Below are 144,179 nucleotides of genomic sequence, written 5' to 3' on the forward strand. Positions count from 1 at the left end.
CATTTTAGTAGGTTGTCCCAACCGTGACACACATCACACTGTTGTCAAAATATTCTCGCATCTTGAAACAATGAAGGCCACCATAGGCCTGATTGTAGAACTTTCTTGGTCATGATTAATGCTGCAAAGTGGCCCCCTGCAATGCCGGTATGGACTTCCTCCAAAATAGATCCTTGTTCTTGTGGTAGAACACATCTGAGCAAGACCTTCGCAATCGTGCGATAATACAGCTTCCCCATGACAATCTCAAAATTCCTTCTTCTAATAGCCATGCGTTTCCTTTGATGACTGGACAAGAATGAAGGCATTTCTCCACTATCAAGAAAATGAAACGTCTCCTCATACCAAGTCCATGGAATGCTGGGGATCATCCTAGGTTGTTGTATAATTATAAGATCATCCGTAATAGCTCTTGTTAAAAAGAGAGATGCATCCAAAAATTCATCAGCCACCCCCATCGGCGGCTCACCAGAATCTAGCATGGAAAGGTAATCAGCCACCCCATGTTGAGCTCCTGGACGATGTATGATCTCAAAATCAAATTCCTGCAACAAGAGCACCCATCTAGCCAATCTTCCTGTCAAATTCTGTTGGCACACCAGATATAGAAGAGCCGAATTATCCACATGAAAGAAAAATCGCTGGCCCAACAGATAATGACGGAACTTTTTCACTAATAAATCATCCCTAAACATTCTCTTTCTATCACTGAATAATTCATTTCTACGGATGATAATCTTCTACTGGTGTAATAGACAGGTCAAAACCACCCTTCAATTTGTTCTTGCATCAGCACACTACCAATGGCCCGGTCAGAAGCATCCACAAATACCTGAAAATTCTGGCCCCAATTCGGAGGGATCATAAACGGAGCTTTGGACATCTGAATTTTTAATCTTTGAAAAGCCAAATCACATTCCTACGTCCATTCAAAAACTTTTACATGCGCTGCCTGATTAATAGGGATTTCCAAATGCGCAACAAATCTCAAATGCCTCCAATGCCAACAAGCTTGGCCCAGAAATACTTGACACTATTTCGAATTCACTGGCGGAGGTGCTTCCATAATTGCAGCTATTTTATCCGAATCCATGGAAATGCCATCCTCAGAGATTATATGACCCAATAACCTCCCACTTCGAACTGCATATGCACATTTTAGAGGATTTAAACTGAATTTCACCTCTCGACATTTCATAAAACATAACCGCAATTGCTTCAAATGCTCTAATTGCGCTCCCAAAACACTGAGATCATCCAAAAAAAAAACTCGCATAAAATCCGTCAAATAGGGACGAAAAATCTGAAACATATCCCTTTGAAAAGTTGAGGGCGCATTCCTTAATCCGAACCACATTACTGTGCATGCAAAAACGCCCCATGCTGTAATAAAAGTTGTTTTAGGCTGATCATGCAACACCATTTGAATTTGGTTACATCCACTGAACCCATCTAGAAAAGTATACATCTTGTGCCCTCCCACATCATCCAAAATAGAATCTAGAAATGGAAGAGGAAAAGGATCCGGAACAGTATCTACATTCAACTTTCGATAATCCACACAGATGCAAATTTGCTTGTTTTTCTTTGGTACCACCGCAATGGGAGAAATCCACTCAGGATTATCAATAAGGGTAATAAAACCCACCTGCAAGAGATGATTAATTTCCACCTTAACTTGCTTTGCTACGTTTGGATTCATCCTGTATGAATGCTGCTTCACTGGCACCACATCTGGTTTCAGATTAATTGTATGCTAATAAAACTTTGGATCCAATTCTTTCATATCCGCATACTCCCATGCAAAAACATCCTTAAATTCTATCAACAAATTAATCAAGTCTCCTCGGAAACTTGCCTCAAGCTGTTTAGTAATATAAATGGGTTGAGACTCCGCTTGCTCCCCTAGAAAGACCTTCTCCAATTCATCTTCTTTGACCCTTGTAACTTTTCCCATCTGTGCTTCAAACGCACGTTCTTGCTTAATAATTTCCTCCAATGATTCGGGACTAGGCAAAACTTTTTGTTGCTCCGCTGTCTCTGGTGAAATTCCTAAAACCCCTAAAGATTTCCCCTCCAAAATCATAGAAATGTCTACGAGATATAAAGAAACTAAATCCAGGTTAGCCTTCAAAATTTTCTCCTCTTCATCCTCTTCTAATCCTTCTACCATATTTATTATCTCTGCTATCATAGGCCATGCTGCCTGAACTGGTTGTCTGCATGTTCCCAATATCACCCGAACTTTATTGCAACCCTTTTTAACTGTAAGCATATTTGCCTCCCAATTAATCTTTACCCTAGCTTGACGTAACCATGGCCTCCCCAAAATAACATGATAATCCTGACTGTGATCCTCAATATTTGAGACTACTAAGGAAACAGCAAAAGACAAACCAACTACATCCAGGACAATGCCTCGGAGTAATCCTACCGGTTGTACTCTTCTCTGATCTGCCATGCAAACTACAAATGGTGCACATTCCCAATCACTAGGTCCAAAAAGCTCACATGCTGCTTGAGTAATAGTATTCACTCCCGCGCATCCATCTAACAGTACTTTGTCGATATATGTACCATGATATCTGATTGAAATCTCTAGGATGCAAGTATCTGTGATCCTATTTGCCGGCAACAGGACTGACTCATCTCCCTCACCCTCTACTACCGCAATGTCAACTCCATCATTTCTTTGGACTTCTAACTTAGCAAGGCATTATGAAAATTCGGAACCAATTTCATTTAATGAACCCAAAGGTACTTGTATTGACGAATCGAGAACCTCTTTCCAAACTAAATCCCAATTATCCACTTCCCTAGTATCAACCTTGTTTTTTACTTTCCCCTCTTGTGTTTCCAGACAAGAGGTCGATGGTCTTGATGATTGCAATGGTGGTACTGATTGTGGCATCCACGTCACAGTATTTTTTTGTACATCTTCTTGAGTTGCCCAATCCAGAAGCTTAACCTCTTTTCCTGAACACGTAATTAGTGAAACCACCAGGTCTGACTCCTCCAACCCTTCAATCTGAACCATAGCCACACTCGGTTGCTTTCCAGTAGCACGATCCTATTTCTTCTGATCATATTTCATAGCCTCTGAACACTCGGACAGCCAGTGCCCGTCTCCCAAACAGAAGGCAAGTCTTGGGTCCATTAGGATCTCGGCCACCCTTTCGCGACCGCGACCCCCTCCTTGACCCCGTCCCCCTGCTTGTCCTTGAAAAGGCGCCTCTGATGTATGAGTGTGATCCATCGCCATCATAGGCTCTTGTCCTTGTCCTGACTGTGGTGGGTGCCATGTAGAAGAATCCCGACTCCTACGATCCCGACCATTGAAATAACATTCCACTGTATTATGAGTGTTGGCTATGCAAATCACACACCATTTCCCTGATTCATTGCACACTCTTGAGCGGCATGTCCTGGATTTTGGCACTGAGTACACCACAGTGAATTCAGACTTTTAACCACTGTAGAAGATTTTGATGATCCGGATGGAACACCTTTCCCTTGACGCTAGGATTTTCTCCAAGGTGCCTCCTCCAATTCTTTCCCCAAATCGCTGTTGCCTGAGTCTGAGGAATTTGAGTCTGTAGTCTCTAACTCCGAACTATCATTGCCACTTCCTTGAGACTTACAATGAGATTTCTTTCGATCTTTTTTCTTTGACTTCTTAGGGGATTCCATATCCTCAAAAGCTTCTCCTGCTACAACAACCCTTGCAATTACATTATCCAAAGGAGTAGTTACCTTATCCACTATTGCCATAGCAGTTCTAAGATCCTTATTAAGTCTGTGTAGAAAATAATCATTCAACACCTCCACTGCTGGCCATTGTGCCTGAGGTACCTACTGCAAAATCATCCGGAATTTTGTAGCATAATCCTCCAATGGCAACAACTTTTGAAGCAGCATCCGAAGCTTTTCCAAATGTTGAGGGACCGTCTTTTCCATTTTGAACCGTTGCAAGTACGCTATGGACCCTTCATCATACGTCTAAAAGTGATCATCAGGGTATTCTGACAACCATTTGGCAGCTTTCCCTGAAAGTGTAGATTCAAACACTGATTGTTGATGACGAGGAATCACCGCTTTAGGAGCATTCAATCCATACACTTTATTAAATTGTCGCTAATGTGCATCAGGGTCTTCCTTTGAAAGACCTCAAAAACGGCTATACTTAAAATGAGGTTTAACCATCGTCCCTTGCCCAACTATACCCCCCTCCTGGAAATAGCTGACAAACACTAGGAGGTGGGGACAATGGCAATGAAACCCCAGGATTTCTTACTGGAGATGGTGGTGGAGCAACATGAGTGGGTGAGGATGAAGGCACGGTAGGAGGACATGACCGACTACATGGAGTACGCCGCGCATGCCAAATACGCCTACCATGCACCAGACTTGGCGATGGAGACACATGTTCCTCAGCCTGCGGTGTAGAAAAAAAGAATTCATCTGAACCACCTCTCCTCCAACGTCTCCCCACAATTGGAACCACAGGGTCAGGAGGACCCTGCGACCTAGTGCGCATGCATGTTCACAGCAGGTTTCCCATCGCACATCATGGTTGCCATATGTAATGTCTATTGCCCATAGAGGAGCAAAAAGCATTACGGGAATGAATACCCTCACACTCCCTTACATTATATGAACATCAAAACACATGAAGGCAGAATAGAAGACAAGTCAGAGAAACAAAACACCGTCTTCTTCATTGATATGCAACCGAACACAGAGTACAAGAGAGAAAATATATTGATGACATGAACTTTAGAGATATCCCCGAAGACTGGTATGCCCCCCCATATACAACCACTGCTCCAGTGCAAATTGGGAACGGTGCAAAACCTCGTCCTGTCCCATGATATCCTATGAAGAGTTGTCCCAAAGCCGCATGACTCCTAATCCGCAATGTCCAGACATCCACAAGACCGAATGTGCGGCTTATGCCGTAACAACGGTCAAGATGGAGTGTTTCACAGAGTCCGTTACAAAGAGGATATTGGTATGGTATTAGATCGGTGCCACGAGGAGAGCAGACATCAAGGTAAGGATTGGGTCTTGTTTCATATTTTCAGAAGCGGGTTTTGGTGTTCTTTTGTTGTGCGGGATGTGCACTATTGGTGCAAGGCATGCCATCAGTGCCAAAAAATGGGTGAAAGAAGATTGGTATCCAAACAGCAAGGGGCTATCATAGCACAGGATGCCTTTGAAAAGTGGGGATGCTATTGGTCCATTGCCCAAGTCAGCCAGCAATAGAAAGTATATTGTGGTAGCATAGACTATCTCACCAAGTAGGTTGAGGCTAAAGTGATAAGGGAGGTAAATGATCATAATGTTACTCAGTTTGTTTTTTATTGCATATGCTGCCATTTTGGGGTGCCCTGGGTGCTCATTGCACCAAAACCTGCAACATCCTCAATAGTGCCTACATCCACAAAATCAGGACGTACATCAATGCCTTGCACAAGATTCCAAATTTCCTTTGATAGAAGAAAACGTTGCATCATGTAAGCCCACATTGGGTAATTTTCCCCGTCTAATTTATCCTCAGTAGCAAACATCTTGAACACATATGTGTTGTTGTCAGCCATGGTGAGTGTGTGCACCTGATGTAAAAATTGCCCAAAAAAAGGAGAAATGAAGCGGGAGTAACACGTGCTATATAGCACAACCAGAAGAAGACTGTAAGGGACCTGTTATGAAAAAAATAACACTCATAAATAATTTTCACAAAAGGTAAAAATTTCATGCACAATATTGCCCTTATAGCGGGAACGGAGGTCGAAATGAGCCCTTTTGTCTAGAACTTTCTTCAAGTCTGTAGCAAGCTCAATGTCAGATTGTAGTTTGTAAGCTAGTCCTTTTGGCTTACCTTTTGTTGGTTCCTTTTTCTTCCCTGTTGTAGATTCCTCCATGGTCACTTTTGGTGAAGGTGCCTCCTGTGTTGGTGATGCTCGCAAAGGTGTTGCATCATTCCTCCCTCCACTTCTTGTAGCTCTTTTTGAAGACCCTTCATCACCATTTTCATGCCTATGCTTTTCTTCTAAAATGGTGTTGTTTGTAGTGTAGGCATGCACGGACATTGAATTCACTAGATCACTCCACCCTGTTTCTAGATGTATGCAATCACCTGCTTCATGTAGAATCTCTTTTGTAAGCTTTTCCTTTTTAGCTAATTCTATGACATTTGGCCAAAGTTGACCATGATGATCACTCACCTCTTTGTCACTAAGATGCTCAATTTTTACTCCATAAGTAGATTCCTCAATTGAAGAGGTGGCATAGTAAGTTTCCATATCTTCAATTAAGGTTTGCATTCCCCCCTTGCCAAAGTTAGTTCTCAAGGGTAGACATGTCTCTCTTAAGTGGATTTATGATCCTTAGAAAAGATAACATCTTTTGTCAAAGCATCACTAAAACTATCACAATCCCTTCTTACATGGTATGTACTATCACACAAAATACATCTATTAACAAACCCTTCTTTGGGTTGTTGTCTTTGCCTAAGAAGTGGCCCTGATGGTTGGCCTTTTTCTTCAAGCTTGCAAGATTTACCTTCAAGTCATGCATTCCCTTCACAAGATCATCTAGCATGGACTCGTCGTAGAAGCTATAAAACTAGGCTTTACCATTTTGTCAGAAGTTGAGATAGAAGTACTTGCAGTGTTTACTACCATCTTGTCCCTTCTTCTTTGTCATTTGGTAACCAGTGAGACAGAACCTTCAACCTGATTCTAGTCATTCTTTAGTCCTTGCTCAGCATCTTTGTCTTCAAGAAGAAGCTCCAAATTTTCTTGAAACTCTTTACTGCAGCTTTTAAGAAAAGATTTGTCTTTTTTGCATCTAGTGTGGCCTTTTCTGTCATGGTCAGTTGTGCATAGAGCCATTCAAATTCCCTGAGTAGCTCTGTTATTGATAGTCCTTGCTTTGGCTTGACTACCCATTCTAAGAATTTCCTTTTGGTCACTCTCTTAAATTCCTCCATGAAATATTCCTTCTTTAAAGCTACTTTGAACTCTTTCCAGTTTCTCACATGCCCATCTTTAATTGCCCTAACATGTTCCCTAATTTTTGGAGCAACAACTAGCTCAAAGATTTGAATCATCTCACCTTCTGACACGCGATGCAGCTCCATCTCCTTCACATACTCGTGAAAGGACTTGGTTACATATATGCCATTGAACTAACCCATTATGTTGACTACCGCTTCTATGACTTTGGTTGCTGAAATATCCCTTCTTTCAATGGCATGTTGTTGTTGCATGAAGATTGCAAATGCTTGAAACATTTGCATTGTTGTTGGGTCAAAATGCATACTATGTTGCTCCACATGATCATCCATGGTTACTCAAAAACTCTTGCCCTCTGGCAAATTTGCATCAAGTTCACCAAAATTATGTCAAGAAGTTTGCAATTTTTGCCAAGAAAGCATTGGGCTTCTTGTTGTGAGAATCTGTGAGCTAACTCCAAAACTATGTGAAGGAGTTATGCCATAAATGCCATGAAGTCTAGAGTCTGGTAGGTAGTGCAATAAAAGAAGCCCCATCCTCTCTCTCTTGCACTCACACACACAAAGAAAGAACACAAAAGATAAAATTGAAACAACACAAATATGAAAACGTCAAGGCTTTGGTCAGATTATATCTTGGGTAGGATGAAAGGGTTAATAGATGAGTTAATGGTATTCAACCTTTGTCAACCAAACAAGCTATGAATTGTTCTTAGAAACTAGTTTAGTGCTTACGGTGATACAAATGTTTTGTCTAGTGATTGGGGTTAATTGTGTGTACAAATCATCTTGGTTCATAGCAAGATAACTACACTTATATCAAAAGAAAATTTATAGTCTAGAAGGGGTAGTATGATGGAATCCGGTGAAAGAAATATTTCATTGAGCCTTTTTAGACCAAAGAGAAACATTATAAGTTGTTGAAAGTGTATTTTATAGCTAATCCATACGCTAATTGTGATAGATTGCACAGAGTGGAAGCAATAGAAGTTCACATCATGTGGATTATTCATCTAGGATAACTTTAGTATGTGCAAAATATAGATATGAGAGAAGTGAAGAAAAGAGAAGTTTCCCTCCCAAGTCCTATTCTTGCCCATAGGCAATAAGGATACTACGGGAAGAGATGTACCTATAGCAAGGAGAACCTAGAGTTTGAAGAGAGAACGAATTGCTAAGAGTGAGAGAGATTGGTGAGAGTGTAAAGGTATGGTTACTCACCTTGTGTATTAGCATTGCTCTCCAAGAAGGGTGATTATAGCTTTGGCGAAGTATTGTAGCTTGAATGCCTTCAGTAATTAGAACACAAGAGAGATGGAGATAGATATAGAGATAGAATAGGTGTATAATTCGAATTGGATAATAGCTAGATTAGGGAATATATTTGAAATAAAGATAGAAGTAAGGGTTGGGCTAGAGATGAAAAGCAAAACGTCAAGAAACCAACAAAATCACAAATAAAAACACACCTTGTTTGATAACTCATCAAGATTTATTTGCCAATTTGATGGAGAGATAAGGAGAGGGAAGACTTTCAACCTTGAATGATGCACCAAATCCAAGTCCTTATTTGTTCAGAAATGATCTTACAAGGATTGTTTATAAGATGCCCTCGTCAAGGGGCAAGTGTAGGCTTAGGCTTATGATTATGGCTAAGTACAATTAGTTATTAATCATCTCACTCCCTCATGAATGGTTTTCAAGGAAGAAGAGGTCCCCTTTTATAGGTGAAGGGAGCCCCCAAGGGTTACACAAGAAAGAGAAGAGCCAGTGTGGACACGAACTGACAAGGTTTGAAATAGGCTATCCCTGCATGATGTGGGCAGATTGGGGTCCACCATTTTGATAATATCTCCTCAACCGTGGCTCAAAATAAAAAAAATAAAAAGAGGGACAAAAAATTCATCTCATAAGCTACAGTCCCCATTTTATATACTTTTTTCAATTTGGATTGGAGCCTTGTGCAATAAAATTATCAAAATAGGGTACATTTTTGGAAGCAAAAGCCTTCTTGTGGTCCCCTTATCCTAGACTTCATTTGATTCCAATGGATGTCTCATGCAATATTGAAGCATGACATTGCTCCTTGACAAAGGTTTGTAAGCATCCTTGCAATAATGCATCAAAATAGATGTACTTTTTAAAATCATGCAAGCTAGTGTTCCACTAAGATTTGGTTCCTTCCTAGTAGCTATTAAAAAGAAATATATAAAAAATACATATTGGAAGTTACCCTAGATATATGATCTATCTAGGGTTTGAGATGATAATGAGATAGTAGAAAGAAAGAACCAATTCTTTTTGCCCCAAGTTAAAGAGGTGGAGCTATTGACACTTTTTCCCATAATACTTTATAACGGTAAAGTAAGAATATGTTACCCTTGAGATAAATATTAGGATGAGATAGAAAGCTTATTATTATTCTTAGATATGCATATGAACATTATGGAAAATATGCTTATGTATCTTAAATTTTGCAAGATAGATCTCGTACCATTTTTTCCCACTATATACATGTCATAGCACGACAACGTGTTCTAAGAAAGAGTCTGCCTTGTTTACTCGCAACCATGAGAAATAGGAGATAAAAGCAAAATATGTTATTGGAGATTAAAAAGATCCAAAAACATATTTCCATGGCTATATCAAAGCTATCTTTTCAGAGACTTGTGCATGAAATTTACGATTGAAACAACCTTGAACTTAAATGGTCTCGTAGTGCAATGTGTTGCCTCCATGAAGTGACAGAGGATTTTTGTCGAGCTATTCAAGACAACTATGTTATGATAGATCATGCCCATACATAAACACTTATGCCATGAGATTTGAACTCCCTTTGGCTCATCAGGTGTAGGTACGATAAAACGTTGGTGCCTATGGGTATATCTGACAAAAAGATGGACAACATTTTGAGAATTCTGCCATTAGGAAAGGTCAAGGTGGCTTATATTTCTTCAGATATCCATTAGTATAGCACCCATCTAAATATAGCATGGGAATTTCAAAGACAAGAAGAACTGCAAGAATTGGACTTTCAAGCAGAGTGGGAAGTGCATAATGTTGAGCTCCATGAGCCACAATTGGCAGTGGTGCAGCACGAAGCTAATGTCGACGCCCTAGAGTGTCTTACGCACATTTTGACGTTGCCATTGTGGTATGGGGATGCATCCTCTATTTTGGTTTTGAACCCCATGATATCGACATTTTGGGGGACCTTAACAGGGAGCTGATGGACTCAATTTTTATTTTTATTTTGTGGTTAGTAACTTTTTTGCCATCTTGTGTTGGTTGCAAGTATACTATGCATTTTTCATGATAAAAAATATCTTTTCTCATAGTTTTTTGGTTTCAAACTTTGCATGGAATGTCCAAGGGGAGGTTGTTGTTCTCAACTCCCAACTTTCTATAGTTCTCTCATCCAAATACATCATTGGTGGAGGTAGTTGATCATTGGTTTTAAACCGTCAACATGGAGACAGCAAAGGTTTTTTTTATAGGTTACAATGAGGAGTAAGACTTGTCATTAAATAACAATCTACCTTCTATGTCTATGTTAGAAACATGCATCTCAATTGGCCTTACTTGTTAAAATAGATCCCACGGGTGTGGGTATGTGGGTGCAATCTCGTAAAACTAGCTTATGCAAAGCATCAAAGAGATTTTTTAAAAAAAATATTAGATCCCACTAGAGCCTAGTTGCTTTGGCTGTGGAGCAAAAGTGTTACGTTGCAAGCTTTGTGCATGGCTTCCATAGGAATGTGCAAATGTCAGTGGAGTCCTTTGTTGACTGTCACAAGCTGTTTGTGAAATTGCTATGACACTTAATGACAATTGTTTAAGGTCTGGTTCAAAAGCTAGTAAGTGCTCTAGAGTTGCAAGGTCCCTAAACAACACGACAGGCATTCATGTGTCTGGAGGGTGTTAGTGAATGCAGAGCTCCTATTGGACTGCATGTATGGGGAGAAGTGTAGAAGTGTAAGCTCTTGCTTTTTGTTCATCACTATCCATGACTTATCAATAACTGCTTTAATAATGTATGGGATTGAATAATTTTGTAGGGTAAACATGATTTTGAATGGGAGAAGATCTGAGTCAACATGATTACAATGAGAGTTAGATTACATAGACACAATAACTCCTGGACATGTAGCATAGTACCTTTCACATGTTTCACTTGAAAACAAATTTTTCAGGTATGTCGAGGTCAATCTCACTAAGAAAATCATGTCGCACTTGTCTTAGGGTGACATTACTTCTAACAACACTAACAGTTGTCACTAAAGCAAAGACAAATTTATACATTTATAATGGTGAGTAGCAAAACATAACTAAATATACTCAATCAAAGCATGGGAAGCCACAATTAGCAAATGTAAATATATGCAAACATGAATAATGGAAAGTAGTACACTTGGAGGTCCGTGATGATCTCCTCAAGAGTTGTGGAAGAAAACATGCAATGTTGGGGCTCAATCTATACATGTTGTGTCAAAGCTAAAGTCCATCTATGCTACAAAATCATAAACAAAACATTACCACCTAGAAAGATGTGTCAACATAGAAATGAGAGTTTTATTACCTAAATACAAATAAAAAGAAATCCTATACTAAGGTCTCCTATCTGGATGCCTAGAGGGAAAAAAACCAATGGAAAAATAGTGTCTCTAGTATATGTGTAGTGTCTAGTGCACCATATTCAATATGCACAAGTCAAGGGTCTGGTACAACTAGGAGGGATAAGAGAGGTCTCTCCAAACAATAAAATATGCACCCTCCTAACTCTCAATCTAAAAGTCATTAGCTGGCTAGCACCTAACTCCATATGGATAGTAGAATCTGTATCACAAATAATGGTTCTAAAGGATGACATCAGTCTACATAAAAAATGCTCAAAAGACAGAATCAAAAAATTAAACCTTACTTTTTGGCTTTACCAAGTTTTATTTTTATTTTTATTTTTTAAATTTTATCAAAAGGTTATCTAAATTTTTTTACTTTTCATAATTTTTTGATTCTTTAATAATTTTTGGGTATTTTTTTGAATTTGTTGTTGATTCTATTTGAGTTTTTTCTTTTTTAAGTTTTTTCTTTTTTGTGAAATTTATTGTTTTCTATATGAGTTTTTCTTTTTTTTTAATTTTTATTGATTTGGCCTTGAACAAGTATATACAAGTCGCAATTCAAAATACATGGCATAAGAGTCAGAGTAAGACATCTAAGCCATTAGATGAGTGAGATATTTGTCCCAAAGCTTCAAGTAATATTCTCTGTGATCTAAGAGTCTTAGCTATTCTAGGTACTCCTCAAGCTGGAAGAGTTGAGCATATTTATGTTGTGTCACTCATGCTGGTATAGGGGATCATAATAGTCAAAGTCTATGTATTTTAAGCCTGATGAAGTGAAGGAGACATTGAGCACGATGAGATATGAGTGGAGAAGCTTCTACGTAAAAAATCCTTCTTGGAAATGTGGAACTATTGTGACATCCTTTGATGTCACATGTGCTACATTTGTTCCTTGAACAACCCATCAACTCCATCTTTCACACAACATGCTTTTGTTTGAAAAAAAATTGTATGCATATAGAGTGTCCCATAATTGACACTTGAATTAGAAACCCTTCCTTTGTTTCTCCCAAGCACTCACCTTGCATGAACAGGTACTTAAAGTCCAATTGCTCAACTCTAATAAGAGCGTATACCAAACACACATTTTGCCCACCGGGTTTTTTCCTTTGGTCGTCATCTAGGTTTTAGACCCTAAGCTAGAAATACTCAACACTATTCTCTTGTATATATTCCTTCTACATCAAGTACTCATAATAAGGAAATTACTACCCATATGAATCGTCAACATATCAATCGTTGAAGAATCAGAGCAACAATTCCAGGTCAAGAATGGCATACAAAAACAACTGACAAGCAATGACAAACTCAACAAGAGAGCTATCAAAAACAATCCTAAGAAGCTCACATAGTGTTTCAAAGTTGGTGAAATATTATAGTGCAGTGGAACGCCAGGGCACGATCCATCATAAATTCAATAACCCCCAAAGAGGCTTAGTTTCCAAAAAGGCGGGCAACACCAATATCCATCTTCACTTCCAAAAGTGGAAAAATAAGAATGCACAACAAAATGCAAAATTGCATCAACCGTAGAAGCACCACTCACGTATCAACCAAAATACATCAGATATATAGGGGGAAGTGTCATCGACTACAAAGAAATTTCAAAGCTAGAGACCATCCTTCAATACAAACCCGACGACAACCCTAATATTCAAATTGCACATAGTCATGCCAAGGGATACCATGAGCTAGGAAGGGGGGAGTGTTTGGCCATTTTAGCATATGGGCATTCACCTAGCCAAAAACCACATTCTTGGTATATTTGTACTCTATTATTTTTCTAAGCTAGTGTAGCTATACTATGAGTAAATCCTAATTCCATATTAGAAAATCTATTCTATGCATTGTAACTCTTTTATGATATTTGAAAATGCCCATGGAATTTGGCCACTGGCCATTTAGAAAGCCTTAGGTATAAAAGATAATAACATTAGTATGAAAAGGAGGCTTATCTTTGGAGAGAAAAAAGCTTTGATGTACATATGTTCAAGTGGCCAAGCAGCTCAAATTTTTAATCTACATTTCTCATGACTGGGACATCCAATTTTAATTCCAAAACTTGCATTGTGTAACATGTTCCTCTTACCATGCTCTTTTGTTCAAGTGCAAGCATTTCAAGTTCTATCGTGGTTTGTGACTATACGTCTGTGCGCCTAATCTTTAGTTTTGAGTGCTTCAATCACTGTTTTTTGACGTTTTGACCATAAGAGAGTGTTGTTAGGTCTTATGGGAAATTGTTTGGACTCTTTTGTTGCAATTTTTAGGACATGGTACGTGATGGATTGCGATTTTGGTACCTTGTTACATTGCAACCAAACTTTGTGGACATGCCTCCTTAGACCTGACAAGTTGAGACCGTTTAGTCATTGAAATGGCGTGATGACCTAGAGTGGTGAGAATTGACATGCATATTTTCCAATCAGGGAGTTGGTGATTTGGTCATTGAGGATTGATACCCTCAGAGAGTCTTTGTACCCCATCCGAGCCACTTCCCTGAGTATTGACATTAGTATGTTATTGCCAGATAGCTATGCTATAGACCTCCGTTCGCGGTGACCCATCCACTAACACTAATCACATTAGATCCATTAACTTGTTTACTCTATAATCAATTCATTGATTAATCTATGTGTGGGAAATTTCATGGTGAAAGTCCATTGAGCAACTACCTTCCATATCCAGGTCAAGGGTTGTAGGTTCTTTGCATCAGAATTAGCTCTTGCATCAAGAAATCCCTTGGTAGTGCTAGATTCCTCAAGAATTCTCTCTATTCCCCAAACAATTACCTCTTCAATTTCACCTTCTATGCATACCTGTTAATTTTTTGGCATACTTTCTCATCAAATTGTTTTCACCTGATTGCACTACTCTCTACATTGTTTATGTGTTTAGAAAGCATTCATCAAGAGCTTTTCAGCAAGCCTTCAAGCTCTACAAACTAATCTTGAGAGACTCCTAATTTCACCCTTTCCCAATTTATATGTGTGTGTGTGTGTGTGTGTGTGTGTGTGTGTGTGTGTGTGTGTGTGTGTGTGTGTGTGTGTGTCACATAGAGTCAAGCATATAAGAAATCTCATGGTCATGGTGGCTAGCTTGCTTGGCTATTTTTGTGTGTGTGTGTGTGTGTGTGTGTGTGTGTGTGTGTGTGTGTGTGTGTGTGTGTGTGTGTGTGTGTGTGTGTGTGTGTGTGTGTGTGTGTGTGTGTGTGTGTGTGTGTGTGTGTGTCACATAGAGTCAAGCATATAAGAAATCTCATGGTCATGGTCATGGTGGCTAGCTTGCTTGGCTATTTTTTAGCATGAGGAGGCAAAGGTCTTTGGCTGGCATCTCTCAAACACTATTTTGAGTATAGAGGATGAGGCTTGGCATATGCTTTGTAGGAGGCAGTGAACTGCAGCCCATCGATAAGGCCGATTGCTTACCTCTTTTGGCTCTACATTGGCATCCATGACCATATGGCTGATGTCTAGTGGTGTTAGTCCAGTGAGCATACGAGAAACCTCTTCCAACAACAGCCCCTACTAAGGGTTGATTCCTATAAATAAAAAATTAGAGAAGGGGTCTAAAAGAAAAAGATCTTTCTCTACTATTTCTTAGAGCATTTTCCCACAATCTCCTACCATCCCTCCTCATTGCAAAGGCTTCAGCCTATTGAAATTTCTCCCACCATCAAACAAAGCTAGCAAGTCTCTTAACTTCAAAAAGGTTTGTTTTTTTTTTCAATTTTTCAACTTCAAGGTAACTCAAAGAGCTTCAAAGATTCAGGAGTCCAAATTTCAAAGGCTCCTTTGAGAACTTCAAACAAGGAATTACACTCTCTCTCTCTCTGTATCTCTCTCCCCCCCCCCCCCCCCCCCCCCCCCCCCCCCCCCCCCCGCATTCTTACTCTTCCTCTAAAATCATTCAACTAAAATCTTTGCACCCAAAGGCACCAAACTCAAAATGCATGTCATATTTCTCATTCATGGGGATGATATCATTATAGTGATTTTGTAAAGAGGTATATAGTGACATTGGCACACCGCCAATTAGTAAGACCCCTCTATTTTGCACTATGGGGGACAAAGGGGTTCAAAATCTCAACAAGGAGGGCTTCCACATGTGGAAGACAAAGCTATGAAGATTCCTCATGAAGAAAGAGCTATGGTCTATTGTCAATCCTAGGAAAATGAATCATCCACTTCTGAAGGCACCCTCACTAGATCTCAACTCAAAAGCATATGAAAAATTAGCATCAAGTAACCAACTAAGAAAAGTGGGTATAGATTCCCATAGCTTTTACTGTAGAGCTAATATGGATGGTATGTACAACCAAACTCCATTGTGCCATGAAATATGAAAGCTCTTCATATAAAGTATTTTAGGGTTCATAATTTACTGGATGTATTTATGAAAGCTTACCGTTCAAGAACTAGAGACATCCCACATGTAAAGAATATGAGTACTTTGAGATGCAAAACAATTATGAGAGGAGGAAAGAAAAATTTGTCACCGGGGACGGATAAGACGTTTGTGAGGAGGGCATATGACTATGTGGCCATTGCCAATAAAAATGGCATGGAGTGGTTCGCTTTCTATATTTATTACAACAAACGGAGCAACCAAGCCAATAAATTCACGATCATCAAAATAATAAAAATTGCAAGGAGCTCTTTTTTTTCAAAAGAACAAGTTCCAAATTTTGATTAATTTTATGCTAGATGAAGAGTTTTTATACAACAAACTTAAGATTTTGATTTTTGTAGAAATACTAATATTGCTAGCATTTTTCAAGGTGAGGAACACCCTAAGGCAATCACTTATCAAAAAGCTTCCTATATCAACTAAAAGGGATTATTAAATTTACCCCTATATACATGTTATATTTACACTATGTGCCCATTGAAAAAAAACCCATCCTTTTTAATGTATACATAAAAGTATATATTTTGGAGTATTAACAATCCTCTCCAATTAACGCACGTGATATGATACACATTTTGAAAAGTGACTACCTCGAGGGAGGCACTTATAAAAGCTACAATCCCTTGTAAGGATAGGACTTTTATAGTGTCTCTTCTTCCTCATGTCTATTGGTATTATCTTTTTAATATGGTGGGATCAGTTAATATAGACATTAAGAGTAAAAATACAACTTGAATAAATGTCCATGAGTGGATGAGTAAAGGTGAACAATGCGAGTTGGAGGAGTTTCTTGCTTGATCTCACATTGGTTACTTTGAGGATGTAATCATCATGTGGAGACCAAAAATGAAATCTAGTAGGACAACAAAAAATAAGCGTCACATAGAGTGCATGGCAAGATGATTTCTAAACAAGTATAGAAATTATACTTATATTATGGTTGTCAACGGTAGTTGGTTCATTAGGTGAAGTTACATGCATATACCTTTAATTTGAGCAAAACCGTTAAGTTCAAGCCCCAATCCATTTTGTCAAACCATTGATATCCGTTTTTTGGCTCTTCGTAATTGCCATAGTGAGCTACCTCACCCTACCAAAATCACATAAACACTGTGGCTATTCTTATCTTTTCATTGTACATAGGCGTGTAAGTTAGGGGACTTTTCCCATATCTTCTTAAAACCCTTAGCTAACTAGTCACTAAGCTAGTTGAGCCAAAAAATCAAATAAAAACAAAAGCCAAAGTATATTATGGCCCATTGGTGTGTAAATATTTCATTATATATAGTGCCTAAAAATAGAAAATTTTCATAATTATTTTGGTATTTATTTAAATATTTCTACCTAGGTGTGCGCTACTTTCCTAAGTATGCTATGTACATTTACTCACCATTATCACAATTTTTCTTACCATTTTGCATACTCTTTATTCCATATAGATATATTTTCATGCAAGGTTCTCTTATTATTTTTGTGAATCCACTCCAAGGAAAAACCTCAAAAATACCTTCCACCATCAGTCATTGCCATCAGTCCAACACTTCTTCAAGCTTCACCATCACAAGGATTTTCTCACTTCATTCAACCATCTTACTTCAACCATACACCTCACTCTACCCATTGTAAATATATCATTAATTTTCTAGTGATTATCAACACTAATCACTAACATACTAACACAAAATAGCCATTGACCTAACCATAAAAGACATCTTACCTCAAGACATTTGCATAGTAACTCTCTCTCTCTCTCTCTCTCTCTCTCTCTCTCTCTCTCTCTCTCTCTCTCTCTCTCTCTCTCTGTGTGTCTCTCTCTCCCCTTCCTTCCTTAAAACTCTACTTTCGCCTTATCTACCATCAATAATCCTCTCCTTTGAGCCCATATCCATGACTCAAGCAGACAAAGAAGGCCCGCAATGTTTTGATATTCAAAAAAAAACATAATCCTCATTTGTTAGCTTGTAAATTAAGATTTTCAATAATCTTAATGAGAGGTCTCCAACTTATAAATAGGTCCCTCTCCTACTTGTAAATAACGTCCAATATCTCACATAGCACTCCAACACTCTATGCGTGAGGAGAGACTTAGGCGCAGCAATCACTTTGTGAGCTTCGGTTTTGGTGTGAGAGAAGCTTTCAAGCTACACATTGCAAGTGAAAGAGTGCGAGTTCAAAATCTCAAAACCACTATAGTATATGTTTCTCCATCACCAATAAATTGAGGTCCGGTGCATCAAAGGCGTGATTCGACGTTCAAATCTTTGTCCTTCCACTTGTGCAATATGGTTTGGTGAATTCAAAGTGACTTGTGTATTTGAGGTTTCTATCATTTGATCTTGTTTGAGAAAGTGTTTTAGTGTGTTTTCATTGGCAATTTTGTATCCATTGTAAGAGGGTATTTTGGTGAGAGGTCTCCCACACCCTAAGACAGTGGGTGTGTGTTGGCAATGTTTAGCATTCACTAAGCATTGAGTTAGTTTTGTACAAGCTCTACGATAGCATCATAACAAGCCATCTCCATTTGCAAGTCATAAACAAGGTATTATGCAAGTTTCATTCCTCTCTCTCTCTTCCCTTTGATCTAGCTCTCTCTACTCCATTTGGTGTGTGTCTTGGTGTGAGATTCCTTGCACTTATTTGTGGTGCATCTTCTTGGTTGTGACAAAATCTCTCTTGCGTCCTAGTTCGCATCCCATAACTAGGTGGTGCCCCTATCTTGTTTAAGTTTTGGTTGTGGGTTTGTTGTTGTGTTGTATTTGTGGCTACCCCAGCCCCAATTGAGCAGCACGAGAGACTTGAGGGATGTTTAGAGGTCACCTCTCTTGTTACCCGCCTTAGACCGCCTCAATTTTGGTGCCCCCACTGAGGAGGGACTTGTGTCTATTGTTGTTAAATATTGCATGAATGTTTAGCTTTTAGCATAATCAAGTAGATTGCATGAATCAGGAGAGTTTGTATTATCCTTTCATTCCCATTGCAAGGCAAACGATACACATCATTGTTAGTACTAAGTTGCAATTTCAACCTGTAATTCGTAGAATCTTAGGTCCCCTTAAGTTGATCAAGATAAATGCTTCAGTAAATCCTTTTATTTTGCCTCTCATTAGGTACGACCTTAGTTTGGACGTCTATATTTTTGTTTTGTTTTAAGCACTAGGTCATGCATAGACCATGGATAATGGCCCAAGAATAGAGGTTTTCCCCTTCCATTTCACTCCACACGTTAGAATAAATGTGTAATTAGTAGAAAGATTTATTTTCAACAATGTATGGTGTTCATGTTTGGTGCCCAAAGAGTAGGAGAAATTCTTGCATCACCAAACGCTGTCATCCTGCCTTTTGTTGACTATCATGGATCATTTGATGTGCATATTTTTATTTTGTTGTAGAATAGATTGCAATTTAGAAAACATTATTTTATAAACCCTTTAAAGAAATAAAAACAAAACGTGTTGTCACTTTGAAATTGATTCAATGGAGGCTCAACGCCAAATGTCAAGATATCCTTTCTTTTTTGGAGAGCCTGGCGAGGATGCCAAGCTATTTCTAGCAAATTTCAAAATGGCTTGCCGCATAAAAAGAGTGATAGGAGATGAGGAACACTTAGAAATGTTTGAGGTAGTTCTGAGGAAGGATGCTAGCACTTGGTTTGACTCTCTATCCTCAGAAGGTTAAGGGAAAATATAACAAAGTCGTTGATCATTTCAAGAGATATTTCTTTGACCCCCAAAACACTCAAAAGCTATGGCAAGACATCATTTCTTGCAAACAAAAAGGCTTAGATGACTACTACATGTATAAACAAGAGTTTTTACGTCTTTGGACTGTATAGGTGAGAAATGTTGCTAGCCCTGGTGATGGTGTAGAGTTCCTAAAGAAGGAGAGGTTCATAGCCTATCTCTTTCCCGCACTCACGATAAAAGTTGAGGCGGGTGCACCTGCTACCTTTGATGCAGTTAAACTAGGGCTGTTGAGAAGTATAGAAAACTCAAGTGTCTAAGAGGAGAAGTTCTAATAGAGGGTCCTAGACCAAAGGGGAAATTGCAAGCATCAACATCGAGAGAGATTCATGAGGTAACAGTTGAGGTATTGAAAAGTTAAATGAATCCTTAAGCAACTTGTCAATCCACCTTGCACAAGCTATAGGTCCCAAGGGACAAACAAAAAAAGCAAAGGAGCGAGAGACACAACCTAGACGACTTTTTCAATGTTGGAATTGTGGAGAGTTTGGACATGGTATGTATAATTGTCCTTGGCCCCATGGGGAGCCAGGGAGACCTAACTTGAATTACCAAGTGATGAATGCAGGTGAAGGAACTAGTCAACAACCACGGCTTCTGCAAAGACCAAATGGGGCAAGACCACCTCCACAAGGAGTGGAAGGAGTTGAGACCCCTACTGAGACACCCAGGTTCACGCGTTACAGGCGAGAGGGCTTGTTGTGCTAGGTCAACATCAGCGGCAGCATCATCTTGAATAACGACGGCAAGAAGGTGATCTCGCGCATGCGCGCTGCTTTTTCTCTCAAGTGTTTTGACACTACATACTAAACACCTGGAGTGAAGTGCCAAATGAATTAAAAGACAGAGTCATCAGCATATTGCATGACAAGTTTTTGTGTCAAGTCAGGATGAACGCTTCAATGAAGTCCTGATGAAGGTGCGGATGCACGAATACTACAAGCACAAGCATTCTGAAGTGTAAAAAGCAATAAAGCATGGGTGAAACAGGCCAAATTGGCTGGCTAAAGAAGATTGGAAGAATTCAAAGTGAGCAACGCGCGAGAATCTTGACAAGTAGAAGCAAGAAAAGGAGGCAGCCAAAGCGCGACTAGAGGCAAGGAGCTTGCACCACTTGGGGAGCAACGGGTGGGCATCATTTGAGGCAGATTTTGTAAGTGTTTTTTGCATTTTCCTTAGGTTTGGTAGTTATGAAAATTATACTTTTAAATTCTAACATAACGTATTCTTTGTTTGTTTTGAACAGTGGTCAATGATGACAGGACGTGACCCCACACCGCACGAGTGCGAGTAGGCGGGCAGAAAGGGCTTAAACACCCTTATGTACATTCTCAGTTCTCACTCCGACATGGTTAGTATTTCACTTTACTCTCTTACATTTGTTGTATTTTAATGATAAGCTAAAAAATAGATAGTTTGTAATTATATGTTTATACTTACAGAAAGTCTTATTGTTTTTTTCTACAGAATTCGATAGATATGCCGCTTGGACGCAATGAGATGTCTGATTAGACGACATCAATTTAGTCGTAGTCAGATAGCACTATTTTTTTTGTCATAGCATGTGTAATGAGATGACATGTGTACGTCATCTTTTGTAACTATTGGTCAATGATGTATTTTCTCAATAATGACAATTGTGTTGTAACTATTACATTTTGGTCAAATCTTAACAATCAAGTGATTTTGCCTATGATGTATATAGTTTTGTCATTGTATTACTTTCGTCAATTCACTTTTGTCAAAATGCTTTTGTCAGTTTTGCATCTTTATTCTGGAAACAATGTTCAATATGGTTGATGGGTGGCAAGGCATTCATTGTCCTGCCACCCAAAAAATTTACTCTTGGACGTCGCTATAGGCATCTTTATAAAAGGTTGTGCAGTATCGCTATATGTGTCGTTACATTAGAAATTGTATGCGTGGCTATATGCATCGCTATTTAGAGATGCATATAGCAATGCTAATAGCGATGTTTTCGTTGCGACGCTTTTAGCGACACCGGGGGGATTTAAAAACCCATTGTATTTTCATTGGTACAACAGTCACAAGTGCACATAACCACTTGTAGTGTTAGACCTTAGGCAAGCTAGGGTTGTCTTGAGGTTCTTAGTGACTAAGGTGCTTAAAGTGCTTATTCACTGAGATGCTTGAGTCAAGATGTCAAGCCAAGCCCTACAAAAGAGGGGACAAGCCCATAAGGTAGGGGATGAGAGAGAGAACACACACACACACACACACACACACACACACACACACTCTCTCTCTCAAGGCCTTAAGGATATATGTCAAGCACCTAGCTGAGTTACCCTCATTCAAGCCAAATTTCTATGGGGAGTCTGATGAGAATTGAGTAAGCCATATGCAAGCTTAATTTCTATTGTCCACTTGACCTAGAGAGCCAATAAGAATTTAGCTTTTATTAATTAATCAATCAAGCTCTCTCTCAAAGGGGGGAAATAACACTTGTCATAATGCTACACCCCTTGCTTGAATTGATCTAGGCCTCTCATTGTCTAATCTATGCTATGCTTCTCCATTACTATGCTATGCAATGCTTTAAGAGTAATGATATGTGAGGAGAATACTTCTTTCTCGTATGCTACATCTTCTTCCTCTTCACTTCCCTCACTCCCTGCCATCTCTCTCCACCTTTGAAAGTGTTTGATTTCTTGGGATTGAGGCTGGGGACAAGCTTATGCTTTTGCAAGTAAGTTTAATTGTTGTTTTAGGCATAATATTGGTGCATGAAGGTTTCCATATTCATGGCATCAACAAGGTCTCAAGGAACACAAAGAATGTATTGTACCAAGGCTCTCCTTATGAAACAACATAATACAAAGCCTTTTGGAGGGGGATCGGCTCCAAGTAAATCCGGTCCTCAACTGTTGTCAATTTCTTTAATTCTCTCTCTTCTACAATTATTGTTCATGCCAAGCTAACTAGGTATAATGTTTATGATGCTAACTTCAATCAAGTACTCGCCCTATGTTTCCTATGAATTCTCTTAAGGAAATGTTCATTATTGTCACTTTAATTCCGCTACAATCAATGCTATTAGCCTAATTCCATTACAAGTTTAGCCATTTCACTAGTGCATGCTCAATCTCGATCATCGAATCTATATATCAAATAGACATAGACTTCTTTTCTCACAGTTTGGCAATTCAACTTATGTGTTGCAATACTCAATGCACTCTGTAATGTTTTTTTCTTACTAATACATGCTCAATCTCGATTATATCAAATCTATATATCAAATAGACACACACTTCTTTTCTCACAATTCGGCAATCCAACTTACGTACTGCAATACTCAATGCACTTTCTATTGTTTGCTTTATTCCTTGGTGGTTGATGTGAATCTATGTATGTCCTTGTTCGTATCTCCTTGTTGGGCAATGCATCTTATATATTGCAGTCCAATGTTCTTGTCTGCATAACTGTTCTATACCATGAGGACAACCCTTTCTCCTAGAATTTTCCTCCTCAAATATGTTTTGCACCAGGTTCTATGATCGACAACCAGGACTCCTTCCTCCCTACGACTATGACAATAGGTCTCTCTCTCTCTCTCTCTCTCTCTCTCTCTCTCTCTCTCTCTCTCTCTCTCTCTCTCTCTCTCTCTCTCTCTCTCTCTCTCTCTCTCTCTCTCTCTCTCTCTCAGGTACTATGAACAATAAGAGAAAATTGACTACGCTTGATTTGAAGTAATAAGTACGCATCCATTACTTTTTAAAAAGTTCGCCAATGCCGTGAAATTGGACCATTTTACATACAGCTATAGAGGTAATCAATCATCATAAATGCAATTCTTTTTTTTGAATTCGCCAAATGCACTTGGTACTTGTTTGCTTTATTTATGGATGCTTGATGTTAACCTACGTATGTCCAATTATCCACTTCTATAGAACTTGTATAGCAACGCCCACCAAGCAAGACTAGTTTAAGGGGACCTAAATCCTACAGCTCTTTCCCTATTCAATAATCTCGGCTTTGCATCAACACCTTTTTTTGCTACAACAGAAAGCATCTTGGAGCGCATCGGTCACTTACTAACCTATGTCCCTATTGAGCAACCCATGTGACCCAGTCCCTATTACACACTCTCTTTGTCCACCCTACTTGAAATTGAAAGGCCGAGTTCAACGCTTGTGCTATAGCCTGCGCTATCTTTTTGGGAAACCACCATCTACTCACGCAACCTACTGGAATCTGGATGTCGCTCATAGCACCCCCTTCTTGTGTTTCCCCATAGTCACTCTGCAAGTAGTGTGTTTCTTTCTCTGAAGAAAATCAAACCCGCAAAAATATCGACCAAAAGTTGTCATGAGTAACTCATACCACCACTTAAGAATATCACTTCAAAACAACCGAACTAAGAGAGAGAGAGAGAGAATCCATGTGAACTGGTCCCAAACTCTAGCGCCCCTTTCGATATTTCTTTATATTGTTCCAACAAGGTACAAGCTCTTGGAATCGTATCTGCTTCCGCGAACGGTGGAATGCCAGGATGAGAACTGTGCAAATATATTCATAGGCCCTTGGCCTCTCCCGAGACCAGCTACATGAAAAATGTATATTCTAAAAGCATATGGAGAAAAGCTTGCACCGCTGCCATGTCACCAGCATCAGATTTTGCAAATTGCGGGCTAGGCCGTACAGTGCTTCCATGTCATCATGCTTTACGCAATTTGGCTTTTGACTTGGTCTTTGAATGTTTTATGTCCCTCTGCCACTGATCTGCAAGTTGCTAGGCTTAGAATTTGAATCCTAACCCCCAGTGTCTTCAATAAAGAGTTTTAGGTCCCTCAAGTGGCTCCTATAAGTTGATTAGGTCTTCTTTTGTTGCTAGGTTGATCTTCAATTAGGGAAGTGTCACCAAATTGTGACATGAGTCACTACTACAAGGGCATAAAGAAACCTTGGAAACATCAAAAGCCATCATCTTCATCAAACTCACACTCTCAACCAAGCTTGACAAGCATCAACTCATTTGACAAGAAGACACTCCACAATCGCCACCACTCGGAGATAAGGAAGCCGTCTTGTGCACATATTGCAAAAGACATAAGCATCATTTCCAAGAATGTCACCCACAACCACCTACCAACAAAGGCAGAAACAATATATTAGGTATGACCGTATCAACTTGCTCTTCATGTCCACCAATTGAAGAAGCAAACAATGTGACTAATTCTTTATTCATCCATTTTTCTAAGTATGATCCCTCCCATCTAAGTGCTAATGTATCATCACCCCTTATATGGTATTTAATAGTGGTGTTTCTAAGCACATTGCCTTTGTGAAGAAGGGTGATTCTACAAAGAAAGACACTCTCATGACTAGTCAAGGAATAGCCATGAGGCAACAACTTCAAAAAACAAGGTCAACCTTTCTTTCTACATAAATAAGGGTGATTCTGCGAAGAAGAAGAATGCTCCCATTACTAGTCAAGGAATAACCATGGAGCAAGACCTTTAAGAAACATGGAACCAAGTGATGATATGCCCAAAAGTTCAAGCACAAAAGCAAGAAGCTCAAGCTCCCAATGCGAAGGAAAAGGTGCACAAACACAAGGAGCACCAAGAGAGTGAGATGCTCTAGGAAACCAAAGAAGAATTTCGCCCATTTACTCTAACCCATCTTTTTGTCAAAGCATAGAGCAATGGAGAGAATACGAGAGAGAGAGAGAGAGAGAGAGAGAGAGAGAGAGAGAGAGATTGTGGCAAATGAATTGATGATTTACAATGGGGGCAAGGTGGTGCTTATATCTCACTTTAGCAAATTGACCTATCCAGAATTTGACAAATAAGTAAAATAAATACCTAAAGCCAAAACAAATATTGGGATCACATTTGTCTATTCAATTGACATTATATAACCTTAACACCCTCTCTACAACTCATAGTGGACATATATAGGAAGCCGAGTTGAGAAAAAAGCTACCATGCACACCCCGATAGTGATGTCTACTACAAGATACACCTCGATTGTGCGACCTTTAACTATTTACCAGAGAAGAATGTCAACTTGAGCATCGTTTGCCTCTTAGAAAATTGAATTGTAGACCATACTATGTCTATCTACTATTGGATACACCTCGCTTATGCATCCTCCGACTTTTTTACCTTAGAAGAATGCCATCTTGAGCATCGTTTCTCTTAGAAAATTAAATTGTTGACCACACTACATCCAAGAATCCCTATTTGTAAACTACCAACAGATCACATCCAAACTTTCCTAGACAATGAACTTTAAAACACAAGTTGTCCATAGTCCGGCCAAAACAATGAATTGGTGCACACATCCATAGTTTTTAGATACGTCTAATAGGTTACTTGGCAAATGTATGTGCCTTGAACTTTGAGACCCACGGGTTCAAACACCAATAACTTGAACACATGGGTCCAAATCATTTGTAGGGGGCATCTTTTGCCCTCTGCTGCTCAGCTAGTTGCGGCAATCAAGTCTTTATCATTGTTATCTATGTCCAACTCGCCTTTGCCTTTGTCCTTTTGTGAGTTCCTAATTTTGCCTTTGCCTTCGCATTCTCGTGCAGCCACACAAAGCGTCTTGTCGCATTTATAAAAACTGCTCTCATACCTCATGGGTACCGAGGCAACTAATTGAGTACTAGTACAATTCTCTTTCCATAGTTAATGGTTAATAATGGTTCAAACTAGTTGGTGGACGCCGCACATTGGCATAGCTTCTTAAAATGTCTCTAGAATAGACACCTCCAACCTTTCAAAAGTTCTCGTTTTCCTTTTTCTTGCTCAATGTTCCCTTATACAAGATGGAATTGGAAGTCGGAGGACCTTGATCTTTCTTACAAAGGGGGCAATTGGATGAATTTGTTAGTGGGACCGGGATCATATTGGAAGAGTCTATATTGGTTGTTGAGGCCTCTCCAACCTTACAAAAGTTCTCGTTTTTTTACTTGCTCAATGATTCATGGAATTGTAAGTCGGAGGCACTTGATCTTCCTTACAAAGGGGGAAATTGGATTTCTTGTGGCCTTTGTCTCTATAGAGGAAACATCTCTCCTCATTCAAAAACAAACTCTGTGTTAATTCTTCTTAGCTTGTAATTTCAGGTTAGGCATGCACTTCTGGGAGATGGTTGTGGAATTTTGCTTTCTAGGACTTTCCGTATTACTATTGGTCGAAGACATGTATAGATTGGAGAAAATATGGGAGATGGAATTGATACCACGAGAAAGTAGCATCTCAAGTGAATGGTCCAATTTGATCCCAATATTTACGTTGGCTTTAGGTATTTATATTACTTATTTGTCACAATATGGGCTTTGCAATTTGCTAAGGTGAGTATATAAGCACCACCTTGCCCCCATATTGCTAAGATTGGTTGGTTCAACTCTCTCTCTCTCTCTCTCTCTCTCTCTCTCACACACACACACACACACACACATGTATTCTCCCCATTGCTTTATGCTTCCGCATCGTCAACTTTGGCATGGTATCAAAACCCTTGGCTCAATAAACTCAAGCAAGGAAGGGAGGGGGGGGGGGGGGGGTCTCGCCATAGTGGAGAATACAAGCCCAAGAAGAGACATTGTTGCGTTTCATTGCCATCAACTTTTTTTTTGGGGAGGAGCTCAACCGTTGATATTTCAAAATGCTGCTTGGTAGTGGCTCTCTCACGACAGCTCTGAACATTGTATTGTTTACATCGGGACATATCTCCAGCTTTGCAACATATGTACCAAGAATGTTTTGATAGGCAACAGATTTGTAGACAATGTTTTGCTATGCAACAAACTTCGGTCAACTATGCAAGTGCATTTTGAGATGTTGGGAGAGTAGTCTAATGGCCAATGAAAGAAGCATTTTGAAATGCTCCTAGATGAAGAGGCCTCAGCAACCAGGAAATTCTCATCCAACATCCCAGTTCTGCTGACAAATTCATCTTTCTTGACAGATTAAATGTGCCCAAACCTGGTTAAGTAAGCATTCCATTAAATCTAACTCATACCTACAGAGGATTAGCCATGAACTCAACTCCAATCCAAAGTTTCAACAATAACGATTATAAGGATAAGGCATCTATTTTGATGGCATCAAAAGAAAATTGCGATGTCATCCTAGGCATGCCTTAGCATTTTTAGATTCATCCAACCCAAGCTTTACTGGAAATGACCTTTCCAAGTTAAGAACAAGTTTTCCACCTACGCAACAACTCGTCTCAATTAGAAAGAAACAGAAGAGTGTTCAATATACTTCACTTTTACAAAAGTATGCTTTCATGGATGGATGAAAGTAAGAATGAGTTTCATGACCAGTGTAAAGATTGCTTTGCAGACTCCACCAGATATGTGGCAAGCCGTCTGCCAGAATCTAAGCACCAAATTCAGTTCTCTACAGTTAGTCAGCAAACTGCTGGGCCAAATGAAAATGTTACTCCCATAGTCATAGACTTGTGACGTCACATGTTCCATATTAACAATCTAACTGGGAACGTTAGCTACATTTGGTAAGAGTGCCTTTGGTTGAGTTCTTTACTAACAAGAGTACACTACTAGCAATGAGGATTCTTTGAGATCACACTTATAAAGCCCATTCTGCCTCCAATTCTTTTTACAAACCTTTGCAGCACTCAAGTTTGTGAGATTTAGACACCACCTATAGGCAAGGAGAGCTTTTCTTAGCTTCAAAGGAAATCAGGCGCACAGAAGAATCCTAGACTTATTAGGCCAATTGATTTGAGAAGGCAAGTTTACAGAAACAAGCTGGCCCCAAATGCAAATATCGAGTCTGATCGTAAGGTAGCCAGATTAAGACTGTAAGGCAACCGATTCAACATGATGGTGAGAAAGCCCAAAATCAACATATTCAAAAAAAAAAAAAGGCAGTGCTATCCTGCACAAATCAAGAAATCCACTCTTCACAAAACGCCTATTCATTGGACCAAGTGTTAGAGAGGACGAGAATTTTTTAACTTCCTTACCGGGGGGGGGGGGGGGGGGGGGGGGGGGGAGAGAGAGAGAGAGAGAGAGAGAGAGAGAGAGAGAGAGAGAGAGAGAGACCTGATACAACAGAAGATGCTTGCTTCCTGAGAGTTGCAACAAGAATGTGCAACAGCTGTGTGGCTACCTGTATCAGCAGTTTTAGGCAAAATGAAAGAGGTTGAAGGTGCTGCTGTCTTAAGACTCCACGCAGGGTTTATAAATGTTACCACAAGTCGTCTTGGAATCTACTGGCAGCAGATCTTGCCAAAGCTATGATATATTAAAAAGCAAAATCTAATCATCTTCTCATAACACGTTTCCCAAAGCAATGAAAAATGCACAGCATACACTCAACAAAATCTTGATTTCCGAACGATACTTTGAAAATTACATCCGCTCTGTTACAAGATAAACTGCATCCACTCGGCAGACCATGGATCATTCACTGCGGTTCAACTCGTGTTTAAACCTGTGATCTCACATCTGAAGTAGTATTGCCATAAGCTTCACCCTGGCCATTTACCTCTCTTTCCATAGGGATCCTCCCTCTCATTTATACACTTTTGGACACCTCGTATGGAGGTTGCAGAACAAGGGTAACACAAAACTACAAGAAGTCCTCACAAAATAGAGGAAGCTTCTTGCTGTGCATTTCAATGGGCCAAATGAGAAATAAAAGGTTGTTTGGAGCCACACTGACTTGGGGCATCATTGAGAAGCCATATGCTGAAAGCATCTCGACGCCTGAAGAAAATTATGATACAGTTCGTCCGTAACAAACAGAAGCGATGTAAAGATTTCTCGACCACTTCTCCTATAACAGGCAAAAGAGCTGGCATCAAATAATTATGTGTGTAACAAATTGAGAGGAAGATTAGCCTAGCCTTAAGGCACAACTAACCTTTACATGTGTACTAGGAAATGCGGACGTCCTCAAAGTCTCCTGAGTTTCATCGGTCACTTTCTTTTTTGGTACACTGAGCACAAAAGCAGCTTGATCTGCTGTGGCAGCAGTCGCTGTAATTCGATAGCCAGAATCCCAGCGCCGATGGATTCCTTCACTTGGATACAAGAAATCCAGCTCCACAACCTTGTAGGAGGAATTTCAAATAATAAACAAGACATGAAATTCAAAAATTTGAAATAAATGAAATGATAAAAGAGACTAGAAGCTACTCGTTATTTAACATATGGAATACCTGCTCTGTGAAGCCGGCATTCCGGGACATCACAACCCCCCACCTGTTTCCAGCAGTTGCCATGGATGTGACATGAAAACCTTCACGCCACTTTTTACTTATCCATTTAAATGGAAAAGAGTCACTCACTTTGTATGATTGCTGAGTGAATGGTGTCCCTAGCAGAGTCAACATTAAGAGAAGTTTTACCTAAATGTAAAATCACATACGATAGATTTGCTTTCCAATTGTGGAAACAACTATGCTATGATTGCAGCCCTTGTATAGAGCCCAGGTCATTGAAACGCACATTGGAGCACCTGTCTACTAGATATCTCACAAAACTTCGCACCAAATAATGAAGCACTTTGAGATTGATACAGAAAACAGGATGCGAACCTTTGGACATGACCACCAGAGCACTCCCGTTGTCACAACCAGCAATTGCACTGATGTAGTATTTCAGCTCCCATTGCTCCATAATCCACTCCTGAATGATTGAAAATGATCAACACGTTCAAATCAATAAGCCAAATAAACTGAAAATGAAACCAACTATAGAACGGTAGAGAGCACCAACCTTGTGAAGAAACAAGTGAGACATCTCAAACACTTGCCCTGTGAACCCTGTGCCAGCATCCATGATGAGAGCCCAGAGATTTGCACATGAGGAAACACTGCTAATAAAAAGACCATCTTCGTAGCCCTTGTGTACATATTGATACATACGAGCATCTGCTACATTGAAATGGTACCTGCTTGACGGCATCACAGCATAAGAGTAAGCCCTCTGTGTATGAACAGAGCTCTGTGTTGGTTTCTTGGTTCTATATCATACAAAATAAGCGAAATGAAACCTTGTGTTGTTCCTTCTAGTTCCACATATACCCATACATCAGTGCCCATGCACAAGATACAAATGTCATGTGAAAATCGCCCCCTGAGCTTGATTTGAGGAAAATTTGCGAAAGGCTACTTACTGCATAAGGCAAAAACTAGGGGATTCCGGTGGGTAAATTCGAGAAAAAGAGAGCAGGTCATTAATTTGAGAATGTTATGCACACTCTCTCTCTCTCTCTCTCTCTCTCTCTCTCTCTCTCTCTCTCTCTCTCTCTCTCTCTCTCTCTCTGCCCCTCCCGCTCGCCTCCCCCCCTGCTGCCCCTCTGCCGCGTCCTGCCGTCTGCACGCTGCCGCACCCACGTTGCACCCCCATCCCCGCCCTGCACCCCCGCCCTGCACCCCCGTCCCTGCTGCCCCTCGCGCCCACGCTGCCCTGCCCTGCTCGTGCGCTGCACCACCGTGGCGCCCTGCTGAGCACACCCCCCCCCCCCCCCCCCCCCCCCGCGCCCGCTGCACATTGCCCTAGCCCCTATTCTCTACGCATAGCATGTGCCATCACTCTCTACGCGTAGTATGTCTCTCCCCCCTCTCCTACGAGTAGATTGTCCCTGCCCTCCCCTTTTTTTCTTTCACGCGTAGGATGTCTATCCTCTACGCGTAGGGATTTTTTTTATTTTTTATTTTTTTCCCCGCCCGCCCCCCTTCCCCCCACTCGATCTACCATACTCCCCCCCCTCTCTCTCTCTCTCTCTCTCTCTCCAATCTGTAACTACCGCTATCTCCCCCGGGCCGTACCGCCTCGCGCTCCACCACTCGCCGAGACCGCCACTAGGGTGGGTGCACACGTGCATCTAGCGACTCCCTTGTGGCCGACTCCTCCATGCACGCCCAACGGCCGCGCTCGCTGCTAGGGTGGGTGCACACGTACATCTAACCCCCTTGCGGACGGCGATCAAGCATGAGGAAGACGAACGATAAAGCCGACCCCCTAGAGAATGCCATTCAAAAATGTAAAGAGGAAATGATGGAGACCATTACCAAAATGAACCGCAGTCTCTGGGGCACAATAAACGTACTCCAAGGATGTGTGTTGATCCGAGAGAGCAAAATAAGCACGCTGGAAGACCGAGTGACGACCCAAGGAAGAGATCGCGTCACTCAAGAAAGAACTCGCCGAAGCCTGATCAAGAAACACACTGGAAGAGGGCAAACTGCAACCCTCAGTAATCGAAGAAATCAACACGATCAAGGAACAAGTATGGGCCATCAAAGAGGGAGAAGAACAGCACAAAGAAATGGAGACTTCTTGGGTGGATGTTCTTACCAAAACCCAACAGAAGGCGGACAAAGCCGAGAAATGGATCAAGGTGGCCAAGAAAGGAAAAGACAAGGAGATAACGCCCACGTCCACACCCAACAACATCATTAACCAGACACTAGAGGAGGAGCAGAGGTGAAGGGTGCGCGCTTTACATGTGAGAATTTGTGGTCTTAAAGACAAAGGCAATGTGGACGAAGAAGTAAAAGAACTCACAGCCTTGATGGGGATTCATGAGCCGACACACACAAGGGCATGGAGAGTGGGCAACATAAAGAAAAATGGAGGCAGTGGAGAAACCTCAAAAGAAAGAGCACTCATCCTCCGTTTTCCCTCCATGGAGGCAAAGAAGTCATTCTTGAAGAAAAGACCAACTCTTAAAGAGACTGGCATCTTTCTCGGGGATTATCTCACCCTCTCGCAGATCGCTCATATGCAGGAAGTAATGTCGGAGATTAGAGCAGCAAGGGGAAAAGGCAAGATCGCTTTTTACCGAGACGGAAAAGTGGTAATACTTGAGCGATGCTCCACATAACGGTGCGAGTCTTATGGGACCACACTCAAAGTAGCTGCCTAGAACTGCAATGGATCTATGCGTCTTGATGTGGGTGCTTTTGAGGACAGCTTTATTGGAAGAGACATCATCTTCTACTCTGAGACACACCAAGCCCCTGGGCAATCCATGCCTCACATCAGTGGATACAGGTGGGAGACAGCCTACAAACAGGAGACACGCTCAGAGCACAAAGGGCGAGGCTCGGGAGGAGTGACAGTGTTATTTAGAGAGGATCTACAACCACTGATACATATAGCCCGTAGGGACGAGCAGGCTAGGTACATGTGGGTGAGACTGAAAGCAGAGACGGGCAGATACCTCTATCTAGCTATTTGTTACTTCCCCCCGAGTACATCATTTTATGCACCACCCAGAGGACAGTCCCCTTTCTCTATTTTGGATGATGACATATGGGAGTTCTCTAGGGACGGTGACATTATCATCCTCGGGGACTTCAATGCTAGGACTTCCCATCACCAGGCAGTGTTTTATGATACTTCAAAGGAGATGCTAAGAGAGATAGATGTGGCAGAAACGGGCCTTTCCAGACTATCACTGAAACCGGCCTGTTCAATCCAAAAAGGGCGGTAGACTTTACTTCAAACCTTGATTTAGCTTTCACCCATTATTAGTCGTCTATTTTACCTGTACTTTCAAGACACAACAAAGGGGAGAGGGATACAAGCTGCTAGATTGCACCTGTATGAGTAGACGGACACCAGATTGGCCCCTAACTTAGGCGCCCCTTTCGGTATTTCTTTATTGTTCAAAAGAGGGAAATAAACGTTGTGGTTCCCTACAAGCTGCCCCGCACAAACTCGGCTGAATTTCCACTGTTCCAGCCCGATTTCGGCAGGATAACTGTACTAGAACCCTTCACAGTCAGTATTCCCACACATTGACTGACCTTCCCGACGCATACGGGCACTTTGCAAAACCTGGCGAGAATCTGCAGCACGCTGAATTCTCTGTTTTCAGCCCTGAAAATGCGCCAGATCACCTGTACAGCGGTCCCCTTGCGTCCCCGAACCTCCTGGGGGTATTAGGGTCCGTTTAGGGCCAAAACCCTAAACCTGCAAAAATACACAGCAGGCTGTAATTTGCTGTTTCGGGCTCCGTTTCGCGTGCCGGTCACATCCTTAGCAAGTCCTCGAGCTCCCGCACTTGTAGGGCTACTTGCCCTTTGAATCGGACGAGATTTCTAGTGTGAAACCGCTCCGAATTCACCTGTACCGGCGGGGGGGATTAGCCGCTAGCTAATCCAGTACCTGTGCAAGAGTCTCTTGCCTCGGCAATCGCGCATGAACCCACACAACTCTACATTGGTCAAATGAAGAGCCCACTAGTGGGGCATAACATACTGCCAAAGGGGAGAGAGAGGGCAGTGCGTAGCGTGCAGGGCATCACTCCTGGCACCGCACTGTGCATAAGAGGGAAAGCAAGCACTCCATAGCTCTTAACTTGTGACCAAAAACTGCAAATGAGCCTCTCCCAGCTTAAAATTCAGCGCCACTTCTTGTTGCATGAGGCAAGTGCACCAGAAGGTGCCACTTGGCACATTTATAAGCATTTTCCCGTCTCGGGGTTGCCGTCTAAAAATATCCCAACCGGTTGCCCAGTTGACTTCACGGCAGAGTAAGAAAATGTTCCCCTTGTCATTCCGGAGGTAATGACGTCAACACATTTTCAAGTCCAAAAAAAGCAGTTCCCTAAATTTTAGGAGATGCTGCCATTGTATCTTTCTAGGTCATCCGACCCTCTTTGTACACTGCGGCCACATCCAGAACTGAAATGTAGCCTCTGTAGCAAAGGATTCCACTTTGGCTAGTCAATGACCCCACTTTGGCTAACCATAGTCTTTGTCCAACCTTAGTGCTCTCTTGCCCTCAGGCCTGGACTCCCTCTGGACAGTTCCACACTAGCTATGCAATGCAGGGCAGTTAGATTTCCCGAGGGGTGTTTCCAAAAAGTGAAAGTAAATAGATAATAAGAAAGAAATAAACAAAAAGGATAGATAGTAGTCACACGTTGGTGACATACCCCCCTGTTGAAATCTCAAACGTTCTCGTTTGCATCTATGTCGTACATGCTTACTATCAACACTGATGTATTCAACACCTGTCGACACATATACGACACATACATGCTCATTGTCAACCCTGGTGTATTCAACACCTTGTTGACTCATGTATTGCCTGCGTCTGAACCCTGTCCCAATGACATAGTGGTAGCTGCACACTCTGCCATTGCTTTGAGTCACTAACTTTCCAATGACAAAATGGTAGCTGCACATTTTGCCACTGTCTTATAGTACACGTTGGATCTCGTAACACTTTCGAGCATACCCAAACCGACAGTTTAAGAATGCAGTTACACATGTACTCTTCAATAGAAGCAATCACTGTATCCTTGACAAACTGACAAGAAATACTCACTTCTATAGCACTAACCAAACTTTTGGACATTCCATAAGAGCAATTGCCAAACTGACAATTTGTACAGCTCTAACATTCATGTAACAGGTATTTCATTTGAGCTCACTTTAAATACCATGTACATCATTTGTTTCAGAAGCCATTGTCACACTGACAATCCATTTAGCTTTGAAACTCAAGGGGTCAAGGTAGGTTGCAAATCGAAGGCTTCCAAGTAAAGTGATAACACAGTTGGTGACTTTGCAAGTTCACCTTGTTCCATCCACTTAGCATCCATTGGTGGATAGTTTCTGAACTTTACCAAGTAACGCCTAGCAACCTTGCCTTTCACTTTCCTTTCTTTGTGTGCCAAAATCTGTTCCGGGACCAAGATCTCGTCAAGTTCCTCGACTTCCGACTGATCTTCAGCTGGCATATCTTCTTGCACATCACCCACATAGGGTCTGAGAAGACTCACATGAAACGCATTGTGAATCTTCCAACTGTCAGGCAATTTCAGCCTATATGCAACATCACTGATTATGTCACATACTTGAAAAGGCCCATAGTAACGCATGCTGAGCTTTGGAAACAGTCTTTCCTTGCCCTTCATCTTCTTTAACCTTGCCTTTTCAAAGCGTAAAAGCACCCAATCACCAAGTGAATATACCACTTCACGACGGTGACGATTACCTCCTTTCTTTTGCTTTGCCTTAGTCCTTTCTAAGGCCACTTTGACCTTCTTATACATTTCATCCATGTCCTGAACATACTTATCTGCTTCCAATATCTTGTCCTTTGTATGCAGTATGGGAGGAACTTTCTTGCCACCTTCAACTATCTCAAAAGGTGCCTTGCCAGTTGATGAATGCACTGTATTATTGTATGCATACTATCCCAATGGCAAATACTGCTCCCACTTTCCTTTATGCTCTGACACATAGCACTTCTACAGATCTAGGACAGTAGAATTTGCCTCTTCTGACTGCCCATCTGTTTGAGGATGAAATGACGAAGAGAATTTGAACGTTGTGCCCATATTCTCAAACAAACCTCTCCAGAACAAACTTGTCATGCGTGGATCACGGTCGCTAACAATCGACTGTCGCATGCCATGATACTTGAAAATATTGCTCATAAACAAGCGTGCCATCTGATCTGGTTTTATCTTCTTCCTGACAGGAATAAAATGAGTCTGTTTGCTGAATCTGCAAATAATGGTCCAAATACCATCGTTTCCTGTCTGCGTTCTCGGAAGATCAAACATAAAATCCATAGCAATACTTTCCCATGGTTTATCTGGAATAGGTAGTGGTTGCAATAACCCTGGTGCCTTTTGCCTGTCAAACTTGACCTTTTGGAATTCTGGCACAAAGGCATCCACATCCCTTCTCAATGTAGGCCAATAGAAGAATGTCTCAACCGTTTTAATTGTAGCATCGATACCACGATGCCCTGCATACGGTGGGACATGACTCTCTTCCATAACTTTGCGTCGCAATGGCTTTGTGACACACAATCTGCCATGCATCATCATGAACCCGTCTTTAAGAAGATAGTGTTCATTACGTTGTCCTTGCATTAGCTGCTCAAAGACCCTTGCAAAATCTTCTTCATGATGATAAGGAATCGACACAACTGAAATTTGTGGCTTCCTTGACAAGGCATCAGCCACAACGTTCTTCTTGCCTTCCACATGCACAATCTGAAAATGGAACATGGACAAGATATTTGCCCATCGCATATGCTTCTCAGATAACTTTGTCTGTGTCAAGAAGTACCGCAAGGTCTGATGATCCGTTTGGACAACGAAATCTGCACCTAGCAGGTAGTGTTTCCAACTTAAGAGAGCATGAATCACAGCCAGTAACTCTTTCTCATAGACCTGCATGGTCATCTCTGGCCCTTGCAAAATTCTGCTCTCATAGGCTACTACCCTACCATCTTGGATTAGCACTGCACCAATGCTACTACCACAGGCATCACACTGGACCACAAATGACTTCCTAAGATCTGCCAACACAATGACTGGATCTAAAGTCATCTTTTCCTTTAAGAGATTAAAAGCTGAAATCTCTTTTTGAGTCCATCTAAAGGTGACTGCCCCTTTTATAACAACTCTTGTACCTGGCCCATTATCTCTTTCTGTTGAGCCGCACTAACCCTGTACGGAGGCTTATTTGGTGGGCTACTGCCTGGCACCAAATCTATCGCATGGTCCTCGGGTCTCTCTGGCGGTAATTGAGACGGTAATGAATTGGAAAAGCTGTCACTATACTGTTGTAAAAACATTGACCTTTCTTTATCTAGCACAGATAAATTTGATTCATCCCACTCTGACACTTCACGTGCAAAAACCAAGTACGCAGAAAGATGCTTTTTCATTACAGAAGTAATAGCAGAAGCTGATACAGTAGGAATAGACTCCCCTTTAAGCTTTACATACAAAATGTGAGTCTTTCCCCTCCTCTGTACAGTGATCTTTTTGTTATAGGCATCCATGATGCCCTGTACACGAAACAACCAAGGAATACCTAACAAACACATCACATCCGTCCAGTGGCATGATATAAAATTCTTCAACATCTACATAGGACTGGATATGTAGACGCAACTTTCCAATGATGGATGTCACAGCCTCTCTATGGCCAGAACATGCCAAACCTGCCTCTGCTGTATACCCCATCTCTTCAGGTCTGATTCCCAACTTTGAAGCCAATTCTGGGGAAATGAAGTTGGCTTTGGCACCTGGATCAAAGAAGATAAGCACTGTTTGATCCCTGACCTTTCCCCATGCTCTACAAAGCTCACTTGCATCTGAATTTGGCTTGTCGCCCACCATATCTGGCACTAGACCAGCCATGGGCTTCTTTCCTTTCTTGTCTTCCTTGTCATCAGAATCAGCTGGCCTTTTCTTTGTAGGACAATTGTAAGCAATGTGGCTAGGCTGCTCACATATAAAGCATTTGTTCTCTGTCCTCAGGACCTTCTTTTGCTCTTCTGACTTGCGAGGAAAACGTCTTTTCCATTTCTTTGCTGGTCCTTTTTCTGATTCAGCCGTAGCTTTGTCTTTCCCTGCGTTGGCTGACTCCTGAGTCCCTTTAGGAGCCTCATTGGGAACGTGCTTCTTGGCTGAATTTTTCTTGCCTGATCCTGCCTTGACGCCAGTGTTAAATTCACAATCTTCTCCCTTGAGCAAACCATTCCCAGTGTTTGCTACCTCGATGAGCTGCGTCAAAGTAGTGACTTTTGTCTTCGTGCAGTATTTTCTCAATCCTTTGGGTAGGCCACAACAGTATTTTTCAATATGTTCTGTCAATGGCACAAACCTATAGGAAGTTACTGGAAGTAGAGCTTTCCAAAACTTCCGATTGTAATCATCCAGATTTCTGCAAGTGGCAGCATTTAGCTGGTGCCATTCTGTCATGACATCTGCTTCGAAATCATCAGATAACCATGTTGCTGCAAAAATCTGCTTGAAGTAAATCCATGTGGACGGAGCTTGCCCTTGAAGCAATAAAGTTGTCCACCATTGTCCCGCATTCCCTATCAAGAAAGTGGCTGCCTTGCGGACCTTTGAAGCCTCTGTAAAGTTTCCCCCTGCATAGGCCTTGTCAAATTGCTGGAGGAATGAGAGACCCTTCTTCCTGTCATCAAGTCCTGTAAAGGTCATGAATGACACACCTTTGCCACCTTCTTTGTACGGAGTTGGCCTCTCCAGCGGCGTTAAATTGTCATATGGAAGTGACTGAAACATGGGAACACTATTAGGGTTCATCTGTGTTCCTTGGCCGCTATTAAGTTGACCTGGAAATGCCATATTTGGCTGCTGATTTGTAATTCCAGCCATACCAAAATTTGCTTGTGGCATTCCAAATTGGCCCTGAGTGCTCTGAAACCCTGGTTGCATACCCATGACACTGTACATGGGGTTAGGCATCATCGTTTGAGCACGCCCAAACACAGTTCCTGGCGTGTAAAACTGATTTCCAGGTGCATGACCAGCCATGCTCTGGAATACGGATCCACCTCCAAATTAGCCAGGGTGTACTGAAGGTGGTGGGAAGACCTGTTGCATAGCCTGTAGGTTGCTTCCCTGCCCATTAGAACCAGCTATAGACTGTTGAAAGGTGGCGGGCTGAACTGGTACAGCTTGAAAGACTGGCATCTCAGCCATCTGTTCTTGCACCTTAGGCATAGGTTGTGGAGACAGCATGTTCTCCGTCAAGTGTACAGGTGTTTCCATTGACTGTGCAGTATGAATCACCTGTGCTCGAGCCTTAACAGGCTTTTGAATATGATCCAGTGACCCAACTTGCTGAGACGGAACAGGAGGTTGCAGAAAGGCTAAAAACCTTGGGTTTTGCATTACTTGTGTGAACATAGCCACAGCAGTAGCCAACTGGGTCCTGAATATATCATCATCTGTCTGTGGTGGTCTTGAGGACTCACCCACTTCATGTGTCTGTTGACCCTGTGAAGAGGAAACCTCTTCAGTCACATCATCTGGTCTGTCAACCATAATTGCAATTCCCTGTGTCTGGTCTATGATTCCCTGTGTCTTCAAGCCCAAAACTGACCAAGGCTCACTTCTATGGGAAAAAGTTCAATCCAAAAACGGCGGTAGACTTTACTTCAAACCTTGATTTAGCTTTCACCCATTAGTAGCCGTCTATTTTTTCTGTACTTTCAAGACACAACAAAGGGGAGAGGGATACAGGCTGCTACATTGCACCTGTATGAGTAGACGGACACCAGATTGGCCCCTAACTTAGGCGCCCCTTTCGGTATTTCTTTATTGTTCAAAAGAGGGAAATAAACGTTGTGGTTCCCTACAAGCTGCCCCGCACAAACTCGGCTGAATTTCCACTGTTCCAGCCTGATTTCGGCAGCATAACTGTACTTGAGCCCTTCACAATCAATATTCCCACGCATTGACTGACCTTCCCGACGTATACGGGCACTTTGCAAAACCTGGCGAGAATCTGCAGCACGCTGAATTCTCTGTTTTCAGCCCTGAAAATGCGCCAGATCACCTGTACAGCGGTCCCCTTGCGTCCCCGAACCTCCTGGGGGTATTAGGGTCCGTTTAGGGCCAAAACCCTAAACCTGCAAAAATACACAGCAGGCTGTAATTTACTGTTTCGGGCTCCGTTTCGCGTGCATGTCGCATCCGTAGCAAGTCCTCGAGCTCCCACACCTGTAGGGCTACTTGCCCTTTGAATCGGATGAGATTTCTGGCGTGAAACCTCTCCGAATTCACCTGTACCTGCGGGGGGGATTAGCTGCTAGCTAATCCAGTACCTGTGCAAGAGGCTCTTGCCTCGGCAATCGCGCATGAACCCACACGACTGTACATTAGTCAAATGAAGAGCCCACTAGAGGGGCATAACATACTGCCAAAGGGGAGAGAGAGGGCAGTGCGTAGGGTGCAGGGCATCACTCCTGGTACCGCACTGTGCATAAGAGGGAAAGCAAGCACTCCATAGCTCTTAACCTGTGACCAAAAACTGCAAATGAGCCTCTCCGAGCTTAAAATTCAGCGCCACTTCTTGTTCCATGAGGCAAGTGCACCAGAAGGTGCCACTTGGCACATTTATAAGCATTTTCCCGTCTCGGGGTTGCCGTCTAAAAATATCCCAACCGGTTGCCCAGTTGACTTCACAGCAGAGTAAGAAAATGTTCCCCTTGTCATTCCGGAGGTAATGACGTCAACACATTTTCGAGTCCCAAAATAGCGGTTCCCTAAATTTTAGGAGATGCTGCCATTGTATCTTTCTAGGTCATCCGACCCTCTTTGTACACTGCGGCCACATCCAGAACTGAAATGTAGCCTCTGTAGCAAAGGAGTCCACTTTGGCTAGTCAATGACCCCACTTTGGCTAACCATAGTCTTTGTCCAACCTTAGTGCTCTCTTGCCCTCAGGCCTGGACTCCCTCTGGACAATTCCACACTAGCTATGCAATGCAGGGCAGTTAGATTTCCCGAGGGGTGTTTCCAAAAAGTGAAAGTAAATAGATAATAAGAAAGAAATCAACAAAAAGGATAGATAGTAGTCACACGCTGGTGACAATCACACGATATGGAATATACTGAGTATGGGCGACACCTGATAGACATGGGCACTGCACATGGATTGGCCATCTTGAACGGCCTACAGAGATTTCCTACTGCGGGAGGTTTTACATGCTTCCCACACAGACATGGAGCCAGCACGGTGGACTATGTCATGGCACAACCGAACCTCATCTATAGTATCCAGGATCTCACAGTTGGGCCCAGACCAGTCGGGGTGGCAGTGGATCATGCTCTGGTGTCAATGACCATCTCCTTCCAGTTCAATGTAGCACACAAGCCACGATAGCAGCCCCTACTCGCTACACATTCACAAGGGAGACGGACTCTGTATACATGGACGGAATCTACAGATGCCCATGCACTGAGGACTCGGGGCGACCTTCTGAGGAGCTAACTACTATACTGACACAGACATTACATGAGGCTGCAGCAGAAGCATACCCACACACCTAGCCTGAGCAGAGCCGCCGATCTGGGAGCATGCCTCAGAACAGCTGGTACGATGAGGAGTGCCGCCAGACTAGAGCCACACTTCAAGGGAGGTGTTGTTGGGAGACGTCACTCACAAACAGTCACAGATGAACTTCCGACGCCTGGTGCGACGGAAGAAGAGGGCTTTTTTTGCTAGACTCGAGCAGGATCTATATCAGCTATTCTTGAGTTAAGACTCGCGTGAGGCGTGGCGGCTCTTTCATGAGCAGTCTCCCCCCCCCCCCCTGCTATTTCCTCAACAGAGACCTGGGGTCAGTACGCATCATCTTTGTACACAGTACCTAGACAGCCGCCCCTCCCCAACCCGCCTGACCCATGCCCACACACGTGTCTTTTTCACTGCTGAGATGGTGAAAAAAGCTATTGACAAGATGAAGACTGGGAGAGCATATGATCATGAGGGCCTAGTCACTGAGCATTTCATGCATGCCAAAGACTTACTAGCAGACTTCTAGCAGTTATGTTTAACCGTGCCATGTGTGAGGGCCTACCGGACACTTGGAGCCTATCTACAATCGTACCTATCTTCAAATCAGGAGACCCCATGGAGCCTGGGAACTATCGCACTATTATGATTGGGCACACACTGGCAAGATTGTATGCATCCATTCTTGAGCAACAGCTGAGTAGATGGGCAGAGAGGGAAGGACTGCGCGCAACTGGGCAAGTAGGGTTTAGGAGAGGCTTCTCTACTCTTGACCATATCTTGACACTCAGGGCCATCATCGAGGAAGGCAGATCTCATGGGAGACGGATCTACTCTAGCTTTGTGGACTTCCGCAAAGCTTTTGACACAGTACCCAGAGCTAGATTGATGCGCAGATTACAGGAAATGAGAGTACCCACAGAGCTCATTTGGGGGATAATGGCATTATACAGATCAGTAGTAGGGCATGTACGCACCCCGGAGGGACTCTCAATACCGGTTCACTCCACTATTGGGGTGAAGCAGGGTTGCACGCTCTCTCCTACTCTTTTCGGTATGTATGTGGATGAGGTTTCTGACTACATTGACAGGGACGGGGATAAAGGTGCACAGTTGGAAGGGACATGGATTCCACTTTTGTTATATGCGGACGATATTGTGTTGATCTCCGAATCCCCAGGGGGAATGCAACGCCAATTGGATGCTTTGCATATGTTTGCCCACGAAAGTGGTTTGTTTGTCAACCTTGGTAAAACCAAGGTTATGGTGTTGAATACCACCTGACAGTGGATCAGGAGATCAACACCTACATTCATATACAGCCAGGAGACTCTGGAGTACACAAACGCTTACACTTACCTTGGAGTGGTTTTTACTGGACCCACATTCTCACTCAGAAGAGCAGCAGAGACCAGACTGACTAGAGCCCACGCAGCATTGGGTAGATTGGAGAGGATGTGTTCGCAGGTTCACTTTCAGGAACCCCGGACGAAGCTCTGGCTCTTTGACACCTTGGTGGCCTCAACATTGCTCTATGGGGCTGAGATATGGGGACCTTCATTGGATCACCACGGGAGGCCAAGTCGCACAGACGGATGGGGAAACATGGAGAAACCTCTCGTCTCTATGATCTCGCAGCTCATTAGAGCCAAGGCATCAGTACCACAGGCCACTATCCGAGCAGAGCTCGCGGCCCCCCCACTAGTGGTAGAGGCGCTCACCAGATCAATCTCCTTCATAAACCGCACATGGGAACTTCCCAGAGACAGATATGCTCGCATAGCACTTGAGTCCTCTCCACAGTTAGCCTTACAAGGAGATACAACATGCTGGTATGGGGAGATGACATCATGGTTTCAGGCGCATGGGCATAGACAGGCTGCCACCATTCCAGTACTGATTGGATGCACCATCTCTCATTCTTACACAGTCGGAGACCACCAGGCTCACCCGCCAAGACCTGACCCAGCTAGACACCAGGAGGACACGGATACAACCAGCACAAGAACTGGACACGAAGATGGCTTTCTACAGAGACCACCTTCTCCAGCTTACGGAAGATGGTTTTGTGATGAGACCTTGATACATGGATACCCACCTGTCTCATGGGATACGGTGTGCTATTGGCCAGTTACGCACATCGTCTCACCAGCTGCGGATTGAAACCGGGAGATACAGCGGAGTACCAGCAGAGGCCAGGACATGCCCCTTGTCTGACATGGAACCTGAGACAGAGCTGCATTATACATGCCGCTGCCCCGTCCACTACGAGATACGAGGCCGCTTCCATTGCTTGTTCAGAGACGGTTTTGGACCTCTCTCAAGAGTAATGGGATACGAAGATCAAAGATGCCTGGGTTTGTTCTTGCTCGAGCTGCACAGACACAGAGACAACCTGATGAATGGCGAGGCTAACCAGTCTCAAAGACGGATTACAGACTTCTTCAGAGCAGACACGGGACAGCCGCAAGAGCCACTCCCACAACAGAGCTTGTCACCAACGTGTGATTACTATCTATCCTTTTTGTTGATTTCTTTCTTATTATCTATTTACTTTCACTTTTTGGAAACACCCCTCGGGAAATCTAACTGCCCTGCATTGCATAGCTAGTGTGGAACTGTCCAGAGTGAGTCCAGGCCTGAGGGCAAGAGAGCACTAAGGTTGGACAAGGACCATGGTTAGCCAAGTGGGGTCATTGACTAGCCAAAGTGGAATCCTTTGCTACAGAGGCTACATTTCAGTTTTGGGTGTGGCTGCAGTGTACAAAGGGGGTCGGATGACCTAGAAAGATACAATGGCAACATATCCTAAAATTTAGGGAACTGCTATTTTGGGACCTAAAAATTGGTTTGCGTCATTAGCTCCGGAATGACAAGAGGAACATTTTATTACTCTGCTGTCAAGTCAACTGACGCACCAGTTGAGATATTTTTAGCCCAGTTGGCCAAAATCAGAAACAGGGCGAGGTGTCACTCTGTGAGCCTTCTGCCACTTCTGGCCAGAGGAGGGGGCGCCTAAAATGAGAGAGGAGGCTGATTTTCAGAATTTGTCACAGGTTTAGAGCTATGGAGTGCTTGCTTTCCCTCTTATGCACAGTGCGGTGCCAGGAGTGATGCCCTTCTTATGCACAGTGCGGTGCCAGGAGTGATGCCCTGCACGCTACGCACTGCCCTCTCTCTCCCCTTTGGCAGTATGTTATGCCCCACTAGTGGGCTCTTCATTTGACCAATGTAGAGTTGTGTGGGTTCATGCGCGATTGCCGAGGCAAGAGACTCTTGCACAGGTACTGGATTAGCTAGCGGCTAATCCCCCCCGCCGGTACAGGTGAATTCGGAGCGGTTTCACACTAGAAATCTCGTCCGATTCAAAGGGCAAGTAGCCCTACAAGTGCGGGAGCTCGAGGACTTGCTAAGGATGTGACCGGCACGCGAAACGGAGCCCGAAACAGCAAATTACAGCCTGCTGTGTATTTTTGCAGGTTTAGGGTTTTGGCCCTAAACGGACCCTAATACCCCCAGGAGGTTCGGGGACGCAAGGGGACCGCTGTACAGGCGATCTGGCGCATTTTCAGGCCTGAAAACAGAGAATTCAGCGTGCTGCAGATTCTCGCCAGGTTTTGCAAAGTGCCCATATGCGTCGGGAAAGTCATTTAATGCGTGGGAATACTAACCGTGAAGGGTTCTAGTACAGTTATGTTGCCGAAATCAGGCCAGAACAGTCAAAATTCAGCCAAGGTTGTGTGGGGCAGCTTCGAAAGAACCACAACGTTTTTTTTCCCTCCTTTAAACAATAAAGAAATACCGAAAGGGGCGCCTAAGTTAGGGGCCAATCTGGTGTCGGTCTTCTCATACAAGTGCATTCTAGCATCTGTATCCCATTCCCCTCTCTTGTGTCACTATAGCGCAGGTATAATAGACGACTAATAATGGGTGAAAGCTAAATCAATGTTTGAAGTAAAGTCTACCGCCCTTTTTGGATTGAACAGGCCGGTTTCATGGTTCCATCGACAGGACTAAATCACTTTTTCCCATAGAAGTGAGCCTTGGTCAGTTTTAGGCTTGAAGACACAGGGAATGATAGACCAGACACAGGGAATTGCAATTATGGCTAACAGACCAGATGATGTGACTGAAGAGGTTTCCTCTTCACAGGGTCAACAGACACATGAAGTGGGTGAGTCCTCAAGACCACCACAGACAGATGACGATATATTAGGGACCCAGTTGGCTACTGCTGTGGCTATGTTCACACAAGTAATGCAGAATCCGAGGTTTTTAGCCTTTCTGCAACCTCCTGTTCCGTCTCAGCAAGTTGGGTCACTGGATCATATTCAAAAGCCTGTTAAGGCTCGAGCACAGGTGATTCATACTGCACAGTCAATGGAAACACCTGTACACTTGACGGAGAACATGCAATCTCCACAACCTGTGCCTAAGGTGCAAGAACAGGTGGCTGAGATGCCAGTCTTTCAAGCTGTACCAGTTCAGCCCGCCACCTTTCAACAGCCTATAGCTGGTTCTAATGGGCAGGGAAGCAACCTACAAGCTATGCAACAGGTCTTCCCACCACCTTCAGTACACCCTGGCTATTTTGGAGGTGGATCCGTATTCCAGAGCATGGTTGGTCATGCACCTGGAAATCAGTTTTACACGCCAGGAACTGTGTTTGGGCGTGGTCAAACGATGATGCCTAACCTCATGTACAGTGTCATGGGTATGCAACCAGGGTTTCAGAGCACTCAGGGCCAATTTGGAATGCCACAAGCAAATTTTGGTATGGCTGGAATTACAAATCAGCAGCCAAATATGGCATTTCCAGGTAAACTTAATAGCGGCCAAGGAACACAGATGAACCCTAATAGTGTTCCCATGTTTCAGTCACTTCCATATGACAATTTAACGCCGCTGGAGAGGCCAACTCCGTACAAAGAAGGTGGCAAAGGTGTGTCATTCATGACCTTTACAGGACTTGATGACAGGAAGAAGGGTCTCTCATTCCTCCAGCAATTTGACAAGGCCTATGCAGGGGGAAACTTTACAGAGGCTTCAAAGGTCCGCAAGGCAGCCACTTTCTTGACAGGGAATGCGGGACAATGGTGGACAACTTTATTGCTTCAAGGGCAAGCTCCGTCCACATGGATTTACTTCAAGCAGATTTTTGCAGCAACATGGTTATCTGATGATTTCGAAGCAGATGTCATGACAGAATGGCACCAGCTAAATGCTGCCACTTGCAGAAATCTGGATGATTACAATCGGAAGTTTTGGAAAGCTCTACTTCCAGTAACTTCCTATAGGTTTGTGCCATTGACAGAACAGATTGAAAAATACTGTTGTGGCCTACCCAAAGGATTGAAAAAATACTGCACGAAGACAAAAGTCACTACTTTGACGCAGCTCATCAAGGTAGCAAACACTGGGAATGGTTTGCTCAAGGGAGAAGATTGTGAATTTAACACTGGCGTCAAGGCAGGATCAGGCAAGAAAAATTCAGCCAAGAAGCACGTTCCCAATGAGGCTCCTGAAGGGACTCAGGAGTCAGCCAACGCAGGGAAAGACAAAGCTACGGCTGAATCAGAAAAAGGACCAGCAAAGAAATGGAAAAGACGTTTTCCTCGCAAGTCAGAAGAGCAAAAGAAGGTCCTGAGGACAGAGAACAAATGCTTTATATGTGAGCAACCTAGCCACATTGCTTACAATTGTCCTACAAAGAAAAGGCCAGCTGATTCTGATGACAAGGAAGACAAGAAAGGAATGAAGCCCATGGCTGGTCTAGTGCCAGATATGGTGGGCGACAAGCCAAATTCAGATGCAAGTGAGCTTTGCAGAGCATGGGGAAAGGTCAGGGATCAAACAGTGCTTATCTTCTTTGATCCAGGTGCCAAAGCCAACTTCATTTCCCCAGAATTGGCTTCAAAGTTGGGAATCAGACCTGAAGAGATGGGGTATACAGCAAAGGCAGGTTTGGCATGTCCTGGCCATACAGAGGCTGTGACACCCATCATTGGAAAGTTGCGTCTACATATCCAGTCCTATGTAGATGCTGAAGAATTTTACATCATGCCACTGGACGGTTGTGATGTGTTGTTAGGTATTCCTTGGTTGTTTCGTGTACAGGGAATCATGGATGCCTACAACAAAAAGATCACTGTACAGAGCAGGGGAAAGACTCATATTCTGGATGTAAAGCTTAAAGGGGAGTCTATTCCTACTGTATCAGCTTCTGCTATTACTTCTGTAATGAAAAAGCATCTTTCTACGTACTTAGTTTTTGCACGTGAAGTGTCAGATTGTGATGAATCAAATTTATTTGTGCTAGATAAAGAAAGGTCAATGTTTTTACAACAGTATAGTGACTGTTTTTCCGATTCATTACCGTCTCAATTACCGCCAGAGAGACCCGAGGACCATGCGATAGATTTGGTGCCAGGCAGTAGCCCACCAAATAAGCCTCCGTACAGGGTTAGTGCGGCTCAGCAGAAAGAGATAATGGGCCAAGTACAGGAGCTGTTAGGAAAGGGGCTGATTCAGCCCAGTTCATCTCCATTCTGTTCTCCAGTGTTGTTCGTGCAGAAAAAGGTTGGCTCATGGAGTATGTGCATCGACTACCGTGCACTGAACAAGAATACCATCAAGAATAGGTTCCCTATACCTAGAATTGATGATATTATGGACAAATTAGGAGCAGCAGCTATGTTTAGCAGGATAGATCTAAAGAGTGGGTACCATCAGATCCGCATTAGATCAGAGGATGTGCACAAGACTGCTTTTAGAACGACGTTTGGCCTTTACGAATTTTTAGTGATGCCCTTTGGTCTCACAAATGCTCCTGCTACGTTCAATAGGATGATGGACATAATTTTCCGTCCACACCAGCAGTTTGTTGGTACATTCTTTGTTGACATGATAGTCTACTGAAGAACGGAGCCAACCTGCAGACCCCGGCCGAGGGGCCTAAACCCTATGTGAAGAATCAAAAGCAACAAAGAAGTTTTACCAACTTGCAAAGTCTTGCCGAGAGGCCTATTTTTAAAGAGGAGTTCCCGCTAACTTATGGGACCCGGCCTGATGGGGCCTAGAGGACATAAAGGAATTAAAACTAAAGCAAGACCAACACACGCACACGCACACACACATGCTAACTTGCGGAAAAGATGATGACGTGGCAATTATACGGACGCCCATGATTTGCGTTGGCAGTGCCACATGGCAAGCTGTACGGATTTCCACATTTCATGCTTGTTGCTAACGTGGTAGATCGTACGGATTTCACACTAGCTGCTGACGTGGCAGAGCAGTACGGATATCTTGCTTTTGCGCTGGTAGCTTTTGGAGAAGATGCTTTTGGACCAGTTGCTTTTGAGTTTGAAAGATTTTCATTGTCACAAGACGGGCACCACGTGCCAATAGAAAAGAAGACTAAATAGACTTTTAGCACTTCAATAACAACTGAACTCAAAGAGAGAGATGACACACGACACGGAGTGGCGGAATTGCACCCCAGAGAGAATTGGTCCCAAACCTTGGCGCCCCTTTCGGTATTTCTTTATATTGCATCAACACAGTACAAGCCAGTACTCCAAAATCTGCACCTTCTCTAGGAAGCATGCCAAAGAATGAGCCCTAACCTCATATTTAAAGGCCCTTGGCCTGAAAAGCAATTATAGAGCCTTCAAAACTTAAAAGCTTCTGGTCCAAAAACAATGCCAAAAAGGTGCCAACGTCATTTACGAAAATCCATACAGCTGCCACGTAAACAGTGAGCGCAAAACGCGAAAATCCGTACAACTTGCCATGTCATCAACAAAAGTAATTTTCAAAAATCTGCCTCGTCATCAACAGTTACGCAATTTCTTGTTTGTGTGTGAATCCTGCTTTATTTCCTTTATGTCACTTGGGGCCCCATCGGACGGGGTCCTCGTAAGTTGGTAGGACTACTTCTTCTGTTACTTGTTCTTCTTAGGGTTTAGGCCCCTTGACCGACCTCTGCAAGTTGGCTCCATTATTTAGGGCTTTGACACGTAAGCAGTTTGTGACATCTCCCCTTCTTGAAGGAGAGTAATTATCCGCGACTACAGCATATCTGCAAAACAACTCAAGTTAGCTCAAAAATTTTCGAGGGACAATCAGTTTGCTCTTTTTGTTAAGGAGTTAGCTTCTCCTTTCGGCTATTTTGATCAAAGAGTTAGCTTCTTCTTTCAACTCTTTTGATCAAGGAGTTAGCTTCTCCTTTCGTCCAGATCAATACTCTTGATATTCCGGCATAGTAAAATTAGCCATCACACCTAGACCGTACTGATCTTCCACTGGTGTCTTGATGCACTAAAATTACATACCCAGGCAATTTCATCCAATTAGCAATATTCAATAGTTGACACATCACAATGCAACACAAATGCTTACATATGCATGTTACAAGACACAACAAATAGCACCGCTGAGCACTCCCTCGAGACAAACGGTCTGCAGTATGAAGCTACTCAACGACTACCTCGTCAAACTCCCCCCCGCAAATAACCTAAAAAGGTCCGGGCCATGAGCGCAGAGGAATGTACAACCAAACACTCCCCAGACCGCAGTCTGTGTCGCTTGGAGGTTCAAGCATACAACCAAACGCTCCCCAGGCATCGGCTTGCGTCGTTCGGAGGTTTTCTGGCATACAACGGAACACTCCCCAGGCATCAGCCTGCATCGTTCTGAGGTTCAAACAATACCAAAACAGTATTTCTCACTTCTCCACCCAGGAGTAAAATCACCCATCATTGAAACCAGTATTAAAACAAGAGTCAAACAATTCAAATCGGCACCAAGATAGGTTTAAAACAAATAACATCCATTTCAAACAAATTCTAAACAAGATTACCAAACAAGTTCTCAAACAGATTCTCAGACAAATTCAAACTTATAAAGCAATCTAGACATTAGCCGAGCTCGAAAAGTCGACTGACTTTCCATCCTCAAACCTGGACCAAAAATTAGGGTTAGGTTCCTTCCATGAGGTCGTAGCCGAGCACAGCATGGTCCATCAGCTCTTGGACAGACAGTGTTTCTTTGGCCCCAAGAGATAGCAATCACACCGAACTTCCAAGGTCATCTGCTCGTGAAGAGAGACATCTACTGAGAGATGTCGAGAAATTTCAAGTTATAACCTGCTAGGGTTTCCATGGCAAGCATTTCAGGATACCCCACTTTGCCAGAAGTTGCACTCCGAAGGAAGATGTTTGAAACCATTTAACTTCGGGCAAAAAAAATTTATTGAAAGCTTGCCAAGTACTTGGACTATGCTGCTTGGTAACTATCAACATCTACATGGTACTGTCTCTGAGAAAAACAAAAGCTCGAAACAAATCTTGGATCCTTCTCTTGCAAGTGATCTTAATGGCTTTTGCCTTGTAAGACATGAGCGGTGAAGACGGGAGCGTGTCCGATGCGCGACGAAGTAAGGGTGGGAGTGACTAATAAGTCCGGGGTCGGAGCACGAAATTCCAAAAGTCTCTGGTTTGCTCTGTCTCCTCTTTTGTGGGACCCGGTAGGACTTCTTCTTCTGTTACTTATTCTTCTTAGGGTTTAGGCCCCTCGGTCGACACCTGCAAGTTGGCTCCATTCTTTAGGGCTTTGACACGTCAGCAATTTGTGACATTCATGTGATTGCTTTTTATGACCAAGGGCCTTTAAATATATGTTCTTTGGCACACTTCAGTGAGAAGGTGCTGAGGGTGGAGTATCGGCATTGTACTGAGTTCAAGTAATATAAAGAAATACCGAAAGGGGCACCAAGGTTTGGGGCCAATACTCTCTTGGGTAGAATTTTGCCACTCCATGCCGTGTGTGCTCTCTCTTTCAGTTCAGTTGTTATTGAAGTCCTAAAAGTTTGTTCAGTCTGTCCTTTTCCATTGGCACGTGGTGCTCGTCTCGTGACAGAAGCCCAGACCGCCGAAGACGACCAAGCCAAATGATAGCTTCATCACAGGCACCCTCAACCTCTTCACCAACCGGCTATACAAGCTTGAGAAAGAGGTTGAAGGATTAACCAAAGAGAAGGAAGCATGGAAGACGAAGAAGGAGAAGTGGGAGGAGAAGAGAGAAGGAGAAACAAGAATGGAAGAAAGAAACGGAAGAGCTTTCGGAGCAAATCGACCTCCTCCGCGCCTCTATCGCATCCCTCACCCCCCAAAGAAGGAGAGATCAAAGCAGAAGCCAAGGAAGCCCTCAAGGGGGAGATCACCAAAGCCCTCAGGGCAAGCATCGACGACAAATTCGGGGCCACCAAGGAAAGATGGGTTGAAGTAGTCAAGAAGAATATCAAAAAGGAGGCGAGAGTGGAAGCCCAAATAGATGAGGCGCTCACACAACCATTGAGGAAGAGAAGATGCAACAAGCCTGCCGCCTCAATGTACGAGTGACTGGCATCAAAGCAGAGGAGGGGTCCACACCCGAGAGCGATGGGAAAGCCCAATGAGTGAAGTTGGCGTACAAAGAAAACGTATAACAAGCTTTGACACTCTAAGCGAGAAATCAATAGCAACACATGAATAGAAACTTCAAAATCACTGAACTTTAATAGAATGAGAGAGAGAGAGAGAGAGAGAGAGTCGACACGGCCTAGCATAGTTTCGTGCTCAGAGATATTGGCCCCAAAGTCAAGTTGTCGTAAATTGCTGATGTGTCAAGCCACTGAAGACCTGAGTCAACTTATAGAAGCAAGTCGAGGGGCCTAAACCCTAAGAATAAGCCGACGAAGAAGGAGAAGTTCCCACCAACTTATGGGACCCCGTCCGATGGGCCCAAGTGACACAAGAGAATACATACACACACACACACACAAACACTTGCGCAAAAAAGTTGTATGGACAATGCTTATTTAGCGCCGACTACTGACGTGACAGCCTGTACAGATTTCCACGTTTCACGCTGACAACCTGTACGGATTTCCGTGATTTGCGCTGGTTGATTTTCAGCGCAAGCTTTTGGGCTAGTTGCTTTTGAGTTTGAAGCTTTTCACTGTAACTGCTTTTGGGTCTAGGGCTTTAAATATGAGGCTAGGGCTCATTCTCTAGAACGCTTCAATAAGAAGGTGCAGAGTGCGAGTACAGACATTGTACCGAGTTCAAGTAAAATAAAAAAAACCGAAAGGGGCGCCAAGGTTTGGGGCCAATACTCTTTGGGAGGAATTCCACCACTCCTTGTCGCGTGTCGTCTCTCTTTAAGTTCAGTAGTTATTGAAGTGCTAAAAGTCTGTTCAGCCTGTTAATTCTATTGGCACGTGGTGCCCGTCTTGTGACACAAGCACCCCTTTCGGTATTTCTTTATCATTGATCATTTTAAAGTACAACTCTCGAGGGACCTCTGCTCTCAGAATCTGCATCCAGATGCTCTGCAGAGTGAGGCCCCAAGGGCTCTTATAAATAGTACGTGGGATGCCCAAAAGCAGAGCCCCCAAAGCAATCAATTCAAAGCACTTTCACCCAAAAGCTCTTGTCACAAACTGCTGACATGTCAAAGCCCTGAAGAAGGGAGCCAACTTGCATATGTGGACCGAGGGGCCTAAACCTAAGAAGAACAAGTAACAGAAGAAGAAGTACTACCAACTTATGGGGACCCCGTCCGATGGGGCCCCAAGTGACATAGAAGAATTAAATAAAGCAAGACCCACACACACACTGAAAGTTTTGCGTGGCAGCTGATGACGTGGTACCTGTACGAAAATTCCAAAAATTGCACTAACATGATGACGTGGTAGATTGTACGGATTTCCGCATTTTGCGCTGATTGCTGTTCGAAATTCCGTGATTTACGCTGGCAACTTTTTGGCATTGCTTTTGGACCAGAAGCTTTTGAGTTTGAAGTCTTTTTATGTAAACTGCTTTTCATAGGCCAAGGGCCTTTAAATATGTGCTAAGGGCTCATTCTCTGGCATGCTTCTTGGAGAAAGTGCAGAGTTTGGAGTACCGGCTTGTAATGTGTTGATGCAATATAAAGAAATACCGAAAGGGGCGCCAAGGTTTGAGACCAATACTCTCTAGGGTGGAATTCCACCACTCCGTGTTGCTTGTCGTCTCTCTCTCTCTCTCTCTCTCTCTCTCTCTCTCTCTCTCTCTCTCTCTCTCTCTCTCTCTCTCTCTCTCTCTCTCTCTCTCTCTCTCTCTCTCTCTCTCTTTGTGAAAAATCAGGGCTGTATATTACTGAGTACAAAATAATCCCCAGTGGATGCCAAAATAGCCTATCACGAGGGGTGTACAAGCTGAATGTAAGGTTGAGAGCCACTATAGTGACAACTCGACTAGAACAATGTCACGGTGGTCTGTATGATGAGTGGAGGAGAAACCACTGAGGAGGTACATAATGCCATGTAATCTGTCCACCTGTAAGCGTGAAGAATAGTGAAGATCGGGCCCAACGCCGAAGAAAGGCAAATCGACGAGCCTCGGCTGCTCTAGATGTACTTGAGGAAGAATCCCACTGCCAAATGATGGTGTGAATAATGTCCAGCCAAATGGCAGTGAGGGTATCCGGTAGGAGCTGTGGAGCCGCACTGAGAATGTGAAGACAACGAGCTCTCCAAACATTCCATAGTGCAATGCTAGTGATGACTGAGAAGATTTCATCACGTGTCTGAAGATCCCCCTGCCAAGCAATCTGTGGTAACATAGCCAAAGTCCCTCGCCGATAACCAGTCGGGGTAAGCATAAGAGCTGGATCTGTGGCTGAGCCCTCGTAGAAAAGATGCGCTCCGGGCATCGGCATCAACCAGGAGACAGATCCCCAAGTGAGAAATCCATGCTGAACACCAGCTCTGCTAAGTAAAAAGCAAACTGCGAGCCACACTACATGAGAAGACGAGCATGACCAAAGACAGTGTGTAGGTGACTCAGGTAGGCACAAAGAACAGCGAGTACATAACGGATCATGACCCATAGAAGCTAACCAAGTCCCAACTGGAAGTCCTGCATGTGCAATCATCCATAGGAAAAAGGAAATACGACGAGCCACATGTAAATCCCAGATAGCTGACCAAAACTGCTGTAGATAGGCATGGGAGAGACCTGAATGTAACCAGAAACGCATACGAGTGGGCTGCTCTGGGTGCTGTCTCATCAATGCGAATCGTCCAATTCTGACTGTGTACTCAAAGAATGATACATGTACACCGGTGGGGTTAGAGTTAGGCCAATGCCACTCTCCTGGGTCCCAATAAAGCTGAGATAGGGCACGACCCTCCCACACCCAAAGCCTCCAAAGTGCAACATCAGCAGAAGCGAAACGAGGGTCAACACAACGACGCTTCCCGCGAGAGCCAACTACTCGTATGGCCTCCCATCGAGCGCCAGGGTAGACAAGGGGCGGAGAGGTGGTAGCATATGTCAATCTAGCATGCATCCCCGGAGAGCAGTCAGGATCAACTGTGAACACCATGGTGTCCAAACGAACTAATAAGAGTGTCCTCTGCGCAAAGAGTCCTTCCCAGCCACAATGTGGAGGCATCTGAACCGTGCCTCGCATGACTGCGTCCCAGTGTGAAAGAATGGCAGAGTCAATCTCAAGCAGTCTGTCTGGTACCCCGCGACCAATGTCATAATGTTTTGCCACAAAATCTGCATCCAACATACGTGTCTCATGAAACAACCGCATAGAGGCAGCAGGGCCAGTGTCCCAAGCAGCCCAATCAATGTGAGTCCTCTCTCCAAGCTGACGGGGTGGATTGACCGAAGAATCAAGAACTGCATCATTCCAAATGAGAGGCTTGCCCTCAATCTCCTCACGGCAAGAGGGAGGTGAGCGTATAATAGCTCGTCGCATGGATACCCAAATCTGAAGGAGCGATCGGATGAAGGGTGAGAGAGTGCTGGTGCTCAAGGGGACATCCGTAAAGAGAAAACGATACCCTGTTTGCCAAGTATGACTATCTCTAGTGCCGAGGCGTGGAGTCGCTGTGGAAAGAGCGGCCTGAAGAAGCATTTTCCAAGGTTCTTGGCCGGGAAAAAGACCCCGAACAATAAGCTTGGTAAGAAGGGCGCGGCTCTGTAATTCTGGATCAATAATGCCAAGTCCACCCTCTGACCTAGGACGAATAACTGTGGACCAGCGAACTCGAGCACGAGTATCAGTAGTCCCATCTGTGCCACTCCATAAAAAGTTCCGCACGAGTCTGCGGAGCTGAGCTATCACACCAGCATGTAGCATCCAACAAGAGGCCGTATACCATAATGTAGCCAGAATGACCTGGTTGGCGACCAATGCACGGCCAGCCAACGACAGATGACGAGAAGACCAATGACATAGCTTCCTGTGAATAGAATGTAGTACGGGTGCAAACTGCTGCTGTGAGGAAACGTCAAATCCAACCTGAAAGCCCAGATATCTGCATGTCTGTCCTGGTTGCAGCCATGTGAAACCATCAGTTACCCCCCAAGTAGGTATGTCATCACTGCCAACCAATAACCCATAGGATTTATGCCAGTTAATGCGTGCACCACTGGCAATGCAAAAAACCTCAAGGGCCTCCCGCATGGCATCAAGAGCTGCGAGCAAATAGCGCAACATCAGCATAGTGTCATCAGCAAACTCCTGATCGATAAGGTCCCGGAGCTGAAGGTACTGGCATGGTCAAGCCACAAAATGCATAACTCTGAGCACGAAGAAAGTCGAACATAGTCTCTCCTACAAACAGATACAGATATGCTGCTAAAGGACATCCCTGACGGACAGATCGAGAGAGCTCAAAACTTCGACTGACATGACCACCAATAGTAATAGCAATGCTGGCAGTCCTAAAGAGAGCGGAAAAGCCTGAGATCCATCTCGAAGGGAAACCCATCCTGGCTAATGATCCTTCGAGAATCTCCCAGTCAACACGGTCATATGCTTTCTCGAAGTCAAGGATGAAAAACGCGAGAGGTTCAGAAGATGATCTGGCCCACTCTACTGCCTCATAAAAAGTGAAGATATTATCCAATATGCATCGATCCATGACAAAGCCTGTCTGAGAAGTATGAATAATATCTGGTAAGAACGGCCGCAAGCGATGGCTGATCAGTAACGCTAATATCTTATAGACCGAAGGTAGTAGGGTAATAGGTCAGTATGAATAATATCCGGTAAGAACGGCCGCAAGCGATGGCTGATCAATAACGCTAATATCTTATAGACCGAAGGTAGTAGGGTAATAGGTCTCCACTGGCGGAGCTAAGTGGTGTCACCCCCTTTCGGAATAAGAGATATGGGACCTGAACAAAGATCCGGATGCATATATCCTGAGGCAAAGATATCCTGACAACCACGAAGCAGTGGTATATGGAATACATCCCAATAGGTCAAAAAGAAAGCTCTAGTGAGGCAATCCTCGCCTAGACAGGAAGATGGATCTAGACTCTCGATAGCAGCATAAAGCTCGTCAAGTGTGAATGGAGCCAACAAGATCTTTGCCATAGTGTCTGTACAACGGCGTCGGGTGTGATGCCAGATCTGCTCACGGGCAAGTAAAACCTCAGTAGTGCATACATCAGTAGTGAACAATGCCTCAAAATAATCTGCAGACATATCAAGGATAACATATCAAGGATAAGATCAAGATGCATATGAAGTGTTCCCTGAGCATCGCACAAAGTCCGGAGGGTGGTGCCAGGAGGGCGCTCTTTATGCGCAGCGAAGAAGTGAAGCTGGAGCTCTTTCTCTCTCTCGCTCTTTCTCTCTTTCTTTTCTTCCCTTGCAGGAAATAGGAATATGCTCACAGAGAAGGTTTGCAGGCTATTAGGGTTTCGGGGAGTTGGGGAATTAGGGTTTCACGTGATTAGGGTTTCACTAAATTAGGGTTTGCAGGCGGGGACTATTAGGGTTAGGGTTTCGCAGAAGTAGGATTGAAGATGTTGTGACGCGCACGTACTTGCAGGCTGTGGCGCGCAGGGTCGGCAGGCTGCAGGCAGTAGATCGCGTCGCGCCAGGCAGGCTGCAGACAAAAACGCCGCGGCAGACTGCAGGCCAGGCAGGAGGAAACGCGTGCAGGCAGTAGATCGCGTCGCGCCAGGCAGGCTGCAGGCAAAAACGCCGCGGCAGATTGCAGGCCAGGCAGGAGAGAACGCGTGTGGCAGGCAGCAGCTAGGGTCGCGCTGGATGCAGCTAGGGTTCTCTCTCTCTCTCTCTCTCTCTCTCTCTCTCTCTCTCTCTCTCTCTCTCTCTCTCTCTCTTCGGTTGTTATTGAAGTGCTAAAAGTCTGTTCAATCTGTTCTGTTCTATTGGCACGTGGTGCCCGTCTTGTGACAGTGGTATCAGAGCATCAAGCGTGTGCTTTTCTAGAAGCATACCGGTCCTTCCAAAGAGGAGACAGAGCAAACCAAAAACGCTAGGGCTGAAAACTGACCTTGCGGGGAAATCTGCTAACGCTAGGAAATCTGTTGTGCTGCTGTGGGAATCTGCTAACGCTAGGGCTGATCTGCTGTCTATTGTCGTCGGAAATCTGCAAGTGCAAAAATGCTGGCTGATCTGGTGCAAAAACGCTAGGCCTTCTGTTGAGAGAAAACGCCAGAGTTGTCGCGGGGTTTGGTCTTGCTGAAAAGTTGCCTGTTGAGCAAGGTGCTCCTGCTGCCTCTTCTGCGAGAAAGTGCTAGCGCTAGGTTTCTATATATACAAACTTAGCAAAACTGCCCTACCTAGTTCCGAACAAAAGTCACTTAATAAATAAGTGAAATATGTCAAAAATAGGGAAAATAGGTTTAATGCACTGGAAAATTCCCCTGATGGATTCTGATGGATTCTGATGGGAATGCTGATGATCATGCTGTGTGCAACCGGAGGATATGCATCTAATTTAAGTGTCTAGTCATGCACGGTCTGCAAATAGGCTCACGAAAGTGCTAGATCACTTCCTATTCTAGACTGACTTGACTGAACTGAACCCTAGTCATGCTGTACTTTGTCCACGGACACATAGGGTTGGATGTGTCACGTCTCTCTCTCTCTCTCTCTCTCTCTCTCTCTCTCTCTCTCTCTCTCTCTCTCTCTCTCTCTCCAATTGTTATTGAAGTGCTAAAAGTCTATTCAATCTGTTATGTTCTATTGGCACATGGTGCCCGTCTTGTGACAACGGTATCAGAGCATCAGGCGTGTGCTTTTCATGTGAACTGCTTTTCATAAGCCAACGGCTTTTAAATATGTTCTAAGGACTCATTCTCTGGCATGCTTCCTGGAGAAGGTGCAGAGTCAAGAGTACCGGCTTGTACTGTGTTGATGCAATATAAAGAAATAACGAAAGGGCGGCAAGGTTTGGGGCCAATACTCTCTGGGGGGGAGTTCTGCCACTCTCTCTCTCTCTCTCTCTCTCTCTCTCTCTCTCTCTCTCTCTCTCTCTCTCTCTCTCTCTCTCTCTCTCTCTCTCTCTCTCTCTCTCTCTCTCTCTCTCTCTCTCTCTCTCTCTCTCAGTTCAGTTGTTATTGAAGTGCTAAAAGTTTGTTCAGTCTGTTCTGTTCTATTGGCACGTGGTGCTCGTCTTGTGACAGTGGTACCAGAGCATCAGGCGTGTGCTTTTCTAAAAGCATACCAATCCTTCCGAAGAGGAGACAGAGCAAGATCGCACTTCCATAGCCTATTGGAAATTTGAGCTTCGTGCATTGTATTTGGACCAGAAGCTTTTGAGTTCGAAGGCTTTTCATGTAAACTGCTTTTCATAGGCCAAGGGCCTTAAAATATGTGCTAAGGGCTCATTCTTTGGCATGCTTCCTAGAGAAGGTGCAGAGCCTAGAGTACCAGCTTGTACTGTGTTGATGCAATATAAAGAAATACCAAAAGGGACGTCAAGGTTGTAACCAATACTCTCTCTCTCTCTCTCTCTCTCTCTCTCAATTCAGTTGTCATTAAAGTGCCAAAAGTATGTTTAATCTGTTATGTTCTATTGGCACGGGTGCCCGTCTTGTGACAGCTCTGGTCCCCAAAAGCTAGAGCTATGGATTTTCAAAAGCAACCAACGTAATTTGCAAAAATCCGTACAACTTGTTGCTTGGCATCTGCAACACAAATTGCAGAAATTCCGTACGGCCCTGCCACGTCAGCATCCGTACGATCTACCACGTCATCATGTCAACACAGTTATACATACCTAGATTAACCAAGGATAAGCCTAGATTCACCCTTAAAGGAAAGTGCAAGGTATAGACCCATGGTAGTCAACCACAAGACAATATAACCATCAGCTTTATCATGCATAGTATTGACTAAATACCACGACATCCCCACTAATGTCGTCAATGCCCAATAGTGGATGTAGAACTACGTACTAACATATGCTCCCAAACACCACACACACACATGAGCATGCCTCAACACAATGTCCAACGTACTGAGTTTCTGTCATGACTCCGGATATCAAGGGCAGACTTAGCCATAATGAAGCCTAGCACTAAAAGAAGTATTAAATAGGAAAAATTAGCACAAAAATGAGGTAGTTCATAGGACATACGCACCACAAAAGTTAGAAAGAATTAGCACAAAATCACCTAGTCATAACTCGGACGAAAACTTCACAATGTGAAATCTCCATGTCCGCTATACGACTAAAAAATATACCTAGATGAATCGAGGATAAGCCTAGATTCAACCTTAAAGGAAAGTGCAAGGTATAGACCCATGGTAGTCAACCACAAGACAATATAACTATCGGCTCCATCATGCATAGTATTGACTAAATACCACGACATCCCCACTAACGTCGTCAGTGCCCAATAGTGGGTGTAGATCTACGTACTAACATATGCTCCCAAACACAACACACACCACACGCGCACACACATGAGCATACATCAGCACAAAGTCCAGCGTACTGAGTTTTTGTCACGACTCCGGACTCCGGAGATCAAGGGCAGACTCAGCCATAATGAAGCCTAGCACTAAAAGAAGTATTAAATAGGAAAAATTAGCACAAAAATGAGGTAGTTGATAGGGCATACGCACCACAAAAGCTAGAACGAATTAGCACAAAATCAATTGGTCGTAACTCGGACAAAAACTTCACAATGTGAAATCTACATGTCCGCTATACAACTAAAAAATATACCTAGATGAATCCAGGACAAGCGTAGATTCACCCTTAAAGGAAAGTGCAAGGTATAGACCCATGGTAGTCAACCACAAGACAATATAACCATCAGCTCCATCATGCATAGTATTGACTAAATACCACGACATCTCCACTAACATCGTCAATGCCCAATAGTGGCTGTAGAACTACGTACTAACATATGCTCCCAAACACAACCACACCACACGCGCACACACATGAGCATACATCAACACAAAGTCCAACGTACTGAGTTTCTGTGATGACTCCGGAGATCAAGGGCAAACTCTGCCATAATGAAGCCTAGCACTAAAAGAAGCATTAAATACGAAAAATTAGCACAAAATTGAGGTAGTTGATAGGACATAAGCACTACAAAAGCTAGAAAGAATTAGCACAAAATCAACTGGTTGTAACTCGGACAAAAACTTTGCATGTCTGCTATACCACTAAAAAATATACCTGGATGAATCCAAGATTAGTGCGTTCAATTTCTCTCGTCCACTCGGCCATTTCTCTACCAGATGGTCATGTCACGTCATCACTTTGTGACATACCCCCCTCTTGAAAGAATTGTACATAAATCCAGCACTTGCACAAAGACGACAGTCACTGAACATCAAATCACATTCACATCAAATCACATAGAATCCATCGAGATCTAGGACTATGATTCCTGGTAACGTGTTTAGCAATCGCATCTAGATCCACATCGGACCTCACTGATGTTAGATCAACTAATTCTTACTGCGATCGTGTCCATAGAATCTGAAGACCGAAATATTGTAGTTATTTCGTCTTTCAAACCTGCACTCAAGACATTCACATGAGTGAGCGCACATAAATCAGATTCATTTTCGCGAATTCCCATGTCAAATTACTTCTTTCATAAAATCATCCAGCAAAATATGTCAACTCATCAGTATCCCTGAAATCCAAAGGAAAATTGGTGACTTTATTCCATCTGGGTAACCTGTGACAAAGGAGCCGACTGACTCCCCTCGTGCAGTCCCGTCTGCACCAGATTCAACCTACTGATCTCCGAGAACTCTCGGAATAGTCAAAGATAGACCGAGAGCCTTAAGGTAAAGTTCCAATATCTAAGGAGTATTTGCTAGGTCCTCCTTCTCCATCCGCTTCGCATTCAATGTCGGGTAGTTCTTGACTAAGAACCTGCCGTTCACTTTACCTTTCTCTTTCCTTTCCTTGTGAGCCATTATCTGTTCCGGAACAAGAATCTCCTTGCTCTCTTCTACTTCAGGTTGGCTCCTCATACTCCCTGTCGATTGGCACCTCACCCTTGAAAGGTTTCAAGAGACTCGCATGAAAAGCATTGTGAATCTGGCAACTTCACTCTAAAGGAAAGGGCCATAGTACCGCATTCTTAGCTTTTTAAAAAGCCGCTCCTTTCCCTTTCATTTCCTTAGGCGTGCCTTCTCAAGCCGTAAGAGCACCCAATCATCTTCCTTCAGCTACAAGTCGCGTCGTTGTCTATCAACTGCCTTCTTATGTCATGCTTGAGATTTCTCAAGAGCCTCACGAACCTTGGCAAAAACACTGTTCAAATCTCTCGTATACTGATCCGCTTCAAAAATCTTATCCTGGATCTGGGAAATTCTCTGATCTACCAACCAATTCCCTTTTCCTTTCTTTCCTTGTGCCGTGGGACTTGTGGTTAGCTTTGCTAGTTTCCCCTATCCATTGGCACGTCAGTTTCAATCATCAGAACCCTGAGACGCACTAGCATCTGATCTCCTTTCTCGAGAATCCTCTGATGAATTTCCATCAAGTTCCCTTAGTTCGTCGGAACCTTCAAATGTGCTACCAACTGATTTTTTCAAGAATCTCATGATGAGCTGTCAACCGGTTCCCCTCATTCATTCTTTTGCTGGCAGACTCTTGCCCTCTTGAGGTGGATACTATGATGTCCATAGGATAAGTCAATGAGCCGGCATGCGTTCCAACTCGTTGCTTATCATGTCCCATGAGTCTCTGAATAGAGTCAAACTTTTGGTTCAAAGAATAGTCTCGAATCTCTTTTGGCAAACCAAGGCAAAACTGCTCAATCTGGTCTCTCTAGAAAATAAGTATCCCAAAACTTCGTGCAATAGTCATCAATGTATCTTTCTTAGTCATTCTCAAGTGATACCAAGCCAAGATGACATCTCTTTCATATTCATCTGATATCCAAGTTGACGTAAATTTTCTTGGATTTTAACCACCTCACAGGTGCTCTGTGCGTAACAAAGTAGACCCCATGTCTATGCAGTTCCCTTCAAGTAAGATGTCACCCTTCGCACCTTGGAGCGTTTTTTGAACCGACCTCTAGAGAAGGGGACGTTAAATTGTTGTACAAACTCCACAAAGGGCAAATAATTTTCCCATTGAGTCTTTTGATCCGAAGAATAAGACTTCAACAAATCCAAAACCACTGAAATGGCTATCTCAAATTGCTCATCAATCTGTGGGTGCAACCAAGCCAATGTTCTCCCAGATTGCCCTCTAAAACAAACTAGTAAACTGGGGATCTCTGTTCAAAGCAATGGACTCAAACATGCCATGTAATCGGAAAATTTGTGAGAAAAATAACTTCACCAAGTGATCGGGCTTAATTGTCTTCTTAACCGAAATAGAGTGGGCCTACTTGCTAAATCTGTCAATGACTGTCCAAATCCCATCATGCCCACATTGGGTCTTGGAAAGATAATATAATGAAATCCATAGCAATGCTTTCCTAGGGGCAGGAGGATATAGGTAAAGGTTGAGGAAGTCCTAGTGCCTAATGCATGTTAAACTTGACCTTTTGGCATACTTAGCAATTGCGAACAGACTTGTCCACATTCTTTTTGAGCCTCGGCCAGTAAAAGTAACACTCGACACCCTTCAAGGTGGTATCTATGCCGCAGTGGCTCGAAAAAGATGGACAATGGCACTCTATCAAAACCTTTTCCCTCGAAGGTTGTGTGACACACACCATCGTTTTCCACATCAAATAGCCGTCCCGTATGGAATAGCCTGCAACTAGCTCCCCATGCTAGGTCCAATGAAAGATATCTGCAAAGACAAGATCGATGGCGTACTGATCATTATATCTTCGAAGCTTCGATGATGTATCGCGGAAGTAGTCAGAACCAAGGGCTTTCTAGACACGCATTTGCCACTAAATTCTTCTGTCCCTGAACATGGACTATTTGGAAATGAAACTGTGACAAGATGTTAGCCCACCGCATCTACTTTTTTGAAAACTGCTTCTGCAACAAGAAGTGTTGTAAACTCTGATGATCTGTGAAGACAGTAAAGGCGTGTCCCATCGAATGTTGAATGGACTCTGACTTCTTCTCAAGACAGTAGTCTCGAATTTCTTTGGAAAGTCCACAACAAAACCTCTCAATCTGCTCCTTAAAACTGATCTTCTTGAAAGAAGAGGTTTAGCAAGAAAACATCCCAAAATCTTTCATAGTAAGCATGCAAAGTGTCACCCCTAGTCATCCGAAGGTCGTTCCAATCGGTTCTTACATCTCATTCGTACTCCTCAATAAACCTAGAAGAAATAGAGTTTCTTGAATTTCAACCACTTTGTCGGTGCTTATTTCCTTAACAAAAGAGTGGACCACCAAGTCCATGCATTGCCTTTCAAAAAGGATATTGCCCGTCTAATCTGTATAGCGACCTCCAGAAAATGCTATATCAAACTGTTGAATAAAGGCTAAAGCCTTTAGAGCATCTCTAAACCCTGAAAAGTACTCAAACTTTATTGCTTGTCCTCCCTCTTTGAATTCTTTGGTCTTTTTGTCCTTGTCGTCGAGGAAATCACACTGACTAGCTCTATAAAAGTGCTTCCTTTTCGAATAAAATATATGATATTTTATTTGTTTCTTGCTCTTTCTGTCCTCATCACTCGAATCAAAGGAGATGAGGTGTCCGACTGTCAGAAGAAGATGAGGACGAGCTGGGCAATCCTTCGAAGCATACACTCTTCTTCTATTTTCTGGCATTTTCAAAAGAGGATTTTTGGCCCAAGGAACCGGGGAAATAATTTCCGAAGTTACGTTTCTTCAGTTGCTTTTTCTTTGACCCTAATAGTTGACTGACTCGTTTTTCACAAACCTCATCGAGTTCATCTTTAGTAAACATCTGTGCAACAAGAGGTTGCTTGAGGGCCGACTTAATTGGGGTATGAATGGCTTTTTGCAAATGGGTGTGTGCCGACTCAAAAAATTTACATATTGTGAATCCTTAGCAAACTTGAGCATCTGCTTTGCCCACTCGTCAACCTATTGTTGTCGTTGCATCTCCATTAGCTGATTCATGATCTACTAATCCATTCGAATTTTCCATACCCCCTCCCATTTCAAAAGTATCAGGAGGGTTCGTCCGATTTTTGCAGGATTCATCGTTTAAACCCATGTGTATCGCGGTAAGAGGATCGGATTTCCCGGTAGAAGAGAAATTGGCCATGCTCTGATACCATTGTAACAATCTTGGTCACCTCCAAGACGGGAATCTGATATGACACACGAGAGAATCACTTAAAATACTTCACAACTTTAAAATCACAATTCAATTTGGTCGACACGGCCCAGCGTAGTTCCATGCCCAGAGAGATTGGCCCCAAAGATTGATGCCCCTTTCGGTATTTCTTTTAAATTAATGGCTGATCAAAATACAACTCTTGCGGGTCCTTGGCTCTCAGTCTCTGCGTCAGATGCTCTGAAGAGTGAGGCCCTTACGCCCTTTTTATTATTACAAGGGATTCCAAAAGCACAGCCCCAAAAGCAATTAAACTCAAAAGTAAACTACCTCAAAAGCAATCGGTCCTCAAAAATTGTCAAAAAAGCACCAATGCAAATTGCGGAAATTTGTACAGACTGCCACGTCATCAGCCAGTTTGAAACGTGCAAATCCGTACAAGCTGTCATGTTAGCCAAGCAGCACGTTTTGCAAGATTCCGTGTTGTTGCCACGTGGCACTTCTGCCACAGGGTCAATATGTGTGTGTGCGTGTGTGTGTGTGTGTCTCCAGGCAATGTTGCCCCGTCTTCGTTTTGTGACAACCGAATCCTAACTCAAAAATAGCTGGTATAACTCCTGCTCAAGGCTAGCCAAAAAGGCCCTGTTCTTTCGATGTAGTAAACGTCAGAAGGCAATATGCGACTATCTATGAGTGATGACTCCCAAAGAAACCTCTCCGTGTAGTCGGGCTCTGAAATCTTTGCACTTTCATCATACCAATTGTTCTCGGGCATAGTCCCAGAACCGCATCTCTGCTTGGACTGTGTATGTGGATAAACCTCCCTAGCTGCACCCCGTAGAGTCTCTGTCAGAATATGGGTGAGCTCCTCCACAGGTCGCCCTAGATCCTCTGTGCATAGGCGTCTATAAATCTCATCCATGTAAACAGAGTTTGTCTCCGTAAGTGAAAGTATATCTTGTAGGACCTCCTCCTCGTGTCCTTTGAGCTGTGGTGAACTGGAAGGAGATGTCTAGTGTCAAAAGGGTATGGTCTACTGCTACCCAAATGGACCGGGGTCCAACTGTGAAGTCCTCAATATGGGGAAAAAAGCTCGGTATGGCCATAATATAATCCACTGTGCTAGCCCCGTGACGATGTGGAAAGCAAGTAAACCCGACAGCTGCTAGGAATCTTTGCTAGGAGTCTAGTGTCAAAAGGGTATGGTCTACTGCTTAACCCATGTACAGTGCCCATATCTAGAAAGTATCTTCCATACCCTAGACAATCTGTATCCTGTGAGCATATGTCCAACCCCATGTCTATGGTGTCCAACTCTCTCAACATTTCTTCCAGGGAATCATAGAAGAATGTCTGATGGTTGCGCGTTCGGGTGTTGAAGTTCCCTTGGAGAATGATGTCCCCATCCCTAGAGAACTACTCCCATATGTCATCATCAAGCACAGAGAAAGGTGACACATAGGTTGATGTACTTGGAGCAAAGTAGCATATCGAAATATAGAGAAATCTGCTTGTGTCAGCCTTCAATCTCACCCACATGTACCTGGCATGATCGTCTCCAATCGCCATGTGGAGCGTCGCTCCATAATGACCACCTTTCCTTCTCTTTAGAAGGCTATCTTTTCTTTTTCCCTTGCCGCCCTATTCTTTGGCATAACTTCCAACATGTGGGCAAGTTGTGATAGAGTGAGATCATCGCCAAGGAATATGCCGGTCATCTTTAATGTGGGCCTTTTCTTCAAAAACTCTTTCTTCGCCTCAATAGTGAGAAATCGCAAAATGAGAACACTTTCCTTCGATATCTCTCCAACACCACCAACTCTCCATGCCTTTGTGTGCGTTGGTTTATCTGTTCCCATCAACTCCATGAGCTCCTTTACTTCTTCCTCGACTTTATCTTGATCGTTTAGAAGGGTAACTCTCGTATGTACATCACGCGAGCGTCTCTATTATTCCTCCTCTAGTGTCATGTTGATGATGGTTGGTGTGGGGGTTGATGCCTCCTTCCGTTTTCCTTTTTTAGGAACCTCTATCCACTCCTCCGCTTCATCTGCCACAAACCATTGACTTGACAGTCAACAGTACACACCTTGGCAGACCCGTAGAAATGCAACAGCAAGTGACGTGGCACTGTCGTACGGACCCAACAAATTACGACGCAAAATCTGACGTAAAACACGGACTACTTACGTGGCAAAAGCGTACGGACGGGCAGCTTTTTGGCTACGCAAGCTCTACGCAAAGCATGAGAGAGAGAGAGAGAGAGAGAGAGAGAGAGAGAGAGAGAGAGAGAGAGAGCTTTTGGAGTTGCTTTATTTTGATGCTTTTAAAAGTGACAGCTTTTGGGGCTCTGCTTTTGGGCATCCCTTGTAATCTTTAAATTGGTGGGCAGGGCCTCACAACTCAGAGCATCTAGATGCAGAGTCTGACAGTGAGAACTCTCCCACTCCCTTGTACTTTGAGCACAGATTTTATACAAAAAGAAATACCGAAAGGGTTGTCAATCTTTGGGGCCAATATCTCTAGGCACGGAACTCCGTCGGGCCGTGTCGAATCAATTGTGAATTGTGAATTGTTTTGAAGTGAATCTCTGTTGTGTCACGGTAGATTCTTGACTTGGAGTGGCCAAGTTTGTTACAGTGGAATCACAGGGGGGCCGATTTCTCTTCTACAGGGAAATCCGATCCTTTTCTCACGACACTTATGGATTCAAACAGAGATCAATCGACTTCATCTGCATTTGGGGATGCGGGAAGAGATCAAGAAGAAGATTCTCAAGAGGAGTATGGCCCGCCTCGGCCTACTCAGGCAGAGATTGAAGAGACGAAGCGTCGACAATTGGTTGACGATGCGACAAAGATGATGATCAACATTGCAAAGGATCCCAAATTTGCAAAATTTTTGACGCAAACATCCTTCGATGAAGTGCACTCTCAGTGGCAAAAGGCCACAAAACCACCCCTCAAACCGGCACTCGGAGAAGCCTCCTACTCCGAGGATGTTTACAGAGCAAGAATTAGAAGAGGTGGTTGATACACGGATTACCCAGCCTTTTGACGCAACCAACAAAGCCAAAAAGCACGACAAAAAGCAGAAGAAAGAAACTGACTTCTCGAGTTATTTGGGTTGTCAATATGCTTTTGCCTACGCAAGAAAGAAAAAGAAGCATGTCAGATTTGAAGGAGTATCACGTTCTTCTTTTTCTTCTTCTTCTGACAGTTCTTCTAGCACTTCTGACTCGATCGAAGAAGGCAAGAAAGGGAAAAAGCGAAGCAAAAAGCAAAGCTTCAAAAGGGAAAGAAAAAGGCGAAGACGCCTAAGTTTCGCCCAATTTCTGACAGCTCTACAGAGGACTCATCTTCAAATAGTTCAGACTTTGATGATCACAGATTTTATGCAAAAAAGAAGAATTTTTATAAAGCCAACCAGTACGACTTTCTGGAGAATAAAAGCAAGAAAGTTCGAGAATTTAAAGAAGTTGCACAATCAATTAAATTTGACACTTTTTCAGGATTCCAAGATGCTTCAAGGGCTTTGGCCTTCATACAACAATTTGATATAGCTTTCTCTAGAAGACATTACTCAGAGCACTCCAAGATTCGGAGGGCTACCTCTTACTTCAAGGGAAATGCTCGAACATGGTGGTCCACTCTTCTATTGAAGAAGAAAGCGCCAGTTAAAATGGCTGAAATTTAAAAAAACTTTTGATTTCTTCTTGATTGACTCCGGAGTACAAACGCGACATACGAATTGCTTGGAACCATCTTCGAATGACCAAGAAAGATACCTTGGACACATATTGCAAGAGATTTTGGAGCTCTTTTCTACCCGCTTCTTCATTTAAGAAGATCTCGTTTAAAGAACAGATTGAGCGGCTTACCTTGGGACTTACTAGGGAGCTTACTAGGGAGATCCGAGATCACTGCTTAGAGAAAAAGTCAGATTCTATTCAAGAACTCATGAGTCATGCAAAATGGGGCTTTGCCATACACTCAAGCAATTTGACTTACCCCACAGATGAGATCATGACACAGAAAACAGAACAGACTTCTAAAAATGAAAGTAGAAAGAGGAAGAGCCCCCAAGATCAGAAAGATAAGGATGCACGACCCCGACTCACTCCTCAAGAAAGAGCCAACTACATCAAAGAGGGGAAGTGTTTTGGATGCAGGGAACAAGGACACATCTCCGCGAAGTGCCTTAAAAAGGCACAGAAAGAACAAGATGAAGAAAGGCCAGAGAGTTCAAAAGCAGCTGAGGAACGTGGACGGAAAGGCAAGATGAAAGCAAGACTGGTTCCAGATTGCATGGGTACTGACCCAAGCACGATTGATGAGAGTACAGAACTTTGTCGAGCTTGGGGCAAAGTGAAAGATCAAGAAGCCCTAATTTTCTTTGATGGAGGAGCCAAGGCCAACTTCATTTCACCTGAATTGGCGGCGCGGCTCGAGATTACACCCAGTCGGATGGGACCACTAGCAAAGGCAGTAATAACGGCACCCGACACGGACGTAGCCATTACACCTGTCATTGGCAAACTTCGGTTGCATTGTCAAGGATATTTGGGGCACAAGGACTTCTACATAATGTCCTTGGAAGGTTGTGATGTCCTCTTGGGAATTCCCTGGTACCATAAGAACAACGCCCTGGTCGACTATTGGGCGAGAAAAGCGACTTTGACTACAGAAAAGGGCCGAACCATTGTACTTGATGTGAATTAAGGGCGAGTCTGTCACCATTATATCGACTTCGGTCGTTTCAAAATTAATGAAATCCAGTCTGTCTGTTTACTCGATCTTTTTGAAAGAGTTGAATGATAATCATAGGAAAAATATGTCTGATCTAGAAAAAGAACGCCAAGATTTTCTCCACATTGATGTCAATTGCTTTTCTGAGGGCCTGCCAAGCAAGTCGCCACCAGCTCGTCCTAAGGATCATACCATTGATTTGATACTTGGAAGCACACCACCAAACCAGCTACCTTACCGTGTGAGCCGAGCTCAGAATAAAGAAATTATGAACCAAGTGAAAGACCTCTTGGAAAGGGTCTTATCCAACCGAGTACTTCACCTTACTGCTCTCCGGTCTTGGTTTTGAAGAAAGACAAATCTTGGAGATTGTGTATCGACTATAGAGTTCTCAACAAAATCACCATCAAGAACAGATTTTTCGATTCCCAGGAGCATATATGAATCAAAGACTATCATTTTTGTGCTTCTCTTTGTCCTTTTTCTAGAGCCAGTTGTCTTTTGAACTAATATGTTCTATTGTGTATAAGTATTAGTTTAAAACAGCCACACACACATGCACATAAACCTAATCAAGATAATGAAATATTGTAACAGAGAAAGATGCAGACAAGATTACTGCACACAACATAGCATAAAGAAGGAGAGAGAGAAACTTGCAAATCAATGGCTTAAAGTGATAGCCATCAAGCTCCACGGAACCTCTTTTGCAGTTGGTATTTAGTTTCTTTATTGAAATTAAGCTGGTACAAAAAATTAAAGGCCCCTTTTTACACTTTAGTTCATGGGTGGTTCTTATCACCTATTGCATGATTATTCATAGGATTCTAGACCGACTACAAGGATCCTCTTGTTTCAGCAAGATCGATTTAAAGAGCGGATATCATCAGATTCGAATTGCGCTAGGAGATGTCTGCAAGATAGCTTTTCGGATGACCTTCAGTTTATTCGAGTTTTTGGTGATGCCTTTTGGGCTTACCAATGCTCCGGCGACCTTTAACCGAATGATGGACAAGATTTTCATAGAGTACATATCTTTTTGGGGACACTTTCTTTGATGACATTATTGTCTTATCCAAGGATGAGGCAGAACATAGAGAACATCTGCTACAAGTCTTTAGAAATTACGAGATCACAAGTTGGTGATTAATGCGAAGAAGAGTGAATTTTTGCTACCAAAGATACACTTTTTGGGACACTGTCTCAGCAACAGGAGTACACATGGACCCAGCCAAGATAGAGACTATCCGTGATTGGCCCGATTTGAAGAATGCCCATGAAGTGAGAAGCTTCTTGGGCTTATGTTCTTACTATCGGCGGTTCATCAGAAAGTTTACAGAGGTTGCTTCCCCTTTGCATATCTTGACACAGAAAGGAGTCCCTTTCTCGTGGGACCCACAGAGGTGACTGCCTTTCAATCATTGAAAGAGAAATTGACTACAGGACCAGCTTTGACTTTGTCGGATTTGCAGAAGTCATTTGAAGTTTATTATGATGCTTGTGGTCGTAGTCTAGGTGCGGTCTTAATGCAAGAAGGCCATGTCATTGCCTACGAGAGTCGATTGTTCTCAAGGCCGGAATTGAGAGCACAAATATATGAGAAAGAGCTTTTGGCGGTTATCCATACTCTTACTCAGTGGCGACATTACCTACTCGGAGCCGATTTTACGATCTTCACAGATCACTAGAGTTTACGCTACTTCTTGTCACAAAAGCAGCTATCGGAAAAGCAGATGCGGTGGGCGAACATCTTGTCATAGTTTCACTTCAAGATTGTCCATGTGCAGGGACAGCAAAACTTGTGGCAGATGCTTTGTCTCGGAAGCCGTTGGTTCTGGCTATTTCCGCGATACACCATAGTAGGAGCTTTGAGGATATGGTCGAACAGTATGCCACAGATACAGATTTTGCAGATATTTTCACTCGGATATGGAATGGGGAGGTTGTAGCGGGATATTCCATTCGGGATGGCTACTTGATGAAGAAAACCATGTTGTGCGTTACACAGACGTTAAGGTAAAAGGTACTAACCGAATGCCACTGTCCACCTTTTATGGGTCACCGCGGCATTGCTACCACCTTGAAAGGTGTGGAGAGATACTTCTTTTGGCCGAGACTCGAGAAGGACGTGGACGATTTTGTACGCAGTTGCTTGGTATGCCAAAAGGTCAAGTTTGACAGACATAAAACGCAGGAATTGTTCGCCGATGCCTTTTTGGCAGTATTTGAGAACCAATTGCTTTTGGGGCAGTTTGCTTTAGAGTTTAATTGTTTTTGGGGCTCTGCTTTTGGCATCCCTTGTAAGAATAAAAGGGCCCAAGGGCCTCATTCTTCAGAGCATCTGGACGCAAAGTCTGAGAGCCGAGGACCCACGGGAGTTGTATTTTGATCACGCATTAATATAAAAGAAATACCGAAAAGGGCGCCAATCTTTGGGGCCAATCTCTCTTGGCACAGAACTATGTCAGGCCGTGTCACCCAGATTGAACTGTGATTTTAAAGTTGTGAAGTATTTTAACTAAATTCTCTCGTATTCGTGTCAGATTTCCGTCTTAGAGGTGACCAAGATTGTCACACATTAGCATGGTTATACGCATCCCTTCTCAAGCAGCAACAGAGCAGATGGGCAGAAAGACGAGGTATACGAGCAACACGACAGGCAGGTTTCAAGAGGGGTTTCTCTAATCTTGATCACATCTTGACTCTACGATCCATTACTGAGGAAAGCAGGTCACATGGAAAATGGATCTATTGTAGCTTTGTAGACTTCCGCAAAGCTTTTGATATAATACCCAGAGCTAGACTAACGCTATGACCGCACGTCATGGGAGTATCCTGTCACACGACAGACACCTCGTGCCAATAGGAAAGAACAGACTGAACAGACTTTTAGCACTTCAATAACAACTGAACTGAAAGAGAGAGACGACACAAGACACGGAGTGGGGGAATCCTACCCCAAAGAGTATTGGCCCTAAACCTTGGCGCCCCTTTCGGTATTTCATTATATTTCATCAAGACAGTACAAGCCGGCACTCCAGACTCTGCACCTTCTCCAGGAAGCATGCCAGAGAATGAGCCCTTAGCTCATATTTAAAGGCCCTTGGCCTAAAAAGCAATTTACAATAAAAAGCCTTTTAACTTAAACGCATATGGTCCAAAAGCAAAGCCAAAAAGCTGCCAACGTAAATCACGAAAATCCATACAGCCTGCCACGTCATCAACCAACACAAAACGCGGAAATCCGTACAACCTGCCACATCATCATGTCAGTGCAATTTTTGAAAATCTGCCACGTCATTAATTTTTGCGTGTGTGTGCAGGTCCTACTTTATTTTAATCCTTTGTCACTTGGGGCCCCATCGTATGGGGTCCCCATAAGTCGATAGGACTTTTTCTTCTGTTACTTGTTCTTCTTAGGGTTTAGGCCCCTCGGCCGATAGCTCCGTTCTTCAGTAGGTCGACACGTCAACAGTTTGTTACATCTCCCCTTCTTGAAAGAGAGTAATCGTCCTCGATTACAGCATATCTGCAAAACAACTCAAGTTAGCTCAAAAATTTCCGAGGGACAATCAGTTTGCTCTTTTTATTAAGGAGTTAGCTTCTCCTTTCGGTTGTTTTGATCGAGGCTATTTTGATCAAGGAGTTAGCTTCTCCTTTCGGTTGTTTTGATCAAGGAGTTACCTTCTCCTTTCTGCTCTTTTGATCGAGTTGGCTTCTCCTTTCGTCCAGATCGGAACTCTTGATATTCCGACGTAGTAAAACTAGCCATCACACCCAGACCGTACTGATCTTCCACGAGTGTCTTGATGCACTAAAATTACATACCCAAGCAATCTCATCCAATCAAGAATATCAGTAGTTGGCACATCACAATGCAACACAAATGCTCACATATGCATGTTACAAGACATAGAAACATAAAGTTGCCGATAAACACTCCTCCCACATAACCTAATAAGATCCGGGCCGAGAGATATTCAACGACTCCCTCATCACTCCTCTTGCATAACCTAAAAAGGTCCGGGCCGGGAGATACAGAGGCCTTTTACAACCAAACACCCCCTAGACCGCAACCTGCGTCGTTTGGAGGTGCTGAGAGTAACCACTGCTCAGACTTCTTAATACTCCTCCCGCATAACCATCCAGATCCGGGCCGAGAGTCACAACAACAATACTCTCCTCGTAAATAACCACAAGGGTCCGGGCCATTTGTAAAAACAACACTTTTCAATCATTCGATTCTCACTACTCCACTCGGGAGTAAAATCACCAATCATTGAAACCGGTATTAAAACCAGAGTCAAACATTTCAAATCGATACCAAGACAAGTTCAAAACAAATACAATCCATTTCAAACAAATTTCAAACAGGGTCACCAAACGAGTTCTCAAACAGATTTCAAACTTAAAAAGCAATCTCAACATCAATCGAGCTCGAAAAGTCGACCAACTTTCCATCCTAGAACCTGCACCAAAAATTACGGTTAGGTTCATTCCGTAAGGTCGTAGCCGAGCACAACATGGTCCATCAGCTCTTGGACAAACATTGTTTCTTTAGCGGCGATGGTAGTCCCAAGATAGCGATCGCACTGGACCTCCAAGGTCATCTGATCGTGAAAAGACATCTTCTGAGAGATGTAGAGAAATTTCAAGTTATAATCAGCTAGGGTTTCCATGGCAAGCATTTCAAGATACCCCACTCTACCAGAAGTTGCACTCTGAAGGAAGATATTAGAAACCATATAACTTCGGGCAAAATTTTCTTGAAAGCTTGCCAAGTCCTTGGAGTGTGTTGCTTGGTAGCCATAGACATCAACATCTGCATGGCACTGCCTCTGAGAAAAACAGCAGCTTGAAACAAATCTTGGAACCTTCTCTTGCAAGTGATCTTAATGGCTTATGCCCTGTAAGACATGAGCGGTGAAGACGGGAGCGCGCTCGATGCACGATGAAGTAAGGGTGGGAGTGGCTAATAGGTTCGGGTTGGAGGGCTCAAATAGAAATTCCAATAGCTCTGTCTGCTCTTTTGTAGAAACGGTATGCTTTCAAAAAAGCACACGACTGATGCTCCGATACCACTGTCACACGACGGACACCACGTGCCAATAGAAAAGAACAGACTGAACAGACTTTTAGCACTTCAATAACAAGTGAACTGAAAGAGAGAGATGACACGCGACACGGAGTGGGGGAATTCCACCCTAGAGAATATTGGCCCCAAACCTTGGCGCCCTTTCGTTATTTCATTATATTTCATCAAGACAGTACAAGCCAGTACTCCAAACTCTGCACCTTCTCCAGGAAGCATGCCAGAGAATGAGCCCTAACCTCATTTTTAAAGGCCCTTGGCCTAAAAAGCAATTTACAGTAAAAAGCCTTCAAACTTAAAAACATCTGGTCCAAAAGCAAAGCCAAAAAGCTGCCAACGTAAATCACGAAAATCCATACAACCTGCCACGTCATCAACCAACGCAAAACGCGGAAATCCGTACAGCCCACCACGTCATCATGTCAACGCAATTTTTGGAAATCTGCCACTTCATCAATTTTTACGTGTGTGTGTGCAGGGCCTGCTTTATTTTAATCCTTTGTCACTTGGGGGCCCATCGTACGGGGTCCCCATAAGTCGGTAGGAGTCAGGACTTCTTCTTCTGTTACTTGTTCTTCTTAGGGTTTAGGCCCCTGGACCGGTAGCTCCGTTCTTCAGTAGATCGACACGTCAGCAGTTTGTTACAATCCATAGAGCTCATTTGGGGGATTATGGCTTTATACAGATCAGTTGCAAGAAAGGTACGCACTCTCGAGTTCCGTACAACTGCCACGTCATCAGCTTCTACACAAAAGATTGTGTGTGCATGTGATCCTGCTTTATTTTAATGCCTTTAGGTCACTTGGGCTCCATCGGACGAGGTCCGATAAGTTAGCAAGAACTCCTCTTTAAAAATAGGGCCACTTGGCAAGACTTTGCAAGTTGGTAAAACTTCTTCTGCTTCGTATTCTTAGGGTTTGGACTCCTCGGTTGAGATCTGCAAGTTGGCTCCGTTCTTCAGTGGATTGACACATCAGCAAAAGGGACCATCGGCTGAGGCAGTTCTAGCACCACAAGGACGGGATATCGCCATTACACCGATCATAGGCAAACTTCGGTTGAACAGTAAAGAGGTATTTACGACAAGAGGACTTTTACATCATGCCTTTGGAGGGGTGACGTCCTTTTGGAAATCCCTTGGTTCCACAAAAACAGTGTAGTGGTTGACTACAGGGCGAGGAAAGCGACTTTGAAGAATGAGGAGGATAGAGATATACTACTTGATATAAAATTAAAGGGCAAACCCGTCCCACTTGTATCAGCTTCGGCCATTTCCAAATTAACGAAATCCAGTCTGTTTGTTTACTCGGTCTATTTACATAAGTTAGATGAAAATAAAACGTCAAATTTGTCCGACCTTAAGAAGGAACTACAAGACTTTCTGCAAGCTCAAGCTGATTGTTTTTCTGAAGGCTTACCAGGAGAGCTACCTCCCAAACATCCTCTTGGAGGTCATATCATTGATTTGATTCTCGACAATACGCCACCAAAGCGGCCACCTTACCGAGTTAGTAGACACCAAAACAAGGAAATTACGAACCAAGTGAAACAGCTTCTAGAGAAGGGTCTCAGCCCAATAAATCACCTTACTGTTTGCTAGGGTTGTTAGTCTTGAAGATAGATTTTGGAGAATGTGCATTGACTACAAAGCTCTCATCAAAATCACCATCAAGAACAAGTTTCCAATACCCAGGATCGATGATATACTAGAAAGACTACCGAGTTTGTCACAAACTGATGACGTGTCGAAGCCCTGAAGAATGGAGCCAACTTACAGATGCCGCCCGAGGGACCTAAACCCTAAGAAGAACAAGTAACAGAATAAGAAGTCCTACCAACTTATGGCGACCACGTCCGATGCGGCCCCAAGCGACAAAGGATTAAAATAAAGCAAGACACACACACACAAATCTGGAAATTGCATTGACATGATGACGTGGCAAAACTGTATGGATTTCCGCGTTTCACGTTGACAGTGCTGACGTGACAGATTTCCGCAAAACGCGCTGACAGTGCTGACGTGGCAATTGTATGGAATTCCGTGATTTACGCTGGCAGCTTTTTGGTATTACTTTTGGATCAGAAGCTTTTGAGTTTGAAGGCTTTTCATTTAAACTGCTTTTCATAGGCCAAGGGCCTTTAAATATGTGCTAAGGGCTCATTCTCTGGCATGCTTCCTGGAGAAGGTGCAGAGTCTCGAGTACCAGCTTATACGGTGTTGATGCAATATAAAGAAATATCGAAAGGGGCGCCAAGGTTTGGGGCCAATACTCTCTAGGGTAGAATTCCGCCACTTGGCACTCCGTGTCGTGTGTCGTGTGTCGTCTCTCTTTGAGTTCAGTTGTTATTGAAGTGCTAAAAGTATGTTCAGTCTGTTCTTTTCTATTGGCACGTGGTGCCCGTCTTGTGACAAAGTTCAACAGAATCGACCTGGAAAGTGGCTATCATCAGATCAAGAACGCTCCTGGAGATGTATACAAGGCTGTGTTCAGGACGTCTTTTGGATTGAAGGAGTATTTGGTGAAGCCTTTCATCTCACAAATGCTCTTGCAATGTTCAATAGGATCATAAACAAGATTTGAAGAATATACACGAAGTTAGAAGCTTTGAGACCATCTGCAATTGCAGCCTTCAAGACTCTCAAAGAAAAGTTAACAGCTAGTCCCGCATTGGTATTACCAAACTTGCAAAAACCGTTTGAAGTTTACCGTGATGCCTGTGGTCACACTCTTGGGACAGTCTTAATGCAGGAGAGCCACGTTATAGCTTATAAGAGGAGAATGTTTTTGCGCCCATAGCAGGTTGCAAAGATTTATGAGAAAGAGCTTTTGGCAGTTATCCATGCTCTTACTCAGTGGCGCCATTTTCTACTTAAAGCTGACTTTACAATGTTCACCAACCACCAGAGTTTGCGATACTTCTTGTCTCAGAAATAACTTTTGGACAAACAGATGTAGTGGGCAAACATTTTGTCACAATTTCACTTTCAAACCGTCCATGTTCAGGGACAAAAAAACTTGTTGACAGATGCATTGTCTCGCAAGCCACTAATTTCAGTTATTTTAGCAATTCACTATCAAAGCTTTGAGGATATGGTAGATCAGTACACCACAAATCCAAATTCTATAGACATCTTTAATCGGTTATAGATCGGGGAGGTAGTTGCAGGCTTTTCCCTAAAGAATGGCTACTTGATGCGGAAAACTATGTTGAGTGTTACGCAACCATTGCCGAATAAGGTTTTGACAAAGTGCCACTGTCCACCTTTTTCGGGCCATGACACCATCATGAAAGGTATGGAGCGGTACTTCTACTGGCGGAGGCTCATAAAGGATGTGAACGAGTTTGTTCCCAATTTAATGCCAAAAGGTCAAGTTTGACGAGCATAAGGCACCAAGCCTTCAACAACCTTTACCTATACCTAGCCGACTATGGGGAAGTATAGCAATAAACTTCATTTTTTATCTCCCAAAGACTCAAGTCTTCCCTGTAACAAAACCGACCACTGTAACGGAAATGGGCATCACGTGCCAACAAAAAAGAACAAACGGAACAACTTTAAGCACTTCAAATAACAGCTGAACAGAAAGAGATGCACGACACACAAGACAGGGTGTAGCGAAGTTCCACCCCAAGAGAGCACTCACCCAAACCTTAACGCCCCTTTTGGTATTTCTTTCTATTGCTTGACCTCGGTACAACGTCGATACTCCATCGCACCTCTACCCGAAGAGCGTGCCAGAGAGCCCTTGGCTCATACTCTAAGGCCATTGACCCTTCAAAAGCAGTTTACATGAAAAGCATAAAGTCTAAAAGCATTTGGCCCAAAAGCTGGCGCTGAAATTAGCCAGAGCAAATTACGGAAATCCATACAGGTGCCGCGTCAATAACCAGCAAGAATTGCCTCAATCCGTACAACATGTCAACGCAAATTGTCGGGCGTCCGTAGAGGTGCCACATCATCGTGTCTTACGCAAGAGAGTTGGACAGTGTATGTGTCCTGCTTTATTTTACTGTCTTTAGGTCCCTGGCCCCATCAGACGCGGTCCCATAAGTTGGTGGGAACTTTTTAAAAATTGCCCCACTCGGTGAGATTCTGTCAGTTGGTAAAACTTCTTCTGTTGTTGTTGCTGCTGCTTCTTCTTAGGTGCTGATTCGCAAAGTACAACAGCCAGGGAGCACCTCCTCTGCAATCTGAGCGGTAAAGAGCGCCAAAGAGGGCCCCCAAGGCTCATATTTAAAGGCCCAAAGCCTAAAAGCATCAAATATGAAAGTTGACCCTAAAAAAACACTTTCCTAAAATTTCGGGATTTTCCTAAAAATCAGCCATGAATTGCAGAACGTCCATACAGTTGTGCCACATCATCATATTTTGATGTGCAAAGTCTTCTAAGTGTGTTCTGCTTTATTTTTAATGCCTTTCTATCACTTGGGCCCCATCGGACGGGGTCCCGTAAGTTGGTGAGGACTCTTCTTTAAAGATAGGCCACTCGTCAAGACTTTGTAAGTGTCTTCTTCTTCTTCTTAGGGTTTTGGCCCCTTGGCCAGGATCTAAAGGTTGGGCTTCATTCTTCAGTGGCTTGACACGTAAGCAGTTTGTGACAAGAACTCCGAGCCTCGAGCAGAGGGTAGACAGTAGAAGCGAAGCCGTGAAGCGCCGAAGGTAGACTATAGAGAGGAGAGGCTTGAGCCTTGAGCAATGAGACTTGAGAGCTTGAGCCTTGAGAGACTCTAAAGGGTGGCTTATATAGCCTCCTCCAAAAAAGAGCTGTTGGGCTGCCAGCAGACCATTTGAATGATGCATTGCATCGATGTAGCCATCAGTACATCCACCAAAAAACATCTCCAAGACATCTCTAGTTGCCAAAATTTTCAAAGAATCAACGACAGTCAAAAGAGCATACAAACCATCAGAAAATCAGGGATAAACCTGTGAAACAGCTGTAGCGGCGCAAGATCCCACCATTATCCACACCCAAACTCTGCCTAAGGGGGCAGAAAACACTGCCATACAGCAACAAACAGCACGCTCCCACGTCCAGGATTGTCCAAAAACAAGTTGCGCAGCCTTAGCAAGGAATTGAAACGAAAAGTACCCAGCAAAAAACAGCAACCCACGCACGCAGAGCCGCTTAGAGCACAGAATAGAAGTGTCCTCAAGGGAAAGAGTGATGATGAAAAAGAGTAGATCTCAGCCTGCCAGCAAAGACCCGCTAGAAGGAGACTCCTCTAATCAGTAAAACCTTGTGGGAAAAGAGTAGACGAGAGGATGTCTCTAAAAAGTGGTTAACGACGCAACAGATGGCACATTTGGTGTTCTCAACACTCTCACAGCAAGAGATCTTCAAGGTCTCATCACAACTCTCTTTTGTCTTGAGGGTGACACGGCTCTCACAATATAAATGCCTAATAAAAGGTACTTTTCTTGATTGTGCATGAGCCTTGAGTTGATGCACAAATCATGCGCCACGACATAACTACGAAAGAGCCCCAGCGCCAATTTGTTCTAGGATTTTATGCAAAGAACCAAACTCCCACCAAAGAATTCTAAAGAAGTTGCTCAAGCACAATCTGCCCGAAGGCAAGTATAGTCAAAGCACAATAGCAGAACTTAAGCTTTTTGCACTTACCTTGAAAACATTGTATGCAAACACATATACACAGACGAATCCAGGATAAGCCCAGATTCACCTTTAAAGGACAGTGAACATGGTAGTCATCCACAAGACAATATAACCATCAGCTCCATCATGCATAGTGTTGAATAACTACAACTACATCCCCACTAATGTCATACAAATGTAAAGTCTGCATGTCCGCTATACGATTAAAAAGTATACCCAGATGAATCCAGGATAAGCCCAGATTCACCTTGAAAGTAAAGTGCAATGTATAGACTCATGGTAGTTGTCCATAAGACAATATAACCATCAGCTCCATCATGTATAGTATTGGCTAGCCGCTACTTACTATGACATCCCCACTAACGTCGTCAATGCCTGATAGTGGGTGTAGAACTAGGTACTAATATATGCTCCCATACCCCCACACCACACACACACACGAGCATACATGGATACAAAGATACAACCCAAACCTTCTAAGTTCTTGACGCCATCCATCTATTGAAGAATCAGACGGTACAAGGAGCAGATGCAACAACAAAGGCAGCTAAAATTATATATCCCATCTATGATTTACGAACAGAAGTAAAGAAAGGCATATCCAAAGTCATCAAAGCACACTAATAACCCACCAATATTTCATCCTCAATACTTTGCAACCTACATCAATACCATAAAAAATGAGCGCCCATACATGAAGAGGGCGAAAAAGATACAACAGGTAACTTCAGATAGAATGCCAAGAACACATGCGGATTACACCAAGAGAATCAATACTATCATCTAATAGTCATAAAAACGAGAAATTCAGCACCGTCAACAATTCCAAGTACACAATATTGCATCTTCATTAATAAACGAAGGGCCAAATTTGGAAAAGAAGATGATACTCTTTGAACCCCCTTGGACGTATTGCAATGAGAGTCGAACATTTAATTAAAGAAGCAAATCATATAATACTCCTATTTATGGCCTCAAACTATTCCAGAATCTTTGATAAGTGTTCATAAAGCCGTCTAGGCTTTAACGTTTGTGACATCCAAAGCTTGATGTCTCTTAAACTTGCAGAAAGTAGTGTGATGATAGATTAATAACAATCAGTAAACTTTGGCCTTGTTTCATCTCACGATGCAAATGTGAGTAGTGCTTGGGGACAGGGGACACATAGATGGAAAATAAACTCCTATTAGACGAGACAATATACTAGGCCTTGAAACAAGACGTGACAAGATGAGTGCTTGACAAGTAACTGGACACAAGCAATGCCCTTGCAATCAAGACCCATGTGGAGGCTAAAAATAGAAGCGTAGATCGCACACATCATAACATCCAGGTTATTTACAAATACTCGCATAAAAGCTAAAAAAACAAAAACTTCTGTGTGTGCTCTGCATAAATGTGCCCGCATGCATACATGTATACACGTGTAAATATTATAAAAGGGCAGGGTAAGTACTTCCATAATTTCCTTCTTTTACTAAGACACTTCATTTTTCTTTTAAAGCAAGTTACCTTTGCTTCATTGTTTTCCGAAAGTTATATACAGTTATCCATTGAGTTGCTGGCATGCCAAGACGAATCTTCTTTCTAGGTTGATCGTCTTCAGCTGCCTCCAGTGGCAATCTGCTACGCTTTTGACCGGCCTGTAATACAGATAATGTCTTGATTGCGTAGTGGAGAAATAAACAAGACCACTATTACACTAAGTAGAGGACCCTACGCACCTTCTGGGCACCATCTGTTAATATTGGTCTGATAGCCGGGTTTGGACTAATGACAGCATCAAAGATGCTGATTAATCGAGCATAATCAGGTTCTTCGTCAAACTTCATATTTACTACGGTGTCTAGGAACAACTTGAAAGGAGCAGGGCAAAGACAGCAAAGAGCCTCTGAAGATGTTGCCATTTTCTTCTTGCAAACCTGGAACCCCTTGTTCTCTCCCTGTCAGAGGAATAAAATTTGCCATGACACTTTTTCTTGGTTAACTTTTACAGTCAAGGCCAAACAGTGACAAAAATAGAACCTGAAATCCTTGCCAAGGAAGCCGTCCGCGCAGCAAAAATACTAATGTATATGCCAAAGACTCAAGGTCATCTCTTCGGCTGCCAGTGCGACCAAGATGAGCATGGACACTTGCATATCTCACGGTTCCCCTGCACCAATGCACAAACTACATAAGACTTTCATTCCTCTAAGCACCACACATGACTGCAAAGTCCTCTAAGAATAAAGCGAAGCCAACCTAAAAACGTCTGGCCTTTGGTCATAATCGATGTGTCTTCCAGTTGAAGTATCCCTCCATTTGGACGCTGAAATAACGATCAAAGTTGAGCTTCCAAGGAACATGACCAAACAGTTCATGCAAATTGGGCATCATTTACCAAGTCCGAGGTCTACAAGGAACAGCTTCTTTTCGTCTGGTGAACCAGGATGCCCAAGCAGAAAGTTTTCGGGCTTTACGTCTCCATGAACATAACTGCAAGGTCATGAAACTGAGTTCCAAACCCCCTTGTAGCATATCAGATAAATAAAGCAAGAGGTAAATATACCCCTTTGCATGCATTTTTTCCAAAATTGAGAGAGATTCAACAGCAATGCAGGCTACCATCTCTGTTGACATTCTGCACATAGCAAATAACATATGCCATAATAAAATGTACATTGTAAAACCATTAATGCAAAGAGAGTTTGACACATGCGATTGATTCAACGAGATCGATAATAAAATGTACATTGTAAAACAGTTAATGCAAAGAGAGTTTGACACATACGACTGATTCGACGAGTTCCATACATCCCACAAACTTGGTCCCAGCATGTCCATAACCTGCAGACAATGACATGTTGACCACACTATAGGGACAACCAAACCCATAGTCCTTTGGGAACTTAAACAATAAAACTTACCATTATGTAGAATTCACCTTGACGGCCCTTATAATGCACGTGAGGAACACCATAGCAGCCATTTAGAGCACTATCAAACATCATGGTAAATGACATTTATAAGAAGAATCATCGTCAAACCAGAGGCTATGAACCTTACAGACTAAAAAGCCGTACTTGTAGACTTGCCACTCATAGGGTGGACCACTATTGCAGCCTTTGCTGTTGCGATGCTCAAACTTGAGAGCAACCTGCCCCAGGTAAATTTTCGCGATGTTTGTGAATACTTGCATACTTATAATTGTTTAATGCAAAATTGGACGAACCAAACAATGCATGTGACACAAAATTGAGCAGTTTAAAACACATGCATCGTGAGCATGTCATAGTTCACACAAAATGCAGGCATATCAAAACTATGTATGTGAATGGCCAGGTGTCTACAACTTTTGCTCAGTGGCAGATTATATAAGTAAATGATCACAGGGGTTATGGTAAGAGATAATTTCCCCACCATTACAACCACGTGCAATAAGATGGAGCATTGAATGTTAGTGAGACGCTGACATGGTGGTAGTAGCACTGAGAACAAAATGGAAAAGGATGTTCGGGAAGGGAATAGCCAAAAGCTAGTCACATCATACTATGAACAAGCAACATAGCAGCACCCTAACCAGAAAATATGTATACAATATGCAAGTCTCAATACATGTCAGAAAGCATAAAATATGTCAATTAGGAAAAACAACCCTACCTCGGCTGCATGAGGACCAGACCGCTCTGACACACTTCGTATTCGGCGGCCTACATAGACTTGTCCAAAACCACCTTTTCCAAGCTTTCGATCAAGTCTATACACGGGAGAGTTGCCTACTTGCACCTGCAAATACAGCCTCGAGAGAAGAGGCATCAGAGAGGCAAATGCTACATGATATGCACAGTGTTCCACAAATAAAACTGTAAAAACACCCAGAATGCATGCTAAAATGAATGAAAGATCTGCCTACACATTTGTGCCTGCTCATTGAGTTCAAGTTGATGTTAGATGGAAGGAAAAAAATACCCTTTCTGGTATAGGAGTGGAACTGCCTTCGTCCTCTGCTACAGGTCGTCTGTCAGCATTATTGTTTCCAGCACTCTCTTCTTCCATGTTATGTGATGACCGAGAATGTGCACTTTGGTCTGCAAATGGAACTGAATCTTGGAAGGAACGCAGCCCCTGTTTGAGTCCCAGGAGACCCCAACAGGGCTCAGGAAGCAAGCAGGACGTAAATCCTTGCAGAGCAACGCGAGAAGGCGATCCTCTCAATCATGGATGATTTTAAAACGCGATGAAGGTCACAAAGATTGATCCAGGACGTAATGCGATGGTGAAAGAGGCGAGTATGCCAAGAAGGCAGGGGCAGCTATGTCGCACTCACCTACTTCGATGATGAACAGGGATGGTAGTTTGATGAAGAGGAGGTTGATCTTGCAAAGAAGCACGGACGGGCGATCTATGAGAAGAAAGGGGAAGGATCGCAGCAAAGCAAAGATGGCGATGAGGGGACAGTACCTGACAATGGAGTAACAGGCGATGGAGACGATGAGGAAGACGAGGAAGACGGTGTATATGAGGGTGGTGGCTCTTTTGGTGGTGGTGATGGTGACCGTGATGATGGTTCTTATCCTTGACGAGCCTGTTGGATACCATAGCCAAGGCCAACTCCAAAGCTCAGCAGAGGGTCGGCGATGGCGGAGAATCGTAGAAGGGTTACTGCATTTTACCACCAACACCCAAAGCAGATTGAAGAGGTGAAGGTGTAGGAGCAGTATATAGGCATTTGTGAGCAAAGCACCCATACACGCACATTTTCTTTTCTTTATTTATTTGATGCAACAATTAATCTACATGTCTCGAATCCCATACATACAATTTCCTCTACTTAGGGCTACACATGTTGCTTTACAACGGTGCCCGAAATTGAGATATTGAATGCTCTCGTGGCTCTGCCCCTCCATGTTGTTGAGTGGAATGCTCCATACTTGGTAAGAGGAAGTAGCAAAGCACCCAGCATTCCCTAGCTAATACATGTTTATATGCAATGTACACTCGTGCATGTGCTCTCTTAACAACACTAGGAGCAACTCATTGTCGACCATTCACAATTTTTGAAAGTAGCAAAACTCGTCAACAATCTTTGAAATAAAAACCATTATGCCTTCAAATATTAGTTTGAGAAATCAGAAGGTGATTAGTTATTACTTGTTGTTTGTACAAAGTACGGAGATAGAAAGCCAATTGTTTGTGTATATCAAATGATCCTACATATAGGGGAATAGCCTCTCTCTCTCTCTCTCTCTCTCTCTCTCTCTCTCTCTCTCTCTCTCAATGTGTGTGTGTGTGTGTGGGTGGGTGTGAAGCCAAATAGCTTAAATCTTAATGACTTGTTTAAACAAAATATGCAAATTATCTCATTCCAACACACAAGAAATAATCAAAATGGCAAGTGGCACAACGTAGGGGATCGGAGTTTTTGAGGCCGGTTGGCCCCTCAAAAGCAATTCCTCATTAAGATGCAAGGTATGATTACAAACATGCCAAAAATATTTTTTGTACAGCTCTTGGTTAATCCCTTATAAATAGTGAAGGCTAAATAAACTCACAATTTCACTTGGTTCAAAGCTTTAATTTGCCTCCAAAATATGATAGTCCTAGCCTCACTCTCAAAGGCATGTGATTATGCAATGTGTGTGTGTGTGTGTGTGTGTGAGAGAGAGAGAGAGAGAGAGAGAGAGAGAGATGTCAGAAACTTAAGATAAGCAAATAACCATGATTATTTAGGAGGACATCATCTTCAACATAGAGGAAACCAACATGGCATCCATGGTTGAGACATCAGATGAAGCTAGGCAACTTATAGTCCCACACCGATCCTTTTGGGAGCATGCTTACGTTATTGATTAAAATACCAAGCCGATAAAGATGGGAGAAGGAGGCCATGGTTTCCTCGGCCTTTGGTGGTGGTAGAAGACAAAGGGGATCACTTGGTTGAGTACGAGAACGGCCTTGTTTTTCTCAAGACTCGCTTTTACACCCTACTCAAAGCGACCCTACACTTTCCATCAAGCATCCTATTGTGTCTCCTGAGAAGATCAACAAGCATGATCCATACCATTGGCTCCTACATGGATGCTCGATTTATTTTAAACTCTTACAGGAAAAGATCCCCCCTCCCCCTTAATGGAGAGCCTAATCATAAAACCATAATGATCAATTGTGCACGTGATTCATCCATTAAACCATGCATTAACTTAGTGGTGGAGATTACGTTCGAGTTAAAGTGGTTAGATACCATAATGTTTTATAAATTGAAAATCTATCTTTGTTTTCTTAACTTGTGTGGAAGAGCTTCTCTTGCTCTACACTTATCTTCTCCGTCTCCCTCGGCCTTGGCTCTTGGGGCTATGCAAGCCAAGATGGTATGAGAGCTCTCCAAGCCCTCTTGGCAACCTCGACGAGGACAACTCACGATAAAAACCTCTTGAAAAGTGGAGAAGAAGAAGTTCCACCAGTCCCAAAGTAGCTCACAACGATGATGTTATTGCAATCCTCCTCCTCGAGTGTACAAAATTTGTTAGAAAACAATAATCCTGCCACTACCTTGAGGACAATGATCTCTATCCAAGTGTGGTTGCTTCCTTATAGGAATAAAAACGAGTGAACTCCAACAATCACAACTCTATAAAAGAAGTGTATAAGAGCCCTATGCTTGCAGTTCAACATTGAGACAACCAATTGTTGCTATCAATACATTTAAACTTAATCGTGTTCAACGTAAAAATCAAATGTAAGTGTTCAATCTATTGCATTTTTAACCATGTTAAAAAATATTGTTTTTGCAAGAATGAATAGAACCTGACCCAAGCTATGGCATTTTTAACCATGTTAAAAAAGATTGTTTTTGCAAGAACAAATAGAAAGTGAATTGGGTCAAAGATCAAGAGGATGATGAACCAAATGCTCAACCGCATTATTGTTGTGAATCTTGCTTATCCTACTAAATAATGACCAAGTTGTAAAGCCACTTGCATTATGAATCCACTACCAATAAAGGCTTGTAATATGGCATTCCCTTCGTTATAGTGTACCTACAAAGCACCATACCATGAAAGTTTAGACTCCTTTCTAATCCCCTTGCATCAAAAAAGACATGAGAAATTTGAATTTGTCATGTCATAAAATTTTAATCATCTTGTGAGACTTGTTGATATTACCTCGCCATGATCAGCTGTCCTCTCACCATCTCCAATGTTTTTCCTCATGTTGGTCAAAGAAAACATGGCTCTCAAACATGTGAGTAGCTTGTTGGGTGGCCACCTTTTGGAACACAACCATTTCTAGTTTTTGCACATCGTAGACGCTCGTTATACTATATTTTTTACGTTGAGGATGTCAAGAATATGAAGATAACATGATAAGGTCTACACTTAGTAGGCGTCATCTTGTGCTACCGCATGGCATAGAGCACATCACAACCATTGAATGGTCCTAATAGAATCCCTAGCCATGTGAGAGAGAATTTGTAATGCATGGTCTTTGCGTGTTAGTATTACCAGAGTGCTATTCCAGTCAAGGTACTTCCTGTCAAAACAAAAATGTCTATAAAATGCTTCACATCTAAATGGTCCCATGCTGAAATTTCATCTCCAACAATCCCAGTGACACTTGTATTTTTGGATAGATAACAAAAAATCACATCACAACCAACCATTGTCTTCTATTTGTCTATTCAAAAGCTTCATTTTGCCTTCAATGCAACCCTTGAAAGTAGCATGCCAATTTTGCTCTTGCTTCTAATATCTGATGCTTTGAACAGTCCTATTGCTAATATAAGTGCTTCTTCGATTGCAAAAACACGCTACTTGGTTTATTGGCTAGCAAGATTTATCTGTAGTTCAAGTTGGACATACCAAAATAACGCTCTATTGGCAAAATGTACTCCTCTTCGTAAGGGGGAGTTTTGCATTGCACAAAGAATCTACCAAGGAAAACTCTTATGAGTACCTCCACTGATGCATAACTTTATAACTCTTTACATGCATAGGAGTGAGCTCACCTCCAACAACAAGTGTGGGCTCTCTACCTTGACCTCCAACCTCTATCACCATTGGCATATCAATGGTCATTTTCTCTTCTAAAAGCCCTATGGCCAAAAAAAGGAGAAATGAGGTGCACTCTCATCATTAATGGTCACTTGCGTTACTGTATGCTAATCAAATCCCACTTTCAACATAACCATTGCAGATCGAGGGTCTAGAATTTCATGGGGTGTTGAGCTTGAAGATGCCAATGGGCCGTGATGAGCTTCACCCTTGGAGCACTTGTTTGTCCTTGCTGAGCTTAACTCTGCATTACGGAGAGGTTTGAATCCAGATTCTATCTCTATTGCTCAATCTAAAGTTTGACCCAAAATTACTCTCACTTGGCAATACACCAGACTCTTGTGGTGACATGCATCTTCCAAGTTCTGCTTGTAGAAGCCTCACAGGCAGTTGTGGAGTGTTGCTGAGTTGGGAACTAGAACCTTCATCGGAACCTAGAGGCGGTTTCCACTTTCGCAATGGCTTCTACAACAACGACAACAAGTTCTCTCCAACTAATGTGCATTTGGTTCTCTAATCACCAAAGGGCCCTTAAGATGCAAAGGCAATGGAGTCGTCGTGTTTCTCTGTTTGTCACTGCTCCTACATCAACCACAATAAATTTATATATAGTGGTTCAATAGTAAACTTAACCTATTGAAGAAGGCTTAGGCTAATCTGTGTTACCTATGGAGCCTTTGTTACAGAGCGTGCAGGTGAGAATGTGGATTAACACTAAGTTCGATGTAATCTACCTCATCATCAATAGCCTTGAACTCTATAGGGGTCTCTCCGTCACTACCTCTTGGTCTTCGATCCTCCTCGTCCAAAAAAAGTTCTTCCACTACTTTCTCCTTCCCTTTGAGGGATGATAGATTTTTACCATGTAGTTGAGCGTTATTTTGAGGAAGGCTTCACTTGATAACAGTAAATCAACAACATATCAAGAATCGCATGCATTGACGTTACCTTTGTATGTTGTCTTGTGATTTGTCGTGCCTTGGCATCTCAAAAAACCTTTCACTTATTGGGCAAAAGAGTATCTTTGGGGAAATCAAGGAACAATGGGTAGGCTTCGTATATGTAATGCAACTTGTTGCTTCTCGATATAAATGTAGGCCCTTACGCTTCAAATTTAACCAATCTTTTACAGCTACTATTTTCCCAATCCATTGCAAGCTGTTTCCCCACCTACAGTAATGCAACATCAATTTTGATTAATTCACCTCTTTGTCAAGAATTACTTAGTTTAATGTATGTAAACTGTTAGCAGCAAGCTAACCCATGTAATATTTTTCGGGAGCTTTATTGTAAAAATACTTATTCTTTTGATAAATCGGGAATATTGTAACTCTTATTGACGAGTGAATATTGTAATCTATGAGCCAGAGCTGTAAGCTTCCAGATTGTATCAGTTAATCATTGGTTAGAGCTCCCAAATGATTAAGAAACCTTGGCTAAGGTATAAAAATCAATTTTGTAAAATTATTGAGTTTTTGGATAAGAAATACACTTCTCACTTCTCTCCTTCTCATGTGCTTCTATCTCCCTGTTAGTTATCACATTGCAATGCCGTATGTTGCATTGCAACCACAGGTAAGAGCTCTACGCATTGACGTAAACATATCATGATAAATCATAGATTTTGACGTCACCGACCCGCGTTCTCATTTCATCATAAGTACGAATTTAAGCTAAGGAATCACAAAGTAAGTATAGGTGGGGTATTGGGCATCATTGCTAAGTATATAGATGCATTCTGGGTCAGAAACGACTAGGTCAAAATCTCACTATTGTTAACAATTGCATTTTTTGCAACTCGTAGAATGTGAGATTTGAGTCCATAAGCATGTGCGCTTAGGAATTATATACTTTTCCTAGAAGTTTCAAAGCATTTGGATGTCGTTTGATGTAATAATCATGGTTTGCTTGCCAATTAGCGGCTAACTTTTGATAACTAAGGTCATTTGAGTGTAGCTTGTGTTAGATGCGAGTTGTCTGTTGTTTTAAAGAGATCGATACCCTCTTGTAGCCTCGACGCACTAGTCGAGTTAGCTTCATCCCATGGATTGACAATTATGTTCGTGGTTCTCTCTATGTCTACAATAAGATGAGAGTAAGGTTAGGAAACCTATCCACATTTGGCGCCGCTACCAGGGACGAGTAGACCTAAACTAGAGAAAACAAGAGCGTTTAGTGTAGTTATCCTTTAACTTCCTCTAGGATCACATAGAGTTAAACTTTTTCTTTAAAACCGCATAGCTTAAGAGTGTCATCTTTTCCTGTGTAGAGGTAGCTTGGGAGTAAATTGCACTTGCTAAGTACCTTGTAGGATTGTAAGGTTAGGTTTGGATTTTGAGAATGATTGATGGACAAGATAAGTCTTAAGATCAATGCTCAGGAAACCATAAAAAACAAGAAAACAAGTGTTTGTGGACAACTTCCACAATGCAATTGTAGCAGAACCTGGGAGTAGAGTAAGTAGAATCCGAGGTTGGATCTCAAATCATTGCTCACTCCAAAAGAATCATTTGTGAGTTGTTTATGTGAAGTTACAGAATTTCGGGTCTACGGTTTGAAACGACATAAAAAAACCACTGAAACCGGCTGGAGATTATACTCATAAAAGTTGTATGAATCGGTGAGTAAGCATAAGGATGCATTTGAGGTAAATTTTCAAGAGTTTCCAAAAATTCAGATTATTTACATTGTTTTGAGAATTAAGGCAAAATTAAGTTTTGACTTGACTCGGAGGCTTAAAACATGTCAAAAAAAGAATGAGTATTGAAAAATTTGCAAAAGTTGTCCATTTTAGGCCAAAAGTAAATAATCGCGATCATTTACAGTTGGCTCAAAATTGATCAAGGTTGATACCAGAGACTCTATGTATGATTACAAACATCTTTTGTGAAAGCTCATAGAGTTTGGATCACAAGACATACAAAAAACTTGATAAAAACTCGAATCTGTACTGATTGTCAACAAATTGAGTTTATAAATCTTGTTGACTCAGAGGCTTAGTTTAAAGTGTTTAACATGTGTGTATACTCAGATGATAAAAAATATGCTAAAATTTGGTGGAAATAAATAATCTGGATTATTAACTTTTGTCCAATTTTCAAACATTTCTGGCCAACCAAGCATACCGCAAGTTCCATCATGTTGCATTGAACATTCATATCAAATTTGGTAAGATTTGGATCTTTAAAGTGAAAATTGTGGCCAATTTTGTAAAGACAGTTTGCAGACACAAAACTGTTGACAAATTGAGCAGGGTTTATCCAAACTTGGTGAAACTTTGCTAAGGAGCTTTAGTTGAGTTGCTTTACATGTTTGTATCATCATCTTAGCAAAAAAATGCTAAAAAATCCCATAAGTAAATAATCGTGATTATTTACATCTACCTCAGATTTGAGATTTTTTACACAATTGAGTATCTTACAAGGTCAAGCATATCAAGTAGACTACTCATATCAAATTTGGTGAAATTTGGATCACAAAAGTGAGACTTATGCCAGATTCTTGAAAATTGGGTATGCGGACACTAAGAATTGTTTTGATAACTTAGATAAATCTTGTTCAAAGGCAGTGAAACTTGTCCATAGACTACAACAAGGTGTCTATATGGCAAAACAAGTGTAAAAAGTATAAAAACTTAAAAAAGCAAATAATACGATTATTTACTTCTGAGCCCCAGAGACAAGATTTTGGACTTTTGAGCTTGTACAATGTTAAAGCAACATAATACAAGGTCACTGGTCAAGTTTGGGTTCCATCGGATCCAAGTTAGTTCGGTTTCCAGGTTGCAGATTAGTCCTTTAGCTCTTTGTAAGGGTAGAATCTGGAAGTCTCGTTTACTGACTCACTTAGCTTAGATTGAAGAGATATACACATACCAATCACAATAGTTAGCAAAAATTGTACAGTCTTTGAGAGAAAACAACTAACTTGGTTGAAACTGACACAGGAACCAGTTGTAGGCAAAGAATTGAGATCTTGACAGGAGTTGAAGTCAAGTCAAGTGGAAAAAACGGATAACAATCCAATCCGCCAGTAAGTACTCTATCTAGGGCTTAACAAGTCTATATGAACCTTATATCTGGTCGTACACTAGCAAATCAAGGCATACTTGGAGAGACCGCTAGTAGGGTATCCACCGAAGAGAGTGTAAATCAAGGTGATCAATTGGGCACTATCTTTAAAGAAGTCCCAGACACTTATTCCAACTCAACATATGAAATGTCTTCCTATTTGACTCAGTCAGGAACCAGAACAACAATGCGATATAAGCACGTACTCGCCTTTTATAAGACCAATGTCCATGGAGCTCATGTTTACCTGGATCCTATTGAAGAGTATGCCATTCGCATTGATGACCATGACATAGAGTTTGAAGAGGAAATAAGAGCAAACAAACAAGGAAAAATGTATATGGACTCAGTATGTAAAAGTTGAAAATCTTGATGTGATAGACAAATGGAGGTTAGAAGTGAATACAATAATTCTAAATATGGCAGCAAACGAGGTCCACCAACTTTAGAATTCGAGGGATACAATCAAGTTGATATGAAACCTATGAAACGGCTTAGTGCTGATAATCTTAGGAGTGGAGTCTATTGTTGGGAGGATAGGAACGTCAAGGATCTTTCATGGACCTCTCATGCGAAACTAGGGTAATTAGCACCCATGAAGATCATTTATATCTTCAAAATCAAGGACAAGGGTTCAACAAATCTACCATCTTACCTATTTAAGGATTGTTATAACAATAACTTTGTTATGATGAGTCCTGAGGAGGTAGAACATACCAAATACCAAGGGTACTCTATAAGAGATTGGATATTGGGGCAATGACCTGATCCTATTCCAAGAGATCAACTCCACGAGAAATCTTTTGGAAGCAATGTTAAAAAACCCGAACCTACCTCATCACGGAGAAAACCGAGTGACAACATATTGGTTTGAAGGACTCGAGACAAGATCAATTGCTAGAAGAGTTAGAGCTGAGCCAAATAGACGTGTCAGACTAGCGATTTTTAAAAATGGGTCAAAATTACAGTGGATCTACGGATCCACATGACCACCTAGCTAGCTTCAAGCAAGTGCTAAGAGCAGAATGCATATTCGATTTCCACACTCAATTTGAGGGATTTGGAATGACTTTAGAAGGAAAAGGTTTGACATGGTTCCAAAACATTCCACCAAGGGCAATCATGGATTTAAATACGTTAGCTGAAGGATTCGTAGCTACATGTTCCAAAATTGGGATTAAACATAATACGGTAGCTCAAATCTATAGCTTCAAATAGAAACAAGGTGATTTTATTAGGGATTGTGCAAGAAGTATGACGCAATACATTGCAAGATGCCTTGAATTAGAAATATCAGCAGAAGAAAGGCAAGTGTCATTGTTTCTAGAAGGACTGCTCAACAAAGAACTTCATGCTATACTATATAGGAAGAAGCATACGACCCTAGAAGAGTGTGTATCAGATGTTATTGACTTAGGAGACAATTGTGATATTTTCAATGAAGGAGATGTCCCTAAGGATACTCAGAGTGAGAAAACACCATCCACAAAACCAACACAAATGGGAATATTTGTTGAAGCACCATTTACAGCCATAAAAGACATGCTCAAAAGGATAAACAAAATGATGAATAATATGCAGAAAGCTCCTATGAGAGGACCTGGGCAAGGGATACCTCAACAGGGACAACCAATTAGGCCACAAAAACGGTGTACTATTGAGGGTAAATGGACAAACCATGAGACCAATGAGTGCTATTACCGACCAAAGTACGATGGAAATGTTGAATAGGTGCATGAGACCACAAAGACAACCCATGTACAGATAGAAGCCTAATATGGCCACAGCACAAAGACCACCGATGGGTATGGAAAGACCACAACCAGTGTTGGGTCCACAACCTCCATTCCCTAGACATAATGTAGTGCTTGTAAAGTACATGCATTCAGAAGGAGTCATAGATGAACAAGCACTAGTGCATGTTACACCTTATGTTGAGCCTAGTCCATCTACGATAATGGGAGAAGGAGAGTGGTATAATTCACATCCACCATCGATGGAAGTGTATGTGACTTATGCTGCACCACAGCTTACACCGATGTACTTTTGTAGCTGATCAAGGTGTTAGACCTCTAATGGTAAGACCCATGATTAAGCCAAAGACTGAAAACTGCCATAAAATGAATGCCCACAACCTGACAAGAACATTAAGCCAGTTGAAGCTTTTTTTACACAATGTTACAAAAAAGACTTCCCTGAAGACTGTCCAAATAATCCATTAAACAATGGAAAAGCAGTGGTGAATGTAGTCCAAGTGATACCTAGTAGCTCTTCGAAAAGTGAACCTATTGTTCCAATCAAAGTAATCACTAGTGCCCAACCTAGAAAAAGAAACATAACTCCTATGATGAATCAGAGAATACTAAAAATTTATCGCAAAAGACCAAGAAAAGAAGACGTCAAAGATATGAGATGAGAGAACAGAAACAAAAGGAGGAAATTGATGAAAAAGCCAAAAACTATTCTAAGAAAAAGTGAAAGAAACTGGGAGTGAAATGAAGGAAACCACAATAAAATCTGGAGGTAGAGAACATCCATTCAATCATGTACTCTTACCTTGGGATAACTATTAAAAATCAGACCATATTTATAGAATGATTTACAGAAAGCTCTAAGAAGGTGTGGATAACAAGGTTTATCGCAAAAAAATTGTGTAAATTGAAACATGAATTGGAGAACAAGGAGATGAGATACGTCCCTATGAACAAAGTCGGAGAATACTACGAGGGGGAAAAAGGAAACACAACCCTTCTTGTGAGATATAATGATGTAGAAACCATGGCAATACTGGACAGTGGGACTAGCATAGGCATAGCCGCAAAAGCAGTATGGGAATCATGGGGAAAACCAACCATTAGACAAATTCGAATGAAGTTACAATTGGCGGATGGACACATAGAAAAACCCCTAAGACTGCTTGAAAAAGTGATAGTTAGTTTCTGTGGAGTTGATTATCAACATAATTTTGAGATAGTGGACTATACCCACTCTAGAACAACCATATGCTAGGTTAGCTGGAGGTCACTTTTCTAGTGAAACCACCGCTAGAGAAATTTTAATGGCAGGCATATGGTGGCCAACACTTTTTGCATATGCCAAAGAATATGTTTGAAGATGTGATGCATGCCACAACAAGCAAAAATGCCAACAAGGGTAGATAGCATGCCTTTAAGACCAATGATGGGGGCTGGAGCTTTTTCAAAATGGGGCATAAATTTTGTCGGACCAATACAAGCACCTGCTTATAGAACTCGAGCTCAATATATCATTGTAGCTACGGACTATTGTATCGTCTTCGGCCGTTTCAAAATTAATGAATCCAATCTATTTGTTTACTTGATCTTTTTGAAAGAGTTGAATGATGATCATAGGACAAATATATCTTATCTAGAAAAAGAACGCCAAGATATTTTCCACAATCATGCCAATTGCTTTTTTGAGGGCCTGCCAAGCGAGTTGCCAACTGCTCGTCCTGAGGATCATACCATTGATCTCATACGAGGAAGCACACCACCGAACCTTCCACCTTTTGTGTGAGCCGAAGCCTAGAATAAAGAGATTATGAACCAAGTAAAAGACCTCTTGGAAAAGGGTCTTATCCAGCCGAGTACTTCACCTTACTACTCTCCGGTGTTGTTGGTTTTGAAAAAAGATGGATCTTGGAGAATGCGCATTGACTATAGAGCTCTCAACAAAATCACCATCAAGAACAGATTTTTGATTCCTAGGATCGATGATATTCTAGAACGACTACAGGGATCCTCTTGTTTCAGCAAGATTGATTTGAAGAGCGGATATCATTAGATCCGAATCGCACCGGGAGATGTCTACAAGACAACTTTTTGGACGACCTTCGGTTTATTCGGGTTTTTGGTAATGCCTTTTGGGATTACCAATGCTCTTGCGACCTTTAACCAAATGATGGACATGCTTTTTGAAGAGTATAGATCTTTTGTGGGCACTTTCTTTTATGACATTAATGTCTTCTCCAAGGATGAGGAAGAACATAGAGAACATCTCCTATAGGTATTTCACGCATTGCGGGATCACAAGTCAGTGATCAATGCAAAGAAGAGTGAATTTTTCCTACCAGAGATACACTTTTTGGGACACATTGTCTCAGCAGCAAAAGTGCAGATGGACTCGGCCAAGATAGAGACTATCCGTGATTGGCCCGATTTGAAGAATTTCCATGAAGTTAGAAGCTTCTTGGGCTTATGTTCTTACTATCGGCGGTTCATTAGAAAGTTTATGGAGGTTGCTTCCCCTTGCTTATCTTGACACAAAAAGGAGTCCCTTTCTCGTGGGGACCCACAGAGTGACAGCCTTTCAGACATCAAAAGAGAAATTGACTACATGACTAGTTTTGACTTTGTCGGATTTGCAGAAGTCATTTGAAGTATATTGTGATGCTTGTGGTCGTAGTCTAGGTGCGGTCTTAATGCAAGAAGGCCATGTCATTGCCTACAAGAGCCAATTGTTCTCAAGGCCGGAATTGACATCACAGATATATGGGAAAGAGCTTTTGGCGGTTATACATGCCCTTACTCAGTCGCGACATTTCCTACTCGGAGCCGATTTTAGGGTCTTCACAAATCACCAGACTTTACGGTACTTCTTGTCACAGAAGCAGCTATCGGAAAAGCAAATGTGGTGGGCAAACATCTTGTCAGATAAGTCCATGTGCAAGGACAAAAGAATTTGGTGGCAGATGCTTTGTCTCGAAAGCCGTTGGTTATAGCTATTTCCGCTATACACCATAGTAGGAGCTTCAAGGATATGGTCGAACAGTATGCCACAGATACAAATTTTGCAGATATTTTCACTTGGATACGGAATGGGGGGGTTGTAGTGGGATATTCCATTCGGGATGGCTACTTGATGAAGAAAACCGTGCGTTACACAGACGTTAAGGGAGAAGGTTCTAACCGAATGCCACTGTCCACCTTTTACGGGTCACCGCGGCATTGTTACCACCTTGAAAGGTGTGGAGAGATACTTCTTTTGGCCGAGACTCAAGAAGGACGTGGACGATTTTGTACGTAGTTGCTTGGTATGTCAGAGCAAGTCAAGTTTGACAGGCATAAAGCACAGGGATTGTTACAACCTTTACTGATACCCACCCGCCCCTAGGAAAGTATTGCAATGGATTTCATTTTTAATCTCCCAAGAACACAAAGTGGTCACGATGGTATCTGGACTGTTATTGCAAGTAAGCTCATTTCATTCCAATGAAGAAAACGGTCGAGCCGGATCACTTAGCGAGATTGTTTGCCCTAGATCTTCAGATTACATGGCAGGCCTGAGACAATTGTCTTCGACAGAGACCCGAGATTCACAAGTTTGTTTTCGAAGTCTATTTGGGAGAACATTACCACATGGTTGCAGTTCTTGTCATCTTTCCACCCGCAGGCAGATGGGCAATCGAGAATTGAAAATTCAGTCGTACTGGATTTATTAAATTCTTGCATCTCGGATTGTAAGTCGCAACGAGAAAAGTATTTGCCTTTGGTAGAATTTGCCTACCATAAAATGATTCATTGCTCGACGGGGAAGGTGCCATTTGAGATTATTGAAGGTGCTATGAAGGTTCCACCCTTCCTAAGCACGAAAGATTAGATTTTTGAACTCGACGAGTACACACGGGACTTGGACGCGGCTTTTGGCAAGTTCCGGGAGGTTGATTGGGTGCTCTTATGTTTTGAGAAGGCACACCTGAGAAAGAAAAAGGGAAAGGAGCGGCTTTTTCTAAAGCTTAGCATGAGATACTATGGAACTTTCCAGATTTCAGAAAAGATAAATGATGTCTCCCTTAGACTGAAGCTTCTTGATACTTGGAGGATTCACAATGCTTTTCCTGTGAGTCTCATGAAGCTTTTTAAAGGTGATGTGCTCGAGGATGGGGAGCCTGAAGTGAAGGAAAACAAGGAGATACTCGTTCTAGAACAGATTTTGGCCCATAAAGAAAGAAAGGTAAAAGGTAAAATGATAAGGTGGTTCTTGGTTAAATTCAAGAACTATCCCGCATTGGATGCGAAGTGGATGGAGCAGGAGGACCTGGCAGATACCCCTTAGTTTGTGAACCTTTACCTTGAAGCGTTTGGTTTAGCATAGTCTATTCTAAATAGAACCCCAAACTCAGCTTGGGCAGAATTTTGTGCAGTGGGTATGCACAAGAGGGGAGTCGCTCCATTCCTTTGTCAACAGATTGCCCCAATTTTTGATACTAAAGTCACTAATGTCTTTTTTGAGTTTCAGGGATACTGTGAGCTGAAAATATTTTGTTGTATGATTTTATGAAATTGAATTCCCGATAATATGATATTGATTTGTTCTTGACTTGTCTAAGTGCAGGTTGTCGATAGACGAAATGACTCCAGCATTTCAGTCTGAAAGATCTCGATAGACGTGATTGCAATAAGGATTAGTTAATCGGGCATCTATGAGGTCCCGAGTGGATCTAGATGCAATTGCTAAATACGTTGCCGATTAGTGATGGTCTGAGATGCGAATGAATTTTTGAATGTCATTTGTCATGTGATGTCTTGTGATGTGATTGTCAATTGGTACATGTGCTAGATGTGTATTCCTAGTGCATCGATACTAACAATCAGTGTCTGCTAAGACATTTTCTGGCTTCTGATTGTTTTGCAGACGTAACAGAGGGCGATTGCAATGCTTTCAAGAGGGGGGTATGTCACAAATTGGTGACGTGGCTGCCCCACTGTACACACACACACCCCTCCCGATTGGTAGCAAGCTTGGCCGCAATGCCACGTGGCAATTATACGGGATCTCCACGCTTTGTGGTGGGAGAATGAAAAAGCAAGCTAACGGCATAGCTTACGGAATTTCGTGATTTGTGGGCCTACTTTTGTGCAAGGAATTCTACGCAAGGCATATTTTGGGAAGCTTTTGGGCTTTGCTTTATTTAAGCCTTTGTTTTAAAAGATGGTAGCTTTTTGGGGCTCTACTTTTGGCATCCCTTGTAATCAGTAAATAGATGGGCAGGGCTCCCACTCTACAGAGCATCTGGACGCAGAGTCTGAGAGTGAGACCCCTCCCACTCCCTTGTACTTTGAGCACAGATTAATAGAAAAAGAAATATTGAAAGGGGTGCCAGTCTTTGGGGCCAATATCTCTAGGCACATAACTCCACTGGGCCATGTCGAATCCATTATGAACTGTGAACTGTTTTGAAGTGAATCTCTCCTGTGTCGTGGTAGAATCTTGACTTGGAGTGCCCAAGTTTGTTACACTGATGGAATATTTTTTCCCGAGTTATTGTAAAATCTCTCCCTATACGAGGTTGAGATAATAATTTGTGCATTTTATTTACTATGAATAATGCGCTTGTCAAAGCTAGTGTTTTGCTAAATGATTTTATGCATTTGACTCAAATTTTTACATATGACATTTTCTCACATAGAGACATGTGTCGATGGGGCCACCAAGATTAGTTGTGTAAATGCATTAAACCAGCATAAATTCCTTGTTATAGGTGATCGTTGTGATGCTTGTTGTTTTCTTGAGCAAAGCGAAGGTTGAGCAGATCCCACCAAAGGAAATTATGAAAATTGAATAGACAACATGAAATGTTTCATAAGAATAGCTCTCAAAACCCACTTTCCTCAATAGAATGGCATTAATACAATTGCAAACTTAGTCACCACAATTTAGCTCAAACATAAATTGCCTCTAAAATTGACAATTTAAAGGTATTTATTAGCTTTGTGTATGCTCATGTGACAATACGTATTGATAGTATACGTATTACATTAAACTTTCTCTTTAAAACCGCATTGTTTAAGAGTGTTGTCTTTTCCTGTGTAGAGGTAGCTTGAGAGTAAATTGTACTTGCTAAGTACCTTGTAGGATTGTAAGGTTAGGTTTGAATTTTGAGAATGATTGATGGACAAGACAAGTCTTAAGATCAATGCTCAAGAAACCATAAAAAACAAGAAAACAAGTGTTTGTGGACAACTTCCACAACGCAATTGCAGCAGAACCTAGGAGTAGGGTAAGTAGAATCCGAGGTGGGATGTCAAATCATTTCTCACTCCAAATGAATCATTTGTGAGTTGATTATGTGAACTTACAGAATTTCGGGTCTACGGCTTGAAACATCATCAAACAACCACTGAAACCAGTTGGAGATTATGCTCATAAAAGTTGTACAAACCAGTGGGTAAGCATAAGGATGCATTTGAGATAAATTTACAAGAGTTGGCAAAAATTCAGATTATTTATATTTTCTTGAGAATTAAGGCTAAATTAAGTTTTGACTTGACTCAGAGGCTTAAAACATGTCAAAAAAGATTAAGTAAAATTTGCAAAAATCGTTTATTTTAGGCCAAAAGTAAATAATCGTGATTATTTACATTTGGCTCAAAATTAAACAAGATTGACACCAAAGACTCTATGCATGATTACAAACATCTTTTGTGAAGGCTCATAGAGTTTGGATCACAAAACAGACAAAAAACTTGATAAAAACTGAAATATAGACTGATTGTCAAGAAATTGAGTTTGACTTTATAAACCTTGTTCAAATTTTGTGAAACTTGACTCAGAGGCTTAGTTTAAAGTGTTTAACGTGTGTGTATACTCATATGATAAAAAATATGCTAAAATTTGGTAGAAGTAGATAATCACGATTATTTACTTTTGTCCAATTTTTAAACATTTTTGGCCAACCAAGCATACCGTAGGTTCCATCATGTTGCATTGAACATTCATATCCAATTTGGTAAGATTTGCATCTTTAAAGTGAAAATTGTGGCCAGTTTTGTAAAGAAAGTTTGCAGACACAAAACTGTTGACAAATTGAGCAGTGTTTATCCAAACTTGGTGAAACTTTGCTAGGGAGCTTAAGTTGAGTTGCTTTACCTGTTTGTATCATTGTCTTAGCAAAAAAATGCTAAAAAATCCCATAAGTAAATAATCACGATTATTTATATCTGCCTCAAATTTGAGATTTTTTGCACAATTGAGTATACCACAAGGTCAAGCATATCAAGTAGACTACTCATATCAAATTGGTGAAATTTGGATCACAAAAGTGAGACTTAAGCCAGATTCTTGAAAATTGGGTTTGCGGACACTAACAATTGTTTTGATAACTTAGACAAATCTTGTTCAAACGTAGTGAAACTTGTCCAGAGACTACAACAATGTGCCTATATGGCAAAACAAGTATAAAAAGTATAAAAACTTAGAAAAGTAAATAATCGCGATTATTTACTTCTGAGCCCCTGAGACAAGATTTTGGACTTTTGAGCTTCAACAATGTTAGAGCAACATAATACAAAGTCACTGATCAAGTTTGGGTTCCATCGGATCTAAGTTAGTACATGTTAACTCAGTTTCCAGGTTGCAGATTAGTCCTTTAGCTCTTTAAAAGGGTAGAATCTGGTAGTCTCATTTGTTGACTTACTTAGCTCAGATTGAAGAGATACACACATACCAATCACAATAGTTAGCAAAAATTATACAGTCTTTGAGAGAAAATAGCTACCTTGGTTTAAACTGACACAGGAACCAGTTGCAGGCAAAGAATTTAGAGCTTGACATGAGCTGAAGTCAAGTCAAGTGGAAAAAACAGATAACAATCCAATCCGCCAATAGGTACTCTATCTAGGGCTTAACAAGTCTATATGAACCTTAGATCTGGTCGTACACTATCAAATCAAGTCATACTTGGAGAGACCGTTAGTAGGGTATCCACCAAAGAGAGTGCAAATCAAGGTGATCAATTGGGCACTATCATTGAAGAAGTCCCAGACACTTATTCCAACTCAACATATGAAATGTTTTCCTATTCGACTATGTCAGGAACCGGAACAACAATACGATATAAGCACATACTCGCCTTTTATAAGACTAATGTCCATGGAGCTCAGGTTTACCTGGATCCTAATGAAGAGTATGTCATTCGCATTGATGACCATGACATAGATTTTGAAGAGGAAATGAGAGCAAACAAACAAGGAAAAATGTATATGGACTTAGTATGTAAAAGTTGAAAATCTTGATGTGATAGACAAATGGAGGTTAGAAGTGAATACAATAATTCTGAATATGGCAGCAAAAAAAGGTCCACCAACTTTAGAATTCGAGGGATACAATCAAGTTGATATGAAACCTATGAAACGGCTTAGTACTGATAATCGTAGGAGTGGAGTGTATTGTTGGGAGGATAGGAACGTCAAGGATCTTTCATGGACCTCTCATGCGAAACCAGGGCAATTAACACCCATGAAGATCATTTATATCTTCAAGATCAAGGACAAGGGTTCAACAAATCTACCATCTTACCTATTTAAGAAATTGTTATAATAATAACTTTGTTATGATGAGTCCTGAGGAGGTAGAACAGACCAGATACCAAGGGTACTCTATAAGAGATTGGATATTGGGGCAAGGACCTGATCCTATTCCAAGAGAAAAACTCCTCGAGAAATCTTTTGGAAGCAATGTTAAAAAACCCGAACCTACCTCATCATTGAGAAAATCGAGTGACATTAGAGCGAGTGCAGGGCTACATGAGTTATTATTTCCAACATATTGGTTTGAAGGACTCGAGACAAGACTAACTGCAAGAAAGAGTTGGAGCTGAGCCAAATAGACGTGTCAGACTAGCTGATTTTTAAAAATGGGTCAAAATTACAGTGGACCTGGGGATCCACATGACCACCTAGCTAGCTTCAAGCAAGTGCTAAGAGCAGAACGTATATTAGATTTCCACACTCAATTTGAGGGATTTGGAATGACTCTAGAAGGAAAAGGTTTGACATGGTTCCAAAACATTCCACCAAGGGCAATCATGGATTTCAATACGTTAGCTCAAGATTGGTAGCTACATGTTCCAAAATTGGGATCAAACATAATACGGTAGCTCAAATCTATAGCTTCAAACAGAAACAAGGTGATTCTATTAGGGATTGTGCAACAAGTATGAAGCAATACATTGCAAGATGCCTAGGATTAGAAATATCAGCGGAAGAAAGGCCAGTGTCATTGTTTTTAGAAGGACCGCTCAACAAAGAACTTCATGCTATAATGTATAGCAAGAAGCATACGACCCTAGAAGAGTGTGTATCAAGTGTTATTGACTTAGGAGATAATTGTGATATTTTCAATGAAGGAGATGTCCCTAAGGATACTCAGAGTGAGAAAACAACATCCACAAAACCAACACAAATGGAAATATTTGCTGAAGCACCACTTACAACCATAAAAGACATGCTCAAAAGGACGAACAAAATGATGAATAATATATAGAAATCTTCTATGAGAGGACCTGGGCAAGGGATACCTCAACATGGACAACCAATTAGGCCGCAAAAATGGTGTGCTATTGAGGGTAAATGGACAAACCATGAGACCAATGAGTGCTATTACCGACCAAAGTACGATGGAAATGTTCAATAGGTGCCTATGAGATCACAAGGACAACCCATGTACAGATAGAAGCCTAATATGGCCACACCACAAAGACCACCGATGGGAATGGGAAGACCACAACCAGTGTTGGGTTCACAACCTCCATTTCGTAGATAGAATGTATTGCCTGTAAAGTACATACATTTAGAAGGACTCATAGATGAACAAGCAACAGTGTTGTTACACATTGTGTTGAGCCTAGTCCATCTACAATATTGGGAGAAGGAGAGTGGTATTATTCACATCCACCATCAATGGAAGAGTGTGTGACTTATGCTACACCAGAGCTTACACCGATGTACTTGGCTGATCAAGGTGTTAGACCTCCAATGGTAAGACCCATGATTAAGCCAAAGACTGAAAACTGCCATAAAATGAATGCCCACAACCTGACAAGAACATCAAGCTAGTTGAAGCTTTTTGTACATAATGTTGCAAAAAAGGAGGACACTTCCCTGAAGACTGTCCAAATAATCCGTTAAACAAGGGAAAAGGTGTGTCGAATGTAGTGCAAGTGATACCTAGTAGCTCTTCAAAAAGTGAATCTATTGTTCCAATCAAAGCGATTACTAGAGCCCAAGCTAGAAAAAGAAACGTAACTCCTTTGATGAATTAGAGAATAATAAAAATTTATCGCAAAAGACCAAGAAAAGAAGACATCAAAGATATGAGATGAGAAAACAGAAACAAAAGGAGGAAATTAAGAAAACAACGAAAAAACTCTTCTAGGAAAAAGTGAGAGAAACTCAAAGTGAAATCAAGGAAACCACAATAAAATCTGAAGGATCAATTTTGGTAGACAAAATTTTTGAGCCAATCAATGCAGCCTTAGAAGCTTTCCAAGCAGGACTTAAAGCATCCCAAAATATGGAAAACAAATGGAAAAACCATCCTTCTCCAGATATGGAAGCAGCTAAGCTTGAAGCTTATCAAAATTTGGTGAGAATTACTCAAGAAATGTTATTAAAAAAAACCCAAGCTTGAGAGTATAGCAAAACCTGAGAAGCTTGTGGTAGAAACCCCACCTTGAAACTAAAGAGCCAAAACTCATAGAGCCTGATAGTAAAGATGCTTTAGATGGAATTTCATTTGTGGAGGAAGATTGGAGAACAAGGAGATTAGATCCGTCCCTATGAACAAAGTCAGAGAATACTACGAGGGGGAAGAAGGAGACACAACCCTTCTTGTGAGATATAATGATGTAGAAACCATGGCAATACTGGACAGTGGGATTGGCATAAGCATAGCCGCAAAAGCAGTATGGGAATCATGGGGAAAACCAGCCATTAGACAAATTCGAATGAAGTTACAATTGGCGGATGGACACATAGAAAACCCCTAAGACTGCTTGAAAAAGTGATAGTTAGTTCCTGCGGAATTGATTATCAACATACTTTTGTGATAGTGGACTTTGGAACAAAACATAATTATGAAATCATCCTCGGAAGGCCATTCATGCGGCAAGTACAGGTCATTCAAGATTGAGGAAACAATTACCTGTACTTAAAGCAAGTGGGATCAATCACAAGGGTTAATTTGAAAGATCATACTTATAGAAATGTAATGAAAACACCCATTCAAGAATTTGACTTAGTCTCTTCAACTGAATCAAAGCTTTCATCTTGGTTAAACAAAGACACACCTCTTTGGATATGTGGAGCCTCAGAAAACAGGAGTTTAAAACGAGAAGAATGTATCTTAGAAGGGGACTGCACAGATGAAGCATATATACCTGAACCCTTTGTAGAATATTTGTTTGAGCCATTTGAATGGACTCAAATTTTGGCAACAAAGGATGTGTGTGAATACGTGTATGCCTACTCAATTTTGCAGTGAGGATGGTTATGACATAATTCCCATACAAATGATTTCAACCATTCAATTGAAGATGAAGTTCAAGAACCCAAGGACTTACTGAAAGCTCAATGAGTCTTTTCAGACCTCCATTATGATGCTATTGATGAGTTTGAAGAACATTCAACTACATTCGATGATTTTGAATAAGAAAAAGAACATGTAAGGGCCCAACTACTCCTAAAAGGAGGAGAGGAAAAGTTTTTTGACTTTCCAAACCAATAGCCAAGGAGACAGAAGTGGTATAGAGGAAAAAGAGAAACAAAAAACTTGAAATCTAGACCTAAGCGATCAATTTCTAGGAAAACACAGTTTCTGATGCATAGATAGATGCACATGACTGTGTCAAAGACAGAATCATGGGTAGATATCCTTCAGACAACAAGCAAGGAACATGAAGGAAAATGAGAAAGGAAACTCGATCAAAACCTAAGCGCCAGGATAATGAATCATCCATGACACGGGTTGAACGAAAGAAAAAATATCAAGAGTTAAAGAAAACTCTAAAGGAGGTGTATACCACTGAAATGGAAACAACCGAGGAAGAGAATAAAGATATGATGAGTGTTTCATCCCATTATAGGAAATACTCTCCAAGATCAAAAGATCATAGTGGAACAACCTGTAAGGGCACTAAGAAAGCAGGGTGTGTCATATGAAGGACCTGAAAATGCAAAGAAAATAGATTTAGCTAAACCAGGAGATCCAAGAAGGGCACACCATAGGCTATGAAAGTCGAAGGCTGGACCCTGTTGAGCAAGCTCTAGGCATATATGAAAAGGAACTCCTCGCAGTTCTACATGCCTTAGACTCATGGAAGCACTATTTATTGGGGACTCCTTTCATTCTGCGAACGGATCACCAAAGTCTTAAGTACTTCATGACACAAACCAAGATCTTCGACAAACAAATGAGGTGGGCAAATTTCCTTTCACAATTTCATTTTCATATTGTTCACGTTGCTAGCAAGAATAATCAAGTAGCCGGTGCACTTTCAAGACGGTCGAGAGTGAATGCGGTTTCCATAGCAACTCACAATGATCAATGAGTACAAAATGACTAAGTGCTAAAACTGAAAAGTAGCACATATGTACATGCGGTCACTAAGTGTGAACTCGCTAGAAGCGTGCTAGGCTGGCACTATAAGTGTAGTCCAACTATAGAATCACTGGCAGAGATCCCCCGTGTTGGTCACCTAATGTGCCAGTGAGTAAATGTCGTAAGCGGCCAAGACCCGTAGTGGATGCCAGCTCAAGATGTAGAGCTCGACATCTCAACACTCCCCTTCGAGCTCTGCATGTCGCAGAGTCCAAGCATAGTTCGGAAACGTCGAAGCTTCTCAGCTCCGAGGGCCTTGGTAAAGATATCCGCTATCTGCTCCTCTGTGCTGACGTAGACCAAGTCGATGTCGCCCGCCAACACTTTCTCTCGAACGTAGTGGTAATGGACCTCTATGTGCTTGGTCCTGGCATGGAACACTGGGTTCCTAGCCAACTGCATGCTGCTGAGGTTGTCACAATGGATGACAATCTGCTGGTCCACCTGCACTCCCAAGTCCTCAAGTAATGTGTGTAGCCAAGCTACCTCGCACGCCGCAACTGTTGCACCTCTGTACTCGGCCTCTGTGCTCGATAAAGCAACCGTAGGCGGCTTTTTGCTGCTCCAAGTAACAGCAGCACTCCCAAAAGAGAACATGAAGCCACTCGTAGATCTCCTATCAACAATGCTACCTGCCCAGTCTACATCTGTATACCCATACAATGCTAATGTCACATCGGCTGCATAGAACAATGCGTAGTCAAGAGTCCCTTGCACATACCGAAGTGTGCGTCGTACTCCATCCAAATGTGGCTTCCTCGGAAGCTGCATGAACTGACTCTCCAAGCTTACTGTGTAGCTCAAGTCTGGCCTCGTGATAGTCAAGTAGATTAGACTACCCACAATCTTCCTATACATCTTGACATCCTCAACAACATCACCCTTCTCTGCACTCAGCTTTGCATTCACATCCAAGGGAATAGAAATTGGCTTACAATCAGCCATACCATACTTTGACAGCATGTCCAAAGCATAATGTCTCTGTGACAGCCATACACCCTCTGGAGTCCTGATCACCTCAATGCCAAGAAAGTAGCGCAACTCGCCCAAATCTTTCATTTCAAACTCCTGTTTGAGAAGACCCTTCACATGGTCAATCTCCATAGCATTGTCACCCACAATAATAAGGTCATCTACATATATGGTAATGACCACAATCCCCACATCACTCTCACGTACATAGAGTGAATGATCAGCATGAGCTCTCCTAAAACCAATACTGACAAGATATTTGGCAATCCTGTCATACCATGCTCTAGAGCCCTGCTTCAAACCATACAAAGCTTTGAGAAGCCTGCATACATAATCTGGGTAACCTGGATCGACATAACCAGGTGGCTGATCCATATACACTTCCTCTTGCAACTCACCATTCAAGAAGGCATTCTTTACATCCATTTGATGCATAATCCATCCTCTAGATGCAGCCACTGCTATGACAGCTCTCACAGTCATCATCTTTGCCACTGGAGCAAAGGTATCCTCATAGTCTATGCCATACGTCTGTGCATAACCCTTTGCGACCAGCCTTGCCTTGTGACGCTCAATGTTACCATCAGCCTTATGATTGGTTTTATACACCCATTTACAGCCAATAGCTTTCTTGCCGCTTGGCAATGGCACCAACTCCCATGTGTCATTTGCTTCCAATGCAGCCATCTCTTCATTCATTGCATCATCCCAATGCACATTTCCAACTGCATCCTCAGAACATGTGGGCTCCACATCCTGTATCACCTTAGCCATGTAGGCTTGGTGATGCGCTAGATACCCATCATAAGTCAATTTCTGAACTGGATTTCTGACTCTGTTAGATCTGCGTGGTTCTGGGTCACTCCTTTGCCCTCTAGCATCTTCTTGTACTTTCCTTACACCAGGTGTCCTAACAGCCGGAATTCCAAATTCCTCATCAAGACTTTGTTCAGAACCATCTGAATCCATGTCTACATGTGAAAACCTTGATGATGCATCAGCCATAAAGGGAGGTTCATCAACCTTTTCCTTTCCTTTTCGTGATACATTGCCTGTACCTGCTGGTGGAGTAACCTGCGTACGTAGTCTACCATTCCATGGCTTCTCAACAGAGGCACGAGAAGACGACTCTTGTGGTCCACTCAAAACCTGTGACTGTGGCCTCACATTTTGTACAACCACATCATCTTTTACATCAGCCCCAATAGTGCCATGTGCATTACTGTACCAGCTGCTCATCTCATCAAAGACTACATCTCTGCTCACTCGTAATTCTCGTGTAGTAGGATTGTAGCACGTGTACCCCTTTTGTTCAAGGGAATATCCCACAAGAATACATTTCTCTGCTTTAGGATCCAATTTCCTACGCAACTCATCTGGTACATGCACGTAAGATATGCAACCAAACACTTTCAAGTGTGCCAAATCAGGCTTTGTACCTGTAAACTTTTCCTCAGGCGTTACATCATGCACCGCAGCTGTAGGTGTCCTGTTCATAATGTACACAGCTGTATTTACAGCTTCAGCCTAGAAATGATGAGGCATGTTCTTCTCATTCATCAATGCACGTGCAACCTCTGCAATGTGTCTGTTTTTCCTTTCTGCGACCCCATTCTGCTGTGGAGTATATCTACATGTAAACTGCCTGCATATACCATGCATTCGGAGAAAATCTGAAAAATCGTTGGAGAAGTACTCTCCCCCTCCATCTGACCTCAATGTCTTGATTTGCATACCTGTCTCCTTCTCAATCATGACTTTGAAGTCTTGAAAGTGACCAAACACTTCACTTTTGTTACGCATGAAGTAGACCCATACTTTCCTTGTATGGTCATCAATGAAAGAGACATAATACCTGCAACCATGTATACTTGTAGTATCGGTTGGACCCCAAACATCTGTGTGCACCACCTCAAGTGACTTTTTACATACACTGCGCTCATGTGGAAATGAGCCCTTTGACTGTTTTCCAAACTGGCATGCTGCACACACTTTATGCATACCATCCACCTTGAATTTGGGCAAACCTTTTACAATCTGTTTTGATTGCATGCTGCGCAATCTCTGCTCATTGACATGGCCAATGCGTTTGTGCCAAATGTCAACATCAGCCACAACACCTGTGCCATGTGCAAATAATGCAGCTTTTACCTCAGGCATGTCTACATTTAGCGTAAACATTCTGCCTACACATTTGCCCTCTTTGATCAGCTTACAGCCATTCTGGAAATCTTCTATATAACAGCCATTTGGATTGAAGCGAACCTGCAAACCCTGCTCAACCATTTGTCCAACAGAAACAAGATTCTTTGTAATGTTTGGGACATGAAGTACATTTGCTAAGTACTTTGATTTCCCATTCTTCGTATTTAGAGGTATGTCCCCTACATGAGCAATGGGGTGAGCTGTGTCATCTCCTGTCTGCACATAGCCTGACACATCTGGTTTGCGCATATCTCTAAACCACTCTCCACGAGACGTCATGTGATTAGAGGCACCTGAATCCACATACCAAACATCATCTTGGGTGGAATTCTCTGCAGTCATTGTATTCATTACATGCTGCATAACAAACATGCGCTCGTTTTTGTTGTCATCTGCATCTCTGCTAGTAGATGCATAGTTGCCCTGTTCTCTCTTTCCACTTGCTTTTCCCTTTGGACAGTCACGTGACATGTGACCTCTTTCACCACAAGTCCAACATTCTCTGCTATCTGCAGTATGTTGCTGCCTGCTTGATGCTGCACCACGACCTCTTTGACTCTCCCTGCCTTGAGACTGGTTTCCCCTGCCACCTGTATTGTTTTGATTTGATTGACCTTCTTGAAATTGGCCCCTGCAACCCCTTGGGCCTCGACCACGACCTCTACCTCTACCTCTGTTGGAGTTAGAATAGAAGTCCAGTTCAGAATTATTTCTGCCATGAGAAGAAGATGTGTCAAGGTTCTTCTCCTCAAGAATAAGCATAGAAATCAAATCTTGGAACACGGGGATGTCGTCTCTTGTATTCATGGAAGACCTGAAATGTACATACTCATCTCCTAGACCATCCAAGCATGCACGGACACTGTCATCGTCTTCCACTGAGACTTTAATAGATCCAAGAGCCTCGATGATACTCTTGATCTTCAAAGCATAATCATTGATGGAGAGGTTGTTCCTCTTAACCTGATTTAGCTCCGACTTTAGTTGAAGCTTCCTGGCTTTGGTGTTCAGCTCGAACACTCTACCTAAGTTTTTCCATGCAATGGCGGGGGTTTCAGCATCCTGTAGATAGCCCATCATGCTATCTGTGATGCTCATAGAAAGCCAATACATCACTTTGCTCTGGCCTTGTTGCCAGTCCCTCAAAGCTTTCCTTTGTTCTGCTGTAGCATTTGCCTCGGGAATCTCTGGTTCCTTTTCATTGTCTCCTTCTACATAGTCCCAATAACCTTTTCCTTTTAGGAAATTTGTTATTCTGAACTTCCATGCAGGGTAGTTATTTTTCTCAAGATTCTCAGCAACAATCTGACTGAAACCGTTAGACATCTTGAAGCAATAAGACAAAATAGCTACAATCTGCAAAAACCTGCAAATCTGCTGAACCTGCTATCGTGGTACCTGTAACGCTTTCTACACTCAACGAGTGTCCACAATCAAGCGTACATACAACCACTGTACTTGTACAGTAAATCTCTGTGTACTGCACTTTTGGAGACCTGTTCAGATTGCACTTTTGGTCATGGATTGAGAACGAAGGGATTGTGATGCTTTTGCTCTCTTAGCCTCTCTTGCCTGCACCAGGCTCTGATACCATGTAAAGAAAGAGGATGCAAGAGAGCTACACAAGATAAGCACAAAGCACACAGAGATGGAAAGCTTCTTCTTCTTCTCACAGAAAAGAGCGTACAAAATGACTAAGTGCTAAAACTGAAAAGTAGCACATATGTACATGCGGTCACTAAGTGTGAACTCGTTAGAAGCGTACTAGGCTGGCACTATAAGTGTAATCCGACTGTAGAATCACTGGCAGAGATCCTCTGTGTCGGTCACCTAACGCGCCAGTGAGTAAATGTCGTAAGCGGCCAAGACCCGTAGTGGATGCCAGCTCAAGATGTAGAGCTCGACATCTCAACATTCGGCCTATCACCCACAACGGATGGCCAATGTGAAATAGCTAACCTTACGATTCTTGATCTACTAAAAGCGCATGTAACAGAAGTAGATCAAAGATCCCAATGGGAGAAGTACTTACCCTTAGTGGAGTATGCCTACAATAACATTGTACATACTTTCATGGGAAAAGCACACTTTGAGGCAATTGAGGGAAGATAAAAAAAGTCCCCTGCTACTTAAGGTACACAGGAAGATCTTTGCTGCAGACGCGTATAGCCGAGACCTACAAGAATCTTTCCAAAAGATTAAGGATGCTATCTCTATCTGACAGCAAATGCAACTGTTGATAAGCATAGAAGAGCCCAAGCCTTTTAAAAAAATGATTGGGTCTTACTCAAATTTCCCAAGGCTCGATTAAGGCACACGACGGGCAAGAATCCTACGGGACTCCAAAAGTACTATGCTAAGTTAGCAAAAAGGTACTATGGTCCCTTCTAGATTCTTAGGCCAATCAATGACATGGCCTATCAACTCAAGTTTCCCAGCCATTGGCTCATACACAATGCTTTCCATGTGAGTCTTCTAAAGCCTAACAAAGGAGAGCAACCACAAGAACCAACTATTGAAGACTCACCGGAGATCGAGGACCAAGAAGAGGTGCTGCAGTCTGAGTCCATTCTCCGACATGAAGACAAGGTACTAAGAGGCGGTAAGACTATTCGATGATATCCTATTAAGTTTAAGAATTATCCTTTTGAAGATGCTAGATGGAAGCAAGGGAGACAACTAAAGGATAACCTAAACCTTGTCAATGCTTCCCTAGAGTAAGCAAATGTACAAATGTTAAAAATGAAAGTTTTTGTCTTATAAGACTCTCTTTTTCTTTATTGTGCACAAATGTGAAGTAGTATGCATGCTTAGATCAAGTTTGCGGAGGCGACGTCTCCCAAACACCAAGTAGAGCTTGTCCTCTACTATGGAAGATTGATAGGAATAATGCAGACATGCTTGCGGTAGCTTAGGCTCTCAAGCACCAAATGGACTAGTCATCCATTCTGGAACGATGTCGTAGGGTAACATAGGCATCCTCTACCCGCTAGAAAAAGGACTAATGAATGTGCTTTATCTTCTCTACCCCATAGTCGAGGACAACTATGGTTTCAAGAGAGAGGTAATGTCATAATAACTAATATCTAATTCTCCTAAATGATTTTCTCATATTAAACTGATCATTTGATATGGGAAAGTGCTAGGGGAGAAAAAGCTAGAATATTGGTTAAGCTGGCAGACCGGCCATAGTAGGGATCCAAAGGAGGGAAAACAGGGATCCAAAGGGGGGGCCATCTGCAAAAGAGGTATGTGCAACAATGGGCTCCAAAGACCTTAGGGTTGAGCCCATTAAGACTTCCAAAATGCTAAGGTTCCAAAATTCAAAGGTTGTGTCCAATGGTCAAAGGCTTAGGAAATTGGATGCTTTGTGTGTGTCCCAAAAAGTCTTCCCAAGTCCTACAAAGGAGGGAGCGAGCCCAAGAAGTAGGGGATGAGAGAGAAACTCACACACACACACACACACAAGCTCCCTTTACACAAAGGGAATGAGAGACACATGTCAGCTCCCTAGGCCAGATGCCCACAAGGTGTACTCAAATCCTATTGGATGGCCATGGAGGTGGACCAATGAGAATTAGGCTAGATTAAATCTGGTTTAATTAATTTAAAAACACTTAATAAAAGAATCAATAGGAATTAAGCTCTCTAGAAGACTATTGGACAGTCTCCCAAGGGGTCCAATGAGCATTCAACAGCCCAATGGCTTGCCTTATTCCTATTGGCCAGGAGGCAAAGGGGTCCAATGAGAGTTTAGTTGAATTAATTAATTACCTAAAGCTCTCACAAAAGGAGAAAGGGGGACACTTGTCAAAAGACTATCACTTATGCTACTTAACTTTCATTGGCTAAGCTCGGAGAGGTCCAATGAGGTTCTAGCAAGGGCAAATAGCAAGAGGGGTCGACCAAGAGAGAGAGAGAGGGCTGATTTTTCAAAGGCAATTATCCACACACACTCACACAAGCTCATGTGTAGAGTAAGAAGACTCTCTCTCTCTCTTCTCAAGCTTTAATGAAAAGCTTATCACCTACTCAAAATTGTGAGGAGGGAGGCCTACACCCACAACTCTTGGCTTTGTGATGCAAATCCAACCAAGAGCCAAGCTTCAATGCATGCTCATCTCCTCTACCATGCTAATTACAAAGCTTCAATGCATGCTCATCTCCTCTACCATGATAATTACAAAGCTTCAATGCATGCTCATCTCCTCTACCATGCTAATATGAGTAATTATGTGAGGAGATGTACATCTTTCTCGTAAGACTACTCCTTTTTCCTCTGAATCTACTCTCATACCCCGGTAGCTCTCACCATCTTCGAAGGTGTGTGAGGTCTTGGGTCTGAGATCGTGAGGGAATTGATGTTGTGTTTGATAAGTGTTTTTCTTAGTGCTTGAAGTTTCCATCTTCATTACACTAGCTAGTATTGGAGGAACACAAAGAATTGTATTGTAAAATGTCTCTCTTGATGGGAGAAATCATAATACAAAGCCTTTTGGAGGAGGGACTGGCTCCATGCAAATCCGGTCCTCAACTGTTGTCAATTGCTTAATTTCTCTCTCTTTTGAAGTATCGTTTATGCTATCTAACTAGGTGTTATGCTTTTTGTTGCTCTCTCCACCCAAGCACTCTTGTTATTCTCATTAGGAATCTATTCAATGAAATGCTCACTATCTTCATGCTATTTTCCGCTACACACAAGTTACTAGGCCATTAAATGTTACAAATGGAGTCTATGATGGTCCAACAATAGTTAAGAAAATAGAATTAATAGACCCATGTGATGAGTCCAAACCTATTTTCATTGACCAAGACCTTGTGAAGACCGAGGAAGCTATACTTAAAGAGCTCCTCAAGGAATTCAAGGACATATTTGATTGAATATATCATGATATGAAGGGAGTTCCACCTTTTGTAGTGCAACATACAATTCCAATGATTAGGACCGCTAAACAAGTCTAACAATGACCCTACCCAATGAATCCTAAGTATGCAAAGATTGTTTAGGAAGAACTCAAAAAACTTATCATATGTGGATTCATATACCCTATTGAGCACTGTGAATGGGCGTCTCCAGTAGTCATTGTGCCAAAAAAGAATGGGAAACTTATAGTGTCCATGGACCTCAAAAAGGTTAATGCAGCCACTAGGAGAGACCAACATCCATTACCATATTCTAAACATGTTCTTGAAAGAGTAGCACTCAAGGAGGCTTATAGCTTCCTAGATGGGTACTCGGGTTATAATCAAATCACCATTGCACTAGAGGACCAAGCAAAAACTACCTTCATAATGGAATTCGGGGTGTTTGCATTTTGCGTGATGGCTTTTGGCTTAACCAATGTCCTTTCTACGTTCCAACAATTGATAAACACTGCTTTTAGCGAACATTTAAGGGAGTTTTGTGAAGCTTTCCTAAACAACCTTATGTTTATTCTTCCTGAAAAGAACATCTATCATGTCTACGAAAGGTGTTTGAAAAGTGTAGGTCATATCGTATCTCATTGAACCCTTTCAAATGCCGATTTTGAGTCAAGCATGGAGTTATTTTAGGGCACACCGTGTCCAAGAATGGTATCTCCAATGATGCCTAAATTAAAGTAATTCTAGAATTGTCACCACCCACCAACTATAAGGGAGTTCAAATATTCATGGGTCATGTCCGTTATTATCGACTATTATTCTCTTTTTTTGTGGAGATAGTTTGTCCCTTATACAAGTTTCTCATTGAATTTGAATGGACCAAAGGGTGTGACAAGGCCTATGAACTATTGAAGCACGTCCTAGCGAGTACCTCGATTTTAAGGGCACCTGATTGGAATGTTATCTTTCATGTGCATATTGATGCATCGAACTTTAATATTGGATGTGTTCTTACTCAACCAAGAGAGCATAAATTGGACTATCCCATTAGCTTTGTTAGTAGCCAATTGAACGGTGCTGAAAGGAACTACACCACTATAAAGTGAGAAGGTTTAATTATGATTTATGCAGTAAATACATTTTTCTATATCTTCTTGCTAACAAGTTTGTATTTTATGTGGATCATCAAGCCTTGATATATCTAGTAAACTAAAAGGGTGGTGGTAATGTGTGTGCTAGTCTCCACCCAATCGTGCTATCTTATAGCCTCCCCCTAGCATCAACACTGTCTGATCGTGCCAGTGGCCTTGCCCTTAGGACCCATGTGCTTACATTACCCCCCCTTGGAGAATCATTTTCGTCCTAAAAAACGAACGTAGGAAAACGTTTCTTAAGTGCGAAGACATTCTCCCATGTAGAACCTTCTTCAGGTCTATCTAACCATTTTACCAAAGCCTGTTGTCTGACATGATGTTCGGTGCGAAGCTTGTGAGAATCCAAAATCTTTTCGGGCTCATGAGGGATGTTTGGCGATTCGATAAGGTCAACTAACACACCTGTGTCAATGACATTATCATTCTGTCGTAGTTATTTTTGTAAATGGCTAACATAAAAAATAGGATGAACTCGTGAGTGCTCTGGAAGAGCTAACTTATAGACCACTTGACCTATACGTTTGAGAATGGTAAACGGTCCACAATAGCATGCTAAAAGTTTAGCAACTTTTTTCCGTCTTCAGACTTTCTCAATGCTCCGAAACCTTGAGGAAGACCTTGTCTCCTTTTTTGAAAGTAGCAAGACGACGATGCTCATCTGCGTACTTCTTATATGGACCTTGAGCTTGCTTAACATTCTGTTGAGCAACTCGAAGCATGTCAAAATTGTCTTGGAGAAAATCCTTTGCTTGTTGTATCTTCTCCTTAGCCAACCCCATTGTAACGGGTGATCTAGGTGGAAATCCATATAAAAGCAAAATGGACTAAACCCTGTAATCACATGCTTTGAACTATTATAAGAAAATTCCAATAGAGGTAAGTACTCTTCCCAATTGGTTTGATTCTTGCTAATGTACGCTCGTAGCATATCCTCTAGCACTTGGTTAACTCTTTTGTTTTGACCATCTGTTTTTGGATGATCAGCCGTACTTAGATTAAGTTTAGTTTCCAACTTTTGAAACACATCTCTCCAGAAGTGATTATCAACTTTCAATCTCTGTTACTAATGATACTAGCTGGAAGACCGTAGAGTCTATATATATGCTCTACAAATAGCTGTGCTAATTCCGATATCTTAACCGTAGTCTTAGTGGGAATAAATCAACCCATCTTTGTTAGACGGTCTATAATTACCCATATGGCATCATGGCCACAATTTGTAGTAGGAGTCCTACTGCAAAATCCATAGAGATACTCTCCCACTTACCTTATGGAATCCCTAAAGGATGTAAAAGGCCACCTACCTTGAGGTGCTCTGCCTTATTAACTTGGCACTGTTGGCAGTTTAGTACGTACTCTTGAACATCATGATGTAAGCCTGGCCGATAAAATTGCCGTTGAAGCATCGTCTTACGAATACTTGGATGACAAGCACTTGGACTATCGTGACACTCAAATAAGATTTGGCGCCTAGTGTCTGAGTGCTTTGGCACACATACTCTACCCTTGTGGAGTAAGTAGCCATCATCAATGTAAAAATTCTTCCATCACTTAAGCTCTTCCTCAGTAGGGGTGGATCTCTGTGTGTTGGAGTTTTTATTTGCGCATGCCGAGACATGTTGATCTGGATGTACAGAGACATGTGAGTGTGAGGGATACCTTTTTAAAATTCCACTCCACACTTTAGCATATTATTGATCTTGTGCACACTTGCCACATAATGACTCCAAAAATCTACTCTTAAATTTTGTGAAAGCAAGTGAATTAATCTAAGGCTTCCTACTTAGTGCATCCGGTACTACATTATATTGCCCCTAGTGATATCGTAGCTTACAATCATAATCTTGAAGGATCTTTGCCCATCTAGCTTTATGACCCTTCAAGTCCGTTTGAGCAATAAACCATTTAATACTCTCATGGGGGTCAAAAACCACTTCAAACTCGGCACCATATAAATAGTGTCGACACTTTTGTAAACCATGAATTATGGCATAGAGCTCTCTCTCATAGACATAATACTTCTGTTGAGCTCTATCTAACTTTTTACTTTCAAAGGCTATAGGTCTTCCCTCTTGGAGAAGTACTGCACCAATTGCTTTATCACTAGCATCAGTCTCTACCACAAACGGCTTAAGTGGGTCAACGATTTCCAGGATGGGAGCAGTGGCTATAGCTACCTTGAGATGTTGAAAATTGTGTTTTTGGACTTCTTCCCAAGAAAAGGTCTTACCTTTTGCTTTAAGTTCATCCGTCATAGGAATAGTGATTTTGGCTTAATCATGGATATACTGCCGATAAAATCCAGCCACGCTTAAGAATATTTGAAGCTCCTCAACCGTGTTGGAATGTGGCCATCGAAGAATGGCAGCGACCTTGTTAGTGTCCATCTTGATGCCAGAATAAGAGGTCACATGACCGAGGTAATGTATCTCTGTTTTAAAGAAATCGCAGTTGTTTTTCTTAGCATACAAAGCGTGAGCTCATAGCTGTTTGAACACTAATCGTAAGTGTTCTATGTGTTCATCTTCAATCTTACTGTGAATAAGAATGTCATCAAGGAAAAACACAACAAATTTTCAAAGATAGGGACGTAAGACACTATCCATGAGTGTCAAAAATGTAGCTGCAGCATTGCTTAAACCAAAAGGCATAACCAAAAAGTTGAAATGCCTAAATCGTGTTCTAAAGGCAATTTTGGAGATATGTTGCAAAAGGATACGCACTGGTGGTATCATGAATGAAGATCTATCTTTGTATAGTATCTTGCCCATGGAATTGATCAAACAACTCATCCACTTGAGGTAGAGGATACTTGTTCTTGATGGTTATGGCGTTTAATCTACGATAATCTACACACATGCGCGTAGTACCATCTTTCTTTTTTATCAATAGAATTGTGATACCCAAGGCGAAGTGCTAGGTCTAATGAAACCACGGGCGAGGTAGTCAGCCAACTGACTCTCAACCTCCTTGGCTTCTTTAGCACTCATACAATAAGGTGGTTTCCTCACTGGTTTAGTGCCCGGCGGGGCAGGACATCTATGCCATGCTGCACATCACGTGTAGGGGGTAAACCTGGTGGTAAATCACTTGAGAATACATCACTATACTTCGTGAGTAAGTGAGTCAGCTTTCTCCGTGCAAAAGGAGAAAGTACACTAGAGTTATGCTGGGACGGAGAATCTAAGAAGTGAAAAGGAATGGTGAAACTACTTCCTTGAAGTTTGAAGCTTTCCCTTTCCCTCTATCTTTCTTGTCAACAAAAGTATGCTATCTTTCCTCGTCAAACGCAACAAGGCTCAATACCTTGATGGTAGAGTGTTGGATGCTTACCCTCATGGGGTGGGTTCAACCCTTCTTCATGCAAGGGTTAAGAGGGATTTCCTTCATGCACAGCCAACGGACCCTTCGAAGTCGTAGAGTTGCCGGTCGAGTTTGCCTTGGTCGCCCGCCTTAGTGGGTGGTGTTACCATATACATGTGGTAGTGATGTGTGTGAACACACTAGGACCGCCGGAGCATTTTTTCCCTCTTTAGGAGGTTTTCTCCCCCGTGCATTGTATATACGCCCATCACTCTAGGGCTATCTACCTTTCCATTGCACACTAAGTAACACACTCTCTATTGTGTGCCTTGATCTTCCTTCGTCTTCTCCAAGCTGTGTGCAATTCTCTGCAACCCTAATTCCAACAATTGGTATCAAAGTAGGTTGCGTCCTCCCGGGCTTAGTCGCCAGCTGCTCCAGCACACGCCTGCTCACTTTCTCCGATTTCAATGAGCTTTGGCGAGCGTTCGCAGGTTCATTTCGGCCTCCGTGTCCACTATAGGCAGGTCTGCACATGGAATTTTGTCATTTTGTGCAGAATTTCTGTCAGTGAAGTTTTTTGCATAACAAGTGCCTTATAGTCTTCTACAGTTTGTGCTATACAGCACGTGTTGTTCCCGCTCCGTTTCTCCTATTTTTGGGCAGTTTTCACATCAGGTGTAGCATTTACCATGGCTGACAACAACAACACAGATGTGTTCAAGATGTTTGCTGTCGAGGACAGGTTGGATGGGGACAATTACCCTATGTGGGCTTATATGATGCAAAATGTTCTTGTGTCAAAGGGCGTCTGGAATATTGTGCATGGCATTGATGTACGTCCTGGTTCTGAGGATGTAGGCGATGTTGAGGATGTTGCAGGTCTAACTGCAAGGATTGTAGCTTTCCCTCTTTAGGAGGTTTTTTCCCCTGAGCATTGTATATACGCCCATCACTCTAGGGCTATCTATCTTTCCATTGCACACTAAGTAATACACTCTCTATTGTGTGGATTGAGCTTCCTTCGTCTTCTCCAAGCTGTCTGTGTCTCTCTGCAACCCTAATTCCAACAATACCCCCTCTAGAACAAGCACATGCTAGGTTAGCTGGAGGTCACTTTTCTAGTGAAACCACCACTAGAGAAATATTAATGGCATGCATATGGTGGCCAACACTTTTTGCAAATGTCAAAGAATATGCTTGAAGATGTGATGCATGCCAACGAGCAAAAATGCCAACAAGGGTAGATAGCATGTCTTTAAGACCAATGATGGGGGCTAGAGCTTTTGCAAAATGGGGCATAGATTTTGTCGGACCAATACAACCACCTGGTTTTAGAACTCAAGCTCAATATATCATTGTAGCTACAAACTATTTGACCAAGTGGGCAGAGGCTAAGGCAACCAGGAAGAAGGATGCTAGAACCATAGCCGCTTTCTTGTATGAGAATGTATTCACAAGATGTAGATGTCCAATAGAAATTGTTAGTGATTGACAAGGAAACTCATTTCCTTAATGAGGTAATTGAGTATCTTCTAAATGAATTTATGGTCATCCATTACAAATCCGCTCCATATTATCCACAAGCGAATGGACAGGCTGAGCACACAAATAAAATTCTTAGGATCCTTATTGACTAACGTGGTTAGTTCATGATAATCTGATTGGGAAATGAATCTACATGCTGCTCTATGAGCTTATAGAGTTTCATTTAAGACAACTTTAAATGCTACACGCTTTAACCTTGTTTATGGTCTTGATGCCACACTACCAATGGAATTTCTATCGCCAATACTAAGGGTAGCTAAAGATCTTGAGTGGATAGGACATGAATTGTCAAAGAGGCTTGAAGATTTTAAAAAAATGAACAAAGGCTAATAGCTGTAGCTCACATCTATGCACAAAAATGGAAGCAAAAACAATTTTTTGATAAATCTTAAAAAAAGAGGACCTAGTTTTAGTTTATTCCCTTAAGCAACACATTCCCAAATTCAAGAAGAAAGGAAATGGATCGTTTGTCATTAAAGATGTATCTCCAAGTGGAGCAGTTAAATTGTCCACTATAGATGGTGAACCAATGGCTAACTGGATTAGTGGATGCCGCTTAAAAAAGTACCATTTTTCACTAGCCAATGATTTGTACGAAAAAATGCATGCAGCAAAGCTGAGGAAGATTAAACGATAGCAGGTTGTTGACGAAGCTCAAGAGGACGCTCGATTTCAAGTACTCAAGAGGAAAGCTGATTTCAAAAATCAACAAACACCTATCCCCATCAACACTTTGGAACCAAATGAAAGACAATGAGAATCACAAAATGATGCAGTATCAATGGATGATGAATGGTTAGATGTCGCATCATAGTACGATTGAACAATCATAGCATAAATGCATTAGTAGATACCGACACTCGAATGAATGCAGTCAGTTACTCCACTACAAGAAAGCTACGAATCAGTCTTTAGCATCGGGAATATCTGCTATCAAAGGATGCAACAAAAACCCAACACCGGCATTGGGAGTGCTCAACTTGAATGTGATAGTAAATGGATTTGCATGCCCTCATCAATTTATATGCATACCAGATGAACATATGAATGAAATGATGCTTCTTGGAATCTCATGGATGCGAACATGCAAGGCAGTAACAGATTGGGACACCGATCAACTCAAGCTATCACTTAAAGGAGGACAAATCTTAGTTCCAATTGCACCAAGCAAAGAGGAATGGAAAAGAGATCATCCACAAAAGAAATCAGGGGTTAATCAATGTACGTCAATCTCTAGACAAAAAAATGCTACAAGCAGCATGCAAGGAGTTAGGCAGATTTGGGTACCAAAAACACGACTCAAGGACAATCTGTCTCAAATTTGGGTGCCCAAAAACTGATCTACTATACTGAAGGAAGTTTCACATCTAACAACTCAGAGCAAAACATCTTTCAGAAGAGAATCTCAAAAATCTTCACCACAACAGTTCATCAACTGAAAACCGAAATACCAATGGAGAGTTAAATCTCAACAACCGTCATTATCATTAACACTGATAGCTCAGGAAATTAGTGTGCCAAAGCATCCAGACGGTACAATCATGCAAAGAGCACATAAATTATAAAATTTACTATTTAGAAAACATCAACAAGAAACCTCTACCACAGAAACCCTTGAGTTAACTTCTCAAGACCCAACTCTTGCACCACATACCGATTTGAATTGCATTGACCTTCAAAGCATGATAGAGCCAACCACGGCTATGCATAGACATGATTGTTCAACCCATGCACAAGCCGTCTCGGAGTACTCCGTCTAGGAGGGGTGGAAGGAAACTTCATTAATTAAGGGCAATGTTTGAAGAGGGAGAAAAAAGTTGGATGTTAACGTGTGGCCTTTTGCAAAATTACCTAATAATGCCCTTAAAAAAATCATCAATAGGGGAATTCAGCTGATAAAATCTCCCCTATGAGTGTAAATAGTGTATATACAATCAAAAATTACATTAAAAAAAAGTCTTTTTGGTTATTTTTATTAATTTTTCTTGATATTGGAGCTTAAAAATGGAGAAATCCACCAAAAATTAATAAAATAGTGTTTTCTAATTGATTTTTTTTATTGTTGATCTTTCAATTTGATTTTTTAGTGCATTTTATTTTTTTGATTTTTCAATAAATAGGTCAAAAATTAATAATAAATAGCAAAGGAGCTCAGATGGAAAAATTGAAAATACGCTAATGATTAGGAGGACAAGACGGATAGGTATAAGTTTTTTTGATCAAAATGACAAACGGAGCGGAAGGCCTAAATTAGGCCGTCAGAGTCTGTTTTTGCAAATTCTTGGAGAATGAGCTAATGGAGTCTGACTAAGGAAATTTTTGAGTCTAACATGGATTTTACGGCTTATTAGGACTAATAGGGGAATCTGGAGAAAAGTAGTTTGGGAAGTCCAAGTATAGATATCTTAGGTAGCCCAAAATCACCTCATTTCTACTAGTCACTCTTGGAGAAGAGAGCTCTCGAACTTCTTCGCGCGTGATTTTCGGAGTCCATAGTCACCCATTTTCAGCACCGTTTCACACGATACATGAGGGGTAAGTTCTAAAATCATCAAAGAACATTTTTATGCAGTCGAGTAGGAGGTCTATGTCCCAAAAAAACCCTAGAATCCTAGCTGTGTACAGATTCTTAGAACACAAAATCGACCATAGCGGCTTGTCAGCTCAACTGAATTGGACAAGATTTGAACTGTAGCATGCCCCTAGATAATAGAACACTTCCATATCATTAGATGACCATTTGACAGGGGTCGAGGGGGTCTCCAAGTAAATAATCTAGGTTTTTGCCACATGCCAGAATTCAATGCTGACTCCATGGGCAGCATATAGACAAGGTCTATACATAATGTACTTAGATGGTTTCAAAAAAATATTCAAAGAAAGCCTTCTAAGAACAAAGAACAACCTGCATACTACAAAGTGTCAATTTTGACATTTGGAGTCAAACTGACTCCGAATGAGCCCAAATTGGATGAGCAGCATCACGACTATGTAGCGGATAAGTCCATGGCTTCAGTAGTGGCTAAACATCTCTCCACACCAAGGGTTAACAAAAATTGGCGATTTCAAAGTCGACAAGAGCACAAAGTGATGCCAACATGATCAAATCTTACCAAACTCATTTTAGGACTTGTTTTAGATGTAATAAAAATGTGTAGGTCATAAAATTCAAATGTTGTAAATAATAGCGATTATTTACTTTTTTTGCAAAATTGGCTTGAAAATAATCATCGTGGTTCACATATCACTTGTACACATCTATCTCATGTCACATGTCAAATATGAGCCCAAAATGTCCAGTAATTCTCAGATTTTGTCAAAAAATACACTAAAAAGCTCTTCAATCCAATTTTTGAGTTGTTTGTCATATTTTTTGATCTAAAACATCCCATATCTCACATAGATGGTCTATAGCATGCCTAGAATCAATTTGCAAGAAAAAATGCTCAAATTGATGTAGATGTAAATAATCGTAATTATATTTTTGCCAAAGCCAAATCTCATTTTTGACCTCATGGGACCTTAGTAGATGATGTGACAAGCCTACCAATCAAGTTTGATCACATTTGGATCTCAAAAATCCAAAATCCCTTCATATCTACCATTTCACAGTCTGAAGACTAAATCTAGCACCATTTCCACCGTGTACACTCAAATGAGCTCACACTTCACTCAGAGTATCTAAATCACATGTTCTTCAAGCCTATGAAGTCAAAAGTGCAAAAATATGGAAAAAAACCCTGTTATAAATAATCGCAATTATTTACTTTGCTTGCAATTTTTACCTGGATTGAATGATTTTGATCTTTACATGTTTTTATGCATCTATGCATGCTCCAAAATTGGTTTGAAGCAAAACAGACATCATTTGCTAGCAATTCAGACACATGGTATATTAGAGCAAAATTTGTGGAGCTTTCTAACTTTGAAACTATATTTTTCTAATAGGTGCAATGCAAGTTGTTGAGAAAGCAAAGAAGAGAAAGACCCAAAAAGAAAAGCTGCAAGAGTTGCCACCATATCAGCCGGAGTCCAGTTCTGTGAAAATGGCCAACATCACGTACCTGTCAAAAGAAAAACTTGAGGAGCAGAACACCACAGTCTTCACTGCTGGCAAATTCAACAATGAAGATGGAAGTCAGGTAGAGTTGCAAATGCTACCTAAAGAAGTCTATGATGTAGCAGTTAAGCCAGCCTACGGAAGAAGCCAACATGAGGTTGGGACTTCAAGAATTTTATGATCAAGAACCATCTAGATAAACTTCCAAAGGGCTTACGAACTACTGTCAATGATTAAAGAGGATGGATCTACCCAGATCACAGATAATCAAGGACAGAAAGTTGAGGTAGTCATCAACAAAGACATAGTGGCTAAAGCACTAAAGCTGCCTACTGAAGGTATGACAATGAGAGCCAAAGATAGGAAAACAACTGGAACATTCACAAAGAGTACAACTACCACCACCTTCTACGATCTTATCCTAAAGCAAGTAGAGGATCTCGCCTGCCTATACCACCAACACTTCCACTTCCTCGCCAAGAAACCACCAAGGTACACTACCCCAAATCATGCTGTTGCAACCACCTTTACGCAGGTATTGAAGTCATCAACCAGACAATCAATACATCATGCTCAATATGTGCTTACAACACTCAAGAGCACAAAGAAGGAAGGAAAAGTCACATACTTGGGAGCTCCATAAGTCTTAACCCGAATTGCATACCATGCCATTGGGATGGCCAATAGCTTGGTGCCAGCCGCAGATCAGAATACATGGATAATCATAGCTCAGCCCTCTCCACGAGCCACAAGATCAAGGAAGAAAGGGATTTATAAGTCAGATGAAGAGTCAGCAAAAATCTCACCTGAAGTTTATAGTAGTGAAGAAAATTTGGATAATGAAGAAAAGAGGGAAAGAAGGGAAGAGGTGGAAAGAAAAGCAGTGGCTGCCAATCAAGAAGAACCTCCACAAAAGAAGGCAAGGTTTGAAAGAGAAAAGGAAGCATATGAACGAAGGTCGACAAGCTGCAGGCCAGAATCCAGATTTATGGAATCCAAGGGAAGTCAAGGGTCCTAGAACCAAAAACCCTGAGAAAAAGATCCAAGAAGATCCGAAGAACATGCTAGAAAGGATGTACGCGGAAGCCGAAGCCTTGAAGATACAAGAGGCATTAGAAGCTCAAAGAAAAGCCAGAGAAGAGTAAACTGCTCAACAATGATAACGAGTAGAAGTTGGGAAACCGACTGAAACACAATAGGAATAAGGGGAGATGTCTCCAAGGCTAGCCTCACCCGATACCAAACAAGAAGATCAGCCTCTTCCAAGTCCAAGCCCTTCATCGACTAGCCAATCAGATGAAGGCACATAAATAAAAGGAGATGAGAAAAAAGAGAAGGAAGCCAATCAAGAACATCCAAAGGAAACAACCCAAGATGAGGCTGGACCTTCCAAAGAGCCTCAAGCAGAATTCGAAGAGTGGGAAACTACGGATGAAGCTATCACCCAAGTTAATGAATATGTGAAGTAGATGCAGCTAATGATGAAGAAAATGCGGATAGCAGCTCTTAGCCACAGTGCTAAAGCTCGAGAACTTGAACATGTGATTGATGCTCTCCAAGGCAAGCTTGAAGATAGAATGAATATCATTGAAAATATTCAAGGCCAAATCAAAGAGCTCAAGAACAAAGCAGAACAACACCAAATCGTCAAGGAAAAGCAACAAAAGGAAATGGAAGAATTAGGGGAACTCCTCACAAAGTTATCGGATGCCTGTAAAAGCAAGGAACAACAGTTGACTGAAGTGACACATGAACTTATGAGGAGTACTCGGTCGGTACAAAAGCTCTAGGTAGAGTTGAATGTAGCAAATGCTTCTTTGCAATACTCAGAGTAGAGAATCAATGACCAAGTGGCATTTCTAAAGCAAATAAGGGAAAACCCACTAGTAGCTTCACTCAAGGGGACTGATGAAGTTTACAAAACTTTAGAAAAGAAAAACAAAGATTTGGAACTTGACTTGAAGCTGGAACAAGAACAAAGAAGGGACCTAACCCTAATGCGCATGCAAAGGAAAGAACAATTGCTTAAAGAGATAAGAGGAATTAAAGAAATCCAATCAGTTTGCTGAGAGAAGGGGATGTGGAAACTTAGGAGGAGGCAGGTATATCTAAACAACCAAATACCATCAATCTCCTTTGCACAAATAGAAACACAACCAACTGAAGGGCAAATAGAAAGCTTTCAATTTTAGGTACCAATCACAGAAGAGGAGGAACAAGTGCCAATGGTCTAGCTCTCTAAAGCTGAAGAAGATGCACTTAAAGAATAGATTGTTCAAGAAATAGATGCTGAATGGAAAGCGGCTAAGGATTGGGAGTTGAGAGTCCTTCACTCTGTAAATGTAACTCAGCTCACTCCTTATCAAATCAATTCTAAGTGGCATCAACAATCACTACCATATCCTTTGATAAAGGTGGAGCTATTGCAAGTAAAAGAAAGACTCTACAAGGATATGAAAGAACAGGGGTTAGATGCTCTCCACCCCACATGGAGGAAAAATTGGCCCAACAAAAACTCAAGGTATCTCATATTGCTTACAAGGGCACCAGCATCAATTCAAAAGGACCCAACATTATGTCATGTACCAAGAGTAAGGACATGGCAGGCACATGAAGCACTAAAAAAGAAAAGGCCGGCTTGGCTTGACTACCTAAAACTGCCAACTCCTGAGCAAGGACCGACAACTGAAGAATACATGGTGAAAACCCTAACGGGCGCCATGAACTTCTTCAAGAGCCTCCCTGACCTCTTGTGTGCAATGATTTTTAGAATCTGTAGAATGTTGCTCACATGTATCCAAGTTTTTCACGAGCCTGAACAAGCAGGAGCCCCATGGATGTCCTTTTTGGAAGGTAACCAAGTCTTATGCTATGATTTAAGTGGGCAACCTTCAGAAGAAGTCCTTTACAGCTTCTATGCCAGATGCATGTTCTTGCCATCAAGCAATATGTTGGCATTCGGAGAAGATTTTTACATCGGGTTCTTCACATGGCATACAAAGATTTTCAGACCAATGATCAGCAATTTAATAGCAAGGTTCATCAGATATTCAACCATAGAACTAAAGAATAAACTTACTCTTCAGTTTTTGCAAGTCTCTGAGAAAGAATGGTGCATCCGCTATCAAAAAGCGCTTCAAGCACTTAAAGACCGCCTCGTCGATCGTCAACCCGAAGACTACTTCAGTCCATGAAACTGTGTCAAGGGACGACACAGTCGAGGAGGGAGGGAATATTAGTAGCAAGCTAACCCATGTAACATTTTTTGAGAGCTTTATTGTAAACACACTTATTATTTTGATAAATTGAGAATATTATAACTCTTATTTGACGAGTGGATGTTGTAATCTATGAGCCATAGCTATAAGCTTCCAGATTGTATTAGTTAATCCTTGGTTAGAGCTCTTAGATGATTACTTTTTGACCTAAGAAACCTTGGTTAAGGTATAAAAGCCAATTTTGTAAAGTTATTATTAAGTTTTTGGATAAGAAATACACAGCGTGAGCTTACGATGCTCACTTCTGTCCTTCTCATGCTTCTATCTCCCTTGTTAGTTGTCACATTATAGTGTCGTCTGTTGCGTTGCAACCATAGGTAAGCATTGACGTTAACATATCATGATAAATTATAGCTTTTGATGTCGTCGACCCATGCCATAATTTCATCATAAATAGGAATTTAAGCTTAGAAATCACAAAGTAAGTATAGGTAGGGTATTGGAGCATCATTGCTAAGCATTTAGATGCATTTTGGGTAAAAAACGACTAGATCAAAATTTCACGACTATTAATAATCACATTTTTTGCAACTCATTGAAAGTGAGATTTGAGTCCATAAGCATGTGCGCTTAGGTCTCATATACTTTTCCTAGAAGTTTCATAGCATTCAGATGTCATTTGATGCTGTAACGATCATGGTTTGCTTGCCAATTAACGACTAGCTTTTTGATGACTAAGGTCATTTGAGTGTAGCTTGTGTTAGATGCGAGTTGTCTGTTGTTTTCCAAGACATTGACACCCTCTTGTAGCCTCCATGCACTAGTCGAGTCAGCTTCGTCCCATGGATTGACAATTATGTTTGTGGTTCTCGCTATGTCTGCAATAAGATAAGAGTGAGGTTAGGAAACCCATCCACATAAACTTGGCCCTACCTATAGGAAGCTTATTTTGCAGCCATAGTTGTGCCCTCTTTTATTTTTACGTGTTCGTCTTATATCCACCCTTCAATCATTCACCTCATACATCTTATCGTTGTGTTGTTGCTTCCATTCTTTGTATTCTGCTTTGTAGGGTTGGGTTGTGCTTGAGGCAATAAGAGTGCTTTAGTATTATGTAGTGTCTCTCGGCCTCATTGATAAGCCGATTCCACTATGTCGCACATCGTATCCATCCCCAAAAGAGAGCTACATCATGTACAGGTTTAAAGGTGATATCCAAATTAACAATAGCTTTTTAAAGAGATTGCTAGGATTTGAACATTATTCAACGCATGCTTTATGGTTAGATAAATAGATGACGAATTAGTGGTAGTTAGTGTCTTGAGCACGTTTCTTCATTGGTCATCGGGAAGGTTTTCACAAGTGAGGTTGTACGGTCTCTCATCCATAAGCCACTTTGGATTCTTGCTCTAGTCTATATTCTTGATGACCAAGCTGCAATAAACACGTTATTTTGTCAAAAAAAGGTTGCTATTCATAGCATGTGGTGGCATGTTGCTTTGTAGACACTTACTTCCACCACTCCTCTCCAAGAGTGAGATCTCCTATTATCACCACCTGTTGAGTGTCCTTTTGGCCTTTTCACCTGCGACGAAGAATGCGTTGCAATATTGAGTTGTGAACTCATATGTCATGAGCTCATCTCACCTAAACAAAACACTTTACAAGGCCCTCACATACTTAGCCTTTACATCAATGGGCTCCTTGGATTTAGTGATGCTTGTTGATGCACGATATAGGTGCATTGAAAGAGATAAAAGAGTTGGGATTGCACAATCAATGATACCTTGTACCGTCGACGATGAATCCCATCATTCTTGTTTCATATTGGAGTCGAGTTCTCGTGGAAGCCAACCACATACCTTGTCCTCCAACTCCCTCAAAAGAGTCTCCATGTTAGCAGTACCCATTGCACTTACCATGTGTAGCATGTCTATATAAGAGGTTTGCACTTACCCTTTGTTGTTGATCATATAAAATTACAAATACACCATCAATTCAGTCCCTTTTCTTACTTGGCTACAAATTGCTACAAATATAGTCAAATCTATTAATTTAGTCGTGGGACCATGATGGGTACTTCTCGTTGGTTTTCTCATGTGACATCAAGCATGGAGGCTTCTACATAGTAATGATACTTTGGGTCAACCTTGTGAGCTGACATACAAGATTTGATGTTAACAAAATCACATTTACTTATCAAACATGGAAACCAAGAACATTGGGAGAAATACATTGTTTATCAATCTTTCCATTACATGCTCAGAGCTGATGGTTACCTTCCCATGTATACAACATTTTTCCTTTTACATTTGTCTACACGGAGTCCTCCAATTGTCTCTTTCAAAATTTTCATTAACTTGCGCCTAGATTGGGTCCCATGTATTGCTAATGTCTTTGGTTTATGTCAATGACGATCAAATCAAAAGTATGCAAGGAAATCATGAAGTTGGCCCTATGTGGGACATAGCCATTACTTCCAAACACAAGGGCAAGGTTATTATACCTATCCAATATTGGCTCACAACTGGATGTGGCATCAATCGACATAGCAGGATAGAGGGTAGAGTTCCACACATGTAATTTGCAACATTTACAAAATGCAAATATGCATGTGCTATTAATTTTAACATGAGAAACCATTTTGCGTGAATACCAACCACTAAGCGGCATATCGTATCATCCAGAAGGTCCTATTGAGGGTGTCATTGTTTGTTATTGTGAACAAACCATGATCTTCATTGGCTTCCTCTAGCAGAAAACATATCGATGAAAGTGAGAGAAAAACACAACGTCACAAATCCACAAGACACAAGCCAACAAAGAAGCCTGCAGCGGATACAATGATTGAGACTAATTAGAAAGTGGACACAGATCTCTATAGTGAAAGATGCTCCAAAGACAAGAAACTAGTTCAAAAAGCCAAATCGAGTCATCATGAACATTCTACTAATCTCAAGATTTCATTTCCAATCTTCAAAGGGGTAAAGAAAGACAATCCAAAAGTGCACATTCAGGTGTTCAAACAATACAATGAGCTAAAGGATATAGATGAGGATGAAAGGGGAGAGTATTTTCCTCAAACACTAAAGGAGGCAGCTAGAAAGTGATATTACCATTATCCACCGTGCCAACTCAAATCGTACAACAAATTGATTAAAGAATTTTGTTTGGAGTACTTAGACAACAAAGGGGATGAAGACATTCTGTGCGAGCTAGACAAGATAAATCAAGGCAAATTGTCAGTTAGAAGCTATGTCAAGAAGATCAATGAATTGACCAGACAATTGCAGGAACCTCCATCAGAAAAGAGAATGAGGGCTTAGTTCTTGAATGGCTTTAGAAGTAAGAAGCTAAGGGAACAAGAAGGTCCAACTCCTATGAAGAATTCAATGACCTGGTTCAGAGAGCATTGAAAGTGAAACAACAAGCTAAAAAGGAAGTAGCCATAAGAGAAGAGATTTTAGTGACAGTGAGACACCCACTAAAGAGTTAAATTCGAGCACAACTTCTAGCTCATCTGATAGTAACTCATATGACAAATTTAAGAGCAAGAAGAAAGGGTTGTGGAAATCTAAGAGCAAGAAGAAATAGTTGTGGACCAAGAAGCTGGAAGAAAGGTTCCTAGAAATTTAAGAGCAAGAAGTAAGAGTCGTGGACCATGAAGCTGAAAGGGTCTTTGAAACCTAAGAGCAAGAAGAAAGGGTTGTGGAAATCTAAAAGCAAGAAGAAAGAATCATGGACCAAGAAGCTGAAAGTGTCGTCGATCAATAAACAGATATCTAAGATGGCCAAAAAAGAGATCTTCAGTGGGAAAGATCAAGACCTGGTGTTCAAAATGCAGATCTAGAGATCACATGTCAGATGAATGTTCCCAGTGCACGTATTATAAAACTTTTGGACATGTGTGGAACAATCATGGGATAAGGATTCATCACTTTGAGAAAGGGAAGGACTTCCATGATTGCACTGCCGAATTCAAAAGTAGTGAAGGCAGATGGAGCAAGTGGCTCCGAGGAGAATGAGACCAGCATGAATGCTGGAGGTGGTATAGGTAGATACCAAGGGGGTATTAGTCGGGATAGAGGCATAGCTGACTTTGGGAAAAAGGAGTTTAAATTGCTATACTTATAAAAAATATGGCCATTTTGTAGCTCACTGCTCGGAGGCTGCCAACCCAGAAGGATGTGAATGAAAAACACCTGAACCAATGCCAATATGGGCAGTGACCAAAAGAAGAGGTGTATCATTGAGGAAATTCCAAAAGAACCTGAAAGGAAGTAGGCTACTAAAACCAAGAAATGGGAGTAGTAGAGAGCCACATGGAAGACAAAGGGTAAAGGAAAAGTAGTTGATGAATGGTAGGAATAACAAGACTTGGCAGCCAAGATTACACAGGACCTGACAAAGAAGATGCCAAAACAACCAGAATGTTTAGCTGCTGGGATAATTGAGAAACTATAGCCTCAGCCTTCAGAGGCTCAAGAAGAGAACCAACTTAAGCAATTGGGTGAGGAGAAAGCAACAATTGGACCGAATGAGTCTATGATAGTTGTAATATAGAGTCTGGTCGCAGAGATAAGGCAAGTCTTGTTGAGGCTGAAGGTACTGATGTGGTGAAGGAGCAATCAAAGAGTCCATCACATGATCAACCAACTACTAGACAAAAGAAGTCAGCCCATGGAACTCTGAAGACATCCAAGGGGAGGAAAGATCCTCATTTAGATTGTAGTTCTAGTAATGAAAAAGACAAGATATATGTTAAGTTTTGTGAAAGAATTCAAAAGTTGACAATGGAACTGGATGACATTAGATGAACATTACCAAAAGCTGCAAAATTCATTAGACAGATTAGGAAAGGAGAGGCTGAAACTAGAGCAGTGGATTTGGTAGCCATTAGGTATGATGAGGTTCCAGTTATTCAAGTAGATTATAAACTCAAGAAACAACGGGAACCTTTATCAGGGGTTATACTAGATGTAGGAGCTAGAGTTAATATTCTCGGAGAACATTTGAGACAAAAATTGGGGATTCAAGATCTAAAACCAGCACATTTAGAGTACGAATGGTTGACAACAGGATAGTCCAAGCCACGTGAGTAATTGAGAATATGCAAATCAAAGTGGATAAAGAGAAATTTAAAATCAGCTTCTTAGTTTTGGATGTGCATGGAGTGTATGGAATGCTTCTAGGCAGACCATGGATCAGAACTGTTGTTGTAGTGCATGATTATGCCAACCAAACATTGACAATCTAGGGGTCCAACAGGAGAATCCAGATCAAGATAGACAATATAAGGAGCTGAAAAAAGAATCTCAAGCCATAATAACTTTGTAAGGAATATGGAACTGAGAAAATTGAGAGGATGTTAGCCTCAATAACATTTTTCCACTTACAGAGATAGATAAAGAACAAAGAACATGCTGATAGGTAGAGAAACCAATACCCAAATCAGTTCATAGAGTCAAACACTAAAGAAAGGACAGTTCAATTGGATGGGCGTGCAACAGAACATTCATATATGGAGAAGTTTCATTTCAAATAAGCTACACACGAGCACAAAGAGTTCAAATCAAGGTGCTAGAGAACATAGATGGAGCCTGGATTGGCAGAGCTAGGTGATCCATTTAATGAATATGCTGCAGGTATTTATATTGAAAAGGAAGCAAAATCACTGGCCAAACAAAAAGGAGGGGGTTCAAACAGGTTACTCCCGGACGATTCAAAGGTGGAAGAATGGAATCTTGGCATAGATGATGAGAACCCTTGAATGGTCAAGATCAATAAGCATTTAAATTCAAAGATTAAAGAAAAGGCTAGAGCTTCGTTTTAAAAATACAAGGATGTATTTGCACTGATTTGAAATGAGTCAATGTTGAAGCGTGTCAGCATAGGATACCACTAAAATCCAATGCCAGACTAGTGAGACCACGAAGATATAGAATGAATACCAACGATGCTAAAAAGGTCAAGGAGGAGATTGATAATCTTTTGAAGGCAGGTTTCATCACTGAGGTTGCAAGGAGTGACTAATTATTCCCAATTGTAGTGGCTCCAAATAAAAATAAGAAGTTAAGGGTATGTATGGATTACATGAATCATAATGCTCTGACTATCAAAGACCCCTTTCCACTCCCATTTACAAATATGCTTCTCGACAAAATTGCTGGCCACAAGATGTATAGTTTTATGGATGGCTATACTGGCTACAATCAACTGAAACCACACTAGTAGACAGAGCCAAAATGACGTTCATGACTGAATGGGTACGTAGTCATGCCATTGGGACTCTGTAATGCTCCATCCACTTTTCAAAGGTGTATGATAAAAATATTCAGAGACTTCTTGCACAAGTTCCAGGCAATGTTTATGGATGATTTCACTATCTTCTCTAGTGAGGAAATGCATCTACTCTTCTTGGAAATGGTGGTTGAGAGATGCAAGGAGAAGAGGATTTGCTTGAACCCATTTAAATTAGTTTTCATGGTATGAAAAGGCCAGTTCTTGGGACATATTGTCTCTAGGAATGGTATTGATATGGCTAATGATAAGAGTAAGTGTGTTGAGTAAGCCAGAGCACCGACAAATGTATCTAAATTGAGCTCTTTCATGGTACACATTAACTTTTATCATAGATTTATCCATATTTTTGTAGCTAAGTCACTTCCCTTGTATGAATTAAACCATAATGGGAAGAAGTTCATTTGGACCCAAGAATGTGAACAGAGTTTCTAGTGCTTGATGGAGGCGATCAGCAGAAGCAAGAAGCCAATCATTCGCCAACCAGAATGGGTGTAATTTTCCATGTGCATGTCGATATGTTTGGAATGAGGATGGAGGCTATATTGGCCCAGCCTGATGGAAAGATAGATTATCCAATCTACTTTGCCAATCTCCCGTTCAATTTAGTTGAACAAGGATATTCCACTACTTAGTGAGAAGCACTGGGAATGGTTTTAAGTGCCACAAAGTTCAGACATTACTTGTTGGTCAAGCTATTTCATTTCCATGTCGATCATTAGCCACTCTTCTTTCTAATCAACAAAGTAATCATTCAGGATAGGCTGATGAGATGGATAATGTTTTTGATAAAATTTGAGTTTAAAATCTTCCATAAGCCAGGAAAGACACATTGTAGTGTAGATTTTCTTTCAAGAAGTATAGAGGACATCTCAGACACATCACTAAGAGATGGACCAATAGATGTCGAGCTATTTTAGAATGCAACAGTAGAAGGACCAGATTTGGAATGGCAACACATGTATGTACGACTTTCTTCAGTTCAGAAGCTTTTTGAACTGAAGAAAGTCGTACACAAAAGCTTTCCAGAGGGTTGGTCCTAGGCAAACAAAAAGGCATTGATAATAAGAGTTTAAATTTTACCATCATTGGAGGAGATCTATATAGGTTGGATATTGATGGGGTACTTTGTAGATGTGTGCCTATGCAAGGAAGGATGCAAGTTATCACAAAGGCTCATAGTGGGGATGCATATGGGCACTTCTCCATTGACATTACTTACAAGAAAATTCTACGAGCAAGGATCTGGTGGCAAAGCATGATGGTAGATAGAGCCTTTTGCAAGACATATGATATTTGTCAGCAAATGGGAAGACCGACAATAGCTGACACAACACATGTGACTTCGGTACAGCTAGTGAGATTGTTCATGAAGTGGGGATTGGACTTCATGCGCCCATTCAAGAATATCACTCCTAGGGTGAACATGTACATCATAATGACTACTTGCTATGTGAGTAAATGGGTTGAAGCTAAGGCATTGCTAGATAACACTACAAAATTGATAGCAATATTTTTGTATGAAAACATCATTTGCAGATACGAATGTCCCACTGAGATAGTCCCAAATCAGGGTACACACTTCATGAATGAAACATTTCAGACACTGACTGAGATATTTTATGCCATTCTATGTTAGGTGCAATGGACAAGCAGAAAGCAATAAAAAAATGATAAAGAAGATCCTGACACAGATAGTTTGGAAGGAGCACATCAGTGAGATGCAAAACTGCAAACAACATTATGGGCTTATAGAACTGCCTACAAGACACTGGCTTGACACCTTTCATCATGGTCTATGGTATAGATGTAGTGGTACCAATGGAGTTTGCAATCCCAAGACTTAGGTTAGTAGTGGAGCATGGCATGGACTTCAACAAGATTTGAAGCAACAATTAGATGAAATTATTGTATGTTGATGAGATCATGTAGTGACCCATGTTGGAATAAGAAGTGGTTCAACAACAATGAAGTAAGCACTGGCATGACAATAGCTCGAACATGGTGGTCCACTCCTTTGTTGAACAAGAAAGCACCAGTTAAATGGCTGAAATTTAAGAGTCTTTTTATTTCTTCTTGGTTGACTTGGGAGTACGAACGCAACATACGGACTGCTTGGAACCATCTCCAAATGACCAAGCAAGATATTTTGGACGCATATTGCGAGAGATTTTGGAGCTCTTTTCTACCCACTTCTTCATTTAAGAAGATATCGTTTAAAGAGCAGATTGAGCGGTTTACCTTGCGACTTCCTACGGAGATCCAAGATCATTGCTTAGAGAAAAAGTCAGATTCTATTCAAGAATCAATGAGTCATGCAAAGCGGGGCTTTGCCGTACACTCAAGCAATTTGACTTACCCCACAAATGAGATCATGACGCAGAAAACAGAACAGACTTCAAAAAATGAAAGTAGAAAGAGGAAGAGTCCCCAAGATCAGAAAGATAAGGATGCACGACCCCGGCTCACTCCTCGTGAGAGAGCCAACTACATCAAAGAGGGGAAGTGTTTTGGATGCGGGGAACAAGGACACATCTCCGTGAAGTGCCCTAAAAAGGCACAGATAGAACAACATCAAGAAAGGCTAGAGAGCTCTAAAGCAACTAAGGAATGTGGACGGAAACGCAAGATGAAAGCAGGATTGGTTCCAGATTGCATGGGTACTGACCCAAGCACGATTGATGAGAGTACATAACTTTGTTGAGCTTGGGACAAAGTGAAAGATCAAGAAGCCTTGATTTTCTTTGATGGAGGAGCCAAGGCCAACTTTGTTTCACTTGAATTGGCAGCGTGGCTCAAGATTACAGCCGATCGAATGGGACCAAAAGCAGAGGCAGTTCTAGCGGCACCCAGCAGGGACGTAGCCATTACACTTGTCATTGGCAAACTTTGGTTGCATTGTCAGGGGTATTTGGGGAATGAGGACTTCTACATAATGCCCTTGGAAGGTTGTGATGTCCTCCTGGGAATTCTCTGGTACCATAAGAACAACACCGTGGTTGACTATGGGGTGAGAAAAGCGACTTTGACTGCAAAAAAGGGCCAAACCATTGTACTTGATGTGAAACTTAAGGGCAAGTTTGTCCCTATTGTATCGGCTTCACCCGTTTCAAAATCAATGAAATCTAGTATGTTTGTTTACTTGATCTTTTTGAAAGTGTTGAATGATGATCATAGGACAAATATATTTGATTTAGAAAAAGAACGCCCAAATTTTCTCCACACTCATGCTGATTGCTTTTCTGAGGGCATGCCAAGCGAGTTGCCAACAACTCGTCCTGAGGATCATACGATTGATCTGATACCAAGAAGCACACCACCGAACCTGCCACCTTACCGTGTGAGCCAAGCCCAGAATAAAGAGATTATGAACCAAGTAAAAGACCTCTTGGAAAAGGGTCTTATCCAGCTGAGTACTTCACCTTATTGCTCTCTAGTGTTGTTGGTTTTGAAGAAAGATGGATCTTGGAGAATGTGCATTGACTATAGAGCTCTCAACAAAATCACCATCAAGAACAGATTTCCGATTCCTAGGATTGATGATATTCTAGACCGACTATAGGGATCCTCTTGTTTCAGCAAGATTGATTTGAAGAGCGGATATCATCAAATCCGAATCGCACCAGGAGATGTCTATGAGACAACTTTTTGGACGACCTTCGGTTTATTTGAGTTTTTGGTGATGCCTTTTGGGCTTACCAATGCTCCTGCGACCTTTAACCGAATGATGGACAGGTTTTTTAGAGAGTATAGATCTTTTGTGGGCACTTTCTTTGATGACATTATTGTCTTCTCCAAGGATGAGGTAGAACATAGAGAACATCTGCTACAAGTCTCCAGGCATTGCAGGATCACAAGTTATTGATCAATGCAAAGAAGAGTGAATTTTTCCTACCAAATATACACTTTTCGGAATCATCGTCTCAACAGCAAGAGTGCAGATGGACCTGGCCAAGATAGAGACTATCCGTGATTGGCCCGATTTAAAGAATGTCCGTGAAGTTAGAAGCTTCTTGGGCTTATGTTCTTACTACCGTGATTCATTAGAAAGTTTACAGAGGGTGCTTCCCCTTTTCTTATCTTGACATAGACATGAGTCCCTTTCTCGTGGGGACCCACGGAGGTGACTGCCTTTCAGACATTGAAAGAGAAAGGGACTATGGGACCAGTTTTGACTTTGCTGGATTTGCAAAAGTCATTTGACGTATATTGTGATGATTGTGGTCATAGTCTAGGTGGGGTCTTAATGCAAGAAGGCCATGTCATAGCCTACAAGAGCCGATTGTTCTTAAGGCTGGAATTGACAGTACAAATATATGAGAAAGAGCTTTTGGCGGTTATTTATGCCCTTACTCAGTCGCGCGACATTTCCTACTCGGAGCGGATTTTACGGTCTTCACAGATCCCCAGACTTTACGCTACTTCTTTTCACAGAAGCAGCTATTGAAAAAGCAAATGTGGTGGGCAAACATCTTGTCACAGTTTCACTTCCAGATTGTCCATGTGAAGGGACAACTGAATTTGGTGGCAGATGCTTTGTCTTGAAAGTCGTTGGTTTTGGCTATTTCCGCTCCGTAATACATCATAGGAGCTTCGAGGATATGGTCAATTAGTAGCCACATATACAAATTTTGCAGATATTTTCACTCGGATACGGAATGGGGAGGTAGTAGCAGGATATTCCATTCAGGATGGCTACTTGATGAAGAAAACGATGTTGTGTGTTACACAACTTTTGAGGGAAAAGGTTTCAACCGAATGCCACTGTCCACCATTTACGGATCACTACGGCATTGCTACCACCTTGAAAGGTGTGGGGAGATACTTCTTTTGGTCGAGACTCAAGAAGGACGTGGACAATTTTGTGCGCAGTTGCTTGGTATGCCAGACGGTCAAGTTTGACAGGCATAAAGCATAGGGATTGTTACAACCTTTAACCATAGCCACCCGCCCCTGGGAAAGTATTGCAATGGATTTCATTTTTGACTCTTAACAACACAGAGTGGGCACAATTGTATCTGGACTATTATTGACAGATTTAGCAAGCAAGATCATTTCATTCCAGTAAAGAAAACAATCAAGCTAGATCACTTAACAAGATTGTTTGTGGCCCAGATCTTCAGATTACATGGCATGCCAAGGACAATTGTCTCTGACAGAGACCCCAGATTCACGAGTTTATTTTGGAAGGCTATTTGGGAGAACATTGGCATGTGGTTGCAGTTCTTGTCATCTTTCCATCTGCAGACAGATGGGCAATCGGAAATTGCAAATTCAATCGTACTGGATTTACTGAAGTCTTACATCTTCGATAAGGAGACTCAATGGGAAAAGTATTTGCCTTTGGTAGAATTTGCCTACAATAAAACGATTCACTGTTCGATGGGGAAGGTGCCATTTGAGATTATTGAAGATGCTACGAAGGTTCCACCCTTCCTAAGCATGAAAGATAAGATTTTTGAAGCCGACGAGTACACACGAGACTTGGACATGGCTTTTGCCAAGGTCCGGGAGGCTTTGCAAAAACCTGAAGAAAGACACCAAAAGGCAGTAGATGGACATCGTTGCGATTTGAAATTAAAGGAGAATGATTGGGTGCTCTTACGTTTTGAGAAGGCACGCTTGAGAAAAAAAAAAGGGAAAGGAGCGGCTTTTTCTAAAGCTTAGCATGAGATACTATATCTTTCCAGATTTTTGAAAAGATAAATGATGTCTCCTTTAGGCTGAAGCTTCCCGATACTTGGAGGATTCACAATGATTTTCATGTGAGTCTCATGAAGCCTTTTAAAGGCGATGAGCCCGATGATGGGGAGCCTAATGAGCAACCCAAAGTGGAGGGGGAGATACTTGTTCCAGAACAGATTTTGGCACATAAAGATAGAAAGGTAAAAGGTAAAATAATAAGGTAGTTCTTGGTTAATTTCAAGAACTATCCCGCATTGGATGCGAAGTGGATGGAGCAGGAGGACCTGGCAGATACTCCTTAGATTGTGAACCTTTACCTTCAAGCATTTGGTTTAGCATAGTCTATTCCAAATAGAACCCCAAACTCAGCTTGGGCGGAATTTTGTGCAGTGGGCCCTGCACAAGAGGGGAGTCACTTCACTCCTTTGTCAACAGATTGCCCCGATTTTCGATACTAAAGCCACTAATGTCTCTTTTGAGTTTCAGGGATACTGTGAGCTGACAGTATTCTGCTGTATGACTTTATGAATTGGAATTCCCGATAATATGATACTGATTTTTTCTTAACTTGTCTAAGTGCAATAATCGATAGTCGAAATGACTGCAACATTTAGGTCTGAAAGATCTTGATAGACGTGATTGCAATAAGGATTAGTTAATCGGGCATCTATGAGGTCCCGAGTGGATCTAGATGCGATTGCTAAATACATTGCCAATTAATCATGGTCTGAGATTTGAATGAATTTTTGAATGTGATTTGTCATGTGATGTCTTGTCGATTGGTACATGTGCTAGATGTGTATTCCTAGTGCATCGGTACTAACAATCAGTGTCTGCTAAGACAGTTTATGGCTTCTGATTGTTTTGCAGGCGTAATTGAGGGTGATTACAATGATTTCAAGAGGGGGATATGTCACAAATTGATGACATGGCTACCCCGCTGTACACACACACACCCTCCTTGACTAGCAGCATGCATGGCCGTAGTGCCACGTGGCAACTGTACGGGATCTCCATGCTTTGCGGCGAGAAGAATGAAAAAGCAAGTGACGGTAGGGCGTATAGAATTTCGTGATTTGCGGGCCTACTTTTGTGCAAGGAATTCTACGCAAGGCATATTTTGGGAAGCTTTTGGGCTTTGCTTTATTTTAAGCCTTTGTTTTAAAAGATGGTAGCTTTTTGGGGCTCTACTTTTGGCATCCCCTATAATCAATAAATAGATGGGCAGGGCTCCCAGTCTGCAGAGCATTTGGATGCAGAGTTTGAGAGTGAGACCCCTCCCACTCCCTTGTACTTTGAGCACAGATTAATACAAAAAGAAATACCGAAAGGGGTGCCAATCTTTAGGGCCAATATCTCTAGGCACGGAACTATGCTGGACCATGTCAAATCAATTGTGAACTATGAATTGTTTTGAAGTGAATCTCTCCTGTGTTGCAGTAGAATCTTGACTTGGAGTGTCCAAGTTTGTTCTACTGATGTAATATTTTTCTCGAGTTATTGTATAATCTCTCCCTATACAAGGCTGAGATAACAATTTGTGCATTTTATTTACTATGAATAATGCGCTTGTCAAAGCTAGTGTTTTGCTAAATGATTTTATGCATTTGACCCAAATTTTTACATATGACACGTTCTCACATAGAGACATGTGTCGATGGGACCACCAAGATTAGTTGTGTAAATGCACTAAACCAGCATAAGTTCCTTGTTATAGGTGATCATTGTGATGCTCTTGAAGAAGATATAATGCACAAAGATGAGAGAGATAGGGTACATGAGAGAGAGAGAGAGAGAGAGAGAGAGAGAGAGAGAGAGAGAGAGAGAGAGAGAGAGAGAGAGAGAGAGAGAGAGAGAGAGAGAGAGAGAGAGAGAGAGAGAGAGAGAGAGAGAGAGAGAGAGAGCGGGGGGGGGGGGTAAAGAAAAGAGAGGGAGGGAAAAGAAACCAAGAGAGATTGTGTGAGAAATGGAGAGAGAGAGAGGGCGGGGGGGGGGGGGGGGGGGGGGGGGGGGGAAAGAGGGCCATTGGAGGTTGAGAGAGAAGGGGGTGGAAGTTGATGGTGCAATGTGGAAGGTCGAGAGGGGTTGGAGTGGCTCAAAGGAAGGGCCACTTGCTGCCAATGTTAGGGACCACAATGAGTAGGATCTAGTGGTTGTGAGAAGCAAGGGTGGGGAAAAAAAAGCTTGCTCCAAATCCATCCCCTCAAAATCAAACCCATAGAAAATAGGCACTCTTAGTCACTCTTAGTTTTTCCAAATACACTCACCACCAATAGAAAGTACTAGAGCATATATGTCTGCCACCTCAAAACTAAAGTGGCATCATTTCATTTCAAGAAATTTCAAATTCACCACCAAATACCATTCGTCTATCTGGTTTACAAACCATAATGTCAGATTATGGAGGAGAGGCCGATGAATTTGAAGATGAAGCTAGCAAACAAGAAAGGAAAGAAGGTGGAGGAGAGCAAACAAGAAGAAAAAAAAAAAACCTCAAGAAGTGATCACAGAGCTGCTAGAAGAACCCAAGGAACATGCCACAACATCAATAAAGGGTAAAGGTAAATCCATACTAGCTTATGACCAAGAAGAAGAGGCAATAATTAACGCCAAAAGAACCACAAAAGTGACAAGAAAAGCTATTAGAATGCGGAGGCCATGCTTTCTTTGTCAATTTTTAAGGGCCCAACCTTGCTAACCTCCTAACCAAAACTTCTAGAAGCCACAACACAACTTTAAAAGAGTTAGAGAAAGAGGATAAGGTTCCAGATATGCAAGCATACATGGCAGAAGAGGAGGTTGAGCAAAAAATAAGGGTAAGAAATGGGCAGTCACCTTACCTATAGAAGAGTTTTACCAAACACCGAGCAAGTTTTCTCGAGCAAAGCAAAGGTTGAGCAGATCCCACCAAAGAAAATTATGAAAATTGAATAGACAACATGAAATATTTCGTAAGAATAGCTCTCAAAACCCACTTTCCTCAATAGAATGGCATCAAACTTAGTAACCACAATTTAGCTTGAACATAAATTGCCTCTAAAATTTCACAGACAATTTAAAGGTATTTATTAGCTTTGGGTATGCTCACGTGACATTACATATTGATAGTATATATATATATACACACACACACACACACACACATATATATAGAGTTGAGAATGACATGTAAGTCTTTCTACTTGATTGGATGGTATTGCTCGGTTTTTTATTTGCTCAACAAATCTTGCTCGATGTTTAGAATCCCCCCTAAGCTTTAAATTTCACATATTAAGTCAATCTAAGGGTGAAAGAGCTCTAGCACTAGATATGAAACGTATTGGAAATGCTCAAAAGGAAATAAGATCAAGTAAAGGGAGGTCCACCTTCTAGAAGTAGAGGCATTGATGTTGAATTAGTAAAGTGTAAATAATGTCTAGTGGTACGTGCTCCATCATGTAGAGACTACTATCCTATGCAAGGCGAGAGCTAAGGCAGCCTAGAATCTTCTAGCCATAATATATCAAAGAAGCAGTAGCATGAAACAAGTTCAATGTAACCATTGTTGTGTCAAAGCATCTAGAAGAACAAGGTTTATCCATTCTTGTCAAGCTTATTGTTGATGAGCGCTTCTACATAACCTTTGCTATGCCAAAATTTCTAAGATAGCCATTATTTTCAAGCTGATCAGTAAAGAAGCTTGGGAGTAGTGTGTGTTTTTTATATTTGTATGCACAGATCTAAGGCAACAAGCAAGATTTGTCATTTTTATTGCCTTTTGCCTAGATTGCTGTTGTCGTAGTTTAGATCTGTTGTTTTTGTATTTTTTGCAGTTACTTTTAGATATGCATT

The 144,179-nt window shown here is 41.9% G+C and overlaps 2 protein-coding genes across 2 annotated transcripts; both read right to left on the minus strand.

Annotated features, from left to right (window-relative positions):
* Positions 1-44: 44 nt before the first annotated feature.
* On the minus strand, positions 45-3,037 carry LOC147424441 (uncharacterized). The gene is made up of 6 exons (XM_086499960.1): positions 2,762-3,037; positions 1,859-2,704; positions 1,564-1,756; positions 1,049-1,143; positions 771-919; positions 45-687 (listed from the first exon to the last, which is right to left on the minus strand). Exons 1-6 carry the CDS (start codon positions 3,035-3,037, stop codon positions 45-47), a joined length of 2,202 nt encoding a protein of 733 aa, XP_086356086.1.
* A 26,069-nt stretch (positions 3,038-29,106) lies between these two features.
* LOC147424442 (casein kinase 1-like protein HD16) lies at positions 29,107-85,120 on the minus strand. The gene is made up of 16 exons (XM_086499375.1): positions 84,492-85,120; positions 84,183-84,308; positions 83,606-83,679; positions 83,450-83,519; positions 83,314-83,369; positions 83,092-83,163; positions 82,924-83,018; positions 82,785-82,851; positions 82,566-82,695; positions 82,265-82,483; positions 82,053-82,183; positions 30,520-30,694; positions 30,339-30,429; positions 29,961-30,118; positions 29,663-29,851; positions 29,107-29,575 (listed from the first exon to the last, which is right to left on the minus strand). Exons 1-16 carry the CDS (start codon positions 84,576-84,578, stop codon positions 29,516-29,518), a joined length of 1,800 nt encoding a protein of 599 aa, XP_086355501.1. The 5' UTR covers positions 84,579-85,120; the 3' UTR covers positions 29,107-29,515.
* Between the last annotated feature and the right edge of the window lie 59,059 nt (positions 85,121-144,179).

The sequence above is a fragment of the Adiantum capillus-veneris genome, chromosome 25 (assembly GCF_014529385.1).
Source record: "Adiantum capillus-veneris isolate H3 chromosome 25, ASM1452938v2, whole genome shotgun sequence".
In the NCBI taxonomy this organism is placed as follows: domain Eukaryota; kingdom Viridiplantae; phylum Streptophyta; class Polypodiopsida; order Polypodiales; family Pteridaceae; genus Adiantum; species Adiantum capillus-veneris.

Bases quoted from the DNA above. Each gene is read 5' to 3' on its own strand.
- LOC147424441 (XM_086499960.1), bottom strand. From the start codon at position 3,037: ATGGTTCAGATTGAAGGGTTGGAGGAGTCAGACCTGGTGGTTTCACTA. The intron at 2,705-2,761 runs GTACCTTTGGGT...TGCCTTGCTAAG, and splicing joins TTCTCGATTCGTCAATACAA to TTAGAAGTCCAAAGAAATGA. The intron at 688-770 runs GTGGTTTTGACC...GAGAATGTTTAG, and splicing joins ATGCAAGAACAAATTGAAGG to GGATGATTTATTAGTGAAAA.
- LOC147424442 (XM_086499375.1), bottom strand. From the start codon at position 84,578: ATGGAAGAAGAGAGTGCTGGAAACAATAATGCTGACAGACGACCTGTA. The intron at 84,309-84,491 runs GTATTTTTTTCC...CTGTATTTGCAG, and splicing joins CCACTCCTATACCAGAAAGG to GTGCAAGTAGGCAACTCTCC. The intron at 83,520-83,605 runs GTACGGCTTTTT...GATGTTTGATAG, and splicing joins TATGAGTGGCAAGTCTACAA to TGCTCTAAATGGCTGCTATG.